This window comes from Anabrus simplex, chromosome 3, assembly GCF_040414725.1.
Source record: "Anabrus simplex isolate iqAnaSimp1 chromosome 3, ASM4041472v1, whole genome shotgun sequence".
Classification (NCBI taxonomy): Eukaryota; Metazoa; Arthropoda; class Insecta; order Orthoptera; family Tettigoniidae; genus Anabrus; species Anabrus simplex.
In genome coordinates, this window is record NC_090267.1 from 424,234,948 (window position 1) to 424,379,126 (window position 144,179).

Here is a 144,179-nt window from a genome sequence, read left to right on the forward strand (position 1 = left end):
CATCGCCTTCTGTCACGTGAGAGGTACCTCCTTTGGTACGGCTGCCTGTCTTGGTAGCGCGGTCGCCTGTCTGGGTAGTTAGGTTTTCTAAACCACGGACGTTGGATTTCTTCCTCCTGGCGTCTCGTGTTCGTATCTCGCCGCGATACAGCGCCTGAATTCGGGCCGTTTACCTGCGCATTGCCTCGTACATTTTCATTGGTGGCATTAGCTAGGTAAGCCCTATGTTCCTGCGTTTGCCTGGTCACTCTCTGCGGTACATTATTAGTGGATGTAGCGTCTAGCTCCCTTAGAATAGCCTCAACTTGGGTTGGATCATCGACCCTCGCTGTAATGAGCATTCTCTGCACGTCCGACGGAAATTGTTTGATTATCGTCTGAACGATCCCTGCGTCAGATACTGGAGAATCTAACTGTCTCAGTTTGACGAGCTGTGTTAGAAAGAAGTCTAAGTATCGTGTGGGCTGTGTCGACATGTACTTGCGAGTGTACAAGTCCATTCGGAGTGCTTGTTGTGTGGATAAGGACCAGTACCTTTCGAGAAAAGCCTTCTCGAAATCTGCGAACGTCTTAAAAGTATCTACGAAACCGTAGTACCAGGTCTTCGCCTGTCCTTCGAGATATTTTTCTACTATGCGTAGTTTCTTTTCTTCAGGGGCTTTAATGTCTTGGAAATATTGTTTCAACTCCCTAAGATAGACTTTTGGTGTTATTTGTGACGTTCCGCTGAATTTCTTCGGCTGGTCGTCACTCGTACGCACGATGTTTATGATTTGCGTGGAAGCTTCAGTTCTTTGCGTACTTTCGGGCATTGTCCTCTCCATGTTAAATATTTGGGTTATCGGCTCGGTCTGTGTCGGCTCGTGCTGCGGCTGTATCCTAATCTCTCTGGCTACCTGGGACTCGGCTTGTCTGTCGACTAGCATTTTGACCAAGGTCGACAAGTTTTCGCTCTGGGTCTTAATTGCCTGGATTTTTCCCTCTATGACCTCGTTAACTTCCTGTCTTACTGACTGCTCGCTGAGTGTAATCGCACCCTCAGTTTCCGCGATCTTTTCTGACAGTTCGGTTAACCTCTTGGTAATATCCTGGGTCTCCGACTTTAAGGTCATGATTTCGTGGCTCGTTTTCTCCTGCGTCTCTCCGATCTGTACGCATACTCTATCCATTTCTTTCCTATTCTCGTCCTCAATTTTATCTATCCGCTCCTCCAAGAGTATCATACCTCGAGCTAAGTCCTTGCCTTGATCTTGCACCATTTCCCTGGTTTCCCTCATACTTTCCTCAACAGTCGCGCTGTGGCTGTCTAACTGCTCTTGTATTTGTACTTGTGCATCGGCTAACTTCTTTATTTCTTCCATCGTCTCTTGCCTGTTTGCATTACACGCCTGCATGAGTTTATCCTGGTTTTCCCGTAACTCTTTTTTCAGTTCGACCTGGCTTTTTATGAACTTCTCCTCGAGTTTTATTTCATACTGTTTAAATTCTTCCAAGACCTGCCCGTGTACTGCCTCTACTTTATTCGCAAGTTCGGCTTGGCTACTCTCAATCTTATTTACAAGTTCTACCTGGCTGGATTTCAGTTCGCCTTGTGTGTTTTTAAATTCGTTAGCTAATTCTGTTTGGCTACTTTCTACCTTGTTTATAAGTTCAGTAGCTAATTCTGTTTGGCTAGTTTCTATCTTATTCGACAGTTCGGCCTGACTTGATTTCAACTCACTAGTTGTTACACTTAAATCGTTAATGGTTTTAATCAACCTGTCCCACTGCTCCTGGCTAATCGACATTCTATATGCTGAGAGAATACGACTGAGACCTTCAGGTTCCCCAACATACTTCCATCACATGCAAGACACAGTAATCACCAATACAAAACAATTTTATCCTAAATTTGGATAAAATTATACAAAACATATCATTTATAATTAATACCACTACTTGTCAAACAGTACTATCACAGCATTCATATTTATCAACACTCAGTAAATCTATGTTCATGGCTGTTAGTCTGGGTACAAAATAAATAAATGTAAAGTGCAAAGTCCCGGGGATAAGCAAACTAGCCCCTAAAGGTGGGCGCCACGCTTTTCACTCCTCACTCCGGCCCCTGTGCCCTTCTAAGGCACCAAATGCGGTGATCTCTTCTCTCTTCTATGCGCCGGCTGCTCCTGTAATAAATGACATATAACACATACTCACCGCTGCATGTAGACTCTTCATTCTCAGTCGTGCCCGTTCGATATCCCCGGTGAGGCCACCTGCTGATTGAGGAGTGAGGGAATGAAAAGAAGGGGGGTAAACTAACTAAAAAATGACGGTACCCAAGACTGAATTAAAGTTTAAAATAAAGACTAATTTATTCAAATAAAATGCTGAACGTAAATTGAACTAGTGAAAAGTGTAAACTAAATGAAAATAAATGACTAATAAAATATTAAAGATTGAAGGTCTGCCTTCCAAAATAATCATAACTGCCTGAATAAACTGACTGAAGGTCAAAACACCTTAATTAAATATTCCAGACTATCTTGACACTGTCTTCAAGTTAATAAAATGACTCTTTTAAAACTCTGGTCAGAAAAACCACCTACTTGAAATACAAAATTACATAACAGAGAAACTGTCTCTCAAATATTCAAATTAATAACTTTAACATAGTTGACTCACAACAAAGTAAATTAAATTCTGTTACGTCGATCAATCCACTGACTTATAAGAGTTATTAAATGTTTATCACATGGCTCATTTGGGAAAAATACCCAAATTTACATAATCTTGGACTGCATTAAGCAAGTGTATCACTTAAGGAAATAGTTCTTAGAAAACAGAACAAAACAACCATGAACATCACTTCATTTCCTACATGACCATCGTCTTATTCAAATACCTCCTGGTTAAACAAAATCAAATATTGACACATCACTCTGAGTGTATCCAACCACTCATTTAAATTTTACTCTTCATTTACGTGTCTGTGATAGACTGGACTTCCTAAAATATAAGCAGAAATTTAGGCCAAGTGCCTGATGTTAACATTATCGAATGATAGCGATCCTTGTACATTAAAATTTCTATTGACTTTGCCGCTAACTGCATTTCATCATTAATTCATATTTGTGGTATCACCACTAGATGGAGGCAGATACCATCTTATTTACCATTTATTGCGGCAGTTTTATACAATTGGTTCATTTAAAGATCGCTTCATTCCAAAATAAAAATGTAGTGGATTTTAAAAGAAAGTTTGGTAATTACTTATATGCCTGGTATGAGCATACCACCACTATTTCGACGGTGACATAATCGATGACCCAATAAACCTAACATCTGAAATGGTATTTACATCATTACTTTAATTAACGGAGAAACACTGCTCCGAAGTGAACACAGAAATCAAAACAAACTAGCCTAGCTGCACTGATCTATTTACAACAATAAAATATAAATAATTCACATACGCTTGCGTCCTACAAATATACGGCAAGATACAATCAGAAAGGAAAACAAATAAACAACTGGATCCCACCATCGCGGCCTATTGGAAAATTAAATAAGGATAAAAATGCGCAAAACAAACACGGAGTTACCAGAAAAATATACCCCGCTGCGAATAGCAAAATATTGCGAATTTGACGGCAATCCCAAATTTCAGACGACAAATGTCTGGACATAAAGTTATTTAACCTTGATGGAAAAATTACTGTTATTTCACGTCAATCCGTGATTCTACATAAATATTCAAAACACATTGATTCGTCTCTCTGTTCACATTGTACTCTGGCTAGCATTATTTGTCGAGCATCTATTCTCCCTGGAATTATTTAAACAAATACAGGCTCCTGCCTGTAGTATCATAACCCATGTCGTAACACATTTAACGCACGTGGTTAAATTCTTCATTTCACACTTCTATTTCCTCGCTAATTCGCGACGTCATTATTATTCATATTCTCACAGTACAGCCTCGCTCGTATCCGGCGGGCAAAAATATCTGTCGTGCACATTACGACTTCTTATGTAAATTCAAGACATGGTTCAAATATCATGTTTCCATCATCAACGTAGATCATCAGGGATATTCATCATCTAGCTCGAATCTCTCGATCATTCACTGTTAACACATCACAAAAATCACAGAGCTGACTCATCAATGGCGCTCATAGTTACTATATAAAAAAAAAGTGACGAGATTGCCTCTCAAAACACAAATGTTGAAACGTGCGCAACCGCAACTACAGAAATAAATATTCGCGTCTACCCAAAAATCGTCGCAAAAATACGCGGGATAAAAACAAATCGAAACCGGTCATCTGAAGGATGATTCCGCCACATAAAACAAACTGAAATGCGCAAAATAGTGAAAAAAATAAACCTTGAAAATCATCGCGGCGGTGTCCATAACATCACAGCTCCAACAAAAGACAAATATAACTCAAAAAACCATCGATCTAAAATCATGATGAAATAATAATAATAAACTGACATTACACTCGTAGATCAAAATCATAGCTGCCTAACTGTCAGAATGACATACTACAGAAATCAACCATAAAATACACGCAAACAAACATCTACTTAGACAAAGCGCACAAAATAAGCCTATCTGAAAGTGCAACAGAAACATTATTATTATAATTATTATTATTATTATTATTATTAGCAGAATTATAAAACTGTGAATTATTTACAACCCTACTTAGTACTCTAAACTACACTGATCATCGATTTTTGCCACGGTCCTACATATTATTTACATTATAATGATGCTCATACCTGATGGTGGAGGAAGCAGGTCGGTTCACCCACCGGCCCCCGTCATGGTGAAATTAGAATTCCATCTTCAAGCTGATGTGGTATTCCAAATTTATACACACGCAAATTTGACACATTCTTGCCATGCCGTGACACACGATTATTCTTAGCATAAAACACTCGTATTTCTCTCACTCCAGTGAAAGTTTAGAAGAAATGCCACTGCCTGTTGTGTAGACGGATGGTCTCCTCGCTATCTACCTGCAAGATCACCTGGTGGCCTGGTCGCCGATCCCTCAGCTTTGTTTACCTTACAGCTTATAGTACATTAACCCTACTGGGGCATAACTGTTCCGTCAAGTTTTTGCTATTGCGGTCTGCATTGAAGAAAGTCAAACACCTTCCCGGCTGTCTTACTAGTTTCTGCCCATAACATCTCGCTTGCCAAACAGTTTATTGAATGGTAGAAACAAGCTAAATATACAGTTTCTGTTGTGGAGAAAATTTTTATACTGATCTCACAAATAACGCTCCCCGCTGGTTAGAAATGTTGTTATGTCTATGCTGGAAAACATGGACTTGTTTCCCTCGACTAGTAATGTGAGCTCATTTAAGTTTAGAGTGTAATTCTTGCCTGCACTCCCTGCCTTTACAGTAAATGTCTGTGAAAGTGTTCATTTCCTGAAATGCATATTCTCCCAAGTAAATAATACCAGGCTTTCTAAAAATGCCTCCAAGTGTCTAATCGCTTTCTTACCAGCCAAAATAAAACTGACTAAAAAATGCATTATGCTGACACACTCTGTCACTCTGTCAAAACGTAGATTCACTGAGAATACTGAAGTATCACTAAAAGTACTCAAGACAATAACTGAGAAATAGAAAACACTGAGAACGACTGCGAACTTGGAATGACTGAGTAAGACTCAAAACACTGAGAAGTAACTGAGAGTTGATTCACACTGAGAAGTAACTGAGAGTTGATTCACACTGAGAAGTAACTGAGAGTAACTGAGAGTAACTGAGAGTAACTGAGGGTTCGACCCTGTGGTCGCTGGGTTTTTATAAAAATTTCTCCCACCACCTGGAAAATAGTTCCGTGGAAGGGATGTGGCGTAATGATCTAGTCCTTGGGAACGCTTTCTCGTACAACCGTAGGTTCTGGTTTTCACAATTTGTACTCAAAACTTCCTAAATTCTGTCCGACTCACATGTGATATTGCGCCGTGGGAAATGATCATAGGATAATCCACACGATGATGCGCGTCCCTGGTGTTATTTTCTTCCGGGGGATGGCCTCGTTCCGCCATGCTGACTCCTCATTCCGGGTCCTATTCCTCCTCCGTTTGAAGTTGAATTTTATTAATTAGGCACTGATTAACCACGGATTGACACTGATAATTCACCAAATATTATAAAGCAGTTAGGACACTGTTTTTCACTACCACCTCGGGCTTCAGATCACGAGATACTGTTAGTAGATCTCCCGGTATGACAGCTCATTCAAATTTAGAATATTCTGATTGGCTGGGACTTTCGCGCTCTTCCAAACGTGGTGCATCCGCTTCTTCCCACGAATTGGCGGTTACAGTCGTTGGTCCTCTATTGTCCTAGCTAAATAGGTCAGGCTTCACCGCGTGCTTTCCTCGTGAGAGCGGACAGCAAGTGACCACTCCCCGGCGGTGTCATAAAATTTATTTGAAGGGTGGTTTACAATCTGGTCGTGTCTAGAGAAAAGTTCCATGGATTCTCTCGCCGTCAGGCTGGCGCCAGAAATTTCCTTTGTGACTGCTAGTTTCACAGCCTCACCGTGGTATCTCATATGTGAAATATTCAATTTAATTATGAATTAAATTAGGCAAATTCGCTTATGGGTGCAATATAAATGCATATTTAGTAGCATATCTTGGAAAAATATCATAATTACGACATATTTTGCTGATTTTAATTTTAATTTCATTTTATAAAACTCAGAGTAAGCTCTGGAAATTATTTTTCAGGATAGACTGAAATATTGTCCTACTAAAGAACCATTGAAACGTAAAACGGAGTGTATGGGATGTTTCTAGCACTTACGAGCTATTTTTTCTACGGAAGCAGAAGGAATTCTTCACTTATTTGTCTGCAGATTTCTAGGAATTTTCTCCAAGTGATTTAACTCTATTCAGGTACGCTCCCGTTACATCATGTGATGTCGAAGTAAGCTTTTTCTCGCTGCAAGGCGATACTCAGCAGCACCAGAAGAGGATTCTCATTCAACACCTTTATAACAATCCTGATAATGGAGACTAGATCAAGTATTAAAGCTTCATTCAAATAACACACATTTTGTGCATAACGTAAAACTGATTGAATAGTGAAAGTAACTGTAGTGTTTACGTGTGCCACAGAGTCCATCCTTTCCTAGGAGCATGTAGTGTAACCTTAAAGAGTTCATGAATTATTTAGTATTGTAGTGGATTTTTAGGTTAAGGATTTCGAAGAAATAAAACCATTTTAAGACTACATTAATTGCAGCCTGCACCTGTGTTTTTGTATGCATTATAGGTGCTATTCCTAAGTCATATTCTAAATTTTATAGTAATTACAGTGACATAAAACTGCAAATAACCAATCAGGGTGAATTTTCTCGTTTCTAACATTCACATTGAATATAAGATGAATGGTGAGAACACACGTAGACCCTAAATCCATTTTAATCTAATGAACTATGTAGTAAATAAATTAGGGTGGGATTTAGTATGTTATCAAACGGGATTAAATTTAATTACATAGATTGTCAGCACTAGTGAATTATTAATACTTTCAGGAGCATGTAAATCCCTCGCTATAGCAACACCAGCTTAACGTTCATGCAGCATTAATTGTAACTTTAGGCACTGCATTGCCTCAATTTATAGGTTAACACATCCACATCGAATAAGCGTACAAGACATATTAACCACTGCAAAGAATTCTATATGTGAAGATAATTTTTCACCAAAGTAATGGCAACTTTAGCTTCAGTTCTTTGAACACCACACCAATATTTTTTGACAAGAAGAGGGCCCGACATGTGCCTCACCGATTTTGATAAAAACATTTTGCAGGGACGTTCTATACTATAATAAACAGATATGTGTTTCGGCGTTTTGCTAGGCACTCCATAGTTTTTGAAAATGTCGTGGTCACATTTGATGATGGAAAATTTAATTTTCTATGCTATACAGCGAAAGAACGTCCGAAAACATATTTTATTTATATAATATGGGGTCCAAAGTTAATAACATTAGAGTTAACGTTCTTGTGTTTTTATGGTGTAGCAGAGTGAAGTCGGCGTCAGACTACCAAACCGCTCGTCCATGTTCGATTCCTGGCGTGGCTTTTTTGTTTTTTGGTTTTCATTCAATATTTTTGTTCGGTGAATCTGATAATATTATGATAATCAGAATCGTTTTATTTGCCCTTTTTTAAGTATAGTTTTGTGTGGCTATTTCTAGCAAGGTGCAGCCCTTCTAAGGCAGAACCTCCGATGAGGGTGGGCTGCACCTGCCATATGTAGGTAACTGCGTGTTATTGTGGTCGAGGATAGTGTGATGTGTGGTGTGTGAGTGTGTGATTTGTAGGGATGTTGGGGACAGTACAAACACCCAGTCCCCGAGCCAAGGGAGTTAACCATTTAAGGTTAAAATCTCTGACCAGGCCGGGAATCGAACCCGGGACTCCTGTTATCAAAGGCCAGCACGCTAACCACTTAGCTATGGAGCCGGAAATATTTGAAGTGAATCATCGGGAGATGTGACTAACAATCTTCATGTAATGTTCATATTTTTTTGCGATATGCCTCTTGAGGAACCATTCATGAGATTACTTTATCGAAATTACACAATTCATGTCTCATGGATATTGATATGCCAGAAGTACCGTATACCTGTATTCCATGAGGTTTAAGGTACTAACAAGTGAAGCAATAATTAAATGTCCCTCCCTTTGTTCCTTTTCAGGTGACGTAAAAAACCGCAGCATATATATTCGAAGACATACCGTCTGCTATCCCATTAAACCGTCAGTTTTGTTCACGAATTCAGAGAGTCCATTTCGAGAGCTCCTTGCATAGTGAATATAACTTGATCAAATTGCTTCGTATCACCGTCTACGTGTGTGTGTGTAAGTGAACTATCGAAATGGCAGAGATTTAACAAACTTGGACAAATTCTTCAGCGGAATGTGAAGTTCGAAGTGTTGAGGATGTTGAAAATAACGGTGAAAACATGTGCGAAGAAAGCAAACGAGACTCGCTAACGCTAACGCCATATCCAATGTGGATATGATACTAGAAGACAAAGCAGAATAATAATAATAATAATAATAATAATAATAATAATAATAATAATAATAATAATAATAATAATAATAATAATAAGTTTTAAGAATTTTCATTGTATAGCATTGAAAATATGATTTCTCGTCATCAATTTTGACCTACTTTTTTTTTTTCCAGAACTTGGGAGTGTCTAGCAAAACGCCAAAACACGTGTCTCTTTATGTTCAATATAGAACGTACCTGCAAATCGAAATTGGTGAGGCACATGTCAGACTCTCCCCTTGTAAGTCAAAAATTATTTGTTGTGAAGGGTTGAAATTAGTTTCCGATTGAACAGGCAATGACTGTATTCAAGAGAAAGAACAAACCTCTCTATTAAGACCAATCTCCGTCTCTGTTTACTTCGGTGTTATGTATTTTCTGTCTTACCTTATAGTGCCGAGACTTGGACCCTAACAGAGAACACCATCAAAATAGTTCGCTCCCTTGAGATGTGGTGCTACTGACGCCTGCTCAGAATATTATGGGTTTAGCGAATACGTAACACTAAAGTACTCCAGCGCCTGAATAAGAAGCCAGAGGTCATACGCAATATCAGAATGAAGAACCTTGAATACTTCGGCCATATCATTCAAAATGATAAATATAGACTTCTTCAGCTTATTGTATAAGGACAAATTGAAGGAAGGAGTAGGGGGAGTAGAAAAATATCTTGGCTACGGAATATATGAGAATGGTATTGGTTCAGTATCCCCATTCTTTTCCGAGTTGCTGAGAACAAGATCCAGATCGCCCTGATGACAACCGTCATCCAATGTGATAATGATACTAGAAGAAAAAGCAGAAAAAGAGTAAAAATAAGAAGAAGGGTGGATTTCTGTAGTTTCGTCTTAGATCCGTGAATTATAGAAGAAATCGTAGTGACCTCAGAAGTAGTCCTGCAATTTACGAAACCAATATTATTAAACGTAGGAGCGCGCATCTTGGTCATTTTTTTCACCCAAAACTCATTCATTTCAAAAGTATAATCACCACACTGCAGAGATTAGGCATAGATGGCAAATATTTTTGAATCATAGACAACCTTTACAGGCAAGTCAGATTTGCACGGCAAACGACTAAAAGGGTCCAGATTCGTTGAGGCTTCGACAGTTGTGAGTGTTGTCCTCCGTTTAGTTTAACATTCACTCATAGGGACATTTCTTAGAAGCTTCTATCAGGCCTTAAGATCGGCATCATAATTTGTGGGAGTACCTGAAAAATATTCAGTATACTGAAGGTATCGTGTTGCTGGTTACAAATCTTGCGGTTTTTTTTAGACTGAGTCAGCGATTTCAATCTTGACATCACTGTCATAAGTCGACCTACAGCCTAGAACGGGCTACAGCAATAATAAAAGAAATGGAAGGAATCAATTAAATTGTCTACTTGGGAAGCAATATAAGCTGTCAATGGGACCAAGAACCAGAGATTAGAATGAGAATAGAAAAAGCAAGATCCATCTTCACCTAACGCTCGACGGGAGACCGAATAGTAATATGTTGTGTGTTTCTTTTCTATTAGGATCTGGGTTCTAGGCAGCAGCGGTGATTAGGGGGACGGAAGCGAGGGGTTCAGCCGACCCCTCCATACTTTGTGGAGAAAACACTACATTTTTCTTTCATTTTAGCCGGCTAATACTGTGAATTATTAAAAAGAAAGCAATTTGTACAAACCCTGTTATATCATCAGCTAATTCTTTCCTTTATTTTCTTTAATTATTAAGACATTTCCTGTCTAGAAAGCCAAGAATAACGGCTGAGAGGATTCGTTGTGCTGACCATACGACACCTCATAATTTGCAGGCATTTGGGCTGAGCAGCAGTCGCTTGGTAGGCAATGGCCCAGTGGGGCTGTTGCGCCATGGTGTTTGGTATTAACAAAATTATTAGCGGAAATACGCACAGAATGTCGATCGTCGCGGCTAACCGATTTGTATAGCGCCACAGCAAGTAGTGGAGACTTCGCAGATGCTGTGAGGAAGGGTAAAAGAGGTATATTTTTTTAACAGGGTCATAGACACTGAGGTATGATTCACCCGCTTGCCGCGTGCATTCGTCAGTATGGCATTCTCTTTAGTGCCTGTTAATTCCTTAGTGTGTAGTCAAACACTAAATGATTTTTAATTGTTTAATCACTCCGTACTTCTATTTAATTGCAATACATGTGTAATATTGTTCCTTTGGTGAAACTGTTATTGTATAGTATTGAATCAAAATCTCAAAAAAGAAAAAGAATGGTAAACTTTCAATCGTTATCACTCTGTCTAAATTAGCTCAGAGAGCATAAAAACTTACCGTTTCGTAGGTTTTCCAGTTTTGATGTAAATACCCTCCCTCCTCCCAGTCCTATATATATCCCACAAATCCGGGCACATTTTGTTGTTTCTAAAGTTTTTTCCGCCCCCTCCCCCACCACCATGTCTAATTCCCAATCACACTACTGATTCTAGGTATAAACCGAAGCATCTAAAACGAAAGCCGACGCTTTTGATATGTGGAATGTTCAAAAGATGATCAGAATATCGTGGGTTGACCACGTAACCAATCAAGTAGCATTGAGTCGATGAATAAGGGGGAAAACGGCGTAACACCATGCAGCAAGGGAAATTGGAATACCGTACCTATATCGTGACGAATGAACGATGGTATTGAAAACTCCAGTTTGTCATTGAATTTAATAATAATAATAATAATAATAATAATAATAATAATAATAATAATAATAATAATAATAATAATAATAATAATAATAATAATAAAGGTGGAAAAAGCAACCGGGATGGCTTACACAGGTGCACAATGACTTGGCAGAAATAGATATCAAGGAGGAGGATATAAAAGAAAGGACATCATTTAGGAAGAAGGTTGCGGGATTGAGGGATGTGTCTGAAGAGCAACATGCGAAGCCACGGAACATCTCGGTGGAGGAACGAGCAAGAAGAAGTCAAAGACTCAAGAATCTTTGGCGAGAGTATAAAGAGAAGGGTATCAGTCTGCGTGACAGAAGGAAGATTGTGTAAACGTGGCCCACAGGTGGCCGTATCGATAAATAATAATAATAATAATAATAATAATAATAATAATAATAATAGTAATAATAATAATTTTATTTGTTTAACGTCCTACTAACTGCTTTTACGGTCTTCGGAAACGCCGAGGTGCCGGAATTAAGTCCCGCAGGAGTTCTTTTACGTGCCAGTAAATCTACCGACACGAGGCTGCCGTATTTGAGCACCTTCAAATACCACCGGACTGAGCCAGGATCGAACCTGCCAAGTTGGGGTTAGAAGGCCATCGCCTTTACCGTCTGAGCCACTCAGCCCGGCTGTCATTGAATTTAAGATCCTCAGGAAGAGAAGTCGAGAACGCCAATGCATCTCCTCGTGAACAAGCCTCAAAACGTAAAAAATGACTTCAATAGAGCTGTTCGGAAAGACCTCGAGCAAGCATGAAATCGGCAAAATGGTAGCCAAGATCCGGAGCGGATAAGGCACAGGAAGAAGAAGAGGAACGGGACAGCTCATTCATTAGTTACGCTTTCGTACTTATTGATGTATATTCATATTTGATCATCGAGTACAGAAAGTATGTTTCTTTATAATTTTGAAAATAAACATGAGATAGATCACGTCCATAAATAGGAGAATCCAACTTTAAGGTAATTTTTGCGGGCACTGCATTCACGTAGCAGAAATTTTCCATCTCATTTGCCAGTGCTATAAAATGTATATAAGGTCCATTGTGTTTGGGTGAAAAGAAAAACAAAAAAGTGGAAAACATTGCACGCACGCTGTGTGGCTGCAGCGGGAATGTTAATCACTTCCCTGGAGTTTTAAATAGCACCATTACAGGCCTACACGTCATGTGCGGGCAAATGTAGCGGAAGAGGCGTGGCCCACAAGTAACTGTACTCTGCAACTACTTTAAACTTAGGTAATAGAGTGAAGACGGCTTTAAGAAAGAAAATATGAAACTAAAAGAGAAAATTAGCTCTTTAGAACTGGCCCATTTGACTGTTTGTGTCAGTTGTTTTCGAATAGTTCCCTCGACTGCAAAACGAAATAATGAAGTTAAATATTAATAACTGTTGACACTTCAGTCCGTCATGTAAAATCTCTCGAAATAATTGATTTCATTTACCAAGTTATTTCCCATATGCTACTCTCCTCCTCTACAGAGTGTCTCAAACCTTTCGGGTCACAACCGATTATATCGAGATAGGGAACCAATGGACGGAAATGCATATTTATTGTGTTACGGACATACACAAGCCGCGTCTGTGGTGTAGTGGTTAGCGTGATTAGCTGCCACCCCCGGAGGTCCGGGTTCGATTCCCGGCTCTGCCACGAAATTTGAAAAGTGGTACGAGGGCTGGAACGGGGTCCACTCAGCCTCGGGAGGTCAACTGAGTAGAGGCGGGTTCGATTCCCACCTCAGCCATCCTCGAAGTGGTTTTCCGTGGTTTCCCACTTCACCTCCAGGCAAATGCCGGGATGGTACCTATCTTAAGGCCACGGCCACTTCCTTCCCTCATCCTTGCCTATCCCTTCCAATCTTCCCATCCCCCTACTAGGCCCCTGTTCACTATAGCAGGTGAGGCCGCCTGGGCGGGGTACTGTTCATACTCCCCAGTTGTATCCCCCGACCTAGAGTCTGAAGCTCCAGGACACTGCCCTTGAGGCCGTTGAGGTGGGATCCCTCGCTCAGTCCGAGGGAAAAGCCGAACCTGGAGGGTAAACAGATGATGATGATGATGATGACGGACATACACAGCGTACTCCGCATAACAACAGCATGGCTCATAGTAACTGTGCAAAGTGACGACCGCCCGTCTCAATGCATTCATGGCAACGGCACATGAAGTTTTACCGCACTCTCTCAAAGATCCCCGCTGTCTGTTATACCGGGAGACAGGCAGCTTGGACCCTAGCAAGCAGGCCTTCATTCTTTTCTACGGCGGTTTTGTACACCAACGATTGACGTAACCTCAGGGGAAGAAGTCCAGCGGAGTGAGATGCGGCGATCGCGCAGGCCATGAGACAGGACCTCCCCTTCCAATACAACGATGGGGTACGTGTTGTTCAGGTGTTCGCTGGCATTAACATCGAAGTGGGGTGGTGCACGTCGTGTTGAAACAACATCCTTTCGAGGACAACAAGGGGTACAATCTCCAGGAATTGTGGCAGCACATCTCGCAGGAACACCAGGTAACCTGGACCAGTCAAACGGGGAAGCAGAAAATAAGGTTTGGGCAATGCCCGCCCATACGTTGACAGAGAATCGTTGCTGCTGGCCACCGATGTGGGTGGCGTGGGGATTGTCCTCACTTGAGACTGGCGGTCGTCACTTTGAACAATAACTATGGGCCATGTTGTTATGCGGAGTAAGCTGTGTATATCCATAATACAATAAATATGCATTTCTGACCACTGGTTTCCTGTCTCAATATAACCGGCTTTGGACCCACTATCTCCTGTTTAAATTTGACCCCTAAAGTTTTGAGACACCCACTATTAACATTTCATATTGTCTGTTTCCTCTTGCTATAACCGACATACTTTCTCAAGTTCAGTCTTCTTTTAAATTTCATGACAGTGGTATACGATCCTTTCATTTCTTTCCATAACACCACAGCCCAATGAGAAACCAGACCTCTTCGTCCATTTTCCTGATTATGTGCCAATAGTTGCCTATTTCTATTCCTTTTCCTCAATGTCATCAACCATTTGATTCTTGCCTATTGTCGCATACGTTTTCCCTCATAATATTTAAAGTATATTTTTAGGTATTTCTGTATCACACATGTCACTTTGATGGGTGTATCTTTGTAGATGGAGTACAGTTCGTTCTTTTTCATCTTCCTTCTTCATATAGCGACCTTCTTATTCCACGCAACATGCACGTTTTCTATATATATATTGTTGTTTTTGCCAAGTTTCTGAAGCAAATAGGCTACAAGAATCGGTTTTTGAATTGGTTAATTTAGTGACACCAGGCAGAAATAGGAGAAATTCAGTTTTATGCCAGACCTACCCCAATGCTACTTGCTATAAAAAACAACCGAGACGTATGGCTGTCTTGATATTCATACCACATTTCAAGAGCTTCCATTCTCTTTGTCTACAATAGTTATTATGTATGTTTGACTTCTATAGTTGCCACGCACTACACAAAAGTCTTCAGTAATATCTTTCTATTATACACATCTACGTGTGCTTCCTTTAGTACACGTTCCTTCTTTGACTTATGTTTCTCTGCATTTTGTTTCCTCCCTATTTCTTCCATCCTTCGTTTTTCTGCCAGCCAAGTAACAATATACAATTACTTCTTTTACGACTTAATTTTATCATCTAATATTTTCTGTGTCATCTGACTACGTTAGGTTCCATCCCACCACTCTTGTTTTGGATTTATCTATTCACTTATTGTACCCCTTCTCGAAGGTAGTTACCACACCATTCGGTAATTGCTCCAGAACTTTTGCTAAGGCAAAGGAATGAAATCATAGGCAAATATGAAGAGTTTTCACTTCCTAGGCTTGAACTGTGATTTCTTTTCGAAGTTTACGTTTAAATTCCTTTATCGCCTGTTGTGTCCGACTCGTTGGCTGAATGGTCAGCCTACTGGCCTTCGGTTCAGAGGGTGCCGGGTTCGATTCCCGGCTGGGTCGAAGATTTTTACGTTAATTGTTTAATTTCCAATAGCTTGGGGGCTGGGTGTGTGTGGCATATTCAACATTAGAAATCATCCTAGGTGGGGTCCTCATCTTCATATTCACAGACATGCAGGTCACCTAATAGGCCGTCTACTAAAGAAAGACCTGCACCAGGCCTCTCCGGATGCCATACGCCATTGTTATCGCCTGTTGTAAACAAACAATGAAAAGGAGAAGGATAAACTGTAGCTTTTGTCTTTCTTAGTTATGTAGAGTTGTTTCTCTTTCTTATCGCTACAGGTTTATTTTTTCCTCAGGTTGTGGGAGGCTGGATGGCAAATGCGCGAAAACGTAAAAGAAATTCTGAAACAAATAATTTTCATTTCCGGTAAAATACTTCTTCATTAGACCAAATGATTTCTACCTCGAAGCACAGTCGGGAATGTGTTCGTGGACTTCATGGTACTGCTCCCAATAACTATCAGTTAAACGTTTTTCTAGACTATGTATTTGGAAACTATGTAAGTGAGGGTGCTAAACTTCCTCCTAAATTATGGGCGAGTATACCAACAGATGAAATCAGAGCTACAATTGGTGCAGAGTCGTTTCATAGACATTTAAAACAACAATTTTACAAATCATATCATTTTATCTACGAGTGTAAGGAACATTTAAAGCAATTACGAAGTGAAACATGTATGTTTTTTACACAGTGCATTATAAAAGAAAAATAAATAGCCTCGACCGTCAAAATCTTCATGTTGCTACTGAATTGTTGGGGAAATATCAACGTGGTGATTTACCATTACTGGAGTACGCTACGTAAAGAGAATTGTACATCGGTCCCAGCCTGTCCCAATCTTTATAGAATAAGTGTTTCACCGGGGCAAACAGTTTTAAAGGTAAGCTGCTGGACACTTTGTATTTGAGGCAATGATTTCTAATATTTTGAAGTAAAGGTATGTGCAAGTTTGCAGTAATGAAGATAGGACGGTTTGCAGTAAAGCTGAACTGTTTTGCGGAAATGCAATCCGCCGTTGTAGGAAACTTTTCTTTCTAGATACTTGACCTCGAACACTTTCAGAATCACAAACAAATATATTCAATCTTCCTCAGATTTGAAAATGATATATGCTTGAACTTGTATTTCTTAATTCGATTTTCTCACGTACATTTTATTTCCTTGTATATATATAAAATCATATAATTAAAGGGATAGAGGAACATAAAATGGAGGACGTAATAGGATAAATCTAATGTAGGAATAGGGAGCAATAGAAAGAGGAGGAAAGGGCAAGAATAGAACACAAACGAACACGGACGATCTCCACACCTTCATACACTGGCGTCTTCAAATAAACGATCTCTCACATTATCAGTCCCGCTTTTTAACCCGACAAGCTCGATCATTCCGCTTTCCACATTCATCTGCCATTGTGTTCACCTGATCAAGTGCTCCTCTTAATGCTCCTATATTTTCTCGAACATAATTTATCTCTTATTAGTTCATTTCAATTAGATTACTTATTTGCATTTGTAGAATTAAATAACTCAATACTAGAGAACCAGTGCTGTTCCGCAGCATTTGATATCAAATTGCTCCATGTGCTGTCCGGGAACTTTTTTGAACATATACATTTAGGATTTGTATTACCTGTTACTTATGTTTCAAGTGATATTTTTGTAGATTTCTTAATTCTGATTGCTTTTTCCCGAAAATTTTGTGGTTTTGGAGTTATTGTTGTGTGTTAAATTTAATGTTTTAATTTTCTATGGGTTATTTCCGCGTGAAACTTCGTCCTTGTGGTAGCCCATATTGTGTGCGAAGTAGCTGATCCTTTTTACTGTAATCTGTATATTAAAAGAGTTTACTAAAAGCAGCTTCGGCAAATCCGTCCGTCCGTTCTACTGGACCGGTTTGCTTTATTTTTTGTTTTATTCTCTACGGAATTACCTGCCTGTGAATCTTGAGTAATCATAAAATCAAATCACTAAATGATCCCTCCAATAATTGCAGGGGAAGGCTTATCCTTACCCGCAATGCACTCTTTACTTAGGAGGTTGCAACCAACTAACACTGTCAATAATATTCTGATATATGTGATTTTTATCCTTAGTAATGTTACTGCATGTAGCCATGTTTGATTAATACTTATGCACTTCCTACGATCACCGAGGAACACAAATGCAAAATACTTTTTGATTCTGTAACCTTTGCCAGCTATATTCAACAGTTGGCAGAGCGTTCGTAATATCTTATATCCTGGTACGAGAAAAAATATACGTACAGACAGATCCCATCATGTCATACGACTTAGACATTATTTGGGAACACGTATCGAAGGATAACCTAGCTAAAAAGAGTGAAAGCCATGTATCTTAAAGAAGTTCTCTGCGTGGCGAAAAACGTTCCTCCGAGCCTAAATTATGAGCTCATAAGACAACCGTTCTGTATAAAAGAAATAGGATTAAAAATACCATTGCCTTCTACGACACAATACCAAGCTTTACATCAAGAACTGCAGGGTTTAAAAAAAACGAATGTATGGATAGATTTTTACCAAATAAATGGCATGATAACGTCAGAATGGCTAAATTCTACCCTGCGGCATACCATGCACTATGAGAGACTTTCCCTATAGGAATCTACATCTTTATCATCTGATGGCCAGGCAGGCATCTATTTTTGAAAATGAGACAAAGTTTCTCATAGTGCAATGGCACTGCCGGTGGCTCCAAGTAGCTTACGCAGTGGCCTCCACGGTATGCACTAGCCATGCGTCTTGGTAGGTGTGCTTTTTACCAACTGATGAGCCCAACTTAGCACACTGGGGCGAAACGCTGGCAACCAGGAATGAGTTAGCTGGAAAACTTATATTGTCCAATAACGGACCAACTATACTGGTATTATAAATTTACTCATTCGGGTTCCGTGTGGGAATGTACATGTGTATCATCAACTAATTAAAAGATGGCATGACATCAAAATCCTAGCCGTGCTGATGACTATACGTATTTCCCCTGATGGTATGAGGTGAAGCGAAATGAAATTATAAATAAGATTTACACACTAATTAGGATTTAAAATGATGATGATGAAAATGATTATGAATGTAAAATAATCATTGGATCTAATTCGCAATGCCTTATTTTCCTGGGAAACAATTTAATATAGATTAAATTGCAATAAAGTTGCAATAAAGTTGAAGTGAAATTATGAAATAGAAAATCACACAATATGCAAGAATATGAACTTACTCGCTACATAGTTTTGTCAGAGAACATCAACTCTTCGGGCACTCCAAGACGTGGTAACGACCGAAAAAACGACCATCGGCACACACAATCATGGTTCGGTTCGTGAAAACTAAGTACAACACATGCCTTATGACGGAAACCATTGACTGCTGCACGAGTCACAGTATGTCTTTTGCACCAATTGTCTGTTGTCATTGCATCCGTTATACAAGAGTCACTCCAAATATCTCTCTTCTTAGATTTTAATTCTTGTAACAGAACTTAAAATTCTTTTGTAGATTGGAGATTCATAGTGTGTCGTACATCCTCAATGAAGAAAAGTTCTTAAGTCAGTTCATATACAAGTCTTGAGGGTGCGTGTTTAGATACGCATAGTGCTCTTCTAAGGAAAATTGACTTCATTCTTTCTATCTCTTTTAGATCTTTATTCTTCAGGAAGGTCCATATTATTTCAATGTCGAGTGGGGTAATTTTTAGACGTAAAAGCTTCAAGACTGTTTTGATTGATAGTTGACTAAGAAGATCTATGTCGTTTATAACTATTATTGCTGCCAGAATCCTTTCTTTTATGCAAGAAATAGTGAAGTGAATTCATTAATTTTATTCAGATTAAAAGTTAAAACCATATTAAAATATGCAAAAAGATACTTAACAAGATAAGTCGCAAGAATAAAATGCGTAGTTAAAATACAAGAAAAACTTATAAACAAATAAAGATACAACTTAGTTTTTAAACACGTCAAAACAGGCCACTATTCCTTACAAAGAGGATGACGAGATCTACTGAGTTCTCGCCATCTCGTAGGATGAGGGAGATGCTACTGAGATGTTTTAGGCTACGGCGCAGATCGGTGAGATCTGGGCACTCCGCAAGGATGTGTCCTACGGTCAGATGACCACCGCAAGTACACACCGGGCTCCGTATAGAGAAGCGGGACTATGGGGTAAACATACAAAGTATGTCGTGGTTTGAAAGTCTCGCTGGTTAAATTGATCAATTAAAATGAACTATAACTATTCATCCCAGTTCGATCTCTCCATGGAAGGAGCCTTAATTATGCATCCCGTTGCAGAAGATGTGACGAGTTCAAAACCATATCTCATGTATTAGGGTTCTGTCGTAAGGGAGAGATAATGAGAATCAATCGGCACAATACCGCGCGCACATTGGTTGCTGGAAGCCTCCGTATAAACAACAACACTTGGAGATCTATGAAGAAGTGGAATGTATTTCCACAAGTGGATCCATAAGATGAGCTGATGTGGTTGTCATCGACCGGACGAAGGGTACGCGGTATGGTGATTGATCCCAATGTAAGAGTCTATCAAAATGAACAGCAGGATCGATTTTTGTGTGAGGAGAAAAAGGCCGTATGTGAACCATGCACTGATGATCTCGGAAGGAAGTATGAATTTACAAAATGGGAAGTCATTGGTCTTATGATTGGCGCTAGAGAGACAGTTCCTAAAGAGACGCTGAACTTCCTAAGAACAAAATCTCGGACAACGTCATCCAGACCATAGCAGAATATGCGTTGAAAAATTCATTGGCGATTTTTAGACACCATTTTTACTCCCTAACGTGAAGTACCATGGATTCAATTTTATTTTTCAAAAAATTCCGGAAAAGACAATCTGCTTGACGATGGCAATTTCAAACCTCTAAAAAGGTTGATCTTGATCTGGTTAATCCAAACATCGTATAAACTAAATAATTTTTCAAATGTACTGATAAGGAGTCCGATCTTTTGATTACATGATAGGGGCGGCTATCAAGTGGACGTGATCATCTGTACCTCTGAAATTAAATTTCAAAAAACAAATATTATATCACCGATACTGGTAAAAATGTACTAATCGTTAACCTTTTTAGAGGTTAGAATTACAAATTCAACTTATGATTTTTCATTTCCTACATTTAGGAGAGATCATACGCGGTGTGTGCCTAATTTAGCTTACCAAACGTTGGCAATCCTAGTTTCTGGTAGAAATTAAACGTTATTGCAAACAAAATGCTCATTTTCTGGCAGTAAATTATACCTTATTCTTCAATCCAGGTTTTGTACGCAGAAGATGTTTTATTGCTGGTATAAAATATTCCTCTGCCTTCTATCAGGTGCGTCCATATGCAGGTTTTGATAGGGTAAAATCATTCTGAAGCAACGTTTAGTGGGAGGGGGTTATTAAACGTACTCGCTAACGATCTCGCACATTTACGAGTGATATTTCAGGACGCCCTCTTACCTATCTTGTCTGAAATATCGCTTTAATAAAACACCTGCATTGCGTACACATTCCTCCTCCTTCACGCACGGAGCCCACATTCCGGTTCTGTTATGACAAAGAGCTCGTACAAATATCGGTCTATGCAGGTAGACATAATGGACGAACACGCTCACCCCACCAAAAGGTAATTGGATGGCACCGTAATGGCCTCTTCTAATGATTCTGCTCAGAGGCAGAGTAGAAAGGTAAACACAGAATGCAGTGCAATCTGCACATTCCTTGATTAATATGCTATCACAAAGGAACGGCTTCCTTCAATAAATTGTTACCGCATCGGAGACAATTGAAAGCGCCGCTTTACTACCTTGCTGTACTTTTCTACTACATACGGAACTCCAAAAAAAGCCTGCATAGTGCTTCTAGCCCAACTAATTACAAGAGCGAGAGATTCAAACTCGCAACAACGGTGGATTTCAGTCTATTCCCTCTATGGATAAGTAGAAGTGTATCGGTGTTCGGATATCACAGGGGCATAAGTTAGGGCCTGCAATGCAGGCGGTCCAGAGTATTTTAAGGAGCACCGCAGACTCCTCGCAAAAATAAATAAATAAATAAATAAATAAATAAATAAATAAATAAATAAATAAATAAATAAATAAATAAATAAATAAATAAATAAATAAATAAATAAATAAATAAATAAATAAATAAATAAATAGTTTAATTAATAAAATAAATTAAATTAATTAAATAAATAGCCTAATATAATTCTGCACGGAAATGGTCCGGGTAGTTTTGTAGAATCACTCGAAATAGTCTGTTTTGCATTTTATACATACAGGATTTGCCATTTAGCAGCAGTTATTACAGCACACTTGTAAACAATGCTTCTCCTTGCCATCTCTTGAAACACCGCGGCATGCTCCTCAAAAAACACCTGCACCAAATTATTTAAAAATAATTAGAGCAATGGAATTTGAGACCAAAATTTCGTATAGTTAGAAAATGATACTTCCTTGATGTGTAGTGCATCTGAGATCTATTATGCACAAATTTTGCTAAAGATTTGACTTTTATCACATATTTATTCGACAACAATGTATAATACTATTATTATTATTGTACCGGGCGGTACACCTCTACTCCGGTCATTTAAAAGTTGCGCCAGTTGAAATTCCTCTTCTGGTGGAAATCTGAACTTTATCTACTCTATTGATTTTCTCGTTTCTCAGAAGATGTCACCACTTGGAAATTTTTGAGTTTGTGAACTGTGTCATTTTTGATGTGTCTTTGTTTCGCTTGAAGTAAGAAGTGTGAACTTTCTCTTCTAGAGGACACTACTGAAGAATTACGATAGTGCAACCTAGTGCGAAATCAAAGAACTATTTTGTTGGAGAAATTTTTATTTCAAGAGTTTGTTCTTTGTTAAATTTCTTTCTGTCATGGTTTAAGTTGGCTGTATACCCCTCTTTTTCCCCTTATTTTGGATCTAGCCAATCCCGAATTTCTTTAATTAATTTTCCACCAATAATGTGTTTCTTCTTCCTCTATGTAGGGGTTTCTTTTCCCTAGCCAATAAAAACTTTGAGGGAGGGTGTTTTATTTCCCCTAACGCCTAGAATCTTCCGCGAGAGGATATAAACTGCTGATTTTAGGGTCTCCAGGCCACTTCTGTTCCATCTTTCAGTGTATTAAGTACATAGCAGGAGGCGGGAAGCGCCTCTTTCTTCTTCAGCCGTTCAACACCAGGTAATGGCCTATTAATAACTTCTTTTCTTGCTAGGTCGGCAGTTTAACACTCGCGGCGGGTTCGAAGCATTTCCATCATGTAACCTTTTCCTAAAATGTAATTACTCTTTTCATCTTTTCTTGTAAAGCTACATATTGGGATAGAGAGTGCTAACCCTCTCGAGCTCCCACTCACATTTGTTTTGAGGTGAACGTATTTTCTCAAACTATCCTTCGTTTATGTAATGTAAAGTGTTCTTCTCTAAGTCACCTCTGTAGTATGGGATTAGCCCTTGCGTTAGCGGCCCAGAGCCAGATTAGGTTTTAAAAACAAAGTGTATTAGGAGTGCAAGATCGCCTCCTCTCAAATTGTTATTTTAGAGGTCATGTAATCAACCTTCTTTTCATGTAATAGACCTCAGTAGGTTGGGTATTTTACCCCTGTGAATACGTCCTTAGAGGACAGCTTGAAGGTAGAGTTTGGTGTGGCCTTGTGATAGGCTTACAATTTTGAGAGCGGATCGCTCTTTGAAATTTGTTTCTGTATGCCTCGTGCAGGCTTTATGTGTAATGTTTGGAGCCAGTGCTCCGGGGCATGAATGGGGTTTTCTGCCCCTTGGCTAAAATTTTTTTGGAGTAAGGCGGGGCTGATTGCCCGAGAGTTATGAAGTAAGGGCACTGAGCCCGAATCCAGTAATATTGTACCTACATTTTTGCTACTCTGTACCTGTTATGATTGTTATCTCTTGTTTTTGAAAAGAAAATATAACCTAGTTAAATTTTAAATTAATTTTACATTGCACGTTAATTTCGTAGCTTGAAACCCATTCACACCCGCACCTTCTTTCACCTCTACCTACCACGGATATCTCCGTAACAATTATTATTATTATTAAAATTTTTGTGCTATTTGCTTTACGTCGTACCGACACAGATACGTCTCATGGCGACGAGGGTATACAGTAGGAAAGGCCTAAGACGTGGAAGGAAGCGGCCGTGGCCTGGTGTGAAAATGGGAAACGGAAAACCATCTTCAGGGCTGCCGACAGTGGGGCTCGAAGCCACTATCTCCCGATTACTGGATACTGGCAGCACTTAAGCGACTGCAGCTATCGAGCTCAGTATAATACTAATGAGAAGTAGGTGTAGGAACACGCACTCAATTCAGTTTCCAACGAGCTCTCCTTGTGCGAAGGAGTATATTTTAAAAAACTTCATTTGAGCAGTTCTTGATTTAATTTTGTATGTATATTTTTCTGTGTTGCAGTCGAGTAAATTATTATCACTGAGACGTTGGTATTGGTTACAGAGTATAGTTCCATTTTTACTGTAAAATGAAACCAATTTATGTACGAAAAATTAATTGGTGTATGGTTCAGCAGCTTAGCCGTTGTACCATGGAGGCAGCCAAATGAACCATTATTTTTTAATCGTACAACAGTGAATAAGCCCTTTATTTATACCATTTGATAATATATTGCTTAATCTACCTGCCATAATAGTTATTCGTACAGTTTAAATTCTATTTCAGGAAGCCCGAAATTTTATTTTGGCAGGCGTGCCTTTACAACATCCATCACGACCAATGGGTTCAATCCAGGCAGAGACCTCACACTTCTTTTCTATACAACACACCACATTACATAAAAACATCTCTTCATCGATTTAGCACCATAAAGCGCCAATTAACATCCAGTTCCGATCGGAAGAAATTCGAAAGAAGGACTTGAAATAGAATAATAAAAAGAAGATTTGAGGATTACTTAACGGCACACAACGTTTCAAGTAGCAATTGCAAATGATGATCCACCAAGATTCCAACATTGACAGAACGGGTAAAAATCATTAGCTAAGCCGTAGAGCTAATCATTCTGTATTTAAGAGCGTTCTGACTTCAGCTCTATTTCACATGAATTAACTGTTGCATAGGTGCAACAGTAATGGCATCTATTTCAGATACGTGGCACCAGGAGAGACAGCATACACCGGTTAACAATCCAGTCAGTCAATGTAATGATATCGTTGACCAGGTGGGTCCGGAAGGGCCTGCCTTATTTCTTAGCGGCCTCCCATTGTGAACTTTGGCTAGGCCTATTTTCCGACTCGATACTAACAGAGCATCTGAGACATGGGAAGTCATAAATTCCTCACTACAACACTCGTCATGGTTCGTTTGTCTATTCAGTTTTAGAGTGATCGCTCCTTCATACTTTCCAGCTCCTTTCGATAGCCATTCACAAGCTTCCTAATCAATGCTGTTTTGAATCTTATAAAAGCAATTACGACAAAAAGCCACTAAAATCGCATTTCACCCTTTGCCATAATGACCGAAAAATGTTACCAAGTTAGCGATGCACGCCGTTGAAGGACTCGGTAATGAAAAATCTTATTTTCTTAAACCACCCAGCGCAACATATAAATTGTTGAAGTCAAGTAGATGTGATCCGTGTAATTTGGACCTGCATGAAATTTAGACCGATAATATTTTTGGTATTTGCAAGTTTGGTCACCCCCTATCTTGGGCAAGGTCAGCAAGACAGCTAAGGGTAGTTTTCTTCCTGGAAGTTGTTTTGCTAATGGACTTAAGGTTGAAAGCGCCCCTCCCACGGAGAGGAAAACAATACATTCCTTGAAAGTGTATACTGTGACAAGTAAGTGTATTTCTGAAGGAGTTATTTCAGCCAAGAGGGTGTTTAGCTTTTACAAGTACTGATGCAATATATAGGTGTTGTAACATTTTTTCATTCATGGATTTTAAATACTTCGTATATTATTTAGTTTTTTACTACATCTTTGCATGTCGTGCACTTCGGACTGCTGGAGTGTGTGTAACTTGAACCGTTGAATCAAATGTAATAATTAAGTTTCTTCGTAGTTTTACTGGTGATTCTAAAATAACTTGTTTTATAATTTGAGGCCGACCTCGCGGTGTAGCGATAGCATGCTTGCCTTCTACCCGGAGGCCCCGGATTCGATTCCCGCCCAGGTCAGTGATGTTTACCTGGTTCGAGGTCCACTCAGCTTTCGTGATTACAATTGAGGAGCTATCTGACGGCATTGTATGTGTCAAGTATTATGACGACAATGGGATTCAGTGCAAATGTTGCAAAACGTGGGCCATTGAAAACTGCGCCAAAATATAGGATGAGTTGTTTTATCATTGTCCTACATGCCAAAAGTGACCGCAGTTCATAGTGTCGTATTTTATTGCTTAGTATTTCATAATAATACATTAAATAACTTCTAAGTGTGGCCGAATTATACAATCACCTGGTCCAAGTTGCACGACAACAATTTTTAGAATAAATATTACTTTTAAACAAATCCTAAAGATGTTTTGCTACGGAATTCTCAGGAACACTGTCTTTGTGGTTTTCCCAAATGAAGTGAACATGGTTCATTACAATGACGTCAGTAAGTATGTATCGAATAAAAGCAAATTTATCATATAATATACTCGATCAAATGAAAAATCGTACATTTCCTCACTTCTAACGAACAGTACTACACTACCGATCTAACAGTCCAAAGTTCCATAGCTCGAATGACCAGGCCCCAGACAGCCGCGAACACTCCTCTGCCATTAGTCCGTTCGATGTGCACACTGTTCATTCTAATCAATGTGTCTCAGAGGAGATATTGAATAGCTGAAATGCTATGATGAACCAGTGTGTTTTACGTACTAGTAGTATCATAAAATTTGTGAACCAGAGGAAAGGAATGGCATACTAATGAAGAGAGAGATCCCCAGCTACTTCCCATTAATATTCAGGTAGGCTGTTATACTCGGTACTCAGCAATAATCCTAACACAAAGCACATCACAACAAACAATGGTCGATGTAATGTTGTTGTTGATCAATTTTATGAGCTTCCTATATTGTAGTTTATATATATATTTATATTTAGTTTTCTTCCGACTCTGTGAGGTTAGGGCATCCTATAAAATCATTTATAGGACTGTAGTTCCTTATTCCCCGACTTTACATACCGATTTTCATTAAAATCCGTTTACTCATTTTCTCGCGACTCGGCGCAAATATATCGACTTAGCAGCAAAAATCCAAATTCATGAATATCTTTGTTATCATAGCCGGTACGGTAAATATGTATGTGGCAAAAATGATCGGAAGTTTAATACTATACATCTGTAGTTACGTAGTACTTATCGATATTACCACTAGTAACATAAATTTTTGAGAATTAAATTTTAGGCCTTCCCTTGAACTACCATTTTACTCAGCGTCATATGCCTTCACTCCATATGAGCACTGCCGAGAGGTTTTGAATTTAATCCGGCCTTTTGCCACGCAATCCAGAGATTAGAAATTGTATACCACCATCTCCCCTACCCTGCCGGCCAACATTCTGACGGTGAAAAATTCTTCGACAATAAACGAAAACTGTGTCGAATGCATACTTTTCTCAGTCGCTGAGATGAATAGTGACACTCCGATATTTTTAAAAGTCCAAGTTCAGCCCCCTTTGGGGTGTGAGGCGAGGGGGGAGTGATATACACAAATAATCGAAAATAGTGTCGGATACATAGTTTTCGGAGTCGCCAAAGCGAATAGTGACACTCCGGATTTTTAGTATCAGGAGACAAACCATGTGGGGGTAAGACAACCCAGGCACCCTTAGGGGCAAGGGGGCGACGGGGTTGATATATACAAATCGTCGTAAGTATTGTCGAATCCTTACTTTTCGGGATCACTGAAATGGACAGTGGCACTCCGGAAATTTTAAACCAAGTTCAGCCCCCTTAGGGGGGCGACAGGGGGGAGATATATGAAAATAATCGAATATACTGTCGAATCCATAGTTTTCGGGGTCGCTGAGATGAATAGTGACACTCCGGATTTTTTAAAAGTCCAAGTTCAGCCCAGGGGTGACTGATATATAAAAATAATCGAAAATAGTGTCGAATCCAGTTTTCGGGGTCACTGAGATGAATAGCGGCACTTCGAGTTTTTTAAAGTCCAAATCCAGGCCTCCTTATTGCGGGGGGGCGTGGGGGGGCGTGGTGTTGAGGGGGTTTAAGGTATAGAAATTAATCGTGAATGGTGTCTAATCCATAGTTTTCGGGGTCGCTGAGGTGAATTGTGACAATCCGGATTTTTTATAAGTCCAAGTTCAGCCCCCTTTGAGGTGGGGAAGAGGAGAGAGTGATATATAAAAGTAATCGAAAATAGTGTTGAATCGGTAGTTTGCGGAGACACTGAGATAATTAGTTTCACTCCGAATATTGTATAAGTCCAAGTTCAGTCCCCATTGGGGTGGGGGCGCAGGGGGAGTGATAAATACAAATAATCGAAAATAGTGTCAAATACTGATACTGTATGACTTACTATCTGAGGAAATTACTTTTAGGATAAGACACCATTGGAATCTCTAGAGGAAGGGAAATTTATATACGTAACTAAAAGTGAACAATAATAGTTTTACGGACTACTGGAGCGATTCAAACAAATCCTGGTACACTTATGACTTGCTATCAGGAGATAAACTAAGTGGGGGTACGACAAATTAGCACCCATAGGGGTAAGTGTTGGAGAGGGTGAGAGATAAAAAATAATCGAAAATAGGGTCGCATCCAAAGTACCTCCTGTGGGTGGGGGACGCAGACGAAGAGTACACCCACGATATCCCCTGCCTATCGTAAGAGGGGACTAAAAGAGCGAAAAAAAAGGATGATTGAATTAGAACCATGAAACTACTTGTGATTAATACCATCACGCGGGGAAAGACATGGGTCCCCTTTACTTGCGAGTAGTACCACTATATTAGGTACACAACAGGTTTGTGGTTAGTAGCAGCAGAGAGCGGTCCACTGTGGATTTCCAGTGCCTGTGATTAGTACCACTATATGGGGAACATCACGGGCTTACGTTGCCTGTGATTTGTACCATTATGTGAGAAACACCACGGGTCTGGCTGGGTGTTGCCTGTGATTAGAACTACTGGTTACGTAAATAATTGTGATCCACGAAATATCACTGTAATATTTGTCAAAAATGGAAGATAATAATTACTTTACCACTAAATGAGCGACACTGTTGGTCTGCGTTGCCTGTGATTTGTACCCACTATGTGAGGAACAACACGAGATAGTACGAGTCCCTGTGATTAGGACACCTATGTGAGGTGCACCATTGGTTTGCGTTGCCCACGAGTGGCGCCATTATGTTAGAAACACCATAGGTCTTCGCTACCTGTACGACGTCCAATAGTTGTGAGTTGTACCATAATGTTTGAACACCGTGAGTTTACGCTACCTTTGATTAGTACCGCTACTTGAGAAATACCATGGTTCAGCATCACTAGCGATAAGTGTCATTACGGGGAACCGTTGACCTGGAAATTGAATACCTTTATACAACACGCCTAGTGACGTCATTGTAATAATCTATGTTCACTTCAGTTGAGAAAACCACAAAGACGGTGTTCCTGAGAATTCCGTAGCAAAACTCGGGTGCATTAGCTAGTAAATGTTAAGAATATCTTTAGGATTTGTTTGAAAGTAATATTTATTCTAAAAATTGTTATCGTGCAACTTGGACCAGGTCATCGTATAATTCGGCCACACTTAGAAGTTATTTAATGTATTATTATGAAATACTAAGCAATAAAATACGACACTTTGAATTGTGATCGTCACTTTTGGCATGTAGGATAATGATAAAACAATTCATCCTGAATTTTGGCTTAGTTTTCATGGGCTCAAATTTTGCAACATTTGCACTGAATCCCATTGTCGTCATAATACTTGTCACATGCACTGCCGTCAGATAGCTCCTCAATTGTAATCACGTAGGCTGAGTGGATCTCGAACCAGTGGATCCCTGACCTGGGCGGGGAATAGAGGATGTGACACCCTCTCGCGTTCCCTATCAACTTACCTTTGAGGTGACTGTGACTTGGTAACCGTTTTCTGCCTGTAGCTTTTGTAACTTAAATTTTCTCCCTCTAGTCACCTCAGTAGTATACTCTTAGCCTCTGTTACTTCGGGCCTGAAGCCCAAATAGGGTTTTAATCTTTTAAGTGCAAATTTCAAAGAGTGCAAATGTCCGCCTGCCAAGTGTCACCATTCATCTCAGCGACCCCGTATCTTTCGATCTAGAGGAAATCGAGCCTACTGTAAGTTCAGATTAATAAAATACCGGAACCTACTTGCTAATTTTCATGGCAAACATATTTTATATCAGCGATCATGTATTTTTAAATTCTCAAGTATGTTCAGACAAAGCAGCCACATCCGTAAATTTACACGTTCATATTTGCGTAAAGACCACGTGGAACTCGCGGAGTGATATGAAATGTCTCTTTATCCTATGTTACACTTTCGATGAAAGGAATTTTAGTTCATTTTATTTCTTCTAAATGAGCCTTCCTAAAATTAGGGCGTGGGGATTATTCGGCGACTGGGACTATTCGCGTAAATAGTAATAGGTAATAGGAAACATGTAGAATAAAATCTGCATCAAAATTCTACCACTCCGTTCGTTAATTACTTTTGGATGACACATTTCTTCAAGCTTGCAAGCTCAAGCTGTACAAGACATATCTTGTACTAATTCTAATATACGAACTGGAAGCAACAACGTTGACTAGATCTGCAGAAAGTCGCCTACAGGCCACTGAAATGGAGTTTCTTCAGTCATATCTCCAAAAGACGTGGAGAGACGAAATAAGGAATGACAGTATTCAGCAAACACTTGGCTTGGACGGGAGCTTGTTGGAAACCTTATAATTTAGCAGATTACGATAGTATGGACATATAAGGACGACTCCAATTAGGACGCAAGGAATGGTGTTGGTAACTGGCCCAGAGGGAGGCTTCGTAATAGTTGCGAAACGTGATGTAAATTAGCAGTAAGAGGTAGAACATCAGCTGTGGGTGGACAGGATGAACTGGAAGAGGCTCATAAACACCCGTACCCGGCTTTCTGGAGCGTAAAATCGATTATGATGATGATGAAGTAGTAAATAGCAATTGTTTGAGAAAATGCTACATTAAGTGCAATTCTTATGCCATTTCTAGCTTCAGCAACTAAAATACATGAAGGGGAGGTAAACTGTTTAAAAGTTATTTCATCACAGGCCTGTGAAACAACGTAAGTCGTAGATCAATTACTAAAGTCAGCAGTAAGTATAATTGAAAATCGTGGAATGTAAAATTTAATAATGAGTTAAATTATTCCTAAGAATACTAATAGCAATTTATTGACAACGATATAGATTTTGTGATACCTTGTAAAAACATTTCTAGCAGTAGCGGAACGCCTCACAAACCTACTTGAGGCAACAAAGTACTTCTAGGATTTAATAGGAAAGGCGTGGCTTCGCATGACAGAATTGCTGAGAATTCCTTTATAGCGTGTCCTGATTTGCGACTGTAACGTCGCTACGACGGCGTTCATTAAGGACATTTGCGAGTGCGGCGGCTGCTGCTCTTACAGCGGGACGATAAATATTGGTTAGTGACGAGAGGAGGCGACATAGTGACAAGCAATGGAACACTCAGTTGTTAACACAAGATTTATGTTCTTCCACTCACTGAAAATTCTCCATATTCTCGATTATCCTCATTATAAACTAAATACCAGTGAGATGTTCAGCAATGGAACCAGGACAGTATCGACGTTTAGAACTCCATTAATAATACTGTACACATTAATTGAGTACAGAGCAGTAAGTATTATTTTTAATTATTATTTAATATAATAGAAAAGTAGTCTCAGCACGGTTTTTGTCACAATTTTGAGAAAGTTTACACGGTGCAGAGACGATATTCATAATTTTTGTAAGTTTTGTTTGTTCATCTGTCTGTCGTTCTGTTTAAACTGAATAAAGGTGGAAAAACATATACCGATTAACCACACAATCAGTACAAAATATAATCCAAAAATATTACTTATCTAACAATATTGGACATGCTCCAGCTCATGGAGCCATCATCAGCGCACAAACACTTAAATAATATCAATAGCACATAAGCACATTTGATAGGAAATCATGAATTTAGTAATGACATATGTCTTGATTACTACACTCAAATATATCTTGAGTATGATTACTTGTACTTTGTAAATAAAACTTGCCAGCATGTAAGTAGAGTTGAATTATTCTGAACTTAGTTTTCTCAGTACCTACAGTACGAGCTGAGAAATGATCTTTCAACGGCGACCATCACATAATTTGAAATATTGTTCAGCCATCATGGTAACTAATTACTGTAGCCATGGTAGTGGTTGTTGTCCTAATATTTTCCATTACAATTCGCTTTACGTCGCACCGACACAGATAAGCTTCTGTCCGGCTCCATGGCTAAATGGTTAGTGTGCTGGCATTTGGTCACAGGGGTCCCAGTTTCGATTCCCGACAGGGTAGGGAATTTTAACCATAATTGGTTAAGTCCGCTGGCATGGGGCTGGGTGTATGTGCCGTTTTCATCATAATGTCATCCTCATCACGACGAGCAGTTCGCCTACGGTCGTCAGATCAAAAGACTAGCATCTGGCCAGCCAAACTTGTCCTCGGACTCTCCATTTCATTTTTTATTCTGATAGGTTTTATGGCGATGATGGGGCAAGAAAGGGCCACAACTGGGAAGTAAGTGGCCGTGGCTTTAATTAAGGTACAGCCCCATCACTTGCCTGGTGTGAAAATGGGTAACCACGCAAAACAATCTTCAGGGCTACCAAGAGTGAAAGGTTGTTTTTACAAGATACAAAAGTACGTGTCATTAGTCTGTATTGATCAAGAATATAATGAAGATGCTTAGTGAAATTAGAAAAACATTGTGAAGGAACAATCACGCGAACCGAGCTCGATAGCTGCAGTCGCTTAAGTGCGGCCAGTATCCAGTGTTCGGGAGATAGTAGGTTCGAACTCCACTGTCGGCAGCCCTGAAAATGGTTTTCCGTGGTTTCCCATTTTCACACCAGGCAAATGCTGGGACTGTACCTTAATTGAGGCCACAGCCACTTCCTTCCCACTCCTAGCCCTTCCCTGTCCCATCGTCACCATAAGACGTATCTGTGTCGGTGCGTCGTAAAGCAACTAGCAAAAAAAAAAAAAATCACGCGATGAACGAGGGGAGAAAATGAGCTACAGAAAGTAGGGTATCAAAGATTAACCCTAAAATGTTATAATATCCCCGATCTAGAAGGTTGAAATAATGTGCTCCATCTCTTCTGCTGTCACTCATCTCCGTTAGCTGGAATTACTGCTGTAATTAACAGAAACTAACCCGTCAACGACATGCATACAACTGCAAGTTAATAATAATAATAATAATAATAATAATAATAATAATAATAATAATAATAATAATAATAATAATAATAATAATTGCGTATGGGCCCTGTTGGATCACGAAGCGCTTTTATGATTAGCCTTTCTGGACTTCCCTGTGGCTTTCATTATTTCACCGTGGACTCTCTTCCTTTCTTCAGGCCACTTGTTAGCTGGTCTCTTTGGAATTTAATCTTCTGGCTGTAATACCCATCTGTTAACTATTTTGCGGAACATATGTCTGTCTAGTAATTCTGATATATCTATCTGGGCTTTCTCCAGGTCCTTTTTAACTTGTTGGATCCTTTGTAGACTCTTCAGTTTCCTGCTGTATGTCGTGATCTCGTGTGTAAGACTTGTTGTTGGGACTCTTTGAACGTGTCCATAAAATGTCAATCTTCGTTTTCTACTACCTGCTGCCAGGTTGGACATTTTCTGCGTTACTTAACGGGATTTCAGGCTGTATTCGTCTTCGGGTTTTTCTGGACCTAGATTTTTCCTCATGATCTTTCCTTCTTCCTTCAGAATGTTCTTTAGATCCCATTTTCTATTGAGTACCACCGTTTCGCTCGCGCATAAAACAGGCTTGATCACATTATTGTAGTGCCCGATCTTTGTTGTTTGTGGACATGCATTTTTTGTTGTAAATGTCGCATGTTCTCCAGAACGCTCTCTTGAGTTTTTTTAGGCGAAATTTCTGTGCTTCCATTTCTAACCTTGTTGGTTCTACAATTTCACCAAGGTATTTGAAGTGTGGAACTCGTTTTATCTGTCCTTTGTTTGTGTTCAGTATCTGTATGTTAATTCTACTACAGATGAACTTAGTTTTCTCAAATGAAATTTATAGCCCAACTCTTTCAGAACATTCCTTGAGGACTTATATCGGTTTGATTGCTGTGATTTCGCTGTCCGCTAGTATTGCCAGGTCCTCTGCGAAAGCTATGCAACTGATCTTGATGCCATCTTTTCTTCGTCCGAGTTGAGTTGCTTTCCACTGGCTCTGATTAATAATAAAGATAACATGAATGAGATCAAAATGAATGGGTGCAGTTTAGCACTCTATGACCTGTTGATGAAATATCTCTTATAGCAGAAGCAGTGGTTGCAGAACAGGCTTCGGCTCACAAGTGGTCACGGTTGGGCGCTGATCCAACAGATCTGTACTCCGACCGACTAACCGAGCAGAGGAGCGGCGGCTACGGCTTTACCGTGCCTCTACACCTCTGTATTCGCGAGACGGAGAGCATCTGGTCCCCATCGTATGCTGTCCTGAGGATGCTATTCCGTGGTGTTTCCAATCTTCTGCACTAAAATGGATGCGGAGACAGTTTGTGTATAGACCACGGCCGCCAAACTCCTTACCTTCAGTATAGTTTAGTTTAGTTTATTGCCTTTGTTATATGGCGGGGCTCAGGCTATGAAGCCTGCTATTATGCCAAACCATATTATAGAACAGCTTTATACAATTTACAGAATAATGTACATAAAATCATTTTTTACATATATTTTTAAAAATCACTATTAATTTACTTAACCTCTATAATTTTGTATCCTTATTGATAATTAAGAGCTAATTATTAAATTTTTACGTTGGTGAAATCTACTTTTTACATATTTGAATACCACATTAAACATTTCCTTTTAAATAGCCTCAGATTGCCTATGCCTCTAATTTCACCTGGGATTGAGTTCCAGGAACGTATGGTAGCAGGTATGAATGAGTTGTTGTACGAGTTACTGTGCTGAATGGGAATGGACAAGCGAGAACGTGTGGATGACCTTGAGGGAGCTCTATAGGAAGGGGAGAGGTATTTAAAGCCTGTTATAAGATAGTCTGGTTTGCTTGTTTGCAGAATACTGTGGAGAAGGGAAACGGCGTGGTATTTACGTCGTTGTCAATCTTAGCCATGACAGCTGAGAGAGGAAAGGGCTAATATGAGTTTGGATTGGGATATTTAATACGAATCGAGCACACGCATTGTAGACTCGCTGTAGTCGACATGAAAGTGTTTTGCTCATACTATTATAAACTACATCTCCGTAGTCAAATATTGGAAATATTAGACTCTGTACTAATAATTTTCTTGTGTTTCTTGGAAGGATGTCCCTTACCCTTTCTGCAGAATGTAATGAGTAGAATACTTTTTGACAAATTTTTGTGACATGTTCCGACCAACTTAAATATTTATCGAATACTACTCCATGGTTCTTTACATGATCGCTAAATGTTACTGGTATTCCACTGAGCATAACACTGGGTATAGACGTGTTTTGTGTTTTAGCATGAGATTTATACGTGCCAATTATGATGGCCTGTGATTTTGATGGGTTCACTTTCAGGCCATGTCTACTAGTCCAGTCATTAACATTTGCTAGGTCTTCGTTTAACTTAGTGATTGAATTGTTTAAGTCATTAGGCTTTGTGTGAATATATAACTGAATATCATCTGCATATAGGTGATATTTACAATTGGTCAGCGTCTCAGATAAGTCGTTCATGTACAATGAGAACAAAAGTGGTGACAATACTCCTCCCTGAGCCACGCCCATCTTAGTGGTTTGCCACGAAGATGTATCATTTCCCACTGATACGCGCTGCTGACGATCACTAAGATAGGAGTGTACCAAGGTTAGAGTGCTGTAAGAAAATTTCAGCGCCTTAAGTTTAGCGAGAAATATGTCTCTATCTACACAACCGAAGGCTTTGCTTAAGTCCAAGAGAACAAGTATAGTCATTTGTCCTTTATCTATCGCTAGTTGCATGTCATTTGTCACTTTAACTAATGCAGTGGTAGTACTGTGGTTTTGTCTGAATCCCGATTGATATTTGTCAAGTAAGTTGTACTGTATAAGATATTCAGTCATTTGTTTATGTACTATTTTCTCCAATAATTTTCCTAATATAGGAAGGATACTTACAGGACGATAATCTTCGGGACTGTTGGGGTTGTTGTTTTTAGGGAAAGGTCGGATGATTGCATGTTTCCAATTTGAAGGAAATACTCCAGTCATGAGTGAGTTATTAATGATATGCGTGACCGTTGGAAGTATGATATCTATGATTCTTTTTAAAAGAGACAGGTTGATTCCATCATAGCCAGTGGACCCTGACTTTATTTCACTGAAGACTTCCCTAACGTCACTGGGGGTCACATGAGAAAAGTAGAACTGCTCGCCATTAGGTCTTGTTTTTGAGGATATTCTGTTAATTACTGCTGCTTTGGTCTGTTCGTCAATCTGAGAGGATCGTGAGCAAAAGTGTGAGTTTAGGTCAGCTAGTGGTACATTACAGTTGTTGTCATTTGTCTTGTTTTTGCATAATCCCATTTCGCGAAGAGATTTCCAAATCTGACTAGAATTTTGAGTGTTCAAAATATCATAAGAGTGACGTATTTTAGCATTTCTAATTAACTGTGTTGCTCTGTTTCAGAGTTTTTTATACTTTTCGAAATTGCCAGATGTAGGATATTTAACGTAATAATTATAAGCTGCGTCTCTTATTTTCATCTGGTCGCGTATTTCTTGGGACAGCCATGGGTTTGAAGGTATCTTTAACCTAACAGTGCGTAGTGGTGCATGTCTGTCATACAGAGTCAGAAGTATTTCGTTAAAATGATTTACTTTTTCGTCAATGTCATTTATGAACTGAATGTTGTGCCATGGTGTGTTAAGAGCATCTTCAAAAATGCGTCTTCATTAAGTGTTTAACATCTCTATATGTAATTAATTTCGGCTTGAATTTAGGGCACTACAAGGAATATGCAGCGTAAACCATGTCATGTCGGGAGAGACCGGGAACGGGCATTTGTCCATGAGTTAGGATTCGGTTGGTATTATTAGTAATTATTAGATCGAGGAGCGTACGTAAGTTGGCAACATGGTGTGTAGGGTTTAGGCGTAGTATTGTCAAATTAATGGATGAAAACATCTCAGTCAATCGTTTTGTTTCGGTAGATTTGTTTGTCAAGTCTGTATTAAAGTCTCCCATTAAAATCAAATGCTCATACCTGGGTGGTAGATCATGTAGGGTTTTCTCTAGATTTGTGATGTTACCAGTCTTCGGTGGACGATACACCACACCAAGCAATCACTTCGTACCGCGAACTCTGAGCTCAACGAACAAGAATCTCCTTCACAAATTCAAATCTCATTGGCCTGAGAGACCCGCCGTACTCCTTCAGGGTAGGAATGAAAACATTTTTAGTAGTAGTTATAACTTATGAACGAGAAGCTGAAGCAAATATATAGCATACAAATTTATATGAAAATCGAATTTATGAACTACGGCTATGATGGTAATCACAAGGCTGGCTTTTTGATAGATTGCGACAAATTAAATCAAGTAAAACCATTGCTTATCTAGGCAGCCTCATAACATCAAGTGGCATATGTCAAAAGGAAATTGGAAACAGGATAGCACAAACAAAACAAACATTGAACAAAAAGAAAAGTCCACGGACGTCTAAAGCCATGTCGATAACAACACGGAGGAGATTCATACGGTGGAGTGTCACCGATTACGTTTAGGAAACATGGACTCTCAAATAGACTGAGAAGAACAGGAAATTGTGAGGTGGTGCTGATGAGTCATTATGCGAAGATCTTCGATAGAAGGGAAAATTAATGAAGAGGTACTCCTTTTACTACAAGAAAGGTACAGACGGCCACGTTCATGCCGTTGACAAAGGAAGAACTTTACTTATCGGCAACCTTATAAGACACTCAATTGGTGCAGTACGCTACTCGAAGGATGTGTTCAAGACAGAATGACTTGGAGAAGCATTCTTAGATAGCATCAGACAAAGACTACCCCGTTAAAAAATAACAATTGGCTGAAAGAAGGCATCCATTATAAAACTTCCATGCTGCACACGAACTCTTTAAGATGAAGAGATTATTATTGTCATTATTATTATGATCATCATAATCTTAACATACATTTTCCACTGATAAATTCTCAGAAGAATAATTATACAAGTAAATAACCACCATGCACAATGACACTATTAACAGTGAACACTTTCCTAATATATGATTGAATGAATATTACTTGTGCAAAGAACTAGAGATTTATTGATATCTTCAATGAGATAGGTGGGCTGTTGAAACTTCGTGAAGCACTCTGTTAGGTAGTTACGCACCACTCCTACTGATGCGGTTACAATCGGTTCTATGGTTACTTCATCCAGTCGTCAGTGCTTTTTATTATAATGTGTGATATATTTCTGAATTTACATTTCATATGTTGACAATGTTTGAAGTACTGTGCCTTGCGAAATTAATTATCCAAACATGTTTGGCAGTTTGGCCCCATACAGTGATATTTCGTGTATTGTATGCAGCATTTCTGTCAGTCGAGATGTTGCTGCCCCAATACATCTGGTGTCAGTTGCTTTCTCGTATGATTGCCAACATTTACGTGCACTATACTTTAACTAGTGTTACGTCCGTCTCTGTATGATGCTGGACTTCATTCCAGGGGGTCCTAGGATCGATTCTCGGTCAGGTCGGAGATTTTAACCCACATTGGTTAATTCCTCAGGTTCGGAATCTGTGTGTGTGTGTGTGTGCCGTATTCAACATCAGGTATCATCATAAACAAGGTCGTATTTTCATATACGGAGGTCGCCCTCGTGCGTCAACTTGAAAGAACTGCAGAAGACTCTCTGGTGGCAAATCTTATTTGGTGGCAACTTCAGGATACCAATGAGATTGTGCCACCTCTTGCCTTTAGTATTTATCATCCAAATGTTACGTGCCTTTCTGTTTCTTGTGCTATACTGCATTTGTGGCAACTATCATTATTTATTATTATGTTTTTATTATATTATTACAATGTGTTGCGCACTAAAACCAAGAATTTTGTTTAACGGTCAAATGCTGAGATACAATCCTTATCCAAAATATCTTGGAGTCAATTTGGACAGAACCCTGAACTATAAAGAACATCTCACCATGCTCTCTCATAAAATGGCAGCAAGAAACAACACGCTGCATAAGCTCAGTGGTACCTCCTGAGGAGCCTCTGCGAACTACATACGTCTAACAGGCATTAGGCTTGTATACTCGGCTGCCGAGTTCTGTGCACCTGTTTGGTAGAAAGTATGCTTTTACAGCAAACAGACACAAAACTAAATGACACAATCCGTTGCATCACTGAGACTGTGAACTGTCAACTCCATATCACTGGTTACCTGTGTTAAGTCACATCCCTCCACCACACCTAAGGTGAAACAAGCTCTTCTGAGGGAGGCTAAGAAAATTCTTCGTATCACTTTCTTTACCACTGCATCAGGAATTCTACCATCCGCCACAGCAGCGATTGCGATCAAGAAGACCAGCAAGTGTCATCGCGAGGAAACTTATTGCTGAGAGATTTAATTTAAATTATAGTTGGAAGAAGAAGTGGTCATCAAAAACTTTACGAAAAAATTCTCACCGTCTTGATCCCATTAAGAAGCCAAAAGGTGTCGACCTACCAACGTACCTCTGGTGATGTCTCAGCAGACCAAGGAGTGAACATAGCTGCTGCAACTACTTTCTATACAAATGGGGTTGGATCAGCTCACCAATGTGCGAATGCAGTTTAGAAGAACAGACAATTGAACATCTCGTAAACCGCTGCCATCATCATTCATACTCCAGATTTCCTGATGACATGTTCAGTCTCTCTCCAAATTTATTTAAGCGGCTGGAAAGCCCGGACTATAAAGTGTGATTTTGTCTTGTGTAAATTGTATATAGTTTGTAATCGCCAATAGTCTAAAAAAATTACATTTAGTTTTGGCCAGTTGGGACTACGGCTCACATTTCTTAGCCTCTCCGGACTTACAGTAGGGATACGCCTTCATTTTTGTGGAGAATGTGGTTCTTTGCTCTTGAGACCAATTTGCGCCAGTTCTTCTCACTCCTTTCGGAAGATGCTTTATCCCGTGTACTGCGATTTTGAGAGGCAGTTCCTTCACAGTAGTTCGTCTTGGACAGGTACACTTCCAAGATCAAGAATTCTGCGCGATATTCTGGTGTTAGACGTTCGAGAGACATGACCGTAAAACAAGAGATGGGGCTTTATCACAGGTTAGTGAGTACTTCTGATCTGCATTTGACCTCACTAGATATTCTCCCTCAGAATTTTTACGTGAATCGAGGTTCCTTCACTGGAATTTTCTCTTTTTTATTTGGATCCTATCTGGTGTGTGAGGACCATGCACTCGGTGGCGTGTAGGGTTTCAAGACAAATACTACTGTAGTACAGTGGCGGCCTGCTGGAGGTATTTGGTCGGTCAGGAGATCGACCTGGACACATAAGTGAGTTTACAAAGGTGAAAACTGTGTCCATGAATTTGGTTCAGTAATACAGAGCTTCTTTCTCTTATCCATTAACCCTGGCCAGGTGGCGCTCGTTGATGCAACGTGAGAGGTGGCGTGGGGTACTTTCTGACCACTATTATTGAACTTGCTCCAATAAAAATTACTTATTTTTATACATCATATCATATGTATTAGATTTATTAACTCAATAAGATTATATGTTATAAAAAGTAAATGTATATATAAAATATTAATTAGCTTCACAGCATATGAATGTTATACACTGACTGACAGAGCAAATGCAACACCAAGAAGGAGTGGTCAGAACTTTATGCCAATTGCAGGGTAGACTGACGTCACTGAGGTATGCTCATGATGTGAAATGCGCCGCTGTGCTGCGCACGTAGCGAACGATAAATGGGACACGGCGTTGGCGAATGGCCCACTTCGTACCGTGATTTCTCAGCCGACAGTCATTGTAGAACGTGTTGTCGTGTGCCACAGGACACGTGTATAGCTAAGAATGCCAGGCCGCCGTCAACGGAGGCATTTCCAGCAGACAGACGACTTTACGAGGGGTATGGTGATCGGGCTGAGAAGGGCAGGTTGGTCGCTTCGTCAAATCGCAGCCGATACCCATAGGGATGTGTCCACGGTGCAGCGCCTGTGGCGAAGATGGTTGGCGCAGGGACATGTGGCACGTGCGAGGGGTCCAGGCGCAGCACGAGTGACGTCAGCACGCGAGGATCGGCGCATCCGCCGCCAAGCGGTGGCAGCCCCGCACGCCACGTCAACCGCCATTCTTCAGCATGTGCAAGACACCCTGGCTGTTCCAATATCGACCAGAACAATTTCCCGTCGATTGGTTGAAGGAGGCCTGCACTCCCGGCGCCCGCTCAGAAGACTACCATTGACTCCACAGCATAGACGTGCACGCCTGGGATGGTGCCGGGCTAGAGCGACTTGGATGAGGGAATGGCGGAACGTCGTGTTCTCCGATGAGTCACGCTTCTGTTCTGTCAGTGATAGTCACCGCAGACGAGTGCGGCGTCGGCGTGGAGAAAGGTCAAATCCGGCAGTAACTATGGAGCGCCCTACCGCTAGACAACGCGGCATCATGGTTTGGGGCGCTATTGCGTATGATTCCACGTTACCTCTAGTGCGTATTCAAGGCACGTTAAATGCCCACCGCTACGTGCAGCATGTGCTGCGGCTGGTGGCACTCCCGTACCTTCAGGGGCTGCCCAATGCTCTGTTTCAGCAGGATAATGCCCGCCCACACACTGCTCGCATCTCCCAACAGGTTCTACGAGGTGTACAGATGCTTCCGTGGCCAGCGTACTCTCCGGATCTCTCACCAATCGAACACGTGTGGGATCTCATTGGACGCCGTTTGCAAACTCTGCCCCAGCCTCGTACGGACGACCAACTGTGGCAAATGGTTGACAAAGAATGGAGAACCATCCCTCAGGACACCATCCGCACTCTTATTGACTCTGTACCTCGACGTGTTTCTGCGTGCATCGCCGCTCGCGGTGGTCCTACATCCTACTGAGTCGATGCCGTGCGCATTGTGTAACCTGCATATCGATTTGAAATAAACATCAATTATTCGTCCGTGCCGTCTCTGTTTTCTCCCCAACTTTCATCCCTTTCGAACCACTCCTTCTTGGTGTTGCATTTGCTCTGTCAGTCAGTGTATAAAGTAAAACTTGTCCTGCACAGGAATAAGCTTTATTAAACATCTTATACTGCTGAATTCAGCTGACAGGATTAGATTCTGCTAACTAGGTAATGTTATTCAAGAAGTAGCCTATATCTTTGGGTGGTGAGGAGGGTTTCTTGCAAAATAATTACGCTACTGGAAATAATTATCCTCTTCATGACAATCCATATCGTAGTAACTAATTCCTTTGCGAATATAATTTCCTCTGTTTATTTTTGCTCATTTTCAAGGTTCATACAATTTACAATTAGTTCCAACAAATTTTAATTCGTGAAAAAATGCTTCAAGCTTCTTGAGGTCATAATAATTTCGTGTGGCTATTTCTAGCCGGGTGCAGCCCTTGTAAGGCAGACCCTCCGATGAGGGTGGGCGGCATCTGCCATTTATAGGTACCTGCGTGTTATTGGGGTGGAGGATAGTTTTATATGTGGTGTGTGAGTTGCAGGGATGTTGGGGACAGCACAAACACCTAGCCCCCGAGCCATTGGAATTAACCAATGAAGGTTAAAATCCCCGACCCGACCTGGAATCGAACCAATGACCCTATGAACCGAAGGCCAGTACGCTGACCATTCAGCCTACGAGTCGGACATTTTCAGGTGATGATGCACTCCTTGCTACAAGTATCACTCCTGGTGAATGAGTGCATGTTGTGGGTTCGAGTAGTTGAGTTTTTAGTATGAGGAATGTTTGTCCATTCTGTAACACCATTCCTTCCTGTTATGGTTGAAAACCAGTGAGAAAGGTAAATCATCATCACTAACATTTACTAATTCATTAGCGCTCTGTCCCGTATCACTGCTAGAGTCTACTACTTCTAAATTCATCCTCACTCTCATGAAAACTTATTCCTTTTCTACAGTCTGTAAAAGAGATAACACCCTTTCCTCATACACTTCATAATTCATTTCAGCTATAACGTTTTGGTTGAATGAATTCCTAACATGATTACAGAAGTAACTGACTGGGTACACTCAACACTGTTGCTGCAATACTTCCGACTGGTGGCGCGACGTCATACGAGTCGATTTATTACACCGCTCGATAATAATCGCTCTTTCTAAGAATCAACACCCTTCACTACAATGCCACTGATCTGAGACGAAAGGCAAGGAATGTGGGGCAAGGTATAAGCGCAATCTAACAAAATAAGTTTGCACCAGGTCACAAAAGACCCCGCGCCACCTCTCTCGAGGGACAATGACCCCTCGAATGTTTGATTTTACCATACTTTGTATCGAGAAATGTGATGGTATTATGGCGGTCAGACAACATTTTTTCAATTTCTTCCGAAATGAATTTTGGAGGCAAGTTCAGCTACTTCTTGTAATGTTTCAACCCGGGGATGGGCTATGTTGAGGTCATCTCATTAGAAAACTACATTTTCAAAAGTAGATCAGTCTATGTTCACCACTTTGGATCCAGTCCCCAATCTATCACCATTCTTGGGTAATGTGTTTCTTCGTTCACGGATGACCAAGTAAAGGGCGCCATTAGAAGGAATATGTGGGAGCCTTTCAACTCACCGAGAGTCACTCGTAATCCTACTCAAGATGGTTTTCCGTGGTTTCCCCATTTTCACACAATGCAAATGCTGTACCTTTAATTAAGACCACAATCGCTTTATAATCCTAGCCGTATCCCATCGTCGCCATAAGACCTTTCTGTGTCGGGACAACGTACAGCAAATTGTGAAAAAAAGAAAAAGAGCAATGTACTGGGAAAGTCGCCACGCTAATTACGTGACACTACAGGCCACCTAGTAGGACAACAGTAATCTTAGCAGACCAAGGCCCCACATTTTTATTATTATTATTATTATTATTATTATTATTATTATTATTATTATTATTTTATATATATATATATTAAAAGAGTTCACTAAAACAGCTTTGGCAAATCCATCCGACCGTTCTACTGGACCGATTTGCTTCTTTTTTGTTTTATTCTGTCCGGAATTACCTGCTGGTGAATCATGAAATATTGATGGGTCTCTGAGTTCAGCCAACTTTGAGTAATCATAAAATTAAGTCACTAAATGATCACTCCAATAATTGCAGGCGAAGGCTTATGCCAACCCGCAATACATTCTGTACTTAGCAGGTTTCATATTCTGATCAATTTATGTGGTTTGCATCCTTAGTTATGTCATGGCATGCAGCTATGTTTGATTACCACCTGTCAAGTCACAGAAAATACACTTCCTCTAGTCATGGAAGAACATTATTCTGTACTGTTTGATTCCCTGACTTCCCCAAATTCTTATCTACTCAACAGATGGCAGAACTTTCCTAATAACTTACATGCTGCTAAAAGAAAAAATAATGACGTACGCCCAGACGGGAAGGTATCAAGTCGACTAGCCTTCTGTATGACCTTTAATAAAGCGCAGGGACAACCACTTGAAAAAGTGGGTGTCTACTTACCTGAACCAGTAGGCCTATTCAGTTACAGCCAATTATATGTTGCTCTATCTCGGATAAGATCGTTTGAAAATGTTAAGATCAGATCCACCCGAACGGTCGAAGCACAGTGAATACTGTCTGGAAAAATATGTTATATATTATATTATGAATGAATCAGTTCTTGTGTATTGGTATTAAATGTTCATAAATGTAATGAAAAGGGTAGGCAAAGCACTATGACTTCAACGGGCATATCAAGACGAGTAATCAGACCTGTTTATAACAAATGCTGCTGAGTAGTGCGAGTCCACTATTTATTATTATTATTATTATTATTATTATTATTATTATTATTATTATTATTATTATTATTATTATTATTAAGGGATACCTGGGAATTTTGAAGAATAGTTAATTTAGAGTGGAATCGTTCGATTCAGATGCAAGAACGCATTCTTTTATGAACAAGGCCTTTTTTTAAAACCAGAACGGTGTATTTGCCGATTTTGACTACTAAGCAACATAAATCCAGATATAGTAGATATATTATTAAAAAATAGAGGCTGGGTGTGAATTTAAACCGATTATTTAACACTCATTTTCTCTGCAAAACAGAATATATTTTTAAAATGCGAATGAGTACATTCGATCAACTACGCGTGGATACAGAACAATTATGTAAATGGGTGACCCAATCAAATTAGAAAGCAATTCAACTAATTTTTATGAATGTCAAATACATGTGCTCACTGAAAGGGCATTTAAATATCCAATTAAAATTAGGGATCAACTCTTCATCGTGAACCCATCCATTATATATGTTCAAATGAAATAATGTGTTAATAACAGTATGAAATGTTGCCATTATATCATTTTACATTAATATTTGCATTTAACACATTTAATTAATAGAAATAAATGTATATATTTTTCAAACAGAGACATCCGTCTGGACTTACGGGTGACTACACTAGAAGAAAAAGGCAAACAAATCGAGTGATAAATGGAAGTTCTAAACACATGACAAAAATACCAAACCTAAATAACTAAAACATTAAAAGAAACATTGCAAACTACGAAAGAATAAAATTAGATAACTTAAAGACAACTAATAAAAATACGAATATGGAGATAAAGTAGATGAAGAATCGTTCAGAAAAAGAATAGATTTTGTAGATACTTGAATGTAAATCATAGATTCTTGAAGGCGAGTGTGTAGATTCCTCTGGATTCAAGTTGCAGGTCCTTCACTTCCCATGTATATCGAATTGTGTTGTAGTTCTCATTTAACATGGACTGCAAGCAGTTTTCTTCTCCTCGGCCATTAGCGACTCCTGCCGTCTTTCCTTCTCAAAGTAGACTGTGGGATTCAACAGAAATAATTTATTCTTCTCGCGGTTGATGGTAACAATATCCGCACGTTTATCTGAGCCATCTTACGCATTCCAGTGAACTTCTTCGTACACTTTCTATTGAAATTTCCGTAGAGCAGTCGCTGTGTTTGAATGTACCTTTTGATTTCGAGTATTTATTTTTAACTGTCCCTTTGGACAGCGACCCAGCACATTTACTAGAGTCTCCGCATCTCTACAACCCGGATAACAACATCCTTGTTCTGATACCCTCATTTAAGTCCTTACTATATATTGTATATAAATTAGTTGTCTTTCTAAGAAGCAACGAATCTCAGCTTTTACCATTCATTGATATGACCATCAGCCATTCAATCATTAGAGTTCTGATGGTCCTCACTCACAGTATCATTCCAATTCACTTACAAATATAAACATCTTTAATTTTGTTAACTTTGAACTTTTCTTTGATTAATTAAAACTGTTACCAGTGACTATTTTTATTAAATGTACTCCACAACGCGTTTAGGAGTCTAGGCTCCATTTCATTACCTGATGATGTTGTGCTCCACAACGTGTTCTAGAGTCTAGGCTGCATTTCATTAATGACGGTGGGGTCTAGAATATGAAACGTGTTGTGTAGTACATTTAATGAATATTGTGACTGGTAAAAGTGTAATTATTCACAAATAATTAATTAAGAGTCACGGGAAATACTACATGAAGCATTGTTATGTTTAAGTTAGAACTTCGTTCATGGGTAACCCAGAATTTCCAACTAGATAAATCTCGAAATATATGCAATCATAAATGTAGAAGTACCGTCACTAAACGTACGAAACCAGCCTATTTTGGTGGCAACTTCAATCACACCTGTCTGATATAATCATAAAAGTAAAGATGAAAGGGAAACGAGAAATTGGGAGGAGATGATGGTCCTGGGCGTGGAAACTCCGATAGTGGTTGGACATCCACGGTACAAAAACGGGAGACACAAATAGAAGAACGTACTCCAAGTTGTTCGCCAAACTTTTGTGAGGAGACAGCACCATAAGAATAATAAGAAGATGAACTACAGGTATCATGTCCTTGTACCGTGCTCTCATTTTACGACGAAATTCCTTATCATTCTGCCTCTTCTCTTTTTCTCCAAGCGATCGTGCCTTTACGATTGTTAATTTTTCCTAATCATCTTCACATTTTTCCTTGTTAATATGGACTAATGACCAGGTGGTTTTACATTTTAAGACAATCTTGATTAAAATCATCGCCAGTTAGCATGATTAAACAACATTTCCATGTTGACAATGCTTGGCGTACCGTAACGTCTGTGCGACTGTTGGCTGTGTATTATTATATACTAGCTGGTGTACCCCTGCTTCGGTACGGAATTCTACATTGAATACAGAATTCTAGATGAAGTCGTGTACACGTTGTGAATACGATTTTATTAAGTTGCATAATAACATTGGCCTAGATTTTTGAAAATTAAATTTTAGGCCACTTCCCAAAACTACGACTTCATACAGCGTTAATGAAGTTATTTATAGCCTAGACCGTAGCACTTCATTCCTCGACCTTACATATTATGTTCACCCATTTTCTCGTGGTTTGGCAAAACAAAATCGCAGTTACGAATATAACTGTCATTTAAGGTCGGTACGGTAAAAATGTATAAGACATAAATGATGGTAAATTCTCTATAGCTTTGGTTATGTAGTATTTACCGTTAGGGCAATTACTAACATAGATATTTGATAATTAAAATTTTAGGCCTTCTCCTGAACTACTATTTCACTCAGCGTGAATACAATTATTTATAGCTCCTGAATTTACATACCGATTTTCATTAAATTACCTTCAGCCAGTTTCTCGTGACGCCCGTACATACATACATACACACATACATACATACATACAGACCGACAGACAGAAATGGCGGAAAATTAAAAAGTGCATTTCCTTGTTCCTACGGACACATCCGATACAGAAATACCGTTCCTTTTAAATTCTGATGCTGTTGCCTGGCCGAGGCGGTAAAGGCGTGCTCGTTTCGCCTGGAAGGACGTGGGTTCGAATCCCCGTCAGGAAGTCGTAAAATTTAAGAAACAAGATTTCCACGTCCGGATGTGCACATGGCCCTGAGGTTCACTCAGCCTACACCAAAAATGAGTACCAGGTTAATTTCTGGGATCAAAGGCTGCCTGGCGTAGAGCTGACTACTCTACTCCATCAAGTGCCGAGGTTAGGGATACCGTAGTGGAAGCCTTTACCTTCCACCCCTCCAAGGGCCTTCATGGCCTCTGCGGAGATTACTTTGCTTTGCTTTGCTTTGCTTTGCTTTAAATTCTGAGCTACGTAGAGACAAATTATATATATATTGCTAATACCGAGTGGTCCACCAGCCCCTTGTGATTCAGTTTTATGCACCCCTTCACATTTAGTACAATTCTGAAAGACATCGGCCCCTCTCTCGAAACCGGCGTAATATAACGAGATGTGTGTTTACGGGCTAGAAGTCAGCAGGAATCGTGAGCGCCACTGTTAATTCATTATGGGTACCTCGAATGAATCCGGTAAACGAGTACAGATACGCAGAACACGAACTTTAAAACAGGAGGTGTTTTACAGCTGGGAGTCATCCGAAAATGTGTGTAACAAAATAAAGCCAAGTAACGGAAGTGTAATCTAGCAACCGTACAGGCTGTGATGTGAAATATGGATGGATGGCCAGACAATGTCACCTAATAAACGTGCAGGCTATGTCATATTCCTGGTGGTCAGGTAAAATTAGGATGAGCGAGAAAGATATTTAAGATCATTTGATTTTCGCAAAGGGAAATATGGTTTCTTTTTTGATCTGCGACAGTGAAAGCCTTAATTGGCACTGTACGTCAAGAAAGAGGATATTTTTTTAATAATGGAGAATAATTTCCCCTTTAGTCGATTATAAATACTTATTTCCAACTCGGCGAGATTGGTAGATCATCACAGCTCGTAATTAGCGTTTTGGAAAGGCATCCAAATAGCACGACTGGAGCGAAACAGTACACACACACACACACACACACACACACACACACACACACACACACACACACACACACACACACACACACACACACACACACACACACACACACACACACACGCGCGCGCGAGCCCCAGTATTTGCCCGGTGTGAAAAAGGGAAACCACGAAAAACCATCTTCAGTGCTACCGTCAATAAGGTTTCAATCTACTATCTCCCGAATGCAAGATCACAGCTAGCCGTCCCTAACAGCACGGCCAAAATAAATAAATAAATAAATAAATAAATAAATAAATAAATAAATAAATAAATAAATAAATAAATAACTCCAAAACAAACGTAATGAAAAAAATCTTGAAGGAAGTAGATTAATATTGTTACTTGGATAGTTAAATAACTAATGATGTCAGAAGTAAGGAGGACATAAATGGAAACTACTGTAGGCAAGGAAGGCCTTTGTTAAGAAAAGGAACTAACATACTTCAAACATTGATATACAAATCATAAAGAGGTTTTTGAAGACTTTCGTCTGGAACGTGGCATTGTATGGAAGTGAAACATGGACGATAACTAGCTCAGAAGTAAACAGAATAGTAGCTTTTGAAATGTGCTGTTGTAGAAGAATGCTGAAGGTGAGAGGGGTAGATCGAATCACGAGTGAAGAAATAGTAGATGGAAATGTTGAGAGGAGAACGACTTGGCGAAATTTAACAAGAAGAAGAGATAGAATGATGGGACACATCTTAAGAGACGCAGGACTTGTTCACTTAGTTTGGAGGGAAGGGCAGGTGTTAGAAACGGCAGACGTAGACCAAAGTAGCAATATGATAAACAGGTTTGAGTAGATGTAGGATGTAGTAGTTACGTAGAAATGGAAAGGTCAGCACATTATAGGGAGGCATGGACAGCTGCATCAAAACAGTATATGGACTTCTGACGCAAACAGAAACAAAAGCAACAACTACATTATTATCCTTGTTACCGTGGTTGGTGGATCAGCAGAGGGGAAAGAAGGTGCCGGGGTGAATGGGTCTAATAACCAAATCAAAGTTAATTTAAAACTTTAACAAGGTTATATTTTCTTCATTTTAACAATCAATAACAACAAAATTTAACAGGATCCAAGAATTTTAACTCTTTTGGGCTACAAGCCCCTAGTTTTACAATTTCGAGCCCCTAGCTCCACGCCCAAATTTGTTCAAGGGCAGAAACTCCCTAATAACATGGAGCACTTGCTCCCACTTTACAATGTCAAGCCTCCCAGAGGCATTCCAACAACACAAGAAAAGAGCTGACACGCTCTCAGTTTTTCAAGCCTATTCAATGCAATATCAGAAACTTACAATTACTGGCCATCAAGGCACAGCATACAAAAATGAAACAGGGGTATCTCGTACAAATCCTACAGGGCCTCTGTGTAGAAGAAATAACAGATAAATAAATGGCCCGAAAACAAAATGAAAGGAGGCGAACACTTGCACTCCTCTATGTAGCTTCTTAAAACCTAAAAGGCACCAGGCCGATGAAACAGGGGCTATTCCCAAACTATGGAGGTGACTCGTATAAGAATTATTTAAGACATTAAGGAGGAGAAGAAAATCAGTTACCAAAACGTAGTCACCTCAAACCAAAATGAAGGGAGCTCGAGAGGGTAAATCACTCTCTATCCCCGAATTACAGTTACAGATTTAATTAAGTTTCTACATAAGCCGGCGGAAAATGACATGTTTAGAAAGATAGGTTGCATGGTAAAGGTTTCGGAACTTTCCCGCGGGTTAAGCTGCTGAGCTAGTAAGAAATAAAGATGTTAAATGGCCATTACCTTGCTGAAGACCTGCTGCCTGATGAAAGAGGCACCACCCGCCTCCTGCTTCACGTCCATACACTTAGATAGATGTTGATCAAATGGCCAAGAGACGTGAAAATCAGCAGTTTATAAACTCTCGGGGAAAGTTCGAGACCTTTCACACCCACTCACTTTTATTGGTAGATGAAAAAGTTACACACAAAATCGAAGAAGAAACCTGTGATAGGCTGAAAATTAATTACAGAAATTAGGAACATTGGCTGAATTCAAAACTGGCGGAAAGAAAAGGTCAATGTTGCCAACCCAAAAATGAATGAACATAATTTAGTAAAGGACAAACTTATGAATACAAAATTTCTTCAAGAAAGTTCCTTAACTTCGCACCAGGGTGCATGATCATAGTTTTTAGCAGATACATCTATGAGAGATGTCCACACTTCTGGATGAACGGAAAACAAAACAAGTTGAAATGCACACAGTTCAGGAAACATCACCATTAAAAAAACTTACGGTAGTGACATCTTCTGACGAAAAGTTTAAGTAAGTAAAATTCCAAGTTCGGAGTTTCTCCTGTAGAGGAGGTTTTATTGGCGCAAGATTTTAAAGTGCGGCGTAGGGGTGTACCGCCCGGTACAATTATTATTATTATTATTATTATTATTATTATTATTATTATTATTGTTATTATTATTATTATTACTATTACTAAGTCTGCACTAGTTCAGTCGCGCGCGGAAACAAATTCATTTCTAGCAATATCATATAAAGTACTTAATAGTCGAATGTTGAAAACGTTTGCAGTATTGAATCCAAGTGTACGTGTACGGTGTAACATAAGACTTAAATGATCTACTACTATTGTTGTGATATCGGGGTATGGTAAGGATTTAGATACAAAAGATGCGATTCGTTAGCTTGTACTGTATCCGTGGCATTAACAAGGTTTCCTTGGAAACACTGTTGTGACGTCAGAATGCACTTATAAAGGTCCTCAGGTTACAGATTCCACTGTACACAAGGCATAGTTCAAGAGAAAACCGAAGCATTTCTCCGTTTCACCTTAAGTTACTCGCAAGGTGAATTAACACTGTATTGCGTTTCACTGTGGCCTCAGGTAACGTCAGGAGTAAATCTACACAAAGGTTTTCAAACCAGGAGAAAGACAGAGTGGTCGGAAGCCTCACTGCTTCCTGAAAGAAAGATAATTCACGTTCGATTCACCATCATCAGTCAGATGGATCGTCAAAATCGATGTCTTCCATTCAATAATAGTAATTTAAATAAAGAAGGTTACAATTTCGTCCGTACACTTAAAACTTTTGCCTTATATGGTCGGCGAAAAAACATAACTTCGAAAGTCACAATGTTTTTCCCATCCCTTATTTTTAGAGTCCAGAAGTTTATGATCTACAGAAGTACAACATATTCCCTAAAACTAGCTAAAAAGTATGTACTATATGACTTACAGATTTTAAGGATAGGTATGAAGTATTAGAGTATTACTAACATTAAGCCAACGGCCGTAGCCGTGTTGAAACACCGGATCCCGTGAGATCTCCGAAGTTAAGCAACATTGGGCGTGGTCAAAATTTGGATGGGTTGCCACGCGCTGTTGGTGGGGGTAAGGGAATGGAGGAGCGGAAAGGAACTGGCCACCCTACCGCACGTAAACTCCGGCTCAGACACACCTCTGCGGAGGTTCGGACCTGCCTTCGGGCAGAATAAACCCTTACCTTGCTAACATTAAACGTGTCAAATGTCATAATACAGCAGACACATTTAATCATGCAAACTAACAGAGCTACAGTACGCATATTATAACGTTATATATGCATATTATATTATATTATATTATATTATATTATATTATATTATATTATATTATATTATATTATATTATATTATATGTCCGGCTCTGTGGTGTAGTGGTTAGCGTGATTAGCTGCCACCCCCGGAGGTCCGGGTTCGATTCCCGGCTCTGCCACGAAATTTGAAAAGTGGTACGAGGGCTGGAACGGGGTCCACTCAGCCTCGGGAGGTCAAGTGAGTAGAGATGGGTTCGATTCCCACCTCAGCCATCCCGGAAGTGGTTTTCCGTGGTTTCCCACTTCTCCTCCAGGCAAATGCCGGGATGGTACCTAACTTAAGGCCACGGCCGCTTCCTTCCCTCTTCCTTGTCTATCCCTTCCAATCTTCCTCATCCCCCGCAAGGCCCCTGTTCAGCATAGCAGGTGAGGCCGCCTGGGCGAGGTACTGGTCATTCTCCCCAGTTGTATCCCCCGACCAAGAGTCTGAAGCTCCAGGACACTGCTCTTGAGGCGGTAGAGGTGGGATCCCTCGCTGAGTCCGAGGGAAAAAACCGAACCTGGAGGGTAAACAGATGATGTTGATGATGATGATGATGATGATATTATATTATATTATATTATATTATATTATATTATATTATATTATATTATATTATATTATATTATATTATATAATTACGTTATATATGCATTCATCATCGTATCGCTGAGGCACAGTTCTGATTCTGTTTTCCTAAAAAATAACCAAAATTGAAATATTAGCATACATTTTTGGTATCTGTCGGCATACCTTCGTACAGCATCTCTTTCTCGGAATAATATTTTCTAAATCTGCTACTTATCTCTTTTGGGAGAGGGGAAGGGGAAAGGAAAATAGATCCATTTCAGTATTTTGAAATCCTGGGTTGTAAATCGATGCAGGCAGCATGCACCTTGTTAGAAACGACGCCTTATTTGTACATACATTCTCAAAATATAAATTTACATCACTAAAATGAGCACTAATAATGACCAGTAAATCTGCCGACACGAGGCTGACGTATTCGAGCATCTTCAAATACCACCGGACTGAGGCAGGATCGAAACTGCCAAGTTGGGGTCAGAAGGCCAGCCCTCAACAGTCTTAGCCACTCAGCCCGGCAGAACTATTTACAAACTAAATATTTAAGTTCTCTACTCTTTTTGCGTCGCACCGACACAGATAGGTCTTATGGCGACGACGGAAAAGAAAGGCCTAGGAATCAGAAGGAAGCGGCCGTGGCCATAACTAAGGTACAGCCTCAACAGTTGCCTGTTGTGAAAATGGTAAGCCACGGAAAAATATATTCAGAGCTGCCGATAGTGGGGTTCGAACCCACTATTTCCCGGATGCAAGTATTTAAGTTCAAGGATATGCGGTGACTGCATAGAGCTATAATATATGGTTGGATTATTATATAACAATGTAGCAATACCAAGGGGGATGGAACAGGAAATTCTAGACTTCTCCGTTAGTATTAGTTGAACTTCCGATCTTTTATGTTTCATACTTTTTCTACCGTACGAGTGATTATTTTAAGTCTCACAAGGAATCAAATATCCCAGGAAATATCAGTTCTGTCTAAAAATTGAACTTAACTAAGGTTATAGAAATTAAATATCCGATCATTTATACCTGAAATACTATCACCGTACTGACTATGATAGCAGAGATACTAACGAATACTTAATGCTAACAAAGAAGCCGATCAACGCCGAATATCGCTGAAGTGCAAATAATGCTCACGCATCATGGTGACGAGTTCTGGCAATTATTGCCATTGTTCTGATTGATTTTATAAGATCTAAATTTGCGCAGACATCAGTCCATACTGACAACGAAAATAACGGTGATGACTATGGGGCGGTTTTCTATGAGAATAATATTTTTTCCCTTAACGAGGACGAGGAAATTAGACGGAAGTACATGGATATGATCAGTGAGAAGTTCCGAACAGCAGACAGTAAGCAGGTTCAGGATATAGAAAGTGAATGGGTGGCATACAGGGATGCTGTAGTAGAAATAGCAAGGGAATACCTAGGAACAATTGTATGTAAAGATGGGAAAAGGCGAACATCTTGGTGGAATGATGAAGTGAGAGCAGCTTGTAAACGTAAAAAGAAGGCTTATCAGAAATGGATCCAAACATGGGCCAAGGCAGACAGAGATGTGTACGTAGATGAAAGAAACAGAGCGAAACAAATAGTTATTGAATCCAAAAAGAAGTCATGGGAAGATTTTGGTAATAATCTGGAAAGGCTAGGCCAAGCAGCAGGGAAGCCATTCTGGACAGTAATAAAGACTCTTAGGAAAGGAGGAAAAAAAGGAGAACAGTGTTTTGATTAATTCAGGTGAACTCATAATAGATCCCAGGGAATCACTGGAGAGGTGGAGGGAATATTTTGAACATCGCAATGTAAATGAAAAAACTTCCTGGTGGTGTTGCAAACAGCCAAGCTCATGGGGAGGAGGAAAATGATGTTGGTGAAATTACGCTTGAGGAAGTGGAAGGGATGGTAAATAAACTCCATTGTCATAAAGCAGCACGGATAGATGAAATTAGACATAAAATAGTGAAGTATAGTGGGAAGGCAGGGATGAAATGGCTTCATAGAGTAGTAAGATTATCACGGAGTGTTGGTAAGGTACTTTCAGATTGGACAAAAGCAGTAATTGCACCTATGTATAAGCAAGGGAATTTGCAACAACTATCGAGGTATCTCATTGATTAGTATACCAGGCAAAGTATTCACTGGCATCTTGGAAGGAAGGGTGCGATTAGTCGTTGAGAGGAAGTTGGATGAAAACCAGTGTGGTTACTGACAACAGAGAGGCTGTCAGGTTCAGATTTTCAGTATGCGCCAGGTAATTGAAAAATGCTACGAGAGGAATAGGCAGTTGTGTTTATGTTTCGTAGATCTAGAGAAAGTATATGATAGGGTACCGAGAGAAAAGTTGTTCGCCATACTGGGAGACTATGGAATTAAAGTTAGATTATTAAAATCAATCAAAGGTATTTATGTTGACAATTGGGCTTCAGTGAGAATTGATGGTAGAATGAGTTCTTGGTTCAGGGTACTTACAGGGGTTAGACACGGCTGTAATCTTTCACCTTTGCTGTTCGTAGTTTCCATGGATCATCTGCTGAAAGGTATAAAATTGCAGGGAGGGATTCAGTTATGTGGAAATCTAGTAAGCAGTTTGGCCTATGCTGACGTCTTGGTCTTAATGGCAGATTGTGCCGAAAGCCTTCAGTCTAATATCTTGGAACTTGAAAATAGGTGCAATCAGTATGGTATGAAAATTAGCCTTTCGAAGACTAAAATGATGTCAGTAGGTAAGTAATTCAACAGAACTGAATGGTTTTTCTTTTTTGCTAGTTGCTTTACGTCGCAAAGACACAGATAGGTCTTATGGCGACGATGGGGCAGGGAAGGGCTAGGAGTGGGAAGGAAGCGGCCGTGGCCTTACTTAAGGTACAGCACCAGCATTTGCCTGGTGTGAAAATGGGAAACCACGGAAAACCATCTTCAGGGCTGCCGACAGTGGGGTTCGAACCTACTATCTCCCGAATACTGGATACTGGGCGCACTTAAGCGACTGCAGTTATCGAGCTCGGTAGAACTGAATGTCACATCGGTGATACAAAGCTGGGACAGGTCGATAATTTCAAGTATTTAGGTTGTGTGTTCTCCCAGGATGGTAATATAGTACGTGGGATTGAATCAATGTGTTGTAAAGCTAATGCAGTGAGCTCGCAGTTGCAGTCATCAGTATTCTGTAAAAAGGAAGTCAGCTCCCAGACGAAACTATCTTTACATCGGTCTGTTTTTAGAATAACTTTGCTTTAAGGGAGCGAAAGCTGTGTGGACTCAGGGTATCTTATTCATTAGCTAAAATTAACAGACATGAAGGTAGCGGGTATGATTGCTGGTACAAACAGGTGGGAACAATGACAGGAGGGTACAGGGAATGAGGAGTTAAAGGCTAATTTAGGAATGAACTCGATGGATGAAGCTGTACGCATAAACAGGGTTCGATGGTGAGGTCAAATGAGGCGAATGGAGGAGGATAGGTTACTTAGGAGAATGACGGCCTCTGTTATGGAGGGTAAGAGATGTAGAGGTAGACCAAGATGAATATGGTTAGAGGTATGGAACTAAATGAGGCCACAGCACTAGTTGCAAATAGGGTATTTTGGTGACGTTTAGTAAATTCACAGAGGCTGGTAGACTGAACGCTGAAAGGCATAACTGTCTATAATGATGATGTATGTATGTAACATTATACCATGTAGTTTTGTATTTTCAACACGTTTTTAAGTATGATAATAAAAATTGAACAGGTTTATTGGACATATAAATGCATATTTAGGCTTTTCTGTGTTTTCTGTCTTATTTTGAAGAAAATTTCATTATAACGACATATTTTGGCAATTATAATTTGAACTTCGTTTAAAAAAGTCAGAGTAATGTCTAGAAAGTACTTTTCAGGATAGACCGGAATATACTTCTACTCAAGAACCATTGACATGTAGTGTATGAAATGTTTCTGCCAGCTAGGAACTATTGTTTGCTGGTTGGGTGAATTGCTGGAAACCGGGCTATTATGTTCACGGAAGCAAAGGCAGTTTTGCAGTTATTTGTCTGCAGATTTCCAGGAATTTTCTCCAAATGATTTAACTCTATTCAAGTACGCTCCCGTTACATCATATGTTGTTGAAAGATGTCTTTTTTTCACTACAAGACGACACTCGATGACAAAAGGAGAATATTCCCTCCCATTCAACGACCTAGATACGCATGTGGTCATAAATTGCACAATCCTAATAATGGAGACTAGATCTGGTATTAAATACAAATAACACATATTTTGTGTATAATGTAAAACTGATTGAAAATTGAAAATTAAATGTAACTGTAATTTTTATGTCTTCCGCAGAGCCAGCCTTACCTAGAAGAATGCAGTGTAACTTTAACGAGTTCATTAACTATTCAGCATTATAGTTAATTTTTTGGAACTTCTTTTCCAATATCACTTGTTTCTTGCTCAAAAAGTTATATATTGAATTTTCTATGTTCTTTTTAACCAGTCCCACTCTATTTTCGATGCTGTTATGGCTATCATTAGATGTAACTCATATAATGCATTATTAAGTCCGGATAAATAAAATGAAAAATGAACCAGAAACAACTTTAATTAAAGAGCGAAATGAGAAAAAGAAATCTGCAGTTCTAACTTTTCTAAATAAGCACTCTTATCAACTGGCTAAAATTTTCAGGAAAAGGAACATCAATGTCGCATACAAAACTGATAATAATACTAATAAGATAATTTTCAATTCAGATAGGATAGAGAATAAATGTATATTTAATAAATCAGGAATTTCCAAATTGACATGTCAAACATGTAAACAACGATACATGGGACAGTTTGGAAGAAGTTTGGCTCTAATGTACAAAAATACGTGTTAATATTGGGCAATAGGAGAGCATATGTTTGAAAAGAATCATAAATTTACAGACAACAGACACTTCTAATAAAATTAATAAATTCGGGCGAAAGGGAAAATTAATGAATGTTTTGTAAAGTGTAGAAATTTACCTTGCATAAAAAAAATGATTTTGAATCAAGTTTGAATGAGAGAAGTACAGAAGATAACCCACTGTATAAACTAGCATATGATAATTTAAGGAACAAAAAGAAAACATGAAGATCTTGAATATATATATATATATATATATATATATATAGGTATTCTGAATCAGTTCAACAAAATTTTATGTATTTATCATTTTCATAATATTTCATTAGGTTTCTTCATTCAATTATGTGGTGAATTATGAAACAATACTTCCTTAACTTGTAAAAACGAAATATAGCGTTATATAGTTTTATTCTTTTACATGACATCACTGATGAAGGGAATGGATGATTTCCCGAAACATGTATGGTAAAATAAATAGTTTTCTATCATTATAAGGTGTATTGATTTTTTTAATAGTTCTGTAATAGATTCAGACAAGTCAGTACGGGATTATTCAACCATATTAACCTGTTATGGTTAAGTTTATCAACATGTAATGTAGATGCTATTCATTAAGTCATATTTGAATTTTAGAGGTCACATTTTTATGGTTGTTACGTCACAAATGCTACATATTTCATACATTTTTAGGTCATAGAAGTCCGCCCCATAATGATGACTATCAAAATGAGAAGGAAAGCATAAACAAGAAGGAAGAAAGAGCGTCATGAAACGTAAGGGTGTGAAATATTCCCTTGACCTCGCACAGTAGGCCTAATTTTGCATTCATCTCTTGGCACAGGCCTGAGCAAAGTGTAGCTTCCATTGAAGTCCCAGTCTCGTCCATGGCTGTTCTTTTTCCTATGGCTATTCGTAGCAGGGTTCTGCCCTTGTAAGGCAAACCCTCGTATGAGGGTGGCCGACATCTGCCATATGTAGGTAACTGCGTGTTATTGTGGTGGAGGATAGTGATATGTGTGGTGTGTGAGTTGCGGGGATGTTGGGGACAGCACAAACACTCAGTCCCCGAGCCATTGGAAGTAACCAATGAAGGTTAAATTCCACGACCCGGCTGGGACTGGAATCCAGGACCCTCTGAACCGAAGGCCAGTACACTGACCATTCAGCCAACGAGTTGAACATCTATGGCTGTGACGATATGGAAGCTGCTGGGGTATGGGTGGTGCTGAGTGATGGCGTTAGGAGCGCAACCTGATTGAAATGAAGGGCGCTGCTCATAGGGTCACTCGTGCTACAGTAGCACTTGCTGGTCCACTGAAGAAAGCAACGGCAAACTGCCTCATTCCTCATCTTATCTAGTATGCCCCATTCTGGCGCTGTCATATTTTTGCTGTTTTCCTATAACCCCATAACGTTTGGTGGTGCTATTTGAGGATCCAACCAGCCTCTGGGCTGATGACCTGAAAAGCTTCCATAATAACATTAAGTATATTAAAGCTCGTAAAAAATAATAAGAGTACAGAAATTGTACCAACTAGAGCTGGGTGAAGGCACACTCTGCAAAAATTTAAATATCGAGTTTCGGGAAATTTTGTTCAGCGGTTTTCCCGTGATGTCGATACAAAGAAAGTAAGCAAAGGAACAGTTGGGCAGACATAAATTAAACTGAATATATTTGCACCATCGATGGTATCTTTACCTTGTCGTGGTGGTGGAGCTTGTGTGGTCAAAAGATCCTGAGAGCTATGCCGGCGGTAGCTTAGCTACTGGTAGGGCCTCCCTTGCCGGACAGGTCGAAGGTGATGATCCAGACTAAAAGGAATACCCTGGTCCTCCAGGTTGGGGGTTGGGCATAGGGTTGACAACTCTATCCCGTTAAAAAAACTGTTGATAAACCGCAAAGAGTATGAACAAACCGGACGGATAAAATTGATAAACGACCTAGGCAAGGAAATGGTTGCGATGGATAGAAGAGGTGGAGGCTGATCTACGTACCATGGGAGTCCGGAGATGGAGGACCAAGGCAATCGACAGAGAGCTTTGGAAGAAGATTGTTGCAGAGACCAAGGTTCTGCAAGGACCGTAGCGTCAAGGAGTAAGTAAGTAAGTAAATATATTTGCACCTTTTGTGAATAAATAAATACCAAGTAAGAGTAAATTATACAGAAAAACTATTTTATTTGTATATCCCTGTACATAAATAGTATATCACTGAATAATTCAGGTTATTTAATTTGACTTGGAAAAATATTTTGAGATGATAAAGTGGAAACTATTGTTTAAATGTGTCGAGAAAATAGGAACTGACTGGAAAGATACGAGGCTCATATAGAAATTTACAAATGTAGTGTTGAATGGATGTGCAAAAATGGCAAGAATTAAGAAAGTGGCGAGGCAGGGTTGTCCACTCTCGCCATACCTTTTCAGTTTGTTTATTGAAGAAGCAATTTGTATTTAAAAGGAATGGACTAAGGTAATAAGGATGAATGGGAAAAGAATCCACAGTATTAGATTTGCTGATGACAGTTCCATAGTAGTAGACTCCAAGAAGGAATTAAATAGAATGTTGACTGTTCTGTGTGATACATTGAAACATTACAAGTGTAAAATCAATAGTAAGAAAGCTAAAATGTTAGTAGTGAGCGAAGTTTGCAGGAGAAATATCAGAAGAGGAATTTCCAAAGTAGAACAAGTGCAACATTTCTGTAACTTATGAAGCATTATAACTGAAGGAAAGATATGCAAAAGGGAAATTAAAAGAAGAAAGAATCTTGCTAAACAGGACTTTAAATAAACTAAGTCTTTTAACAAATACCAACATAAGTTTAGAAAAGAGAAAGACTTTTTAAATAAAATCTTTCGTCTGGAGTGTACTACTTAATGGTTGTGAGAGCTTGACTATTGGAAAATTGGAAAGAGATTCATTGGAAGCAACACAAATGTGGATTTGGAGGGAAATTACGAGGACGTGTTGGAATGAAAAATGACGAATCGAGATGTTGCAAAGAAAGTCAATGAGCAACGGAGACTGTTGAAATATATGAAAGGAAGGGAGTTAAAACTTGTACGTCATATCCTGAGAAATAAGGACTTCCTAGTAAACGTATTTGAAGGAAGAATACTAGGAAAGGAAGGAAGAGGAGGACCAAAAAAGGCATACTTGATAGGATGTAAAGACTTCAAGGAAGTGAAGAAAACAGCAGGACTGAGAGAAGAATGTTCGTAGGGACAAGATTAGCATTTAGTGGATTATTATTATGATGATGATGATTTAATTTTAAAACAGTTTACCGGGGGGGAATGAAATGAAAAACAATACGAGTAGTTGGTAAGTAACAGCAGAACATTATTTGAGGGTGAACGGTTAAATGTAGTCCATGAGTGTAGCTGCGCTTTGTGTTCCAAATATCTACTGCCTTGGGAACGGAGATCAACATCACTTGGGAGATTGCTGTCACGATGGTATGAAGAGACACAACGTTATTAATGCCAGAGGGACTGCTCGCCCTTGGGTAAACGGCAACTCTGTGGCTATTTTGAGGTAAACCTCTACGGGATACGAAGCGTCAGTCCATCGGTAGCGAGGCTTGAGCAGGAGCCAAAAGCCATAATGCGTTGGGCAGTGTGACGCCAATGAGAAGGTGAGTTCTGTTAAGGCAGAGAGTTTGATTTCATCATGAAGATAGCTGGGCTGTATTTTCGGAAGTATTTCACATTTAACTTTATTGATCACACGTATACTTTGACTTGCCCGTCCGGTTAGGTTCGCGCAGATGTGAGCTTGCATTTGGGAGATAGTGGGTTCGAATCCCACCGCCAGCAGCCCTGAAGATTGTTGTCCGTAGTTTCCCATTTTCGCACCAGACAAATATTGTCGCTGTACCTTAATTAAGGCCAGGATCGCTTTCTTCCCACTCCTAGCCCTATCTACTCCCATCGTTGCCGTAAGACCTATCTGTGTCGGTGCGGCGTAAAACAAATTGTGAAACAATATACAGAGTGGTCGGAAACAACGTGACCCGGATATATATGCGTTAGTGGTTTGGTCATACTGATAAATAATTGGGAAAAATAATTCGATATATCTCGCCATTGTAATTTTATCAGCTGCTAAAATTAGCCAATCATATCGCTTGGCGGGCGAAGTTAGATAGACGGTGTTGCTAAACTGCACATGGATTATGACCGACTTGAGAGCGCCAATAGAAGAAATAAACTGCTGCAGGGGAGGGACTTGAACAAGAACCTCACTGCTGATAGGCTCGGCCCATTTCAAGCACGCTACTGTGGCAATGGTTGAAACCCGCGGTGTGTTAGTGTTTGATGCTCATTTATGGGCATAGCCCGACCAAGCCACGTGCAGATTTAGCGACACCGAATCCTAAAGACCATTTGAATTCACCCGGGAAGGGATCTGATTGGCTAACTTCAGCACCTGATAAAGTTACAACGGCACGATATATCGACGTATTTTTTTCAAATTACTTATCAGTATGAACAAAGCTGTAAAGCTCATATATTAGGTTCACGTCGTTTCCGACCATTCTGTATATATAAAATACCTAACTTATGTTCATTTTATTAATATTGTTTATTAAATATTTTATTCAGAAAATAGTTTTATCAAATGCAATTCGTGGTTTCATCATGTTCGGATTATTTTCCTCGCGCTGCGGTCTCTTGAAATTGTCGACGAGTTGAAACACTCTCGCTATATTACCCTTTATAATTAAAACTCGGATGTTTATCTATGTTTTTCCAATAAAATGGTGCACTTCTGTGCTTTCAGAGTGAGTAAAAAAGCACCAACACATTAAATTACCTCGTACACGTAAAAGAACCAGGGTTTAATAACGACGTTCAGCTAAAGAAAAAGTCACCATAAAAAGAGAAGTACATTATACAATAAACTACATTTCATGTAATTTCCGGCTCCTTGGCTGAATTATCAGCATAGTCCCGTTCGGTTCAGAATGTCGCGGGTTCGAATCCCGATCGGGTTGGAGATTTATTACCGTAAATGGTTAATTCTCCTGGGTGTGTTTATTGTCCCCAACATCCGTGCAACCCACACACCACTCAACACTATCATTCACCACAATACCACGCAGGTTTCCATACACTCTGAACTATAACAACGATGTTATTAGTTCCACAACACACTAAATACCTTTATGGAATTTGGGGACGCCGAGGTGCCAGAATTTTGTCCTTCAAGACTTCTGCAGTATTACATGCCAGTAAATCTACTGACACGAGGCTAGCGTATTTGAGTACATTCAAATATTATAGGACTAAGTTCATTCTGCAAGTTTCATAACCCAGGCACAAAATGCAACATTATTCAGTATGCATAGATTCGATCCTAGATACTGACCAGTTAAAACTTCTTACGGTATTCTTATGTTTTGTCGTATGGCACTCCCGTTTAACGTTTCGTTTTGTTCTTACCTAATTGCGGTCACAAAGGCAAGTAAAAGGAAAAGTCAGTTGTGCCTGTTAATGCCAGTAACATGTAGGGATGTTATAATGGACTGTAATTGAGAATTAGAGAACTCAGTCCTCTAATAAGTTATACTCCTCGCGCTGGTCATTCATTACAATTTGTGGGCCCCGCAGCTGCTGAATGTAGCTATGCATCAGGTGCACTTAAAAAATCCACTGTTCTAGTCCATTGTACAAAAAATTGAACATTAAAAACGTTCCTTCACGAAAGCCGGGAAAAGGAACTTTTAGGATATGAAGGAGAAGTAAATCATGAAATTGCTTAAAATGTACTACTCCCTTTCTTCGTCCCGGTAGGTCAACGTAACAGAATTTCCCAACCCGATTCTCCGGGGTTCTTGCAGTTTTTTTTGCGTGGAATCCGAAGAAGACTTCGATGCGTCGATACGATGTTACTCATTATCAACCTAGTGCGTTGTCTGTTAGGTCATCAGCCCAGAGGCTGGTTGGATCCTCAAATAGCACCACCAAAGGCTATGCAGTTATAGGGAAACTGCAGAAACCAATGCCAGATTCAAAATGAGGCGTACTAGGCGAGATGAGGAGTGAGGTAGTCTGCCATCGCTTTCCTCACTGGACCAGAAGGTGCTACTGCAGCATGACTGATCCTATGAGCAACACCTTTCATAACACTCAGACACGCTGGTCGTGCTCTGAATGTCATTAATCAACACCACTCATACCCCAGCAGCTTCCATATTGTCACAACCATGGATGAGACTGGGATTTCGGTGAAAGCTATACTTTGCTCTGGCCTGTGCCATGAAATCCTTTTTACCTCCCCGATGGACGTCTCCATCCCACTCATCAGTAACGATATTCAATCAATGAAAATCTTAACTACTATACCTTATTCTAACATGGTATTCAAAAATAAATTCTCAAGATAGGTTTTCTTAAACTAAGTAAATATATGAAGAAATTAATTTTAAAAACATGAATATAAAAAATGAGATTTTCCAAATGCTTATTTCACAGAGTACGTGCTACTGAACAGTTGAACTTTTATAACATAACAAAATAAGACTGCTTGCTGTCATCTTTCATTCGTAGCTAAATAAATTAGGTTCTTTTCTCTTCTTACATCTCACAAATATCCCTCAGTACGGCCTACCGTTTAGAATATACCCTCCAGCTGAAAATAGAAATATTTACTACCATAATTATACTGAATTAGAATCATTCATCTTCCAAGATGTTCCTTATAAATCACCTAAATTTTAAGTACCTAATCTTCTTAAGCTGGATTTCAATTATCATCCGTTCTTTAATCTGAATCTGAATCTGAATCTGAATCTGAATTTCATCATGGGTTTGTTGACTATTTAAGCATCGGAATATTTAATAAGTTTCTTGTAACCTGCAGCACAAATTTCTCTGCTATTAATCTGCTTCACCTAATTTAAATATCATATCTAAGATTCACATATTCAACACATGTACAACGTTGGTAGGATCCAATGCGTCACATCTAGCTCATTTACTACCTGTGTGCCATTAAAATGTATTAAATCTCTCAATATCCGAAGATATATTACTTCAAAAAATCACATACTCATTCTTGTGTACCACTAAACTAAATTATTTCATTGCTTTCAACCCTGACTTGGTTCATTCTGAAGACTGTATCTCAATATAGGTTGACTAAGCAACATCACAACCTAGTGTTACATCATCTGTTTATAATATTGAGGTTATCAGGTGACTATACTCCAATATCTTAATTCGTATTTCGGCTTGAGTACGTTGAAACTGTGGTAGAATACCAATTCTCTAAGACAATAACCTTTCTTATACGCTCATGGGAAAGTATGATCCTATTTTACATGTATTACTACTTAATATATTCCATTTCTTCTTTCTTTCGACGATATATACATCTCCAAACGCTTCATGTTCCATATTTCTCTTCAATCAATACTTCTACCCTGTAATTACTGAATTTCATATCACATTTCTTATTGATATCAACTCTACATAGCAGGAATATTTTCCTTCGACGAATTACTTGCTTTCATTTCCCTTCATAATAACATAGGATCCATTTCTTTTTATATTCTTATAACCTTTACCCTGTCTGACAAAGTTACTCTTCCATAAACAGTCTTAGTAAATACAGCGTATGACCTCTATGATATTCTTTCACTGACATCTATATTAACCTTGGCTGTGATTTGGGGTTTACACACAATCTCTTAATACTCTCCTATGGTATACAAACTGCTGGCTAGATTTGGATTCATTTATACTACGGTCACTTCTTACTTCAATATACATGGATTGGCACATATGTTAGTCGTGAGAGCTAGGCATGTCAATGAAGTTGATTTCGTCCATCACATCAGGCACAACGATCATTTTACACTTTCAAACAAGATATTCTATTCTATAAAACTAGATAAATATCTTAAAATAACAAGAAACGCATCACAATTCCTCCGCGATTTTGGGATGGACTAGTTTGCTTGAACACTGCCAGCGAATCTTGCGGCTATACTGAAAGTCAACTCAAGAGCCGAGGAAAAGTATCCTTCCGCATGTGAGCACGTCCTCTGTATCCCTTTCCCGTCTCGGTTTACCTTCTCCACCACAGCCAGCTTATTATTAACGTCGTGCGTCTATCTGACAAGTACTTCATTCTCAAATAGTGTAGCATCAAAAGAAATCATTTCCTTTCGTATAGTTGTACACTGATTACGCACCATGCCTATTTATTCCTTTACTGACCATGTATAACCTACATATTAGCGGCGAATACCGAGGCAAGAGAAGCAAGGTTTATTTTTATTTCATAATGCAATTTGAAGCACATGGGGACTTGCAAAGAAAAGTATGACGACATAAGTATACAATTCCTCTCTCGTGCAACGACTGTCAGTGGCAGTTTCTCACAATTCAACAAGATGATAACCCACGTATGAGTGGGATTGCAAAATACAGTGTGTCCAGGAATGTTGTAAATATTGTAGCCTCTTCATTCGGAAGATAAAAACGAACTCATGATCCCCTCATGGCAATATTTCTTCCGATGGAGGGCAGTTACGAAAATAAAGTACAAATTATTTTTATTACTTTTATTTCGAGTACGCTAAGGATCCTGTACCCATACCGTGTTAAGGCCCTTCCTGTTTCTTTTTACCACTTCTTCCAGAGTCTATAGCGGATTCTCATCTCGTAGGCTACTGTAAACGTTCATAACAACTTGTTTAGACTTCCTAATTAACTCCCCTCCCCCCCTTTCTTTTTTATTAGCTTTAAAGTATTTCACTTGCGACTCAAGCGTCACAGCATCACCCACGTGTTGCTCACGGCTGGCAGCCATTATGAATATTGAGCAAGCTATTGCAGCCAGTACTGCCAGCAGTTTCCTTGGATCCATTTTCAACGCCATAAACATTATACGAACTACACATCAACGGAATGAACTCGAACAAAGCTTAAAAGTACACAATGCAATAAGATATCAAACTCATGTCAAATAATTATTTATTTTGTTACATACACTACCGAGAACAATAAGTATTCACAGTCATCTAAGTATGAAATATAAGAGTTGGTAACGAAACAGAATAACACACAACTTGTGAAATGTTTTCCATATTTCTACAGCGCAAAAATGTTTAATTAGTCAAGTCAGTTTACCAGAATATCTAACCAAACTGAGGGAAGCTCCTGACTGCAACAACATGCAACAAGCATAGGAACTATTTACCACTGGGGAAACCTCTTCACTGACCAGAAGTCTGGCTAACATCAAAGGGACCGCTTAGGTCTTGAGTTGACACTCAGTAAGGCAGCGGCACGGCTGTTATCATCTGGCCTCTCGGCTGACCATCTTATGTTGCATCGGGCAGCTCTGAGTAGTTCATTTCCCACATCTGGCTAAAACTTCTCCGTGACGTCCAGCTCGTTCATGTATGAACTGTGTCAGATAATATATGTTAATTAAGTTTTCTAGAGCAATCTTTATATTGATTAAATGTTTACTCTAGTCTCCAATTTCATTTAAGTGATTATTGTCTGAACTATTTCCGTAACTGAATGAAATCGGCGTAGATTTCCTCTCTTTATATGGGCTACTTTATAGCTAATCTGTAATTTTGATCTTTTTCTTCTCCGTGGGGATCGATTGTGTAGGCGTATAATGCTCTACTCTTCGCCCAGTTTTTAAGTTGTACTTTTCGTGAAAAGCGAATGAATATCACTGATTTGGCAGTCTACACTCCTTAATACGTTTCTAGGTCAGTATTTCCTTTCGTTTTCTGCAGTTTTGCAACATAATTTTATCTTCTTGGCTGAATTCCGTCTGAATACGTGGAATGCCAATAAAATAGTCGCTCATTTTTTCTACTGTTGTCTCGTTTTTAATAATCCAAATCTCATTTCTTTGTCTTTTACACGGCCAGTATGATTGTATGTATTGTGCTATTCTGCTAATCTGGATTTCTATGACATTGTATGCTTATTTACTCTGCTTGATGTCACCGCCAGCCATTGTCTTTATTCCGATCGCCTTGATATTTCCAATTTAGGGATAGCATAATGGTGCAGTAAACAATATTTATTGCTATAATTGTATGCAAATAAATAGGTACAGTTTTTGTCAGATGTATTTGAGTTTCTTTCTTTCTTTCTAAACGATTTAGCTTGCTTTAATCCCATCGTTTTGATTGTTCTTGTTGATGAGGTTTACGTTGCATCTGCACTTTGATATCGTTTTCAGTATTTCTTCATCCATTGTCTTTATTGATCACACTATCAGGACATCTTCATCCGAACGACCATTCGGCCCTTGTTCATCACTATATTTCAATTCTTTAAGTTTTCTCCACTTTTCTAAGTTATTATTTGCAACCAACCGACGTTTACGTGTTGGCGGCATAATGGAGCGTGACATACTCACGTGATTCATTGTTAGATAACTTAACCTCAAACTGGAAACTCATTGGTTGACTAACTCTACTACTAGTAACGCTATTGTCCCATCACACACAGCCCCCTTAAAATCGAACTAGACATCTTAGTTTTTCGAAATTCAAAAACCTGACACTTTCATTTTTTAACAAAGCATCATTCTATTTATTGAAATATTTAAAATGAACGTCGAATAATAATTGTGGAACAAGTTCATTTTTAAAATTTGTCCTCTTTTACGGGTTTTTCGTGAATAACATTTGTACCGGATATGATTTCAAAAATTTTCTTCTTCTATTTGATAGAGCTCTTCAAGACATGAGTCTTAACACCTTCACCATTTCTCTGCCTTCAATACTTTAGTCACAATTGAGTGAAGTAGCTTAACTTCATTTTTTTAAAGCAGTGTCCTATACTGTGTTATGTAAGAAACATTCTCAATGTTGAAATCAGAACAACGGCTCTATACCCTCATTTCAACTTCAACTTACAGATGGGAGAACTTTTTATTATCTGCGCACTTTTTAGCGATAGGTTTACACCCTAGTGCTGAATCGGTCGACCTCGGCAAACTTCGAGATTCATACTGGCAACCTTTGAAACACAAACTATGAATCGCTTTTGCATCGCCGTGCGACATCTGGCGTACACTTTACGTACTAGTATTGTTGTTATTTACACAGCAAAGCCAAACTATAGAATTCACTCTAGGAATAAGATTCGCATCGAGAAATGTTATATAATGTGTGTGTGTGTGACACAGTTGTTGGCTTAAGATAACAGAGGTTTAGAAAATTCATATCGATCGTTCATATTATCGATTCCATTCAGATTTCATTTCCATTCAGTTGGCAGTACTAACGGAACTGGAAGAGCTCCCTCCTTACTTCTCAAACCCGAACACAAATCTATCGCTAAAAAGTGCGCAGGTAATACCTATATTTGTAAAGGATTCTCTTGTTCTCAATACACTCTCTAAGACTATTTCTACTACTAATCTTTTTGCATTCCTTACCTAAATGATGAGGCGAGCCTCTTAGACGATGACGCAGTCTTTCCGGGCAGGAGATTTGCGGTGGTGATGGAGATATGTGGTGAACGTGAGGGGAATGGCGGCCGTCGCCTGTACTATGAACACTCCCGGTATCCGTTTTAGTGCAGGAGAATGGAAATCCATGGAAAACCATTCTCAGGACAGCCAAAGGTGGTGACCAGCCCTTTTCCGACTCTCGAATGCCGAGGTGTAGACCCAGAGCGAAGCCTACCCTGCAAGCACCGATGACCTCTGCAAGACCCGTGCTGATAGGAGTAAATCTTCGTACATTTCTTATCGTGAGGTACAAGGAACAGTTGGAAAAGCACGAGATGCCATGTGGAAGTAGAGACTATTAATTTGTATGAATGGATGGAAGGAAAAGGATCTCTACCTCCTGGCCACACAGAGAACTGGCCAATCTGGATGTCCCTGGACAGAATGCGAGCTGAAGTTGCAAGAACAAGGACAACTTATATAAGTAGCATTTTCCTACAAAGAAGGTTCTATGTTATTGCGGCGAATTGCGAACAACATAACATTTCTTATGTTGTCCATTGCAGCCATGCAGATGTAGAATGCTTGATTTGACTCAAGCTAATTCAAGTGCTCTCAAAGAGGCAAAGTTTTGGGCAGGAACGGTTTGAAGGCGCTTGATGAACACATATTTGTGTATTTGTGTCCATCTCATGCTTCTACTTTTTAATGTTTTCATATTTCATAATGTGTACTTCTGATACGAATAAATAAATAAATAAATAAATAAATAAATAAATAAATAAATAAATAAATAAATAAATAAATAAATAAATAAATAAATAAATAAATAAATAAATAAATAAATAAATAAATAAATAAATAAATAAATAAATAAATAAATAAATAAATAAATAAATAAATAAATAAATAAATAAATAAATAAATAAATAAATAAGCCCGTTTCCGAATTACAGGAGATTATCAATAACAATCATAATAATAATAATAACAATAATAACAATCTAGCAAAGAAAGCGGAATTCTACTGGGACGCTTTCTATGGCTGGGCAAATTTAATTTTTTACGGGTGACACTGAGTGCGTCACCAGAGATACTTTAAATACCTACAACAATGACAGGGAGTGCCAAGACTTGTGACCGTCCTTCAAAAAAAACTACCTCAGCCGGGATTGAACCTGCGAACTTGGAATCAGGAGTAGAACACTCCATCACTAATTCATCAAGGCAGCATAAGCAGTGGTGAAGGTCAAACAAAGGATGTTAAATTAGAAGCTACCACAATGACTGATAAACTAAAAGGCAGTAATGATATTTTTTTTGGAATTGTATCCTGGTGAAGTTTGAAGGGTGGCACTTCCGTCGACATTCGCATGCTTGGGAAAGAGAATAAGCATCGAAAAATGATGTCAAACGATACGTGAATGGGAGTAGAGAAGAAATGTTTCCGTTATTCTTGCCAGAGACACACCAGCCATTCCCTAGAAGTACAGTACGTAGTACAGTCTTTAAGTTCGTGGACTGGCTGCGTAGCGTTGCTGTGGTGCACTGCAGCAGACAGGTTCCTCCACAGGATGGTGCAGGAAGAGACAGTTGGGTGAATACAGTTTAAGCAGAGTTACGGTCTCTGATGTGTAGGTTAGTTGAATATGAGCCGATCACGTAGTTCGAGAAACAGGCAAATTTGAACTTTTTTCCAAAACCTAAACAAAATCCGCTGGAAGAACGTTTGAAATTACGAAGCTGGTATCTCCCGAACCAACACGCCGGGAGAAAATGCCTTGAAGAGGCAGACTAGGTGATGCTTCAGCTGTAGGCGACAGTCCACGAACTTACTGACACTGGTACGTAAGTGCACACAGTGTTGCCTACACTGTAGGCGCCAGCCCACGAACTTATTGCCTGTAGTAGTACTAGGGCAGATCGGAAAGTAACGCACAATAATTATTTTCTCCCCAGGTACTGCGGCTGGAATATTGGAATTTCACTACGATATAGTTTGAAGTTTGCGCTACAGAGGGTATTTTGCTTTGATGTGCTTCTCTAGCGAGAGAAGCCTGAACTACGAACCAAATATAGCGCGTATGTTACTGTCGTCCACGTATGAAGAGCAGGGAAGTGTAGTTCGATATTTGTGGGCCAAAGGGCATACACCGATTAAAACTCACAGGGACATACGCATACGTGGCGTGTATGGGGACGACTATCTGTACCGTAGGAATGTCTTCATGTGGTGTGCACATGGAGGGCCATGTGAATCTTAGTGGTTCGCCACACTCCGGGCGGCCAGTAACAGCTTCAACTCCGCAGAATGTCAGCGCAATCGAGGTGGAAATTTTGAACGACTCGCGTGTGCACCTGCGAACTTTATCGCAGACGTTCAACATTTCCTATGGTGCGATGTGTGACATTGTTTATGACACGTTGAAATTCCGTTAAGTTAGTGCTCGCTGGCAAGCCCTCATTGAAGTGCTCATTTAAATAATCAGTCATCTATTCGAACGTATAAAGAAGATTTTATTTTATTAAGTACCAGTAACTGGCCGGGAACATCTACATTCAGCAGGCCATGCCGTAATTTCTGCAGGAAGCTTGGAGCTCGGGTTTATTTGCTTGCCAGCTAAGTTTAGGAGGAATTTCGACATGACGTACACAAAGCAGAACAAGGAAACAATGGAACTCCAAAGGTCAGCAACGGACAACATTTCGGAAGCCCGGCGTGAGGCTACGTGTGCTGGAAATATAGGCTTAATTTAAGCATCACGAGCGCGATGTGCTGGACCAATGATATGATAGCGTCACTATTATTTTGGATAGGCATTGTTCTTTGCGAGCTATGGCCCCGATCGAGGATAAAACGGCGTCTTAGAGGACGAATTGATAAAAGCGATGAGTGAGTGGGCTTGCCACCCTATTATTCGGCAAGATACTGTTCAGGTAACATCGAGAGAAGTGTTATTTACGCAAGACAGAACTAATGTTTCTTGATCGTGTGGGGATTTGAACTTTGCTTTAAGACGCTCAGTCTTCATTTCAATTATTCAAGGTATTAAAATTTTGAGAATGGCTTTTATTTTTCGATTTCCGGAGGGAAGAACAGTTTCCAGATAGTCATTCAATGTTTAGTATTGTGCCAGTGTAAACAGATTTTACGAGGACATTAAATTAAGTAATTTCCAATCCAGCATTTAAATGGGAAATATTTCATCTAGTCATGGGTTGAGATAAAAGAAGGTTTTACGCTACTAAATGGGAACTGGTATCATGGTTAGTGGAATTTACCCTGGCTGTAGTATTCTAGTAACTGGTGGGTTAATCTTGACCGAGTTTTCTACACCGAGAACAAGGGGATGTTTTATGAACAACAACCAGAAGCAGCGACAGAGACTATAAGATCACCACTTCAATGCCAGGAGAATGGAGACCCATGGACTGATCCGGTTCTTTACTGAAGGCTCCACTTTCGATATGGCTGGCTAAAATGATAGGGTGCCGGCTGTCCCGGAGGCAGGCGACGATAAGTCAACGAAATAGATGAGTACAGAATTTTCAATGTATTTATGTGAGTGTGAACGTGTTTTAATGTTGCAAAAGGGGATAGGTTAATTTTGTATTGAATTTGAGTAAATTTAGCTTTTGTTTGGAAGTACTACGTCCAATTTAAAGTAAATGTTAGGAATATTGTTAATGTAAATATAATTGTAACGTAAATGTGGACCATTTGCATAAGCTCACAGCTTGCTTTCTTTCCATTTTATTCAGATATTTGAGTAGTTAGCATCATTTATTTTACGAGTCAATTTCTTATTTTAGACTCTTAATTTTGATTTGTTTTGCTTTGATGTTTCAGACGCAGTGTACGTCTAGCGCCCTAAAAGTAAATGTAAATAAGAATCTAAATTAAAGTCAGGAAGGATTAGATTAAGGGGAATTCAAATCGTACGAAAACATGCCGTCACGTTTTCTGGGATTTATTGCATGATGTGTGAATGAGAATGTTTGAGACTGTGGAGTTTGGATCGACAAGTTTTTATAGCGTCATCTTCACGGATATTTTGAATATCGAGATGAGTGTAAATTAGTAAACTGAATCACGAGTTCGACGAACGCAGTTTCGTATTTCAAATTCCGAATAATTGGAATCAATTTTCTGTAAAATTTATTATTTCTATTACTAATGCGAGTTTCTCCAGTTGTGAGAATGAGATGTTTCAGTAACTTTCCGATGTTCAGACATAATCGATTGTCTATATGGCAATTTACTAGTTTCAGATTATGATATTTATTACAGTTTTGGCTACTATTTTATTCATGTTTAACTATACGAGCGCAAGTGCATTGGTTTGTGACCAGCGCGGTCTTGTTCCTTTTCATGCGAGCGAATGTGAGGCGACGTCATTTCATATAATTTTCCAGTTTTGGCAACTTTAGGACAAGTGATATGGCTTAGTGTGATTTTGAGTAAGAGGACGCGTTCCTCATTGGAAAGGCCTGCATCTTCGTGATTTTGTGGCTTCCCTCCGGTAGACTGATGGACAGTGTATGTAAAGGATTGGACCTGTGTTTTTTGTGATTGCTGCATTATGTTTTGAGACTGAATCTCCGCTTTGAGCCCTTTCCGCCATGTGTTAGCGAGGGTGATATGTGTCTCCACCGAGGAGAGTTTATTTTAGTGGCCTATACTTTGTGATGATTTTACTGATTTTTGTCCATGTCACTACGTGTTGCAGTAGACGAGATGTTTTATATCGCGACGTTTCACTTGCGTTTTCTTTCATGATATTACCGTGCCAAGGAATATTTTTGGGTCATGTAATCTATTTCAGGAACCAACGTTGAATTATGTATTGAAAGGTAAAGCCTACTCTGTTATTTTTGTGAATTTGTGTTATGTAATTTATTTCAGGAATCGACATTGATTTGTGCGTGTTGTTATAAAGTCCAGCAGATGATTGCTTTTGTGACATATGATTTATTTCAGGAACCTACGTTGAATAGGATGTGTTGCTTAGAGTGTATATTTTCCATCGAGGCTTTGAGTGAATGAGAGTTGCGTGAATGCCGCATGCTTTTTTTGGTGAGCCCTGGAAAATATGACATCATGTTTTTGTGTTTTCGACTGTGTGTATTTGCCATTTATGTGATTGTGTTGTGTGTTGGTCCTACCCACAGTGTCCTGTTGTGCTCATGAGGTCGCTCACGATTGAGGTGTACATACTTCTGCGTAGGGCGTGTTACCACTCAGCGTGTTATATATTGTATAGTTAGATTAGTTTACGTCTCCCCTTGGCGTATTAAATCACGCCTTTTATTAAGATTAGGGACCCTCACTGCATTGTCAAGTGTGCAGGAAACGGGAACGTACTCATCTGTAGTGAAAGTGTTAACAAAAGTAAAGCCAGGTGCGCGGTGCGAGCACGTTGATTTGATAAGTATGTGTGTCGGCATACAATTGTATATTTGTATGATTTTATTTTTGTTCTCAAGGCAGATTTTATCAAGCTGAAAGAAGAATTTTGAGGCATGGAAAAATTTGGATCATTTGATACTTTTGCTATTTTTTCATATTTTTCTTGTTTGTTTTAGTAAACTGATTTTCCTCTAAAAGTGACGTCATGCTTCGACTTGCTTTATTTGTAGCTTTTAGTTGGCCTCCACTATGTCCATATTAGTTATATGTTCCCCATCAAATGCAGCGTGTATATATTTTTAGGTTATTATTTTATCATAGTTCGGATTGAGCACGCCTGAAAGCGGCTGGCTAGTCTGGGGCAAATTACCTTGATGGTAGAAACGGGACACTGGGTACCTAAGAATCTGACAGATAACCACAAGGGCCAGTGAATGTTGAAAAGCGTGGAGAAGGGCATGACTTTCTGAAAGGAACCGTCGCTGTTGATTAGCCATGGGCGTACCACTACACGCCCGAAACCAAGCAGGCCTCTACGGAGTGCAACATGCTGGTTACCCAGTACGAAAACTTCAAAGCGACTCAGTCTGCTAGGAAAGTGCTTGTGACAGTGTTCTGGGACATGCTTGGTGTGTTACTGGTGGACTTTGCTGAATATGGAACTAATACGAATACTCCAGCCTACATTAACACTTTGGTTAAATTGCGTGGTGCCCTTCGTGACAAACGCCGCAACATTAATGCTGACAATGTCAAACTTCTTCAGGACAATGCCCTTCCCCACGTTGCTGCTCCTTTTCGTGAGAAACTCGCCAAATTTGGGTGCGAGGTGCTTCAGCATCCACCATACAGTCCGGACCTGACACCGTCAGACTTTCATCTGTTTGGTCCCATGAAAATATTCCTGGCTCGCCAATACTTTGCGACAGATGGCTATACTCTAACTACGAGTAAAAGGACTTCTACGAACAGGACATATTTAAACTCGTACCACGATGAGAGAAATGTGTTGAAGAACTTGGTTATTATGAAGAATAGAAGGTCAAAGATGTAGGTTCATTTGTGATTTGTTTGGTTTTGGTGCATATTAAACATTTTGGGAAAACATTATTGTGCGTTAGTTTCCGATCTGCCCTCGTATATACTTGCATATTACGTAAGAATTAAAATGGGGGCTGTATTACATCTGGGAAATGCGACCATTTTCTGTGTTGCTTCTAGAAGGCTGAGATGGATTCATAGTCTCCGATAAAGCTTGTATTATATCTGACCACAGGGCTGCCACATTAGGTACAAATCAGTTAATCGTGCAGTTTGAAGTTGTCATGACCTGCGTTGTATGGAACTGCTCCATAATCTTATATTTTTCATATTTTAGTAGGACTCTAGGGGATACTACAGGTTATGCAAGTACTGCAGAAGTAAAACATTGATTTGGATTAAGTATTTCCTGATGAATCTGTCCATTCAGAAGAATTGTGAAAGATAATAAAAGTGACCAGTAAGGACTATTAAACAATGATTCGAAGTTGGCTCTATTAAAAGTTTGTAATTTTTAATACATTTTCCCGAATGCTGAGATTGTTGTGTGCATTTTTCTAGTACGGTAGGTAATAACTATTAAGTTGAAAGATCTGTTGCGAGTTCAAGAGAATCACATATTACCTGCGGTCAACTGTACATCAAGAAAACTCTCAGTTTTTGAATTTTTATATATTGAGAGCAATTTTCTGAAAGGTTTGACTTTCCATTATTAGAAAACTTCATCTAACACACAAAAAAAGAAGTTTCATGGTGACGTAAGTAATGTATTGGAATCGTGATCTAAACTATTTCATTGAACATTTCAAATTAAAACAATTCACATGTAATATGAAATGGTAAAGCACACAATGTACAAGAATATAAACTTATTAGCTACGAAGTTTTGTCACAGAACATGACCTCTTCGGGCACTCCAGAGCATGGTAACGACCCCACACAATCGGCACACACAATCATGGTTCGGTTTGTGAAAACTAAGTACAGCACATGCCTTATGAAGGAAGCTATGGAGCGCTGCACGTGTCGCTATATGCCTGAGATCGAACCAACTTTGGCACCAATTGTCTAAACTGCATCCGTGGCGAAACTATAGAAAGCGGTACTCAAGGTTTAGTAACACGAGCCACCGCTAGGTGGCGCACGCCAGTTAACTGTCGCATTAGTAGCGCTGAGAGGGAGCGCTGAGAGGAACGACAATGCTGCCAACTGTTTGTTTGATATGGCTATACTTTTATCTTGCCGTGCGGAGAGTATGCGCCGCGGCGATAGAAAAGAGCCTCTCGAAGGGAGTGTGGCAATGGTTGGTAACATATTCTCAACATCATCCTAGGTGTCAGTGACGTCATCCTCTTCGTTACGTGAACCAAACAGCGTTATAAGCAATGGAGCATAGCGTCTAAAACAGTATTTCTAGTTATAAAAGTAAATGTGCTTGCAGGTGCGGGTGGAATTGTCCCTGGCAAGCGAATTGAAAACCTCTCCCTTCCACGATCATTGTAAGGTAAACTTGGAAGCATTTCAAGTAACATTCTATGTAATAATCCTTGAGTACCGGTTTCTATATTTTTACCGCATCCGTTATATAAAAGCCACTCCAAATTTCTGTCTTCTTCAATTTTAATTCATGTAACAGCTTTTGATTCTTTTGTAGATCGTAGAGTCATAATATGCCGTAGGTCCTCAATAAAGAAACGTTTTTGAGTCAGTTCATACACAAATCTGCGTGTCTTTAGATGCGCATAGTGCTCTGTTAAGGAAACTTGATTTCACTCTTTCTACCTCTTTTAGATCTTTCTTTCTCAGGAAGGCCCATATGATTTCAATGCCCCAGGTCACGATTGGTGTAATTTATAGATGAAAATGTTTCAAGGCTGTTTTGATCGATAGTTGACTAAGATGATCTATGTCTTTTATTGCTATTATTGCTGCCTGACTCCTTTGTCTTATGTGAGCTGTAAATGTAGTCTCAGTTGTCTGGAATGTCATTCCGAGATATTTGAGTGTATTTAGAATTCTCAGAGGTGAGCCTTCGTAGGCCTACATTTTCTAGCTTTCTCATGTGGCACACAAATTCGAGAAACAATTAAACAACGATATTTTAAAAATTCGTCATACTTTCCTTTTATTTATTGTACGCATTTGTATAAAAACATTGTAATATCAAGTAATCAACGTTAAACTAAAACGGAAATGTCGAACTTAATTCAGAGAGTTATTTGATGGTTGTTACTAGTTTGTCATCAAACTTTAGCATTATACATTAGTTTATGTTAGAAGATGGTGCTACAAGCTCGTTAGTCTAGGGTGATCTCAGCCATTAATCAGGCTCTGTATCAAAGTGGTGGTGGTGGTGATTATTGTTCTAAGAGGAAGTACAACTAGGAAACTATCCTCTATATAAAATGAGAGAAAAAATGGAAGTGATCGGACACTTCTAAAAATGAAAATATAGACCAAAGAAAGACAAGGACCATGATGGGCGTGAAAATGAAAGACTCCCTAGGCCTCAGGTGCTCTAATACGTATAGCGTCGGGGCTGGAAAAATTGAAGAGTTGACCAAGGGAGGTCGGATAGGACAGATGAAAGTGAAGAGCCTGGCACAAGTAAGTGTAAGCAATTCCAGGTCTCATCTAACGGCCCATGGTCACTAACGCACACTCCATGTTTGGAGCCCCTGAGGACCCATTTAGTCACCTCTTATGACAGACAAGGGATACCGTAGGTGTTATTCTACTACCTCACACAGAGGTGGATCGCAGTCAGGAAAAAGAGTAGCCCAAAGGAGGTCAGATAGGGAAGTTGAAAGTGTGGAGCCTGGCACAAGTAAATGGAAGCAATATCTGATTAAGCTCCCATGTCGAGAAAATCCGATGTCTACACTGCTGTTTGCCATGGATTTATTAATCACCTCCTCTCATAGGTGTGTAAAGAATATGATTTTATTAAGAAAGATTATTGCACGAGGTGCATAAATTTTAATGCCATTTGTTTTATGTCGCATCGACACAAACTGGTCTTTTGGTGACAATGGGATTGGACAGAGCTGGGACTGCGAAGGAAGCCTTAATAAGTACCAACGTTGGGATTGAAAATCACGGAAAATCCATCCTTTCCGATAGTGGGAGTTCAAATCAAACGTCTCTCGAATGCAAGCAAGTTACTATACCAACTCTTTTAGTTTTGAAGCAATAATGTGTGCTTTAAGACTAAGAAACTGTTGTTTTCCCTGTGATATATTTCTTGCTGGAAACATAATCAGAAGGCAAATATATCTACACTCCCTATTCGATCGGTCTAATTAAGAGGGAAATAAACAGCTGCGTAGACAGTGATCAACAAGGTCAAATGGTACAAAATGAAACATTATTTTCGAATAAAAAATTAATTTATTCGGAAGTATGTTCTTAAAAAGCAGGTTTCTCCAAACAACCAAGTAACATTTCATTGGAAAAAAGTGAAATGTGAGCAACGTGTCAGTCTTCCGTCCTCGGTCTTCCGGGTTCAACTCCCGAACGGGTCTACCGATCAAAATATTTAAGGGTTATTTCCTTTGGCTCGGAGACTGGGGAACGAACCGTCCTCAAAACTCCTGGAATTCACACAACACTCACAACACTACTATATCTATATAAATAAAATTGTTTCTGTTTGTCTGTTTGTCTGTCTGTTTGTCTGTTCCACCATCACGTCGAAACGGCTGGATAGATCTCAACCAAACTTCATATTTAGAGTATACTGACCCCGGGGAAGGTTTCGATATGCATATCATTTTAAAATCTTTGAAAAGACGGGGGTTTTATAGGAAAAACGGTTTTCCTCCATTTTCTCTTATACTATTATAGGCAAAATATCGAATTTGTCGTATAAGGACGAGACAAAGCTCAATTTAATCCTCTTGACGCAAAGAACAAAACTCGGTAAGCCCTACGGGCCCGAAAACCATGTTTTAAGGCCCTAAAACCAACCGTTACGGAGATATTGGCACCACACTACCCCTGCTCTAGGAATCGGATAAAGAAATGAACTGCCGTAACCATGGCAACGTCAGCTCCAGGATTCTAGAGCAGTGAGATTATGCATGTACGTTTGGGCATAGCTGTCAACCAAAATAGGTACAAATAAGACTTAATATCTGGGAAAAAAATATACTGTTGTGTAAGGCACTCATAGGACTCCTTTGGGCGTGGATGGGAAGGGGGTGAAGAACGAGTGTAAAAATCTATATAAATAAAATTGTTTCTGTTTGTCTGTCTGTTTGTCTGTTCCACCATCAAGTCAAAACGGCTGGATAGATCTCAACCAAACTTCATATTTAGGGTATACTCATCCCGGAGAAGGTTTTGATATGCATATCATTTTAAAATCCTTGAATAGACAGGGGGTTTATAGGAAAACCAGAATGGTTTTTCCACCATCACGTCGAAACGGCTGGATAGATCTCAACCAAACTTCATATTTAGAGGATACTCATCGCGGGGAAGTTTTCCATATGCATATCATTTTAAAATATTTGAATATATGGGGGGTTTATAGGAAAATCAGAATGGTTTTTCCACCATCACGTCGAAACGGCTGGATGGATCTCAACCAAACATTGTATTTAGAGTATACTAATCCCGGGGAAGGTTTAGATATGCATATCATTTTAAAATCCTTGAATAGACGGGGGGTTTATACGAAAACCAGAGTGGTTTTCCCACCATCACGTCGAAACGGCTGGATAGATCTCAGCCAAACTTCATATTTAGAGTATACTCATCCCAGGAAAGGTTCCGATATGCATATAATTTTAAAATCTTTGAATAGACGGGGTGTTTATAGGAAAACCACAGTGGTTTTCCTCTATTTTCTCTTATACTATTGATTTTCTGTAAACTTCGTTTACCGTACGTGAAACGTCTCTTCATTATAAACAACTTTCGTTATGTTCATAATTTACCTTACTCTTCACATGACGGAGAAATTTACAATTTTCTGCTGGTATCATGCTCTGCATTTAGTGACCGACAGACCGACAACGAACCTACAGGTTACCATGGCAACGTCTCTGACTGCATGCCAGTAGGGAAGTAACGTATTGCCATTTTCCTCATCATGCTTTTAAATTCGTGGTTGTTCCTTGGGTAGATGGCAAGAGAGGCATCAATCGGCTCATCTGCGGGATATTGGCGGAATATCGTTGGAGGTTATAACCGCCCTCGAATAGATTAAGTAATAACACCATTAGTCATCTTCATATTTGTTTACCTAAGAATCACTGAACCTAAATTTCTCCTCTGTTAGCGCTTTATTATATCCATAACTCACGGCATTTATTTATTTGTCGTTATCCGGCTGTCCTCAGTTATAATCCATTTTCTATTAGTTTCAACATTCTTAACTGTATTATTTTCTTCCTTAATTACGCCGTATGTACGTGAATGCTAGAAACTACTGGATGCATTTCCACCAAGATTCGTATTTAGAATACACCTGTCCTTGATAGGTTTCAGGGCAAATATTGTTTCTAAATCCCTGAACTAACTGGGGGTTTATACGAAACCGAAACAGTGATTTTGCACTTCCAAAAAATATACACAACAAAAGTTTATGGAAGTCTACCTACCTTGGTAGAAATTAATGTCTAAACCTTTTTTTCTCATGTGCATCATTTCGATACGAGGATCAATAAGGGAGATATCATTGAAGGACCGTTTTTCTGTACAAGTCCCATCGGACTTAACTCACGAGCGGGTGCGTGTAAAGCGTATTCCTTACAACTTGAAAACTACTGAAGACATTCGAAACAAAATTTATATTTAGCATCCACCTGTCCAAAGGTAGGTTTTAAACGTAAATAACATTTCATGTTCCGGAATGGACTGGCGGTTTATAAGGAACCGAATGGTGATTTTACTCTTCCACAATATATACAGAACAAGACCAACCTGACTGGAAATCGACCAAACCTGATGGAATTCCACATCTAAACCTTTTTTTTCATGTGCATTTTTTCGTCAGGAGGATTAATAAGGGAGATATCATGAATGGTCACTTTTGCAGGTTAAGTCCAGCGGACATAGCCCAAAAGGTGTTTTACATGGAGCAGATTCCTTATCTATATAAATCAAATCGTAACGACTGTGTACCTCTACACTGACTATTTTGGCGAAATTTTCGTACAGCTTTCCGTTTAAGGGGTAATAATAACAATCTCCATAATTTTTGATTTCCTGAAAGTCCTAATTTTTACCCGCCTCGCCCAAAATCCACATTGTGGCATAATCTGCCAGAAGAATAAGAAGATAATTGAAATTTGACAAAATTATACGTTTTAGCCTGTAACGAATGAAAAATCCTATATCATTAAATTTTTCATTTTTTATCCCCGAAGAATATCGAAATATGCAGGCAATTTTAATGATGGTGCAGACCTTCGGAAATTCCTATCACGTAACGGATTGCACAATCTCCGTTCAATTTGGAATGATCTACAACCTTGGTCTTATGACTTTATGCCGTATCTGTATCCCTTTTACGTTTGATTTTTCTCTATTAATCGATGTTAAGTCAATTTGGAATTTTCACATACATTATTCATACTTTTAATTACTTATATGAAATACAGAATCATCAAACTCTTCACGAAAATTGGCCCACTCAGTAGCCATATGTGAGCCAAATGCTACGTATGTAGCTGTCACATTATTATCCGAAAAGTAATGTAATGTGAGATGATCTTACAAAACCTTTACCCTGTTCCACGTTTCTAAATCTGACCCAAGAATAGATGACATATCATTGGACCAGCCATTTAGGCCACTAAATCCGGCGTGTCTTATGGTATAATCCTTTGTCGATATGACGTACGTTTAGTAGCAGTTAATCTGTAAATGAAGGTCTTCAATATTGTAAACACGCATATACTTTCGTATGTCGATCTATATATATATTCACTGATGTCGATTTAGCGATCGAGAAAGGGTCGGTCTGCTATTGTAATCAGTACTCCCCACACCGACTTTGACTGGCAGTAGGAAAGGGTTCCTTCTCCAACTCCTGTGTAACTGTCATTAGTAAGGAAGGCCTACAATTGTAATGAATAGTTCCCTTCTCGATTTGACTTGCAGAAGGTAAGTGAGCATGCAGTTTTGTTTAAAACTCCCCTACCCGATTGTGTTTGGCAGTAGGCAAGGGTGCCCGCCATTATAAAGAAATGTACTCATCTAAAATGTGACTGGCATTAGGCATAGTGGCCTGCTATTTTGATGGAAACTCACCAACTTGGTGTGACTGGCAGTACGCTGGCTGGCAGTAGGAAAAGGGGCCTGTCATTATAATGATAACTGCACAACTCAATTTCGAGTTATAGTAGGGTAATTGCCTGCCATTATAATAAAAACTGTAATCTGTCTGGAGGTAGGAAAGGGGGGCTGCCATTTTAACGAAAACTCCCCAAATCGATTCTGTCCGCATAGTAGGCAATGGGGCCTGCAATTATAATGTAAACTTCCCAACCTGATTGTGAATGCCAGTAGGCAAGTGAGCCTGCCGTTATATCACAAATCCGTAACAAACACTTTACATTGGAAACGTACGGGGACCTCCCCATGCTCTTTCTCGGATAACGCTAAGAGACATGCAATTTTAAAACTATCTTATTTACTGCATGTACACTATTTACTTCGATATTCGAATACAATGTAGAATACCGTAGCGAAGCACGGGTACATTCGCTAGTGTCACAATAACATGCAATTTGCGCCACCAACCACTCGTCGGTGGGTCTACCTTATTAGAGCTGCACTAAGCTGGAAATTGCACATGAAATTTTCATTAGTCTACCAGGTTACAAAAATCAACCTCGTATATTAAATAAATACATATCTTAGAAAATAAGTTAATAATAATAATAATAATAATAATAATAATAATAATAATAATAATAATGGTATATGCTTTATGTCCCACTAACTACCTTTACGAACTGCCAAAATTTAGTAAAGCAAGAGTAAATTTATGTGACAGTAAATCTACCGATACGAGGCTGACATATTCGAGCACCTTCATATACTACCGGACTGAGCCAGGATCAAACCTGCGAAGTTCGGTTCAGAAGGCCAGCGCCTCAACCGTCTGAGCCACTCATCCCGGCAAAAGCTTAAGTCGGAATGGCAGTCTCAGGTATTCATCTCGGATCGACTGGGTGGAAAATTTATTCCCCTACTAGTATTCGAAAAAATAGACCGATCATTTTCGCGTCGTTTTCTTTTTGGCTAAAGCAATCTCCATATAGGCTATGAACGCCGCTGGAAGAGTGGAAGGTAAGGTCTTTCACAATCCCTAACGTCTAACTAAGGCAAGGCCTCTCAAACGCCCAAAATCTCACGCTAGCAAACAGCGGCGCAAGGTTCCTGTGCACAGTGCATCGGTCCCGCTCGGCTCAGCTCGGACCAACGCTTCATCTCTGGGCTACTCGGCTAAGCTTGGCTCAACTCGGCTCGGATTTGGAGCGCTACGGAGCAAGTGAGGAAGAGGAAGACAGGGGGAGCGAGCGAGACAGGCGTGGGGAAAGAGAGAGATAGCGCTGTTGCTCTAAATCGAGGAGTTTGGGTATGCACTCTGGTCAACCAAGCGAAGTCGTCTTTTGCACCGTGCACAGTGCATGCACCAGGCGCATGCACCCAGAGAAGCCCTGCACTAAGGGGACACACCTGCCACATGTGTCGCCAAGAATTAATCTGGAACTCAGTTTGATATAGGCTTAGTTAATTTTAGGGCCTTGTTCCACTTCAAAAAAAAAACTCTCTCCATTTTTCTACTCCCTGGCGGGGAATCGAACCCATGTCTTTCTGGGTCGGCCGATCACGCCATTAATTACCAACTCGGATAGGTAGATATGAACGAAGGTGCCTTTGGATGAAATGTAGCCCCTGTTCTGCACGTAGAAGATGAATGATTGCCATAAAGAAGTCTATATTCACTGTGACGTTGATTACCAACCAATATAATCCATCACACCTTAGGACACGTGGACTGTTTAATTTATGACGCAGTCAGCACAATTTTCTCCCTCTCTCGCCGTTATAGACTGTAAATAGGAAACGATGGCTTTCATAACTCATAACCTTGCCGCTTTTAATTCAGATGGAAATTAACAGTGGATCTCCCGCTGTGAGTTCTGCTCGCAGCCAATATGGAGCGTCCGCAGGTCTTCTCACGCGAAGGGGAGACGTGAAGCGTGCTGAGGGGAGACGAGCAATGAAAGAAAGTAACTACCGACAATAAAGACTTCATTTGTGTGAACAGACTTCAGAGAGCGATGCTGCAGATACCATGTATTCCACACAATAACGAATACTGTGCACTTAATGAGGCTTTACAACCCAAAGCATATACGCAAGTCATAAAATGGATTCTATTTCAATGAAATTATTTCCTCCTGTCTCCCGTTTAACGTACTACACATTCAGATAAAGCTGAGAAACATTTTTTTTTTCAATTTAACCTATTTGCATCTAGATTATGAACCCCATTAGAAGCTGGTGCATTATTGTAGATTTAAGCGCCCCGCATAGATTTCGATTTTCTGGTTTCAATATCACATTCGGTGATGATGCAGCTTCTATCTATCTACCTATCATGTAGTGAAGACAAAGTGAAGCCATATATAAATGTAGGTATAAAAATAAAACCATTCATGTGTTAATTAGGTACTTTCAAACACCCTACAAACATGTAGTTTGGTGTGAAGGAAATCCAAAACTTCTTAAAAATCCGAGGTGGTTGAGCTGACGAGGTTAAAAGTTGGGGATCAAACGCATAAACAACATAATAACGGTATCATAAGCATGTTTTTTACCTAGTGGGATCTTTCCTTCCAAAGCGTATATATATTTTATTTCAAATTTCAAATTAATTTAAACGTTAAACGTTGGTAAAGTGTTTGAGGGAAATTTAGAGATATTAAAGAGGTAACCTATACTGACAAATGGAAATAAACATTTGCGATGTATGAATTTTAGGTTTATAGATGAAAATGGACATGAATTAATGAGATACCTCATAACACCCAAGAAATTGAAGATTTGGTATCTGGTAATGCGATCCATAATAGAATCGAAAGTTTCAAAAAAATTCCCAGCTGGACAAGCAAGGAAGTTCAAAACAGGAGATTATAAGCAAAATAATGGGAACATTTGCTCACCAAATGGGAACCGAGCTTGATATCTGCAGTCGCTAAAGTGCGGCCAGTATCCAGTATTCGGGAGATAGTGGATTCGAACCCCACTGTTGGCAGCCCTGAAGATGGTTTCCCGTGGTTTCCCATTTTCATACCAGGCAAATAGGGCTACGGCCACTTTGTTCCCAATTCTAGCCCTTTTCTGTCCCATCGTCGCCGTAAGACCTATCCGTGTCGGTGCGTCGTAAAGCAACTTGAAAGAAAAAGTGGGAAATATTTCCCAAAAGCAATGACGTATAGTTCCCTGTAAGTCAACGTTACTTTTTAACAAGAAACCGCAAACGTGTTGACGGAAAATTTCGAGGTTTTAAGAAAATATTCAACTCCATAATAATTAATACAATTCGAACCGTAGCGATGTGTACTGTAGGAATACGAATGGAGATAAGTATGAATTACGGAAGCACTGAGACACATACAAACTTAAAATTAGCTACCAACTCTCCTGCTGCCGTTAGGCCTACATTAATTTTGTCGGATAAATACCGTATATATCAACAGAGACCTTAATTAAGTGGACAGATATCAAAGATATCAGTATCTCCAAAGGGTTGCTAGTTTTAATTTTTGGATATGTTTCATAAATTGGTCCCCCAATGAATCGATCTCAGCATGCTATTGCATGTGAAGTGATTTTGGAAAAAAAATTGCGGAAATGTTTTTTCTTAAATATCTCCTCATCTACAATGTATTATAGAGAACATATTAGTAATGTACTACCAGTTTTGTAGAGTATACAAATTCCAACAAGTTCCATATATTATATAGCCCCGTATCTCTAAGAGATACAGGAAAAGGTAGCAGAAATCATCCACAAATTGTATCATAATGTAATTGTTACCGAGCTCGATGGCTGCAGTCGCTTAAGTGCGGCCAGTATCCAGTATTCGGGAGATAGTAGGTTCGAACCCCACTGTCGGCAGCCCTGAAAATGGTTTTCCGTGGTTTCCCATTTTCACACCAGGCAAATGCTGGGGCTGTACCTTAATTAAGGCCACGGCCGCTCCCTTCCCACTCCTAGCCCTTTCCTGTCCCATCGTCGCGGTAAGACCTATCTGTGTCGGTGCGACGTAAAACAACTAGCAAAAAAATGTAATTGTCATATTCCAACCGTTTCTGTCTCTGCACTGATAATACTACTCGTTTTAAATCATGGCAACGAAGAAGGGAGCGAATAACAGATCTGCCCAACTTTCAGGGTTATCACTATGTTATACAACTAAGTTTTATTCAACTTTCACCCCTCTACCAATGATATAGTATGGGAAATAAGAAAGTAAGAATAGTTGAAAGGGTATTCTTCAGCATAAACGTGAGTGGGATCATCGTGAAAGGTGCTCACTCTTCTTTTTTCCTGGTATTTTCCCCAGGTATCTGCAGTCGGTACTAATGTGGATTAAGCCTATATTTGCTGCCGGATGTCCGTCCTGTCGTTAACTCTATTTGCAGGAATGTATTAACTATTGCGTGTTTTTGTGGTGGTAAGTAATATGATATACTGTATGTAAATGAAGATGTGTGTTAGGACTATCATGAACATCCAGCCTCCGAAATACAAGAATTAACAAAAATATTTCTAAAATTCCCGCACGTTTGGTTAATTCCAATGGACAGGAAAATGAACAGTGAACGTTGCTTAGCCATTTTAGGGAAATATGTATAATAAACGAGGGTTAGGGCGTAAGCCGTGGCAACGATTTTTTCAGCACGAATGTGGGATCTACCAGACAAGTGGAAATATATGAATGGGATTAGAGAGCCTAAGGTGCTGTGGAATTGTGAATAATGCCGAATAGGTATACCAGGTGTAGAATAAAAAGCCACGAAATCGTCGTGCTACATAATATTTATTCTCAGAGAGTACAGTAACCTATACGGCAAACCCTCAAAGCAGCCTCCCACAGCACTTTTCCAACAATGCAGGAGACATCGAATACCGTCTCCTCACCATATGTGAGTTCAGCCATCTCATGTTTCACAGCGTTGGCAATGTCTTCTCGTGTCCCAAGCCATCTCCCATGGAATGTTTTTTTCACCTTGGGTATGAGGTCAAAATTGCACGGAGACAGGTTCGATGAATATGGCAGCTGTTCCACTACTCCCCACGTGGCACCCACCGTTATGCACTCTTACGTAGATAACGATCTTCCCGTAAAATTCTGTGGATGTTTTGTTTTAGGTGCCTGTTTCAGCTTGTAACCCCAGTAGTGTCCATCTTCTGTCCACGTCCATGCACAGGAAAAATACGGTAATGCACGTGGCACATCAGTCTTGACATTAGCAGGTATTTCGCACCGTTGCACGTCGCTGCTTCTTTCAAGTCCGTGCTGAAATATTTCTGCCTATCACACAACGGTTCGGTATGTAGGACATTATTCCCCTCAGCTCCTACAAGTGTCTATTAAAGGTCTGCATTCCTCGTTTACGGTCGCTTGAGCGAAGTAAGTCGTGTAGTTAAGTCCTTCTCCGCTGATTCGACCGCTTGTCGCTCGACAGTCTGACCGAACGCACGACATTCGGTCGGACTGATTCACATCCGCAGTCATTAGGACATTCGCTGTGAACATAGTGCGTGAGTCCGAAGACACGGTAAAAGCAAAACATGAGAGGAAGCTATGGATTACTAAATAAAGGAGGGCTGAATTGTGGGAATACTTCTCACTAGCAAGAACTGCGAATGGTGAATATACAGGGCATGTGTCATGTAAATGTTGTGTTTCCTTATTGACGTTTGTATTTGCTACGAAAGCACACGTGTGTAAATTGCGGCCGAATACAGTGCGTCCATCAAATATAGTACCATAAGATATAAAACAAAACATTACGCATTAAGTGTCAAAATATATGCAACCGATCTCCATCCCTTTATGGTTGTATTGGGAATAGGTTCCTAGATCAATGTCGATAAAGGAGTTTATAATGATGCAGACTATGGAAGAATAAACGTTGATGATATTCTAATTACAACAATTTATTTATTAAAAGATCGCCTTTCTGATGACAATCCCCTTGCATAGCGGAGAAATAACGTGATAGATTATCCAAGACTTGCTCTACTAGCGAAGAAAATATTGTCTATTCCAGCATCCAATGCGGCACATGAAAAACATTTCAGTCCAGCTGGTAAATTTATTCATGACAAAAGAAGCTCGCTTTACCAAAACGCATTCTTGGTTCATTCTGTGCAAAAACAGAGAACACAACAATGATGAATGTTTGTGACGATGTGAAAGAGGGTACAAGATAATGTAGCCGTTCATCACCATGCCATAGGCATGTTATGAGGTTTAGTCGATCATATATGCCGTTTTCCGCAACATTCAGCGACATATAATGTCATAATTAGCAGTCTACTTGCCGAAACGGGATGTGAGTTGCGATATGCCAGCCCGAAGGGAGCAGTTTCCTGCGCTGTATCGAGAAAAGGATAGCGCATTACCGCTGAACCTTGAAATCGCGCTCTCATTTCACGTGAGCGAGGAGGAGAGATGACGCTACGCGTGGAAATGTAGGTTGTCGGAGAATGGGCTGAATTAAGGTGTGTTAACCCCCAAGAAATAAATATCTGTTACTAATTCAACACCGCATTCATTGGTGCTACTTCACCATAATTAACTAAAAAGAGGAAGAACACCTTTGTCTGAGATAATCTATGGAATTTATGAATCAGGTCTCATTAGAACCGATGTATTTAATGCTAATTGTTGATGCATATAAATGCAATACTTTAATAGTGGATCGGTAATGACGCCTGTCATATAATGGCACGCAGACTAGAAATGACTGCCGAGATCTGGCAACATGAGGAAAAATAAGTGGGAGGTCTTGCGAGATGAACCATGACGTGTGAATTTCCAAAAGGACGCTTTTGAGATTGTGAATGACCCGCTGATCGTATTGATTTTAAATGAGCTCAGTAGAAAATAGGGGTCACGAGCTATTATATGATTGTTTTCACGTCACTGTAGGATTCCGTTTACCGGAACTACATTTCAACCGGGGGCGTGGTTTGCCTCCTCCTCGACCACTCAACCCAGATACTATATAATAAGACCTGAACTTAGATGCAGTATCCCATTGTAATTTGTGTAGCCGCAGTACTACGTGTTAGTAGTGAACTATGGATATCAGTGTATGAAGTGTTGTGTTGAGGAAGAAAAACACATCAGTGCGGTGTAAAATATCGCGAAATAAGCCGTGTGGTACAAAATAAAGTACAGTGGTGATTAACAGAAGTCTTATCTCAACGTTTAATCTTTTAAATATCAACGAAAGTTACTTGCGGCTCATGATGCAATCATTAGTGAAAGGGCAAACGCATCAGGTTGTTTAGAAGTAATGAGACAGCTAATTACATTCAGTAATTAATAGTGACCGATCTAAAGCATTTTAAGAGTGAGTGACGTTCAGTAAAATTAAAGAACTATTCCTGATAAAATTAGCGTTTGCATACTCCATGCACACTCGTGGTGATAATTAGTTAGACTGTGTAGTTAATGGGGAAATTAATAGTGATTTATACAAACTTGCCACTATTTGGATTAATCTACTTAAAGTTATTAGTGGATATAATCACCAATAGATTCTTTGAAAGCACATAAACAGTGTTTAGTAACTGATTTTCCCATTTTTGCCTGTATGCCTACGAGAATCGCGCCTAAGTCCCTGCAGTCATTTCTTCAGTCAACGTCTGGAGACTCCACTAAGACGACGACAATTCGAGACATGGATCTTGTTAGGATGAAGAGGAACCAAGGACTATCAAAGAGAGGAGCAGTCATCATGATGGTTTAAAATATCAAGTGTACTTCGAGATGACAGCAAATATACCCAGAATTCGATGAGTACATTTAATTTGAATATATTAAACCACGAGTTTTGCATGCCAGTAGCAATTTTATGTTGTAAATATTAAAATGTTATAATTAATAATATTAAATGTAGGGAACACTATACGCGTGTGACTGAGAAAATATTATTTATTATTTTAATTAGGGTTTCTAGGTGATTCAAGAATAATCATTGATATGTAGTGGGCTTATTTGCATGAATTAGTATACAGATCCCATAAACTCTTAGTGCATATGAAGCACATATTTTGAGAAGAATAGCCAGTGCAGTATCGATTCCATGCTAATGATACGTTATGAGTAACGTTAATAATTTTATGATTTCGCGAAGGATGGATTCCTCCCCACTTTATGTACTAAATTAGCTCGTGATAGGAGTTTCAGATGTTTTACCTTGAAGTACGTGGGTTCGACTCACGTTGGAACCATGGATTTAACCTGATACTATGGCTTGATTAGGCCATATCTTCAAGATGTATTGTGTGCTATATGTTTGATATTTTTCTATGTAATGTGTTTACGTGTTTTATTATTCCCAAGTGTTTTATGGTGATAGGTTCGATGCCAGCGTTGGTTAATTTTACTCTGAATATAATAGGAATAGGTAAACACAGGATACGCGTATGTGTTCAATGTAATATGTAATTGTTGTGGTCAAATAAACCATGTGTGTGATATACGGCGATGCAATCTCGTGTGTGAAAGAAAATGTACTAATAAGATGCATAAATTCCACAACCATAACAGTTAATTAATGATATGATTCAACGAGAAGTTGCCATCTTTGATCAGCCTATTTAAATAATAGATGCCATCGAATAACACTGTTATAGATAAATAAATCTATGTATGTGAAATATTTATATAATATCAGTGTGTTTTAATGAAATGATTTAAGGTATGCCAAGCAACAACTACAACTGCGAATAAACCGGAAGGACGTTAAGGCATACTATTTATAATTATTGCTTCAGTCTTGATTATTTCCTTGTTTATGTGTTGTAATATGGCATCATCTCGTGCACTTACCGAGCGATTTTATCAGTATAATAAAATGTTTAGCAAATATTCTCAACAAAGATTCTTCTCATTTAATAATATTAGTGTATTCCTCTCACAATTATAGAGAACCCTACTTTCGTTATAATTTATGTAGTGCCTATTTTTCCTCTTACGAACATTCCATTGCCCATATGATTTTGAGCTCTAGCCGTTGACGCAATGAAAGTAGGGAGGATGAGACTTCGAGCCCAGGAAATGACTTCCGAACGTTCTCATCCAACAATTCCATTTATACATCTGTTTGTGAAACTGAATTATGTAATTGTTGCCCTGATATGCCCGGGATGGGTACACTAATGTTTCATGTCTACAAACGTGACAAGTTGATCTCACTTCAATGCATATTTCGTTAAAATATTTGCACGGTGCCCAAAATTTTATAGTCCGCCACTCTCCTTTCCTCACTCCTTTTTTGTTCGTCGTAAACCAGCCTCCATACCTCAGACTACATGTTGCTAGCCAACCCGTTCAAGGTCTACTAAGATACGGTCGATCGTATGAGGTTCGAATGAGCGTAAACGAACCAAATGGGTCGTTCGCAGACTTCTACTTTGTATGACATTGTTTGCATGGAGACCCGGCCGAATGGCCAGTATGATGTAGGCGCGCTGTTCTTGCCTCGCTCCACACAGACACTAACTCACTACTGTAGTCCCATCGCCCTGTGCATGGTACCTACCCAAAGCACCACCATCTCGTGTTGTGTCCACGTACTATGAGTGGCATGGTTTCCAGAACACTGAACGGCACCACCGTGGAAATGTGACAAAAATGTGATTTATGTCCCAACCCTCGTATATATAATCATGCTAAAATTGGGATTCTCGTCTTTGATCACTAAATGCGCTGAAAATGTTCGGCATTCGAGAACTCATACTTCTGCTGAGGTTATGTGGGTTAAGAATACGTTTCCACATATTCCATAAAAAATAAAATGGGAAATAAAAAAGCAAATCACACTATATTTTTGTCTGGCTCCATGGTTAAATGGTTAGCGTGCCGGTCTTTGGTCACAAGGGACCCAGGTTCGATTCCCGGCAGGGTCGGGAATTTTAACCATAATTCCCCTGGCACGGGAACTGGGTATATATGTCGCCTTCATCATCATTCCATCTTCATCACGACGCGCAGGTCGCCTACGGAAGTCAAATGAAAAAGACCTGCACCAGATCTCTTCGGTGGCCACACGCCATTAATTAATTAATACGCTATGTTTACATGCTTCGAAATTAATTTGAATGAGTACGACGATGGCAAGCGTAGTTGGAAGTCATATGAATTTTAGTGAAAAAAAGGACGAGTATGCATGGTACTTGTACGTCGGGAACACACCGACCTCGATATCTGCAGTCGCTTAAGTGCAGCCAGTGTCCAGTATTCGGGAGATAGTGGTTTCGAACCCTACTGTCGGTAGCCCTGAAGATGGTATTCCGTGGTTTCCCATTTTCATACCAGGCAAATGCTGGGGCTGTACCTTAATTAAGGCCATGGCCGCTTCCTTCCCCCTCCTAGCCCTTTCCTGTCCCATCGTCGCCATATCTGTGTCGGTGCGAAGTAAGGCAACTAGAAAAAGAAGACAATATGTTGGAACTCGCTGTAAACTGTACGAACCTGAAAAATGGCGAAGTCAGAGGAAATTACGTTCGCAAACGATATCACGATAAGGATTGTCATGAAGAATATATTACTTAAAGTAGCGTAATTATTTTGGATATTCTGCAGGAATAGCGTTACCTAGTTAGCAGAATCTGAACCTGTCAGCTGAATTATGCAAGATGAGGTGTTTATTAAGAAGTCAGTGAAAATAATACTTACTTGTGAAATACTGTGTATATTTGTTACAGACGTCTATCGACTGTTTCACGAGTTCTGAGTATTATTCTTAATGAGCAACTTGTAAAAAGAAAATGTCGGAAACAGGTCTGGCACAAAACAATACAAAGAAAATTTGTACAACACTTCGTTTTATCTCAGATAAATTTTCATCGAATTCCTAATCTGACAAGAAAGATAGGTGGTAATACTAGCAGAAACTATTTACATTACATAATACCAATTGAATGTCCAACTCCATGGCTAAATGGTTAGCGTGCTGGCCTTTGGTGACAAGGGTCCCGGGTTCGATTCCCGGCAGGGTCGGGAGTTTTAACCATCATTGGTTAATTTCGCCGGAACGGGGGCTGATGTATGTGCCGTCTTCATCATCATGTCATTCTCATGTCCTCGGACACTCCTGGCGCTAAAAGCCATACGCCATTTAATTTACCAATTGAATGCAACTGTTCATAAAAAGAAATTATTGAGATTCTAGGGCAGACATTTGAGTTCTCGGTGACATTTCATGGTATTCAAATGTGGCCTTAAACTTTTCACCTGTACTATACTTTAAAAGTAAGTAATTGAATTTAAATGATATTTTCATTTCGCACTCGGAACTCTTTCAGCAGTATTTTTCACCGAGTACGAGGCGTTCTTCCAACTAAAGAATGGACATATAACGATACAAAGAATGCATATGGAATATATGAAGACAAGGACATAAGTTATCTGCCTATAACAACCACGGGAGGACCTCCTAAACTGTGACACTCACTATGCCGAGGAACGAAGCCAATCTTCGCGACGTCGTTCACAACTCCAGAGCTCTGACAAGTACTTTATACGAGAGCACATCTGCCATGCGTGAACAGAAAGAGACTTAACGAGAAACATTGACTTCCCGACACTCCCTCGTCTGTTTTTGAAGAATCATAACGATAACCATAACGTTTGGTCTCTAGGTCATATGAGACGCTGAGAACATAAAGGGTGAATTCAACATCGGACGAAAATTACCTTATTTCACTTTTTGAATTATGAGCGATGGATAGCAGTAATATGAGTAAACTATCAAATCTGCACTTTTCCGTTTTGAACATTAGCCTTTAAGAAATCTGAGCAAGTATTTTGAGCGACTATGCCGACTGAAATTTTTATTCCTCACCCTGAAGAAGAGATGCAGGCCACTAGTGGGCAATTAGGACATTGCAAATTTTGGGCGAAATGGTTGCGACTATGAGGGCCTAATACAACAGTTCTCCTCTTTGTTTACGCAAGTGCCTCTGCGTTTCCGTGTGCATCCAACCCATCCAGTTCGACATGATTAACAACGAATGCGAGAGAATTTCACTACCTGTAATAGAAGAAGATTTAGTAGCAAGAAACCAGTGTTGTAACTTCCTAATTTATACCTTAAGAGTTATTTCGTCCTTGGAAAAAAATGTAGAATACCTAAAATTGAAAATGATTCATTTGCACGTTTTCTGAATAAATATTTAATATTATAACATTTGTAAGTAATTTTTTGTTCAGTTCACCAAAATGAAAAATGTCAAAGGTTTCTCCCCGTGTATCCGCGACGCTTCAGCCCTGATGACCATTCAGAGACGTCAGGTTGCTTCGATGTACAAATATGGGTTTGTAACTGGCAGATATGTTCAATTCAGAACTTTTTACACCGACCAAGTTACACTGTTCTGAATGCACATATCAAAGATGAGGTAAAGTTCATTTGCAAAATAATAAATCAAAAATGGTTATTACTGCGTTATTACAAGTAATAAAGTTGACACCGGTTCCGTATTGACTTCAAATATCCATAAACAGGACAGATTAGAGCAACATCTAACTGTCTTCACAATTCTTTAAGTATTTCCTCCAGCCAACCAATATTGTGTTAAATACGGTTGGACCCAAACTTAAAACTTAATTCGTCCCAGTTTAAATCCATGCACAATTTCAACAGATTTCCATTGTACTTGTTAAATATATTTTTTAATACTGAAGCTATGTACATTTTAACAAAAATTTCCATTGCATTTGTTGACTGTATTTTATCTGGGATTTTTTTATGTATCACTGTTTCATTTTAAATCTTTCTCCTGTATGTTATTTTGCTGGTCGAAATATGTTTTAGGTATTTTTCAACAACTATGTAACTTTTAAACAGAACATTTACTAAATGGCAGAAGTGTATTGAATAGTTGGACCTAATATAATTAAATTCTTTTAGATATTACTGCGTTCCTTTCCCATCTGGATTTCTCTGAGCCACGTTTGAATTCAAAATGTTATTCAATAATCTATCTATAATATTATAAAAGGAAGTGTTTGTCTGTCTGTGTGTGTGTGTCTGTGTGTGTGTCTGCGCGCGATGCCCAGCAAAATCTACAGCACGTAGAGATCTGAAATTTTGAACATAGGTAGATGGAAAGGGGTCCGAATGCACCTCGAAGTCGGAATTTTGATTTTCGCTTTCGTTGGTGAGTTATGAACGAAAAACCATCGGAAAACGTGCATTGGGATATGACAATCCAACGTGCTGTCACCAAGATTAAATGCATAGAGTCGCTGTCGCTAGGCAACGTACATAAGATAGGTAGAGAACACAATTTTCAAGGAGCCATTTTACGTCCAGGACGTAGGAAGCTGTTTTTGGTCTTATATGGTGGGAGGGCATACGATTCGTCCGTCTGATCGGGACGTTAAGTATTGAGCTATTCGAGAGGAGTGGGCTATGTGCCGGCGCCGGGTTTCATCCTCTTCAGTCTTGCTATCATATATCATGTCATTCATTTCTTTCAACAAGCAACTTTTACAAGAATTACCCGATGTTCTACACAGTTACAAGTCTATCGACTACACGGTAGAGCTTCGAAAGACCTGGAGTCACCTGGAGTACCCTCAACATCTTAGAGGGGACGATTGTGCCACCAATTATCCTTCTTAAGTATAAGAATCCTGCCTTCTGCAATGAACACGACTCTGAAACTCATGAGTAATATTATTGAAGCCATTCTCATGATTGGGCATGCCGCGAGCGAAGTAATATTCATTCCTCGGATTCGAATAATTTCTTCGGATATACAGTTTAAGTTCAGATGTCTGCAGTGTTCAAAATAAAATAAATAATGTAATAATAAAGCAAGCATAATCTTCTTCTTCTTACTATCTTACCATATATAAAAATGTATGTATGTAAGTATGTATATGTGTGTGTGTGTGTGTAAATGACACATCTCCTCCTAAACCACTGGAGCAATTTCAATCAAATTTTGAACACTTATTATTTGCTATCTGGAAACGAGCACTGTGGGGGTAAGCCACCACTAGCCCCATTAGGGGTGGGGGGTTAGGGGATTCATGTAAAAACATAATCGAAAATAGTGTCGAATCCATAATTTTTGTGGTCGCTGATGTGAATAGTGGCACTTCGGATTTTTAAATGTCAAATTTCTGCTCCCATTTGGGTAGAGGGCGAGGGGGGACTGATGATGGATGTATGTGTGTAAATGACACATCTCCTCCTAAACCACTGGAGCAATTTCAATCACATTTTGAAACTTATTCTTTGCTATCTGGAGACGTGCACTGTGGGGATAAGCCACCTCTAGCCCCCTTAGGGGTGGGGGGTTAGAGGGGTAAGGAAAAAAATAATCGAAAATACTGTCGAATACATAGTTTTCGGGGTCGTCGAGGTGAATTGTACACTCCGGATTCTTAGTATCAGGAGATCCACGTGGGGGTAAGACAGCCCAGGAAACCTTAGGGGCAGGGGGGGGGGGCAAGGGGGTCAGATGTACAAATTAACGAAAATAGTGTCGAATCCATACTTTTCGGGGTCGCTGAGATGAATAGTGACACCCCGGGTTTTTTAAAGTCCAAGTTCAGCCCCCTTTGGAGGGTGAGGGAGGACTGATATATAAAAATAAACGAAAATGGATGTATGTATGCATGTTTGTAAATGATACATCTCCTTCTAAACCACTGGAGCAATTTCAATCAAATTTTGAACAGGTATTATTTGCTATCCGGAGACGAGCACTGTGAGGGTAAGCCACCTCTAACCCCCTTAGGAGTGGGGAGTTAGGGGGGGTCAGGTGAAAAATAATCGAAAATAGTGTCAAATCCGTAGTTTTTGGGTCGCTGAGGTAAATAGTGACACTCCCGATTTTTTAAAAGTCAAAGTTCTGCTCCCATTTAGGTGGGGGGCGAGGGGGTACTAATGATGGATGTATGTGCGTAAATGACACATCTCCTCCTAAACCACTGGAGCAATTTCAATCAAAGTTTGAACACATATTATTTGCTATCTGAAGACGAGCACTGTGGGGGTAAGCCACCAGTAGCCCCCTTAGGGGTGGGGGTTAGGGGTTTCAGGTAAAAACATAATAGAAAATAGTGTCGAATCCATAGTTTTTGGGGTCGCTGAGGTGAATAGTGGCACTTCCGATTTTTTAAAGTCAAATTTCTGCTCCCATTTGGGTGGGGGGTGAGGGGAGGACTGATTATGGACGTGTGTGTGTAAATGACACACCTCCTCCTAAACCACTGGATAAATTTCAATCAAATTTTGATACTTATTCTTTGCTATCTGGAGACGAGCACTGTGGGAGTAAGCCACCTCTAGCCCCCCGTAGGGGTGGGGGTTAGGGGTGTTAAGTAAAAGAATAATCGAAAATAGTGTCGAATCCATAGTCTTGGGGTCGCTGAGGTGAATAGTAACACTCTGGATTTTTAAAAAGTCAAATTTCTGCTCCCGTTTCGGTGGGGGGCGAGGGGGGACTGATATATAAAATTAAATGAAAATGGTGTCGAATACATAGTTTTCGGGGACGTCGAGGTGAATTGTACAATCCGGATTTTTAGTATCCGGAGACAAACCACGTGGGGATAAGACAGCCCAGAAACCTTAGGGGCGGAGATGGGGGGGGGGTCTAGTGGGTCATATATACAAATTAACGAAATTAGTGTCGAATCCATACTTTTCGGGGTCGGTGAGATGAATAGTGACACTCCGGTGTTTTTAAAGTCCAAGTTCAGCCCCTTTGGGGGGTGAGGGGGAGTGATATATAAAAATAAACGAAAATAGTGTCGAATACATAGTTTTCGGGGTCGCCGAGGTGAATTGTACACTTCGGATTTTTAGTATCAGGAGATAAACCACGTGGGGGTAAGACAGCACAGGAACCCTTAGGGGCGGGGGGTGGGGGATCAGATATACAAATTAAAGAAAATAGTGTCGAATCCATACTTTTCGGGGCCTTAGGGATGAATAGTGACACTCGGGATTTTTAGTATAAAGAGACAAACCACGTGGGGGTAATACACCCCAAGAAACCTTAGGGGCAGGGGGCAAGGGGGCTCTGATACAAAAATCATCAAAAGTAGTGTCGAATCCATACTTTTCGTGGTCGCTGAGATGAATAGTCACACTCCGGAAATTTTTTAAGTCCAAGTTCAGCCCCCTTAGTGGTAGGGGGCGATGGGAAAGTGATATATGAAAATAATCGAAAATAGTTTCGAATCCATAGTTGTCGGGGTCGCTGAGATGAATAGTGAGACTCCGGATATTTTATAAGTTCATCCCCCTTTGGGGTGGGTGGCGACGGGGGAGTGATATATATAATTAATCTAAAATAGTGTCGAATACATAGTTTTCGGGGTCGCCGAGGTGAATTGTACGCTTAGGATTTTTAGTATCAAGAGACAAACCACGTGGGGGTAGGACACCCCAGGACCGCTTAAGGGCGTGGGGGGGGGGTAGGGGGTTAGACATATAGAGAATCGAAAGTAGTGTCGAATCAATACTTTTCGGGCTCGCTGAAATGAATAGCAACACTGCGGAATGTCCAAGTTCAGCCCTCGTTCGGGGAGGGGGATGACGGAGTGATATATAGAAATAATAGAAAATACTGTCGAATACGTAGTTTTCGGGGTCGCTGAGATGAATAGTGACATTCCGGAATTTAATATCTGGAGACAAACCACGTGGGGGTAATACACCCCAGGAAACATTAGTGGCGGGGGGCGAGGTGCTGAGATATACAAATCATCGAATGTAGTGTCGAATCCATACTTTTCGGGGTCACTGAGATAAATAATGGCACTCCGGAATTTTTTGAAGTTCAGCCCCCTTCGTGGTGGGTGGCAATTGGAGAGTGATATATAAAAATAGACGAAAATAATGTTGAATCCATAGTTCTCGGGGTCGCTGAGATGAATGGTGAGACCCCGAATATTTTACAAGTCCAAGTTCATCCCCCTTTCTGGTGGGGGGTGAGGGGATTCAGATTTAAAAATAATCCAAAATAGTGTCGAAGCCATAGCTTTCGGGGTCGCTGAGATGAATAGTAACACTCCCGTTTTTTTACAAAACTCAAAGTTTAACCCCCTTTAGGCGGAGGAGGCGTGAGATATAATAATAATAATCGAATATACTGCCTAATCCATAGTTTTCCGGGTCGCTGAGATGAATAGTAACATTCCGGATTTTTAAAGTCCAGCTTCAGCCCCCTTTGGCATTGAGGTTGAAAAGGGGTGAAAAAATAAATTGTCAAAAATGCCCAAGGTAATAGACGTGTGTACGTTCCAATATGACTTACTGCCTGGAAAACATACTGTGGGAGTAAGACGCCCCTAGAACCACTTCGGAAGCGGGTGAAATATATAATCCATATTAATAAATAGAAGTCAGCTTGGCGCGATATATATATATATATATACTGTACTATACACATATAAATTAAGGCATAAAAATGAAAACAAACGTGAATTAATGAGACCATTATAGGCATCCTAGAAACTTAAAACTTGGTACCAGACAACCTGATGACTTGAGGATCCCTAGAAAAATCTAAAATTCTCAAAATTCTCTGAGAGGGACACGTTGTGAGTTTCAAATCTGCATAAGAACACAGTCGGTGATATTTATCCAGAACGATAACCTATAGGTTTCATGGACTTACAAGTTTTCTGAAAGTCTTAATTTTTAACCCCCTCCCCCATATCAAGATGGCAGCACAATCTCCCAGACAAGTTAGAAAATAGAAATTTAGCAAAACTTTAGCCTTTTGCCTGTAACTGATGGAAAAATTTCGAGATGTTCAAAAAATTTATTTTCTACCCCCCCAAAATATCGAAATATGGAGGCAATTTTAATGACGGTGCAGACCTTCCTTTCGAGGTATTTGGTAGCTAAACGGTAAGTTGTATCACAAAACGGATGGCACAATCTCCGTTCAATTTGGAGTGATCTACAAATTTGGTCCTATGACTTTTTGTCGTATCTCTATCCCTTATGATAAATTTGGGTCTATTTCTGGATTTACCTAAATTTTGCACTTTGTACACGTATAACTGATGGTCTGAGTCACTTATAGGAAAGATGGGATCATCAAATTCTACACGAATATTGGCCCACCCAGCCAAATTCTGTTTGAAGCTGTCGCATAAGTATCTGAAAAGTAATTCACTGTGTGAAAACCTTACACAAATTTCACCCTATTCAACGTTTCTAAAATAATCTTGCCTTTAAATAGATGAGATACGAGGAAATATCATAGGGCCAGCCATTTAGATAGCTAAATGAGGCCAGAGTCGTATTTTTATACAATCCGTTTTTCAATATGAATGAACCGTTTAGCAGCAGTTATTCTGTAAATGAAGGCGAACCTGCATATACTTCCGTATGTCGATCTACATTTATTAATTTAAGTCGATTTGTAGCTATCTAGAGAGAGGTGTATCTTACATTGTAATTAATACTTTATAAATCAATAATGATTCTCAGCAGGACGTCTGCTGTTGTAATTACTACTCCCCACGCCGACAGTTATTCTGTAAATGAAGGTGAACCTGCATATACTTCCGTATGTCGATCTACATTTATTAATTTAAGTCGATTTGTAGCGATCTAGAGAGGGGTGTATCTTACATTGTAATGAATACTTTATAAATCAATAGTGACTCTCAGCAGGAGGGCGTCTGCTGTTGTAATTAGTACTCCCCACATCGACTTTAACTAGCAATAGTAATGGGTTAGTTCTCCAACGCCTGTGTACCATTCTAATGCATAATTCCCTTCTTGATTTGACTAGCTGAAGGCAAGGGAGCGTGCATAAAAAAAAAAAACTCTTTTACCTAATTCTCTTTATCATTAGATATAGGTGCCCCCGATTATAAACAAATTTACCCATCAAAATGTGACTGACGTTACGCATAGTGAATTGCGGCAGACAAGTGGACCTGTCGTTATCATCACAACTCTGCAACTTGCACTTCACATTGGAAACAACATCTGCGGACCTTCCTATCCTTTTTCTTGGATAACGCCAAGAGACATGCGAATAAAAAAAATTATTCACTTCATGTACAGCAATTTACTTCGATATCCGTATACATTGTAGAATACCGTAGCGAAGCACGGGTACATTTGCTAGTTTTACATAAAATATTAGAACAACTTGGACTAATAATGCCCTTGATTTATAGCGCGAACATGATGATTTTTCTAAATCGCTTTCATTTACCAGATAAAATAATATCATACAACACTACGTAAACATTTAAATAGATATATTTGAACAATTTATAAATTATATTCGGCTAGGTAATATTAAGTTATGATTGTTGGTAATTCTAAAATATCAATAATAATATTGCTATAACTGGGATAAATCTGTGGAGTGCAATAAATTAATTAAAAAATTGATAAAAGAAATGTTCATAAAGTCAAAATACAAAATACCGTAATATTAATTTCGAAACAAGAAAGCAGAGACGTCGGTAGTTTTTTAAAAACAATAATGTGCATAATGATTTTGGACAGTGATAGAAAATGTGTCCTGAAACACATGACCAGAGAGGAGTTTAATCGATGAAGCAGTATGTGGGACATGTCTCTGTTCGGTCGTGCTTTTCTCCTTACCAACTCACCTCGGTGAGCGTTCGTTAGAATGTCCGCATGACTTCACTTTGTCAGAAAATTTTACTACTTCCGTATTCTACGCAATCGCTGTTATTCGATTTAATCGTTATTTTATTGCTATTTGGCTGATCGTAACTGATTCCACATTTTCAATTGGATTTTACTGAACTGGCCTGAACCATTTTTGTGACCGTAAATACTTATTTAGTTCAGTTACGACTTACCTCAAAGTATTATTATTATTATTATTATTATTATTATTATTATTATTATTATTATTATTATTACTATTATTATGTTATAGCCTTCGCTACCATTCACAAACATTTTAATTTGACGCCATCTGGCTGCTTGCTCATCAATTTCGACGTTATTTAGTTCTACTAGATAGCACAGTAAACCTAATCTCTCTTGGGCGTCTATGGAAGAGTTTGAATAACATTTTTAGATAAACACGAAATGTGTTACCAGAGATCTTTTACATTCCGACAATAGTTTGATACTCACTAGCTGAAGGAAATTTATTGACAAAAGTATAGGTCTATAGACTGGCGTGATGCACGTATGCTCATCACATTATTCTCTGCTAAACTCTTCATATATTCGTACCCATTGGACGCAACATGTACTGCATTTCAATCTATTTGCCACTTGCCTTGTCTTTATTTTTCTCTACCATTCTTACTCCTACAATTCCCTCCAAAACCAGATCAATATGCTGAATGTTGTAAGATATGTTTTATCAACCTACTAGCAAATGAACCCGTGCTTCGCTACGGTATTCTGCATTGTATACGAATATTGAAGTAAATACTGTACATGCAGTATATAAGATTGTTTCAAAATAGCATGTCTCTTAGCGTTATCCGAGAAACAGTATGGAGAGGTCCCCATACGTTGTTTCCAAAGTAAAGTGCTTGTTACGGATTCGTGATGATAACGACAGGCTCACTTGCCTATTGACATTCACAATCGAGTTGGGAAGTTTACATTATAATTGCAGGCCCCATTGCCTACTGCGCGGTCACAATCGATTTGGGGAGTTTCCGCTACAATGGCAGCCCGCTTTTATACTTCCAGACATATTAAACATTGAGGAGTTTTTATTATAATGGCAGGAAACTTCCCTACAACCAGTCAAAATTGAGTTGTGCAGTTATCATTACAATGACAGGCCCCTTTCCCAACTGCCAGCCAGCTTACTGTCAGTCACACCAAGTTGGTGTGTTTCCATCAAAATAGCAGGCCAGTATGCCTAATGCCAGTCACATTTTAGATGGGTACATCTGTTTATAACTGCGGGAACGCTTGCCTACAGCCAAACACAATCGGGTAAGGGGAGTTTTGAACAAAACTGCATGCTCCCTTGCCTTCTGCAAGTCAAATCGAGAAGTGAATTATTCATTACAATGGTAGGCTTGCCTTATTAATGCCAGTTACACAGGAATTGGAGAAGGACCCCATTCCTACTGCCAGTCAATGTCGGTGTGGGGGGAGTACTGATTACAATAGCAGACACACCCTTTCTCGATCGCTACAAAATCGACATCATTGAATATATATATTTCGACATACGAAAGTATGTGCTTGTTTACAATATTTCAGACCTTCATTTACAGATTAACTGCTGCTAAACGGTACATCATATCGAGAAAGGATTGTACCATAAGACGCCGGATTTAGCGGCCTAAATTGCTGGTCTTATGATATCTCATCTATTCATGGGTCAGATTGAGTTAGAAATGTGGAATAGGGTAAAATTTGTGTAAGATTATCTCACATTGCATTGCTTTTCGGATAATTAAGTCACAGCTATATACATAGCATTTGGCTCATATATGGCTACTGGGTGGACCAATTTTCGTGTAGAGTTTGATGATTCTGTCTTTCCTATAAGTGATGGAAGGTATGAATTATGTATGTGAAAAGCCCAAATTTACTTAACATCGAGAAATAGAGAAAAATCAAAAGTAAAAGGGATAGAAATACGACAAAAAGTCGTAAGACCAAGGTTGTAGATCACTCCAAATTGAACGGGGATTGTGCCATCAGTTATGTGATAATACTTCCCGAAGGTCTGCACCATCATTAAAATTGCCTCCCTATTTCGATATTCTTCGGGATAAAAAGGGAAAAATTTAAAGATCCTGGAAGTTTTCCGTCCGTTACAGGCTAAAACGTATAATTTTGCCAAATTTCAATATCCTTCTTCGACTGGCAGATTATGCCGAAATCTGGGTTTTCGGTGAGGAGTGTAAAAATCAGGACTTTCAAGAAACTAAACCAAAAAATATGCAGATGGACATTATTACCCCTTAGACGAAAATTTCGCCAAAATAGTCAATGTACAGGCACACAGTCGTTACGACTTTATTTACATAGATTAATAAGGAACCTGCTCCGCGTACAACACCTTTTGGGCTACATCCGCTGGACTTAACCTGAAAAACGGACTGTTTATGATATCTCCCTTATTAATCCTCCCGTCGAAAAAATGCACATGAAAAAAGTTTAGAGATGAAATTCCATCACGTTTGGTCGATTTCCAGGCAGGTTGGTCTTGCACTGTATATATTGTGTAAGAGTAATATCACCATTTCGGTTCCCTATAAACCGCCAGTCCATTCCGGGAACATGAAATGTTGTTGACGATTAACACCTACCGTTGGACAGGTGGATTATAATGTAAAGTTTGACTCAAATATCTTCAGTAGTTTTCAAGTTGTAATAAATACGCTTTACACGCACCCGCTCTTCAGTTAGTCCGGTGGGACTTCTACCGGAAAACGGTCCGTTAATGATATCTCCCTTATTAATCCTCGTATTGAAATGATGCACATGAGGAAAATGGCTTACAAATTAATTTCCATTAAGGCAGGTAATTTTACATTAAGTTTGGTTGTGTATGTTTTGTGGGAATGCAAAATCACAGTTTCGGTTTCGTATAAACCCCCAGTCAGTTCAGGGATTTAGAAACAATATTTACCCTAAAACCTACCGAAGAACAGGTGGATTCTAAATATCAAGTTTAGTGGAAATACATCCAGTAGTTTCCAAGTTATAGACAAACAGACAAACAAACAAACAGACAGACACCAAAACAGAATATATGCAGATGGTCATTTTTACACCAGAAACGGATTACTGTACGCAAATTTCGCCAAAATTGTCTATGTACAGACACACTCCAGAAGTGTAGACTTTTATTTCGATAGTTACTGCTTTGAAAATGTACGACGTATCTACAAACGGACTTCACCATCAGACGCCCCTTTCAGTGCTCTACATGGCTGGTCCTATGACATATTCTCGTGTCTCCTATATTTATGGGTTAGATTGAGTTAGAGTCATTGAATGGGGTGAAGGTTTGTACAGTTTTCCCATACTACTTTATATTTTTGATACTCATGTGACAGCTAGAATCATAAAATTTTGCTATAACATGGCCAATGGTCATGTCAGTGTGCGTGCCGAATGTCATGATTCTACCTTTCCTATAAGTGTGCCAAATGATAACATATACGTGTAAAAGTACAAAATCAATTTGCAATCGAGAAGTACAGCTGTATTTAACGTATTAGCGATAGAAATACGACGAAAAGTCATAGGACAAAAGTTGTAGATCTCTCCAAAATGAAACACCATTTGCTTTCTGACTTGTGATACGACTTACTGATTAGCCACCAATTACCCCGAACCGAAGGTCTGCACCGTCGTTAAAATTGCATCCATATTTCGGAATTTTCCTGGACCAAATGTTATACATTTGCATAGCTTAGAATATTTCCTCAAAGAAAAGAGTGTCCAGCTTTCGGGATCAGTACTCGCATACATACGTGGTAATTAAGGAAGAAAACAATACAGTTTAGTAACTTTAAATTAATAGAAAATGGATTGTAACTGAGGACATCCGGATGACGACAAATATGTAAATACCAAGTGAATGTATTGGAAAATCAAATGCTCCTCAATAAATTATGCCGGTGTGAGTTATGGATATAAGAAAGCGGTAATCGGAGAGAAATTTAGGCGCATGGATTCTTAGGTAATCAGATAAGAAGATGAATATTTGTGTTATTACTTCAGCTATTCGAGGACGGTTATAACCTCCAATGATATTCCGCCAATATCCCGCAGAATGGCCGATTGACGACTCTCTTGCTTTCTACCCAAGGAACAACCATGAATTTAAAGGAATGATGACGAAAATGTCAATACGTTACTTCCCTGCTGGCAAGCAGTCAGAGACGTTGCCATGGTAACCCATATATTCGTTGTCGGTCTGTCGGTCACTCAATGCGGAGCATGGTATCGGCAGAAAATATTAAATTTATCCGTCATTTGAAGAGTAAGGTAAATTATGAACATAACGAAAGTTGTTTATAATGAAGAGGCCTTTCACATACGGTCCACAGAGTTTACAGAAAATCAATAGTAGAAGAAAAAATGGAGGAAAACCGTTGTGGTTTTCCTATAAAACCCCCGTCTTTTCAAAGATTTTAAAATGATATGCATATCGAAACCTTCCCCGGGATGAGTATACTCTAAATATGAAGTTTGGTTGAGATCTATCCAGCCGTTTTGACGTGATGGTGGAAAAGACAAACAGACAAACAGACAAACAAACAGACAGACACGAAAAGTAAAAACCACCGATTCGGTCTTGAGTTGACCTAAAACGCATAAATATTTGAAAATTTGGAAAAACAAAAGGAATTACAGACAGCGGACCCCCTACAACTTTATTTATAAGATTACCTTCCTAGCTCCCTATGTGGATCAGCGGCATATTTCGGAATTGGGATCCCAAGCTCAAGGGTTCAAATCCGACTGATGTAATCGGATTTTCGAAATCCATTCGACATCACATGTTGTTCGATACCAGTGTAACACATTGTATTTACACTCCAAAATTATTAAAACATCAGCAATATGTCTCCCAGTGATGTTCCTGCTTCTCTACCCTTAGCTAGACTGAAGTGAAATATCGAAACTAACAATCAGGCAGTATAAATTACATTAAATCAGAATTATTACAGGCTATACATTTCATTTTCCGTATTGACGGTTCAACTCCTACTATAATATACGTATTTATTTATCTCCCTGTTCAATACAATAATCCATCTCTTAAGATGAAGTTCATTCAGACATGTTTCGACTACTTACGAGTCATCTTCAGCGACCTCTATTAATTAAAATGTAATCAGATTAAAATATATGTATGCACTAAAAGATCCGTATTATTTGGGATATTTACAGTCCAGTAAAAATCGTTTTATTGTTCATAATACATAATATTGTAAGGCATAGTATTTTGTCTGTTGTAAAATAGTTTGTTGCAATTTATAAGGGCTATAACAAATCTATTAAAATTCTGCCATTTTTCTATAGTTCAAACAGTGTGCTTCTGGTACATCTTAGTTCTACATATATATTGGAGTATGTAATGGCAACTTACGTTGTAAAATTTTTCCTTCTAGTGGGTGTAACCTTCAAATTGGTATCATATTTTTACCTGCTTAACTGTCCTAGTTCTGTTGTGTTTTTCTTTTCTTACAACAGAAAAAATTCTATGCATTACAATGTCTTGTATTGTTAACAGTAATACGGTTGTTTATTGGACTGTAAGTATCCCAAATAATACGAACTTTACAGTGTATGCATATATTTTAATATGATAATGTTTTAAATAAAAATGGTCATGTCCTCAGACACTTCCAGCAGTAAAAGCCATACGCCATTTCATTTACCAACACAGTACCATGATCCATCGATGACCGTTTACCAACATAGTACCAAGATGAATCGATGACCTGGAAGCTCTGGATGATATCGTCGCGGGGTCACTTCATTCGTACTTTTACTTAGCACGAGTGTCCACTGTTTAAAAGTCCCCCGAGAACGTTCACTTTTATGTTTCAAACTTGAATATAATCACTTTGTGTGTTTGATTGGATAGCTGTTTGAACATAAACACTCACTTTGAGAAAAATGTGGAAATTGAAGGAGATGACTTTAGTGGTTTCTTGCCACCTTTAAGAACAAGATAGCTAAGTTCGAATGTCCCTAAATAATTGGTATTTATCACAATATAAAGAAACTCTGAAAGAGTTTATCTCCGCCACGAAACACTACAAGACACGAAAGTGTTTATTCATGTTATCAGACACTGATTTAGGCTCAGAAATATAACACAAGTTCGTATCTATGTTCTAATAACTGTTCGTAAGTCGATGGTCTATGAACCTTTGTGCTATTAAAATATTTAATGTTAAATATTAAATGAGACGAATGTTTTAAGACACATGGCGATTTAAAAAAGGTTAAATTATTTTATAGAGAGTGTAATACGCTTCGTTAACGTTCACTGAATAACGTGAAATATTGAAAAGTCCTAATGTTTCATTTGGAAAGATTTAACATATTCAAAACACCTGACCATGTAGATTCTAATTTTCACTGTTCACCAGGATACTGTACCGTTCCCGTCTAAAACAATATACTACCGGCGCCTTCGGAGAGCTGCGTGTTCGGTTCGTAAAAATGTGATCAGGGCAAAAATAAATTTAAAATCTCAGGATAAATTATACCATGGGTATGTGAACGGGAAACAGTAACATCATTCCAAAATGAAATTCAAAATAGGGGGTAAGATAGGTTTATTATCTAAGAAAACATTATTGAAACTCGAGAAAAAACAAAAAATATGAAATCGATTCAAAACATGGCTAAAATAAATGCCAGAAATTCCAGTATGTGCCGTGCATATAATTAGCACAAAATTATTACATGTCACAAAAAGACGGGCAATGTCCCGTTTTAAAATACACTGACTGACAGAGCAAATGCAACACCAAGAAGGAGTGGTCAGAACTTTATGCCAATTGCAGGGTAGACTGACGTCACTGAGGTATGCTCATGATGTGAAATGCGCCGCTGTGCTGCGCACGTAGCGAACGATAAATGGGACACAGCGTTGGCGAATGGCCCACTTCGTACCGTGATTTCGCAGCCGACAGTCATTGTAGAACGTGTTGTCGTGTGCCACAGGACACGTGTATAGCTAAGAATACCAGGCCGCCGTCAACGGAGGCATTTCCAGCAGACAGACGACTTTACGAGGAGTATGGTGATCGGGCTGAGAAGGGCAGGTTGGTCGCTTCGTCAAATCGCAGCCGATACCCATAGGGATGTGTCCACGGTGCAGCGCCTGTGGCGAAGATGGTTGGCGCAGGGACATGTGGCACGTGCGAGGGGTCCAGGCGCATCCCGAGTGACGTCAGCACGCGAGGATCGGCGCATCCGCCGCCAAGCGGTGGCAGCCCCGCACTCCACGTCAACCGCCATTCTTCAGCATGTGCAAGACACCCTGGCTGTTCCAATATCGACCAGAACAATTTCCCGTCGATTGGTTGAAGGAGGCCTGCATTCCCGGCGTCCGCTCAGAAGACTACCATTGACTCCACAGCATAGACGTGCACGCCTGGCATGGTGCCGGGCTAGAGCGACTTGGATGAGGGAATGGCGGAACGTCGTGTTCTCCGATGAGTCACGCTTCTGTTCTGTCAGTGATAGTCACCGCAGACGAGTGTGGCGTCGGCGTGGAGAAAGGTCAAATCCGGCAGTAACTGTGGAGCGCCCTACCGCTAGACAACGCGGCATCATGGTTTGGGGCGCTATTGCGTATGATTCCACGTCACCTCTAGTGCGTATTCAGGGCACGTTAAATGGCCACCGCTACGTGCAGCATGTGCTGCGGCCGGTGGCACTCCCGTACCTTCAGGGGCTGCCCAATGCTCTGTTTCAGCAGGATAGTGCCCACCCACACACTGCTCGCATCTCCTAACAGGCTCTACGAGGTGTACAGATGCTTCCGTGGCCAGCGTACTCTCCGGATCTCTCACCAATCGAACACGTGTGGGATCTCATTGGACGCCGTTTGCAAACTCTGCCCCAGCCTCGTACGGACGACCAACTGTGGCAAATGGTTGACAGAGAATGGAGAACCATCCCTCAGGACACCATCCGCACTCTTATTGACTCTGTACCTCGACGTGTTTCTGCGTGCATCGCCGCTCGCGGTGGTCCTACATCCTACTGAGTCGATGCCGTGCGCATTGTGTAACCTGCATATCGGTTTGAAATAAACATCAATTATTCGTCCGTGCCGTCTCTGTTTTTTCCCCAACTTTCATCCCTTTCGAACCACTCCTTCTTGGTGTTGCATTTGCTCTGTCAGTCAGTGTAAAAATATTTATAAAATAAAAACAACAACCTGGGAAAGAAATACACACTTCGCATCGAGTCAACGCAGTTAAGTTCATCTTATCGAATCCTGACGGATATCATTCAATTTACGGATATAGGACATACCGCGATGGAATAAAATTATGCTAAATCCGATCCATATTTAAAATTATATTTACAGTACTTATTAACAAATCAATGTTCCAGGATTCCTAACTTATAGCTACACTGATTTTACTAACAGACCGCTCTGTTACAAATTGGATGGCTTGAAAGCCTACTTCCCAATAAAATGAGCTCCGGACTCATATTTAAGAACAAGTCTTTATCAACGATGACAATGACATGATCAGCAATAAATACATGTAACAAAATGCAATATAAAATAAACACTCCAGAGAAACCTGTAAAATTCATGCAAATAAAATAAACAAACATCTGTGTATCCGTTATGTGAAATGCAAGCAATAAGATGCTAAACTCCTTCATATTAAAAAGAACACGGAACTCCTGGGTCAGCTGTCCATGTGTTGGCCTTTCCCTTAGCACGCTATATTATAAATCAAGTGACACGTCTAATGCTCCAGCTATGAAACATCCTGCCTCTCAAGAAAACACACTAACTAATTGGATTGGTAATTCCTGCCTGAGAGATTCTAATATATCTGGGAACATAAATTCACGCTGCCATTCACTTCTCTGTTCATTAAATTAACACAAGGCCTCGAACTCAACTTAAGACATCACAATACACATTCATATGGCCTTAAATACATATTCTAATTGAACACGGCTATTATACGACATACGGCACATCTGGCCTAACACTTCGGAGTCCATGAGTTCGACTCTCATAGTATTAATGAACCCTCAAGGCAAATCAAGCCTCTCTCTCTATCTCGCCATGCATCTGCACCATTATGTTTTCCCCTTTATTATATACCAGGCACCCACGTCCAGTATTAACACACATTGTAATCTCAGGATCAGGCTAATCTTGCCTTTTTCTCGTAAATTTTTAACACAATACCAATTAGCTAGTTCTCTTTGCCGATCTAAAAGATACTATTTCAACGGTGCACTTTCACGCTGGTTACACCTGCCATACACTCCCTCTAACATGCTATATGCTTTAAAAAATCCCTACTGAAATCTATTTCTAAACAAGCTTTAGGCTGTGCAGTCTTCTTAATAAAAGACTCTACATCTTGTAACAAAAAAATTGAAATACACAGTTACCTCTTGACATACATATATCCTCATCTACACCTAATCATTCCCCTCTTTTCCATCTTATAAAAATGAATTAAAATAATATAAAAATATCAGGGTTCAAACATGCATATCACTTGCATTTAGGTAATATTTTCTCATAAAATAAAGTTTCAGCTTTCACAAAAATATGTATACTTGTTTGATTAAAAATCGTCACTGTAAATGTTACTTTCATATAACACTGGCTTAATATAAGAAACACCGACCCGCGCGGTTAGCATCTTCAAGAGAGAGTGAGCTTCCCATATCCAGAAACTGCTGCGTTCACCAAACTTCCAGTATTAGTAATATCATTGGGGATTTCACTGATGTGATGACGCCATGGCTCAGCCGCTTGCTCGGCAAAACGCTGAATCAATATAAATATATTAATTATATCATTGGTTCAGAATTAAGTACTGTAACTATCTACAGGTAGTATTTAACGTCTAACTTACTTCTATTTCATATCAAAAACGCGGAGTATGGCTTTATAACAGATTGCCTAATAAAATCAAGAGTAGTACAGCACTGTAAATCTCGAAGTTGGTAGGACTGGCTTCATTTGTTCTGTGTATTCCTATCATTCCGAAACTTCGCTTCGAGGGCTGTGATTGGCCTATTTTGAATCGGCCGCTCTCAAACACTCGTAAATTCCCTGATTGAATCGTACGGAATAACCGTACTGCTCGCTGTCACTATGGAAGAGAAGGAGTTATTTCTGAAGCCACGCGCTGCCAAGATCTTGCATTACGCTACTTCTATATTGCACCATGACTCCTTCTTGTATTAAATGCACAGTATTACACCATATTACCTAGTTACTATTTGGGGCATATATGATATAGCACAATACATCGAAGATTCGAAAATTTTCTGGTCAGAACTCCCAACATGAATGCTAAATGATCTAGCCAGATAGCCCTCTTTTATACGGTTATCGACTCTGACGTCATCCGATAGCGTGAATATTTTGTCGTGGGATATTTCCTGTTTCCCCACATGAATTTTCCTGAAACTTATACACGGAGACGTTTATGTTGCTATGAATACAGCGACGCATTTCTCATGTCATTAGGTCAATTATTATAAAAGTTAACCATCTTTTGACGTGGAATTCTTTCGAATGTGCGACGTAACTTGTCCTTGGTAAAGGCCAGCGCTGTGAGTTGTCTGGCTACCTATCTACCTCCTGCATGGCTTGTTAGAAACACAAGCTGAGGCGAGTTTAAGCTTATTACTTATATCTCGTAATATTCAAAAAGTATCTTATGTACCTACGTTCCTGATGTAATACATATACTATTGTAATAGTTAAATCGGAATGTCCACTTATGTCAGTTGGGGCAATACAGTATGATTATTAATATTTCACATCAAGTAGAATTTCGCAGCATTTTTCTCCTCTCAAAAACTGGACTCATTACCTTTGCATTTGTGATCAGATTTACTGCGTTTAGGCCTAATTTTGACATTCCTCGTTATTCCTCATTTGAAAATCCTCTATTCTTTGTCTTTACGCCTGTTATAGCTCACGTTTCAGTTCCACACAATGCTATGCTCTTTCCGGTCTTTATCTTTCGAAACGTCTTACATACCTTCACACATACATTCACAGAACATGCTCATTAGTATGTTCTGCATAAACGATTAGCATTTCTGTCGCCAAGGTTCAGCATGTATCATGTTGCCTAGTAGGCACTGGGTCCTCCATGGGCACTGATAACTTGTTCCATGCGTGAAGGCACCGGCGCATATAAGGCGCGAATGGCGTCCTGGGGTATAGCCATCCGTGCTGCATTCACCTGGTTCCACAGTTCATCTTAGGTGGTTGGCATTGGGTCACAGCGCCGCACTCGTCGTTTCATCATATCGCACACATTTTCGATTGGCAACAAGTACGGTGATCGGGCGGGCCAGGACAACAGTCTGAAATTCTGTGACAACAAGAAGGCACGTGTTCGTGCAGCAACATGTGCTCGCGCATTGTCCTGCTGAAGTATGGCGTCTGGGGTGTCGTGCAGAAAGGGTATGGCTACGGTTCGCAGTATGTCACTAATGTATGTCAAACTGGTCATAGTCCCCTGGGCACTCACCTACTGTGATTTGTGGTTGTACTCAATAGCAACCCACACCACTTGAGTTGGCTCTGTATGTACTGCGCGAATGCAGTCAAGGTGATGCCTCTTCCTCTGTCTGCGGCGAACCAAAATGCGGCCATCATTTTCAAACAAACAGAACGTGGATTCGTCTGAAAACATTATCTGCTGCCCTTCCTGCCCCCAGTGACGTCATTCCATACACTATTGCAGTCTAGCACGTTTATGCACATTTGTCAAAGACCGGCGGAGAAGTGAACGACGCGCCGGTAACCCAGACTGTAATAAACGGCGACGGACTGTCACTCCTGATAGTGTACGATGGATTACACCGTTCCACTGTTGCGCCAGAGCCAAGGAGGACGCAGATCTGTTCTTCAATCGCATTCGGATGAGGTGTCGATCTTCCCGGGGGTTGCGGGTGGGGGTGGTCTGGGTGGTGCGGCCAGACCCATCTCGTCGTGTTCTACGGTCTTCTGTGGACCGTTTTGTGCACACCCGTTGCACTGGTGACACACTTCGTCCCACACGAGCAGCAATTTCCTGGATGGATGCAACAAGTTCTCTCATCAATAATACGCCCTCTTTCAAACTGACTCATTTCACAGTAAGGTTCTGTCATTCAACTGCGAGGCATCCTGCACGTCTGCTCAAGTCACACCGGTCCATTACCTTCGGTCTATATCGGCAACGACACTTGTAGGCACATTTTAACAGTCGGTGGTGATACTCAGAGATATCGATGTGGACCTTGCTAGTTGCTTTACGTCCCACCGACACACATAGGTCTTATGGCGACGATGGGATAAGAAAGGCCTAGGAGTTGGAAGTAAGCGGCCGTGGCCTTAATTAAGGTACAGCCCCAGCATTTGCCTCGTGTGGAAATGGGAAACCACGGAAAACCATCTTCAGTGCTGCCGACAGTGGGATTCGAACCCGCTATCTCCCGCATGTAAGCTCACAGCCGCGCGCCCCTAACCTCACGACAAACTCGCCCGGTGATGTGGACCTTGAACCTAAGAACCGACATGGTTCAAATGCTAATCATTTCTTCATAGCATACTAATGCACATGTCTTTTGAATATGAACTTCCTATCCCTAGTCTTTCAAGGTGTTGTGATTTTTATGAACATGGATGTAGTTTGAGGTGAGGCCATTCCTTTGCTTACGAAAGATCTTCCGTAGGCTATTTTTGATTGATTGCGATATATATTAGTAAAATAATTTCACGTTACCCCAGAGTTAAAAAATATAAAACAGATGAATTCCACCATATTAATATTGAACAAAAAGTGGAACCCTAAATAATAAACAGATTTGACTTAGGCGCTCAGCTCAATAGACAGTATTCACAATCGTCAGAAGTGAAAATACCTCTAAGCTTACTGATGGAGTTGGAACGTCCAGCGAACTGCTGTAGCAAAAGAAAGAAAAGAAAGCAAAGCCATCTTCGTACAGGCCATGAAGGGCCTTAGAGGGGTGGAAGATAAAGGCTTCGGCTATCCGTAACCTCGACACTTGATGGGGTAGAGTGGTTAGCTCTAGGCCCGGCCTTTGCCCACAGGAATTAACCTGGTACTCATTTTTGGTGGAACTGCTGTAGCACGTATGGAAATAATTTCGTAGATAGACCGGGATTACGAATGCAATAGACTATCCCCGTGAATTACGCTGAGCAGTAACAGCGGACTCCCGGAAACCAATTGAACAACTACTCTCGGCTCATGAATAATAATTATTTAGAGTGAGAAAATTAATGCAATTCCAGTATTCAATTTGATCGCCAGTCATACAGGGGACCCAATTCGAAACGACCTGATTCCTGATTAACAATATGTGTTGTATTTTCTGTGTGGTAACGTCTTTCCGGTAATTGTCGATAAAGTTGTTGCTTTTGATTAATGTGTAGGATGAAAAATTAATGTAATAATAATAATAATAATAATAATAATAATAATAATAATAATAATCTCCCACATTTTACACACCTTGTGGGGTCGTGGGTGCGAACTATGTAGCACATGTGGATTTGGCTCTGTTGTACGACCAGATGCCCTCCCTGACGCCAACCCAATTTGTAGGGATGTAATCACTATTGCGTATTTCTGTGGTGCTTGGTAGTGTGGTGTGTAGTCTGAATATGAAGAGGAGGGTGTTGAAACAAACACAAACAACCAATCCCCGAGCCAGAAGAATTAATTACACGCGATTATAATTCCCGACTAGGCTGGAAATCGAAACCGGGATCCTGTAAACCGAAGGCTTCAACGCCGACCATTCATCCAAGGAGTCAGAAATAATAATAAAAATAATAATAATAATAATAATAGTAATAATAATAATAATAATAATAATGATAATGATGATGATGATGATGATGATGATGATGATGATGATGATGATGATACTAATAATGGCCTAGCGAAGGTGGTACTGGCGTGCTCAATTCACGCGGTAGGGCGTGTATTTAGTTCTTCATCAGTAAGTGTTTATGACGCTGAAATCCTTTTCCATGCACCCATTCAAATACCTTTATGGCCTGTTTACAGATGGCGTTGATTTTTATACAAATATATTCGTTGAAGTACAGGCACCTGAAATTTGACAGATTACTAATCTCAATATCTACTTGTTAACTACACGCTTCGAATAACAAGTAATACACTTTTGGCACAAAATGCTTTACGTCCCCGTGGTAGAGAATACGCCCTTATGAGAGTAAACATACAAAGAATAGAGCGAACGTAGCTTGCTGGCAATACGTGATTACAACTTTACCAGACATCTCTTAAAGCTGCGTATTTATATTCTTTAATGGAACTCAAATAAGTCGAAGATGAAGAGAACGTTCGAGGATCCCGTTTGCAACGAGGATGAGGAGAGAAGGTGAAGTCACCTCTTATATTTCATATCAAATATTTGAGTTATTCTAATGGACGAACGTTTGTGAATATACATTACTTCTTTATGCTAAGCGATCTTTTAAGTTCTCCAAGCTAAATAATTTGTGTACCTGAATTAGAGATTCAGGCAATAGAAAAATGACTGAATGTCCCGAGTTCGATACCAAACTCTACTGAAGGTAAGATACACGAAATTTACCGGTATGGGGTTTCTTAGCCTTGTTAAGACAGCTGGGATACTGTCATAATATGTTGTAATGGATAGAGGAGTAAACGCCAGCTGAATAATCCTCGCTGGTGCCACTCTGCCAAGCTAGGGGCTTATAGCAATATTGTTTTGCCATGTATACAACAATAACGCGACAAATTCAGTGTACTTGGTCACAATGTGACGGTGATTCAAGGGCCAAACGATAGAAATCTACGCCTATGAGCATTAATCAAAAAAGAAAACGAAAGAGGTTGGACGCCCCGAATGATATAATAATAATAATAATATATCGGAGAAAGAAAGCTTCGTATTCTGAATCAGCAAACTGTAAATGGTGTACGAATTAACCAGAGGCAATACGAGGTTTGTCCGGAAAAGACGTACAAAAGTTGAATAATAACTTTATTTGACAATTATTCAGGTATTACAATATGGTCTCCTTCAAAGTACTCTCCATGAGACAAGATGCACTTCTGCCAACGCCGTTTCCACTGTTGATAACATTGTTGAAAGTCTTCAGTTGTGATGCTGTTCAGTTGCCGTGTCGTTTCTCCCTTGATGGCTTCCACATCACCCAAGTGCCACCCCCGAAGCACCATTTTGCATTTCGGGAACAGGAAGAAGCCACAAGAGGCTAAATCGGGTGAATAAGGCGGGTGGTCTGTCACGGTGATTGAGCTTCGGGCCAAAAACTCACGCACAACGAGCGAAGTGTGAGCGGGCGCATTGTCGTGATGAAGGATCCACCTGCCCCCTTGTGCCAAATCCGGTCGAACTCGGGCCACACGAGCTCTGAGACTTGATGTTGATGCGCTGTTCCTCAATCAGAGAGAGCTCCATACCGACGGCAGGTGAAAACGGGTAACTTTCAACAAGCAGCCGCACACTGCTACTGACACGCAGAGCTCTCCGACTCGAACTGAGCGTTGAGAAGATTGGCGACAACAGCAGTGCCACCTGGCGGCGCCTCCACGATACGTGATACGTCACCCCGACGGATTTATACGTATTTTCCGGACAAACCTCGTATATACAGCTGAATGCCTGGCAATGAATAGCAAATGTCCGATAGAGGAATTGGAAATCAAAGAACGACAGGTTTTGTGAAAAATCGTTGGTCCTGTCAAAGAGAAAGGGGAGTTCAGGAAAAGACATAACCACTAATAATACATGCATGTGAAAAATATCCCTGTTCACCTGAATCGAATGTGCAGGGGAAGATCGAACTTATGGATCGGCATCTATTTTCTAGAGAAGAAAATCAAAGTGTCTGGTACGCAGAGGTGTAGAGGGACCTGCAAAAAGTGGAAATCATACATAAATACATTCAGAAGCGAAACCCTCGTAACGAGAAACCTTTATCGCATAGAGTTTGCCAAGAAAAACCGAGAATAAAGACAGAGGAATTGAGGATTGAGGAGAGAAAAGAACTTCAACACATAAAGCAAAATCAAAAGTAAAAGAACACGGAAGAAGACGAAAACAAATCAGCAATAGCTGGTCACCTTGTCGTGTTCTAAGGTGCTCGATCTCTTACCCACATTAGACACTAAAGGTCCAGTATTATATGGGAAGCTGTGGAAATGCGTAGAAATCCTAACATTTTCAACAGGGACAAAACAATTAAGCAATACATGGTTGCCAGCCTTTAGGGATTTACGTGGGTAGTTCCCTTCCCTGTCCCTTCACCACTGTTATTTCGTTTCGGTGTTTTCCAAATTCGTATGTTCCTTATCACCAGATGTTATTTTTGTCCTGCCACCATCCTGTCTACAAATGTGATTCAACAATGAACGCTAAGAATTGAGAATAATGCATTCTCGTTTCCTGTCAGCTACACCCTTTCTGAAGTGAAAGAAAGTGTTGTGGGCTTGAAACCATGCATAAAATTCGTACATTTTCTCATTTTTAAGACGTTCGATTTTTCGGACGCTATGCACTAATGGGTTAATTCCAGGCTTGTGTCAGTGTCATATTTTCATGAAGTTTGTACACCTGCTGAAATGATATGAAATGGCGTATGGGTTTTAGTGCCCGGAGTGTCCAAGGAGAAGTTCGGCTCGCCAGATGCAGGTCTTTCGATTTGACGCCCGGAAGCGACCCACGTGTCGTTATGAGGATGAAATGATGATGAACACGACACATACACCCAGTCCCTGTGCCAACGAAATTAACCAATTATGGTTAAAATTCCCGAACCTGTCGCGAATGGAACCCGAGACCCCTGTGACCAAGGGCCAGCGTGCTAACCATTTAGCCGCGGAGCCGTACTGTACACTTGTTATGTGACTCCCTCTCGGACTGACTGTGATGGTGCCGTCAGCTTCCGCTTCGAATGCTAGTGGTGTAACGCGTACGGTGAGCCATCTGGTGACGAATGAACGTACCATTTATACTTGTGTTATTAACGTCTACATTCAAACTTCCTTCTTGGAGAAGTCTTCCTCGTAAACAGTCGAGATTTTCTTCTGAAGACGCAAAGAAAAGTTCTCTGCGAAACGTAAAGAATTTCCCCTTATTTCCTTAACACAGCATAAGCCCAAACGACCTGTATCATATCTATAACTGTAATCATGTAACTCGATGTAAGTCCGACTTATTTCTCTCACGGTTTTCAGAGATGCCAGGGTGCCATAAATTTGTCCCGCAGTAGCTCTACCAAGACGTGAAAATTCGGAATGAAAAGTACTAGATCCTACGATTAGTGACGCGGGGTAAGATCTCAGTACAACGGAGGAAGAAGAATGTCCTGGCCAAAGAACCTGAGGGACAGGTCGCTTTTCCACGTGGCAGACTCAAAGATTAGAATAACCGTGATGATCGCCAACCATCGATAGAAGACGGCTCGGCGTGGCAAGAAGAAGAACAATAATAATAATAATAATAATAATAATAATAATAATAATAATAATAATAATAATAATAATACGTTCCCTCTCCTTCCAGTTTATCTACGGACACAAGGTCGGCGAATTTGAGCACCTTCAAATACTACCGAACTGAGCTTGAATCGAACTCGTCAACTTGAGCTCAGAAGGCTAGTTCTCAACAGTAGATTTACCATGATGATGCTTGTTGTTTAAAGGTGCCCAACATCTAGATTATCGGCCCAGGGTTACCATAAGACCAGCATAAATAAAGAGGACAGTGCACATGGAAAAGGGGACATGCCTTATCGATAAAATCATGTGGATTAAAACTTAAAAAGAGCCATGTAAAACTACCCTAACCTAAAACAGTGACTTTCCGTGGTTATCTTAACACTAAATATGCAGTACCTTGATAACTTATTCATCATTAAAATTCATTATGTCATTATAGTTTTTTCACTTTTATACCACGAATAGCTGGAGGATAAAGAAATCTCTCTCCTGTGCACCTGGAAATAAGGCGAGGGTATTAAGCTCTATAATTATAAATACCCGTTTAGATAAATACCACCGGGCGAGTTGGCCGTGCGCGTAGAGGCGCGCGGCTGTGAGCTTGCATCCGGGATATAGTAGGTTCGAATCCCACCATCGGCAGCCCTGAAGATGGTTTTCCGTGGTTTCTCATTTTCACACCAGGCAAATGCTGGGGCTGTACCTTAATTAAGGCCACGGCCGCTTCCATCCAGCTCCTAGACCTTTCCTATCCCATCGTCGCCATAAGACCTATCTGTGTCGGTGCGACGTAAAGCCCCTAGCAAAAAAAAAAAAAAGAATACCTTACGATATTTAAACGACTTACCTTTATTAGCAACTGATATGTAGGTTCCAGCGGGGCAAATCAATCATTCTGCCCCGTGTTTATTTCTTCCTCTTCAGAATGATTCGTATTTCCCCACAACCGCATGAATAATCACTGATTTTCTTTTCGGGATTTTACATTTAAATTCGTAACTTAATTTGATACAAAAGACACACCTCTATCTCACCAAAGAACAATTGTGGAAAACAGAAGATACCGCTTGAATACAGGAGAGACCACTTCTTAATTACGCCGTCAAAGAAACAAAAATAGACATACCAAACCAATGATCGATTCTTTGGCCAAAAGTATTACAGTTGAATTTATTTACGATTCGTCTGCATATGAGAGTACGTGACTATGTTTTAATATTAAGCTAATACTAGGCTCAACCTATAGTATTGTACGCCGTAGTGTTATGCACTGGAATGGATTAAGTTGTGTGGAAATTTGTGATCATGCCGAATTTAGAATGTTAAACTATTAGTATTTCCTGCAATATTTTCTTTCCATAAAATTGCTTGTTATAAACTTGTTATTGTTGTTGATGTTGTAAATCATTGTGTAAAATTTTCATATACCTAAGGTACGTGTGAATTTGTATATGACGCTGTTTTAATGTAAAGCTAGTATTAAGTTCAGCCTATAGTGTTATGCACTCGAAATGTTTAAGTTGTGTGTGAATTTGTATGTGATGATGCTGGATTTAGAATGTTAAACAAGTAGTAGTTCTTGTAATATTTTCTTTCCATAGAATTGCTTGTTGTACTCTTGTTGTTGTAGTAGGTAAGGTAAGGGTTATTCTGCCCGAAGGCAGGTCCGAACCTCCGCAGAGGTGTTCCTGAGCCGGAGTTTACGTGCGGTAGGGTGGCCAGTTCCTTTCCTCCATTGCCTTACCCCCACCAACAGCGCGTGGCAACCCATCCAACTCCTGACCACGCCCAATGTTGCTTAACTTCGGAGATCTCACGGCCGTTGGCTTGTTGTTGTAGTAGTAGCTGTTATTGTTGAGTAATTATGTTTTAACTTTATTATCTCATTACTGTAAGTGATCATTGCCACCTGGATATTTCCCAATTGCGATGTATTTGTTAATAATAATAATTACAGCAACTACAACTTCTTTTATTTACAACTCGGAGCCCAAAGAGAGGACATATCGTAGATTTTTTAAAATCCACCCGGAAACAATGTTTTTTCTCCAAAAGAGGGCGTGTTCGACAAAAAAGGACGCATGGTAAGCCTAATTAAGGGAGGTCAGGTAGGAAGGATGAAGAAGAGGTAGACGCTGATGTCAGAATGTTACCGTTATACGTCTTGTTGTAAGCTCTTAGGGAAGACTCGTTACTAGGGAAGTGTTCTTAGTAGCTTAACAGTCCTGTGTCAATCATATTTAAAAGTCTAAGTCTGACCTACATTTAAGCTGAAGTAATCTACGGAACTGCTGGAGGTACTCATTTCTAATGTCATCAAGGGAACTTCGTATTCTGCCCGCAGCGCGGATTAACATTTATATACCGTGAGCTGTGTTCGTTCCGTTGGTTATACAGGAGCTCGCTCAAGAAAATGCAATAAGTGGATGTCCGCAGGGAATCGACAGACTTCATTATTACAGGAAGAATCGTGTGGACCGAATTGCGGACGTGGTTTTATTTTATTTTTTTCGTTTTGCTACGGTTATAATTCGCTAAATTCATGAATGAAATGAAAATATAATTTTACTACACGCTAACAACTAGCCCTTGTTGCTTGGTGAAATCTAATAACATTCAGCCAGTTACAAGTCAGACGGGATCCTTGAAATGAAGTGCAAAATTGACCTAAAACGCAACTGACATCCGCACGCTCTACAAATTATATTATTGCTGTTCATATAATTATCTTCTCATGGAAGTTAAATTCATTGCTCTTATTTTTAGGATTATTTTGTCTACAGTCTAGCTTCTGTACTTACTGGGAGTGCACTTTCCTTCACATCAAAACGTCCTAGGATCGAGTCCCCGTTTTGCTGAGGGACATAGTAATACTGTGTTAACTCCTCTGCTCGAGGGCTAAGTGTTCATAATAATGAACTTCCTTCATTCATACACAAGAGAACTCAACACAATACAATTCACTATCAATAAATAGAGACACACACACTAGTGAATTAAATCATCCATATATGACTTGTTTTTTGCTAGTTGTTTTATGTCGCACCAACACAGATAGGTCTTACGGCGACGATGGGACAGGAAAGGGCTAGGTGTGGGAAGGAAGCGCCCGTGGTCTTAATTACGGTACAGCCCCAGCATTTGCCTGGTGTGAAAATGGGAAACCACGGAAAACCATTTTCAGGGCTGCCGACAGTAGGGTTCGAACCTACTATATCCCGAATACTGGATACTGGCCGCACTTAAGTGACTGCAGCCATATATGACTGACGTGAGGAAGAACATAGATCGTATATCTCTTCAAAATTCCAGACGCGGCCGGAATTCGAACCCGAAACCGTTAGAACTGAAGGCGGTGACGCTGACCATCAAGCCAAGGAGATTTATGCCTGGCCGATGTGGTAATGATGTGCTCGGTTCATCCGGAAGGACGTGGATTTGATTCCCCATCAGGGAGTCGAAATTTTAAGAAACGAGATTTCCAATTCTGGATGTGCACACAGCCCTAAGGCTCACTCAGCATGAACTGAAAATGAGTACTAGGTTAATTCCAGGGGGCAAAGGCAGCCGGCGTAGAGTTATCCACTCTACCCTACCTAGTGCCGAGGTTACGGGTAGTGAAAGCCGTTACCTTCCACCCCTCCAAGGACCTCCATGGCCTGTACGGAGATGACTTTTAACTTCCAGTATAAGCTCTGTTTTTGTTTTCATGTATACCGTACCGTAGATAATTTTCACTTTTGAAATTATAAATAGTATTTTTTTTCTGTATTATCTTATATTGACCAAGCTCGATAGCTAGATGCGGCCATTATCCAGTATTCGGCAGATAGTGGATTCGAACTCCACTGTCGGCGGCTCTGAATATGGATTTCCGTGGTTTCCCATTTTCACATAAGGAAAATGCTTGGGCTGTATCTTAATTAAGGCTACGGCCGCTTCCTTCCCACTCCTAGCCCTTTCCTCTCCCATTGTTGCCATAAGACCTATTTCTGTCGGTGCGACGTAAAGCAACTTTTTAAAAATCTTGTATCGTATCACTTCAAACTGTTTTCCTTTTATCATTTTCATCAAAGGTGAAATATTGTGTATAATATGGCGGTGCCTTTTGTAACTTAATGAAGTAATAGAAATGAAACTTGTGCGTAGAAGTATTGTCGAACATCACATCTTTATGGATCTAACCTACTGCGTGGAACGGTAAGATAGTAAAATGTGTGTCTGGGAACTTGAAATAAGGTACAAGCGTAATATAATTTGAGCGCTAGTAAGGCAGTTCTTGTGAGAGAAGTCTAGAACGGTTCCTCTGATGTGTGCGCGTTGCCATTTCTCATTGCCGTCGTGCAAGTAGTAATAACCACGTTGTAAGTTAAATATACTGTTCAGTAAATATTAATTACCAGTTCATACGCGCGGCTTTGCACACATGTAATAATTTTTGTAATTTATTTTCAATATAAGCTTTGTTTTTGTTGTCATATGTGTCGTATTTATATTTCATTTTAACTAAGTAATATTAAATTTATTACATTATATTATTCCGCTCCAAATTGCTCTCCTTTTAACTTTTTCATTAAACGTGAAACTTCGTGTATAATATTGTACCGCTTATGGTAACTAAACCTACAACAGAAAACAAATTTGTACATACAATAATTGTCGCAAATTATACCTTTGTGAGTATAACCCAGTGCATGAAACTGTACGAAGTAAGATAATACCACAATATAATCTGAGAGTAAATACGACAATTCTCGAGGGAGATGACTGTAATAGTTCGCCTGATTTGTGCGTGTAATATTTTCCCAGTCCTGTCGTGCAAGTGGTAGTACGTACGCAGTAAGTCAAATATACTCTTGAGTAAATGTTTATCACCAGTTTTTACGCGCGGCTTCACACAAGTTTTTGTGGCCATTCTTAGAACTGAGGGACACTGGAAATGATATCAGGATGTGTTCGGTAATTCTTGGAAAATGGTGAAATATGCAAGCACTCTCGCTGTAGTTCTTGGTCAAAAAGTGCGATCCTAGATTACACATGGAACATTTGCTAAGTGCGTGAGTGGTAATGGTACTAAATCAAATACGATGGAAAGTTTAACTGTAATCTATCGTTATTGTACCAATTTTAGCTGTCCAAAGTACTAATTATAAATATTCATGAGTCTAAAAAGATATTGGTATAGAAATGAATACGTCAAGAAACTCGTCTACAAATAATTATTATTTTGCTCATTTTAGCCATTTGTGAGTCTTGATGTAGAAACAGTATATTTCAATTATTTGTTTGTACTTCCTACAATGATAGGCTGCCTAAATCTGACAAAGTATGCTATAATACTTAAATATAGAATAATGTTTAAACATGAAGAGTTTTCCAGAGTTTAACCTTCGTATACAGTACTACAGAGGGGATTTCTAATAATTTGGACGGAGCCTTTAATAGCCAAGACGGCTAAATCACAATATAGATTCTTGGGAATGCCCACACTTCTCAAGAACTGAACTAAGAATTTTGATATGATTCCTCTTGCTCCGATGAAAAGTCCTAGAACTCTTATACAGGAAATGCTGTATTATTATTTGAAGAAGCTGATGATTTGTCCTTAGATGGCTTGCTTATCCGCATCTCTCTCTGAATAAATCACAATAAGCGCATTGGATGAATGATGAATTCGTGAAATTGGAAGTTGTATGTATGTTTAGTCCTCAGCCCGAAGGCTGGTTGGATCCTCAACAGTTCCACCATCAGCTGTCATAGATGGCCTAGGCATCACTGAAGAGGCGTACTAGGGAAATGAGGAGTGAGGTAGTTTCCCGTTGCTTTCCTCACCGAGCCAGAAGTTGCTATTACACATCAGTCTGCCAAGCCCACTGAAATGCATGCACCAACTGACCCTATGAGCAATATTTTCACACCATTCATAGCAGGGACTGGCTGCAGAAGGAATGGCATTACTAGCATTACTCATACCTCAGTCACTTTCATTTTGTCAAAGCTAAGGATAAAGCTGAGACAGATCAATGAAAGTAACAAAATTGCTCTAGCCCATACCAGAAGACATAGTGCACTGTAAACACTAGGTCCTGCCAGCAAAGGAAGTTAAGCACTTAGAAACTTCAGTGACCCAGATAACACTGTCAAGGGCATCAAAGCCATTGCATTTAACTGGAAATGTAGCTTTCTTCCAGGCATGCTTAATCATGTTATTGAATATGGGGGCATCGAACTGTTTTTTGGTAAGCGCATGAAAGTTCATGACAGCGTTACGACTATGGAGGTCAATATCAATATTGTCTAGTGAAACTCGCTCAAAGAAAGAAAAGGAAAGAAACATTTTGCGAACGTCTGCTACTGACGAAAAATGTATACATCCCAAAGCTGAACAAGGGAAATTGCATCAGGTTGAGAGGTTGTTACCTATATTGCTTATCCGGACTTTAGTTGATGGAGGAAAAATGAACGAGTAGATATGGAGATCTAAAAAATTATCACTTTACTTTCATGCAGAATAAGACGTAGAATCGTTCAAGTTGTCCGTTATATAAGGCAGTCCGCACACGAAAGCAATACAACAGCAATAATAATATATTCCCTCCCTGTCACTTCCTATGTAAAGGAGTAGGGCCCACCAACGGAGCAATACAAAAGCAATTCAAGAGCGATTTACTCGACTAGTGCAATCCGAATATCCCGGGCGACCTGCAGTAAAGCGCGATCTGAGCAACCGATGAAAGGTGGTAATAATAGAAAATACAAATGCACAAGCCTTTCTAAGCATTTCGCGTAATATCGCCACCCTTACTAATAATATTTCTCACGTGTCTTGAGGAACAGATTCGGGATATCAGTAGCATTAGGTCTGTAGATGAAATCCAGTAATTATCACGTGAACATTGCGACTTCCTCCTCCTCCTATGGCGCGACGGCCCGTTTTCGGGTCATGGCCTCCCCAGTTGCTCTCCGCCAAACTTGTCGATCTCGTGCAGCTACTCTCCAATTCCGGATCTTGAGGATATGTGCTGCGTCCTGATGTACACCATCTTCCCATCTGTTACGTGGCCTTCCCACAGGCCTTCCTCCTCCAAAGTCTCCTAAGAATACCTTCTTTGGGATTCGGTGTTCTTCCATCCTAATTAGATGACCTGCCCATTTAAGTCTCTTCATTCGAATGGCATGCGACAGGGGTGCCTACCCATACAGGGAATATAGTTCATTATTATATCTAATTCTCCACTCCCCTTGTACGCATATGGGTCCATAAATTCTCCTCAGGATTTTCCTTTCGAAGGAATCTATCTTCTCCACGGCTTTCTTTGGGAGGGTCCACGTATCACTTCCATACATCACTATACTGCGAATGAGGGTTTTGTATAGCATAACTTTTAAGCTCTGATTTATATCTCTACTTCTGAAAAGTGGTAGTACTGCAAAGTATGCTCTGTTGGCAGCTTGAATTCTTGCCTGTATTTCCACCATTTCCTCATTCTTGTTGCTCAGATGTACACCAAGATATTTAAATTCATCCACCACCTCCACTTTGGATCCTTCAGGGACAAGTTGGTCATTTGTATACTTCCTTCTCCGAGCCTGCACCAATACCTTCGTCTTCTGTTCATTGATCTTAAGTCCAATCTCTTTGCCTTCCCTATTCAAGTCTTCAAATGTTTCTTTAACTGTCCTTGTTGTTCTTCCCATCAAATTTATGTCATCAGCATATCCAACTAGTTGAGCTGTTTTGTACAGAAGTGTTCCACTGGTGTCCACCCTTAACTTTCTAATCACTGACTCTAGTGCCAGGTTAAATAGAATTGGTGCTAAGCCATCTCCTTGCTTCAATCCCTGATTCACTTCGAAGAAGCTGCCTACTTCAGTCTGAATTTTCACTCCCACCATCGTATTTCTCATAGTCAATTCCACCAGTCGCACCAGCTTTTCTGGTATCTTGAACTCTCTTAATACCTCCATTAATTTATCCCTGTCAATAGAGTCGTATGCTTGTTGAAAGTCGATAAACATCTGTACCACATCTATGCCCCGTTCCCAACACTTCTCCAACACTTGTTTCACAGTAAATATCTGATCAATAGTGGATCTTCCCTTCCGGAACCCTGCCTGGTATTCTCCTAGAATTTCTTCCACCAGGGGTTCTAGTCTCTTCTTCAGAATGGAAGTGAACAGCTTATATACTGTACACAGCAGTGTGATCCCTCTATAATTGCTACATACCAACTTATCCCCTTTCTTGTATATTGGGCATATGATGCCTTTGCGCCAGTCTTCAGGCATTTCTTCTGTATTCCACACACTCACAATTAGATCATATATAGCTTCTTGTAGTGTGGTTCCTCCGTATTTCCACAACTCTGCAGGGATTCCATCGACACCTGGTGCTTTATTGTTTTTCAGTTGCTGTATGGCTTCTATCACTTCTTGCATAGATGGTGCTGTGACTTCTGATTCATTTGTCTCAGTATTCTTCCTTGAGGTAGTTGGTGTTTTCTCTTTCATTTCTACTGGGTTCAGGAGGTGTTGGAAATATTCCTTCCGTCTATCTTGGATCCCTTTTTTATCTCCCAAAAGCTGTCCATTTCTGTCCTTACACATGTTTGTTCTTGCCTTGAATCCTTCTTTCACTTCCTTAACTTCTCTGTAAGCCATGTAGCTATTATCTTCTTTAAATTCCTCCACTATTCTAGCCATTTTCTCATTTAATTTTCTTCTCTTCTTTCTTCGACATACATTCCTTACTTCTTTATTCTGGTTTTCAACCTCTTGTTTCTTCACCCTTGTTGGTCTCTCTAGGTATGCTTTATATGCTTTATCCCTTTCTTCTATGGCTTTTTGGCATTCCTCATCAAACCATTCCTTTGTGTTCCTTTTGGGTACAATGTCTAGTGTGTCCTTTGCCACGGCCTTAACGCTTTCCTTCAGAGCAGTCCATTTGGTCTCGACCGTTGCTGTTTGGTCCTTATTATATTTCTCTACCAGCACTTCTGCCATTCTTTCCCCGTATCTTTCTGATACTTCCTTATTCTTCAGTTCACAAGTATTGTACTTTTCTATCCTACTCATTCCTTCCTTTCTTGTTTTCATAATGCGGCACCTTAAGATTGCCTTAACTAGAAAGTGGTCGGAGCCACAACTTGTTCCTCTGAATGATCTGACATCCATGATATTGGATGCCCATCTTTTCTCCATTATTACATGGTCTATTTGATTACAGGTCTTTCCATCTGGCGATATCCATGTTTGCTTGTGTACCTCTTTATGAGGGAAACAAGTTGACATCACTTTCATGTTTCTGCTGGTAGCAAGGTCAAGCAATCTCTGTCCATTATCATTAGTAGTGTTATGTAAACTATGGATCCCTATTATTCCTTGATATATCTCCTCCTTCCCAATTTGTGCATTTAGGTCTCCTATTATCATCTTAGCATCGTTCGATGGGATTGAATCTAGCACTCGTTCCAGTTCAGCATAGAACTGATCCTTGACTATCTGTTCCTTGTCTTCCGTTGGTGCATATACATTTACGATTGTTAAGTTGTAGAATCGCATTTTAACACGCAATGTTGCCAATCTTTCATTTACTGCCAAAAACTGTAGTACATCATCTTTAGCTTGTTTTCGTACTATAAATGCTACTCCTCCTTCTTGTGCATTCCTTGGCTTCCCACTACTGAATATTGTGTGGGTTTTGGTGTCCCATATCTCATCCCTTCCTGACCATCTAGTTTCTTGTATGGCTGCTATGTCCACTTTGTTGACTTCTAGTTTCTGCATCAGTACTTTCAGTGCTCCGGCTCGTAGAAGTGTGCGTACATTCCATGTACCAATTGCGTAGTCCATTGCCTTTAGCTTAGCTCGTCGTCTATTAAATCCACCATTCCGAGGCATATTCTGGGGCTTCGCAACAGTTGGTTTTCCGGAGCGAGGTTGTTAGCCTTGCTCCAACCCCCAGCAATCCTGGAGGACCGATGTTTTCTGTTAGGGTTGTCTCCCTTAGCTGATAGGTCCCCATTTAAGCGTCGGGAGCTCGCTTTCTGCCCTTACATGACTTAGCCGTGTACCTTAAAGAATGTACCCGTTGCCCAGAGGCCACGGCGTGGACGTGCATGTATCGGACTTGGTAGGAATAGATGGCATTTCCTGTGTTTTGCTAGTACACTCCCATCAGCAAGAAGTGCACCCACAGGACCACATACTACCCCTTTGACCCCCACATTGCGACTTCACACCTGTCAAACCACAATAAGTGAGGTTAGCACATACATATTCACACGCTCTCAAACAAATCTCAGAGGCTTTATAGAAATGATCACCTCTTTGGCTGTGGGAAACATTTTTTTGTCAGATCCTCTTGGCACTCAACTTCAACGTTATTTCTGGGGCCGCTGGAGCTACTCAGGTTTGCTTTGTTTTGGACGAACGCCGAATGCGAGACCTGACGCTACATGGCTTTGAGATGAAAATCTCAATCCCGGATAGACCGGGATTTTCTTTTACAATTGGGTTTACATTCCACCGACACAGACAGGTCTTATGGGAGCGATGGGATAGCAAAGGGCTAGGAGTGGGAAGGAAGAGGCCGTGGCCTTAATCAGGGTACAGCCCCAGCATTTATTTGTTGTGAAAATGGGAAATCACGTAAAACAATCTGCAGAGCTGCTGACAGAGGGGCTCGAACAGACCGGGATACGAACCTCATCCTAATGAATGAGAGGTTGATAGCTAAGCCACTGCGATAATGACAGTTCCCGAGGTTTGCTCTCTAGATTGATATATAAGGTGTTTTATTGCTATTCCACAAGAGATTTTTCAACTTAATGTTAGAAAAATTCAAATAGGTGTATTATATTTTACGTATTGCTTTTGGAGACCAAAATATGATTAGATTACGTATAACGCGCACCGTTAAAGATAACCATCTGCTAAATACATTAGTGGAAGGAGGAATGAAAAAGGTAAAAGGGGATTAAGATCGTTGTGAATGTTAGTAAGAAATCTACTTGGACTGTTATTAAAGGAACTCAACAGCTGAGTCGGCAGTTTCCGAATCCCTCATTCCCAGGCAGAGTACGGGGAACTTCAAGGAACTTACAAACCGCTGGTGTGCACGGTATTTCCGTAACTTTGCTTTCTTGTTATTATTATTATTATTCTCATTCTTACTTATATTATTATGCTCGCCTTCTTAGCGTAACGGTTAGCACTATTATATATCGTCCTCGGTAGCCTGGGTTCGATTTCCGGTAATGCCAGAGATTAAAGAATGGCCGGAAAGCTGGTATGTGTTTAAAATGGTACATGCATATCACCTCAATTTGAGGTGTACCTGTAAAGAGCTGCACCACCTCTTCTTCTTATTATTATTATCATTATCATTATCATTTGAGCCAATCATTTCTCTGTGTTGTTCTTAACGCCCAGTATTTATTCATTCTTTCTGATCTTCGTTTCCTCTTGTCTTCCGAGATAATAGGTTTGGCTTTTATTGTAGATTTGTCTTGGAACCTTCTATTTTCGTCTTTAGTTATTGCTTTAAGTGTTCGATAGAATAGTGAATTTTATGTAATTTTTAATTATAATAGGTTTTTCATTTTCTGTAAACCAGTTCGGTTTTGTTTTTCGGTTACGGAAGAAGTCAAAGATTTGTTCGGTTAATCTGTTAGAGTTCTTTCTGAGAAGATGACCGTAAACTATCATCTTTGTTCTTCGCATAGTATCTGAGAGTTTTTGCATTTTTCTTCTAGGGTGTTTCATTCTTTGTGAATATTACCTTATTATCCTGAAATTTTGGTCCGATGATCTTTCTTAAAATTTTCTTTTTTTTATTTCGAATTTCATCTGACCTTTGGAATTCATGTTTAGTGTTTCTGGTTTAATCGCTGTTTTATAATGTTTCATTTTGTACCCCCATGAAAGAGATTTGTAGGGCGGAAAGCGGAAAAGGACCTATTGTCGGGGATGTAACATTTTCTGTACAAGCAAATTAAGTGGTTGAGTTAGAAAATACGAGGGTCATCCGGAAAGTAGAACCCGTTAGCGCCGCATGAAGCGCTGACAACTCGGGTAGCTGCTGGGTAAGGTCAGACCGCGTCAGTGGCTTGTGTGCCTGCTCTGTGTTAGGTTGCGTGATTGCGTGATTACGAAGCATTGCCTGCGTTGTGTCTGTGATCGTTTAAAATACACTGACTGACAGAGCAAATGCAACACCAAGAAGGAGTGGTTCGAAAGGGATGAAAGTTGGGGGAAAAACAGAGACGGCACGGACGAATAATTGATGTTTATTTCAAACCGATATGCAGGTTACACAATGCGCACGGCATCGACTCAGTAGGATGTAGGACCACCGCGAGCGGCGATGCACGCAGAAACACGTCGAGGTACAGAGTCAATAAGAGTGCGGATGGTGTCCTGAGGGATGGTTCTCCATTCTCTGTCAACCATTTGCCACAGTTGGTCGTCCGTACGAGGCTGGGGCAGAGTTTGCAAACGGCGTCCAATGAGATCCCACACGTGTTCGATTGGTAAGAGATCCGGAGAGTACGCTGGCCACGGAAGCATCTGTACACCTCGTAGAGCCTGTTGGGAGATGCGAGCAGTGTGTGGGCGGGCATTATCCTGCTGAAACAGAGCATTGGGCAGCCCCTGAAGGTACGGGAGTGCCACCGGCCGCAGCACATGCTGCACGTAGCGGTGGGCATTTAACGTGCCTTGAATACGCACTAGAGGTGACGTGGAATCATACGCAATAGCGCCCCAAACCATGATGCCGCGTTGTCTAGCGGTAGGGTGCTCCACAGTTACTGCCGGATTTGACCTTTCTCCACGCCGACGCCACACTCGTCTGCGGTGACTATCACTGACAGAACAGAAGCGTGACTCATCGGAGAACACGACGTTCCGCCATTCCCTCATCCAAGTCGCTCTAGCCCGGCACCATGCCAGGCGTGCACGTCTATGCTGTGGAGTCAATGGTAGTCTTCTGAGCGGGCGCCGGGAGTGCAGGCCTCCTTCAACCAATGGACGGGAAATTGTTCTGGTCGATATTGGAACAGCCAGGGTGTCTTGCACATGCTGAAGAACGGCGGTTGACGTGGCGTGCGGGGCTGCCACCGCTTGGCGGCGTATGCGCCGATCCTCGCGTGCTGACGTCACTCGGGCTGCGCCTGGACCCCTCGCACGTGCCACATGTCCCTGCGCCAACCATCTTCGCCACAGGCGCTGCACCGTGGACACATCCCTATGGGTATCGGCTGCGATTTGACGAAGCGACCAACCTGCCCTTCTCAGCCCGATCACCATACCCCTCGTAAAGTCGTCTGTCTGCTGGAAATGCCTCCGTTGACGGCGGCCTGGCATTCTTAGCTATACACGTGTCCTGTGGCACACGAGAACACGTTCTACAATGACTGTCGGCTGAGAAATCACGGTACGAAGTGGGCCATTCGCCAACGCCGTGTCCCATTTATCGTTCGCTACGTGCGCAGCACAGCGGCGCATTTCACATCATGAGCATACCTCAGTGACGTAAGTCTACCCTGCAATTGGCATAAAGTTCTGACCACTCCTTCTTGGTATCAAATAATATATGAAGATAGTGTTGTGACTTTGTGCCTGACAGTGTGTGGAAACTGACCCTTTTGACTGTTCTCCAATATTCATAAACATTGTGAGACTTCGCCTATCATTGCGTGTGCCATACTACCATTCTTAATATTACGTACTGTTTCATCTTATACCGATCCAGAGTTTAATTAATCTTTTCTTTTTCTTTTTCAAATGCATTGTTTTACATGTTTTTACGGCTGACGATGACCTGGACTAGGGTCGAAACCGGTCCCATTTATATTTACTATTAAATAAAAATGTAATCACTACATTTCTTTCCTATGTATTGAATAGACTGAACCTCTTTTTCAATTATTTAATTTTTAAAGTTAATACTTTCAATACGGAACAATGAAATTTTTATCAGTTAATGTAAAACATTGCTTAAAAACCAATACAATTTGAAAAATGACATTTGAGAGGTAATAATTACGTCAAATTTGTTTTTAAATACTGTATATAAAGTTTAACAATGGTAATGTTGTACAACTTTAAAACGCAATTTCTCAAAACACAGTTTTCCTGTCACAAATATTAAACCTGCCATAACTCACTAAATTTTTGAGATAAAAATCTACTTTTAAAAAATTGTTTGGGATTCAATGCTGAACATGAAAGTATCAATAACTCAAAATCCAAAATTTTCGATAAGAGGTCCCTTGTCACATTCCGCCTCACATTTCTTGTTGTATATCTGTCAGTTGAAGTTTATTTCTCCTGGATTTCATTGCTTTGTAATCCACGGCATTTCAACGAATCCATTCTCCGAGATATTGGACATCTTTTACTGTTTCAATCGTTTGTTCTTGGGCTTTGAGGTATTTATGTGGGTGTTCGTTGTTTGTCTTTTTTTTTAAGGAGATGTGAAGATCTATTTTAGCGACTTGTTCTTCTAGTTAAAGTACTTGCTCCCTTTCTCGCTCCATTGTTTCAGCAAACAAGGCCATATCTTCTGCAAAAGCAATACAATTGATTTTGAGGTTCTTATTTTTGCAACCCAGTCTAATTCCATTCTTTATACTTTTGTTCCATTCTCTAACTACTTTCACACGCACACAGTTGAACAGCAACGGTGAGAACCTATTCCCCTGTCGTACTCGTTCTTATTTCGAAGGAATCTGATAGTTAACCCATGAACTGAACTTTCGAAAACGTATTTGTGATAATCGCTTTTATGATATTAATTGTTTTCTTATCCAAACCCATTTCCTCCAAGACTGATAAAAGGGATTCTCTATCAATCGAATCATATGCCTTTTTGAAATGTTGTGTTCCGTTCAGCTTACCAAATTAACATTTCTAAGCTTCGCCACTGACGAATGGAGTAGTTCCCACCCTCATTGTACAATTGTAGAAATAACAAAATCCGTCATGATTACTTTTCACAGTTCTATTATACGCAAAGTTTCATTAACATCGTAAGTAGATTTATTTTTCAGGGGAAATATAGCCCTGTCTGTATGTACAAATCGATTATCATTCAATTAGTCACACATTCATTTTTATAACACAATAGTTTGAGAACAAAATCATTAAAACTGTAGCCTTTCACTCTCATATACCTTCCTCAGCATCTCTCACACACCAGCACCTGCGGAGACTTTGATAGGCAAGGCGTGAGAAGGAAGGTTTGGCGCGAGTCCAAGAGCAGGCGAGACGTAAAATTAATAGAAGTAGCGTAAATGGAGTGTAATCGAGGGGAAAACGGGGTCAAAACAGAAACAAGGAGAAGGGTAGAGTGATTTCCAGTGACAGACAGCCAATTTTCAGACAAATACTTTACCCAAAAGTACAACGAAATGTAATGGTCTGTGATAACTGACAAAGAGTGCAGCTATTGGAGTGAAGCAAGGTTCACAAGTGTGGAACGAAGCCAGATAGCGATACCAACTTCTCTTCAAATATATTCTTCCTTATTTACATTTTTAGCTGATAGACGCGTCAAATTTCCCTTACACAGACCGTCTTGTCGACGAAAATATATATTTATAAAGGAGGAGAATGTTCATCACTCAGAGTTTATCACCGCTGCAGACTTCTAGAAACAAGAGAGAGAATTTTTGAGGCATGTCAGAACGTCCTGTTGGCATTTTAACAAACAAGTGAGAGGAATAACGAGTGCTTGTAGGCAGTCATGTCACAGGGCGGAGGAATGTAAGGATGGTGGCCAAATGAGCAAAGCTGAGAAGAGATAAATAACTTACTGTTACTTAAATGCCAGTAACAGAAGAAGCAAGTGATATTATTATAAACATATAGCCACTATACCGTCAAATCAGTTCCACCAAATTGGTGCTTTAAAGGGTACCTACACCTTTGAAGATAGAACAATTGGGTGTACAACTTTCTCCGCAGCAATTGAAATGAATACTAAAAGGAAACCTAGTACGACAAACACAATTTTCCTTTATAATATTCCTACATATTAGAAACCACACAAACCTAAGCCTTTATATACAATTTATTATTCAAAATGGCTATGTGTCATGGCCACTATTTTTCCGGTTCCCTGATAATTTCCAAACACATAAGTATTTTTCTGTGTTTCTTTTTTATTACTAGTAGTAATATTACAGCTACAGCATGTACTAGAATTAGTAAAGTTCATAAAATACAAATATACTTTTCATGAAGTAATTTTCAAGTAGTCAATTTTTTCAATAATTTTAATTTGGAAATATTTTCTTCTTCTTCTTAATATGTTTACCCTTCAGGATTGCTTTTCCCTCGGACTCAGCGAAGGATGCCACCCCTACTGGCTCACGGACAGTGTCCTGGAGCGTAGACGAGGAAGTAAAAGGAAGCGGCCGTGGTCTTAAGTTAGCCACTAACTCCGGCATTTGCCTCGAGGAGAAGTGGGAAACCACAGAAAACAACTTCGAGGATATGCGAGGTAGGAATCGAAACTCTCTACTCAATTGACCTCCCGAGGCTGAGTGAACCCCGTTCCAGCCCTCGCCACAATTTTCAAATTTCGTGGCAGAGGTGGGAATCGAACCCGGCTCTCCGGAGGTGGCAGCTACTTACACTAACTACTACACCACTTCGGCGATTCATTTGAAAGTATTTTTTAAAAACTTAACCAATGAGGCTAGCTCCATTATTCTAGTATATTTTCTTCTTCTCTATAAAATACACACAAATGCAAAATGTCATCTTGAAAACTTTCAGAGTGATGAGGGTTCTGAAAAACGAACGTTACAGGAAACGGGCAACAATCTAACCGACAAAGGGCTTACTTGGGTGACAGGGCTTCACGGTTTTGCTCATAATCCCTAAAGTATTTGAGATATTAACAAAAATTTTGAACTGTTATAAAAAATCAATTTTTAATGAAAAATACATTGAAAAATAGTATTTTTAGTCGGTCTAAGGTGTTGATTTTCCCATAAATCCACCAAAATCTCACTTTGAAGAATTTATTAAAAAAGTCAAAAAATATATGATTTGATTTGATTATAACATGACAATGGAGCATTATCTTCAAGCCTCTCTGTTTCCAGACCAATTGCACGGTATGGGAATGAAAGTTAAATGGATTTAGGATTATATTCTAAATGGACAATTATTGTAAAGTTTCTCCTCAATAACCATTGTACATAATGTAAAATTCATAATACCTCAATGATTTTGTTTATATATATTAACTGGTAATCATTTCGTGTGGCTATTGTCTGTCTGATGCTGCCCTTGAAAGGCATAACTCGTAACGAGGGATGACATCCATTGTGTATGTTACTAGCCTCTGTGACTCAGACGACAGCGCGCCGGTCTCTCACCAATGGGTTTCGTGGTTCAAATCTCGCTCATTCCATGTGAGATTTCTGCTCGACAAAGCCGAGGTGGGACGGGCATTTCTCCGGGTACTCCAGTTTTCTCTGTCATCTTCAATTTCAGTAAACACTCTACAATACCATTCCATCTAGCAGGGGCATCTGGGGAGAGATGCCGTGGGAGTAAAACACACCGAGCACCCCTAGATTTTGAGTAGAGAGGGAGTAAAAACAATCGAAAACGACGTATATTAGTGTAGAATCCATAGTTTTTAGGGTCGCTGGGATGAATAGTAGGGGCTGCCTGGCCAAGGCGGTCAAGGCGTGCTCGGTTCGCCCGGAAGGACGTGGGTTCGAATCCCCGTCAGGAAGTCGTAAACATTTAAGAAACCAGATTCCCACTTCCGGAGGTACACATGGCCCTGAGGTTCACTCAGCCTACACCATAAATGAGTACCAGGTTAATTGTTGGGGGCACAGGCAGCCGGGAGTAGAGCTAACCACTCTACCCCATGAAGTACCGAGGTTATGGATAGTGGAAGCCTTTACCTTCGAACCCTCCAAGGGCCTTCATGGCCTGTACGGAGATGACTCCGCTTTGGGATGAATAGTGACACTCTGGATGACTTTTAATTCCAAGTTCAGCATGCGGTTCATAAGTAGAGATGGGAATTATAGACACGAATAAGTATAAAAAACGTATTTAACCAAGGCGCAAGTGCTTCCTACCCGCGCAACAGTTCTGCAGTGGGATTTGCATAAATATTAACGATCTGAACTATCAGAACCCCTAAAATTTATGCAACTCGCCCTACACATCTGTAGCGCGGTTAGATTTCACTTGCGCCTTGTTCAAATACGTCCGCATTCTAACATATTCGTGCCGATAATTCCCATCTCCAGTCATAAGAGATAAGGAAGACAATGTTCAAAATGGCAAATTTACAGTTTTTAGGTTCTCTAGGCTGACTGGTGACAGTTCCAATGACAGTTAGAACCATATACTGCATATGTATAGCGCTACGTGTAAATACATACAGTTATCACTTAGTTTTATTATTTGAATTATCAATTACTTCCCAGACAATCTGGACTGCCACAAGTGACAACTTCCAGGCGAAACAAAATAATCTAAAAAATTAAACTTCAAATTAAACACACAATAAAGCTCAAAATAGCTCTTAAAAACCGAGCAAGTGGCTGTGTGGTTAGGGTCACGTAGTGTCAGCTTGAATTCGAGAGATAGTGGGTTCTAATCCCACTGTCGGCAGTTCAGAAGGTGGTTTTCCATGGTTTCCTATTTTCACACCCATGAAACGCCGGGCCTGTACCATATGTAAAGCCACGGTTGCTTCCTTCCCACTCCTACCCCCTACCTAACCCATCGTCGCCATTAGACTCCCTGCGATGTGAAGCACATTTTTTATTTAAGTTCGTAAATTATCAGTCAACGTCACAATAAAGCGATCTAAAAAGAAATACTTGACACATAATTAACAGGTAATACAAATCCTGAAAGTAAACGTTCAAAATAGTTCCCGGATTGCGCATGGAGTAATTTCAAATCCAGGCAAGTTACCTGATCTATTATAACAAATGCTGCGGAACATCACGGGTCCTCTCATTATTATTATTATTATTATTATTATTATTATTATTATTATTATTATTATTATTATTATTATTATTATTATTATTATTATTATTTTGCTAATTGCTTTACGTCCATCGACACATATATGTTCGGTTGAAGCATTCTAATGCTACTTGGAGACTATTTCGTTCTACTCTCTCTCTCTCCCCATCTCACTCCCTCTCTCTCTCTCCCTCCCTCTCTCTCTCTCTCACACACACACACACATATATAGCATAAACTGGATTTACAAATAGGTTAGTAGTGAACGTGACAATTCCATTTCTGCGTGACAATACATGTCATTCACTGACTACGCATTTCGGCGAACTTTTGAAAGGCAATGCCCAATACAAAGTCGCCGCAAGGTAGCGGGAGAGAGAGGCGATATTTGTGGAGCGGCCACCACAACACAATCAATGAGGCCTAACACTTATTCAATTGCCATTCGTCGTGTGTCCACTGGGCTGCGAATGTGATTTCACTCGTGCTCCAATGGCTTCGGACTGATGAAGCGAAGCAAGCTGTTGTCCAATAACACGCCAAACAGAACTACGCACAAGGAATGTCTATTCACACTAATTGCATCTGTATCAGGATAAACAAGATGGGGTCCGCAGACGTGTACCGCCGGCAATGAGAACATTCTCTTACAGTATACACAGGGTTAGTAAGGTAATATTAAAAATCATTAGAGACAGCACAGGAAGAAACATAACAAAGGAACAATGAAATGTACTGATGCATCATGTAGTGCACAGATCCAGTAATGGTAAGTGTAAAGGTTTATTTGATGTTATATCCTTTAGCCACAACGACGGCTTTAGTGCGGGACCGAGAGCGTTGGCATGTACGGATCACACGATTCTTATTGATGTTAGACATTACTCGGAAAAGGGTGGCTTTTACATAATCAGTCATATTGTGAGAACTTTGATTACTCTCCAGTTCAACACTGATTCACACATAATGATGCAGGTGATTGGGGTCTGAAGAATTAGGTGTAGGTATGTTGAGCTGTGGTCGTGCAGATCGTCCATCGTTCAAGCGTGTGAGGTCACAGCTTTGTGCGCAGGTGCAGAGACCTTCTGAAACACATGCGGCCTTCTCTTGTGTATGCTACCTATCGAGAGCTTCACAAAAGTCTCCAATACCTCAGTGCAGTCAGTGCCATTCTCCCACACACCCTATGGAGCCCGTAGAGGTAAAGGGGCTGGAGAGACACATCTATTGTTAGGGAAACCATCACAGTCGCAGAAAACGTCGTGTACAAATTACGGGGGAAATCAGAAGGACTCCTTCAAAAAGTCATCTGTCATATCCCTTGATCATCTTTTGATCCTGGTACAACATTTTTCATCGGCAAAAGAAAGCAGAAGAGGTCAGGTTCTTCTAAATGTGTCTGCTCCAACGTCCAACCTCTGAAGTGACAATTCCCCCTCAAGAGCTACATTGTGAGAGCATCTTCGTCCTGCACTGTTCAGTAAACAGCTCCAATTTCAAACGCATCTTCTCAGTGTCCGGCACGACGGCACCCGCTGTCACAATGTTGCCTCTGCGAAGGAAATGATGGCACGGGGTAGGTGGAATATGAGTCCCTGCGAATTCGATCTGTTTCCTAAACTATGATAGCCGCCCTGAGGAAAGCGTTTCCTAATACGAGACGCCAAACTTCAACTGGTAGGGTACTCCCTCGTAAACATGAACGAAGATGGTAATTATGTAGTTCTTCTTACGGGTTGAACCGTGGTGCTGTTTATTGTATTTCCCGTACAGTTCTCTGACGTTTTGGACACATTACAATATTACTTGTCAAGGCGACTATAATCGCGACTAAAATACTCCTACTCGATATGAGGTAATCAGCCTACCAGGCAGCAATCCTGTACATGCATATGTTGACATTATTTTCTTTTCCACACTCGTACAAGAGGTGAATTATGTTGGCAATGGAAATTTAGAACACCTTTTTTGTTCTAACAATACCCTTGCTTTCATCAGAAGCATACGCGTACCCGTGTCTCGCAGATTCTAGCGAGATCAAGATGGAGTGATAACAGTCTGACAGGCTGGAAGCCTTAACCAATATTCGGAATTAATCATTTATATATTATTTACGTCACACCGTCATAGATAGGTCTTATGGCTACGATGACGAATAGGAAAGGACTAGGTGCGGGAAGGAAGCGAATGTGGCCTATATTTAGGTACAGCCGTATCAAATTTGCTGGTGTAAAAGTAGGAAAATACGGAAAACCATTTTCAGGGCTGCCGGCAGTGAGGTTCGAATCCAATATCTCCCGAATGCAATCTGACATCTATGTAACCCAAACCATGCAGCCATTTGTTTAGTATATTTTCATTTAATTGTATGCCAAGTGGTTTGCTAGGATAAGAGTCGAAAGCCAATATTTCAATCCTTTTCATGCAGTTCAAAATACTGTGTCTTCTTTTCAATGGGATCCTTGAATTTTAAGAAAAAATAATATAACATAATTTGGAACGTTTATAAGGCTAAATACATGTATATCAACTGCCTGACAAAAAACTTTAAGCACCCAAAAAGGGAGGTTTAAACGAAATAAAACTTCATGTATTGAGAGGGTATGTTATGTTATTTCAGACATTACAAAATCGAGTCGAATTTGCACAGAACTTGACAGTACGAGCCCACTTATCCGTATGACGCTGCACCCGATCTGGCCTAGATGCATGTCCTGACTTGGATGGGAAGGGTGTCATAGAGCCGTTGTATCCTCTCCTGAAGCAAGCTGGCCCATAACTGTTGTAACAGGTCCATGATATCCTGGATACTGGTACTGGAATCGAGTTAAGGTCCGAGATTGTCCCACACTTTCTCCATCGGAGAAATATTTCGAGATCTTTCTGGCCAGGGTAGTGCATCAATATTACGCAGACAGTTAAGAAAGACACGTGCCGTTTCCTGCTGAAAAATGCCTCCGTGATACTGTCGCATGAGAGGTAACACATCGGGACATATACTGTCCATGACGTACCGTTCTGTCGTTAGAGTTCCCTCAATCATTACCAGCCGTGACTGAAGTCTTATCCGATGGCTTCCCACACACCATAACGCCACACCAGGAGCAACACCTCTCCCCAGGTTGCCGCCATACTCGCAGACGATGGTCATCCGGGGTAATGCAGAATCGGTATTCATCCTTAATCAGCAGTCCATGCTTCTCGGTCACGGTACCACTCCAAACGCAGCCATTTGTGTTGTGATCTTAACGGCAGACTACACATGGGACGATAATTCCTCAGTCAGATTGCTGTTAGTCTCCGATCTATGGTGCAGGAGGACCCAGAATGTTACAGGGAGTGAATTACTTCCTCTCGGATGACAGGACAGGTTTGAAGTGGTTACTAAGTGATTGGTGCACAATACGGTGATCCTCCCTTGTGGTGGTCATACGTGGTCGACCGGAAACTTGACGAAGAGTATGCCTGCCCTCACGTTCCCATGCAGTCCAACATCGAGCCACTGTCACATAAAATGCCCCACAAATCTGGATATTGCACAATTCGACCAGCCGGCCAAAAGAAGACCTACAATGAGGCTCCTTTCTAACTCTGTCAGGTACTGATAACGCTGTCTCACACGAGTATGTGACATCTCTGTGTCCTTCACAGTGATCAGTCAACTATATTCACGCCCATTATATATCCCACTAAGCGTGGTAACAACAATAAAGACGAACAATGCACCCTGATGGCCGTTCTACCTGCCACGGGGAATTACAACTCTAATCATTTACATATCCGCCGATGGTGTGTACACTGACAGTCGGGCATTTATTTTGGGTGCTTCGATAAGGCAGTGTAGCCTACATATAACCAATCAGAACATCAAATGCACAATTATAACACACTCAGGGACTGTCTGTCCTAACCGGAAACTCTTTTTAAAATATTATTTTGAAATACCACCTACGAACGAAGGCAGCCAACTGGACTCAGTATACACTCATGTGTATGAGATTAGCTTAGATTATATACGAGGGCTATAAATAACGTAGCGTCAACGCAGTCCAGACACTTGCAGAAAATCGGACATGAGCAAATCGGATATGGGAGCGGTCAGGTGGCGCTGTTGTCGACGGTTGTGGTGGTGATTATTGTTTTAAGAGGAAGTACAACCAGGCAACCATCCTCTATATAACACTAATCAGAGGGAAAAATGGAAGGGGTCCGACACTTCGAAAAATGAAGGTATCGGCCATAGGAAGGCAAGGGCCACTAAAGGCATGAAAACGATAGACTCCCTAGGCCTCCATACGTAATACCGTCGGGGTCTGAAAAGAACAAGAGTTGACCAAGGGAGGCTGGATAGGATAGATGAATGTGAGGAGCCTGGCACAAGTAAGTGGAAGAAATGCCAGCACTCAGCTGAGGGCTCCGTGGTCGCTAACCCACGCTCCAAAGTTCAGAGCCCCTGGGGCCCTTTTAGTCGCCTCTTACGACAGGCAGGGGATAGCGTGGGTGTTATTATACCGGCCCCACCCACAGGGGGTGTTGTCGACGTGTAGTGTGCATTTGACAGGC